Below are 144,179 nucleotides of genomic sequence, written 5' to 3' on the forward strand. Positions count from 1 at the left end.
ACGAGGGTCCTACACGAGGTCAGTGAACGCGGGCTGCTGCGCGACGAGCAGTTTGGGTTTCGACCCAGACACAGCACATCGTTGCAGCTGGCTCGCCTCGTCGAAAGGGTCAACAGAAACCTTGATGAGAAGCGGCTAACCGGCGCGGTTTTCCTGGACGTGGCCAAAGCCTTCGACACAGTCTGGGTCCAAGGCCTCCTATACAAACTGACCGTCCTCAACTTCCCGTCGTACTTGGTGAAAACCATCTCTTCCTACCTCGCTGACCGGACATTCCAGACGTCCTTCCAGTCGGCCACGTCCACACGTCGAGCCATGCGGGCTGGAGTTGTGCAGGGCGTACTTCTCTCCCCTGTGCTCTTCAGCCTGTATGTCAACGACATACCCACTCCGTCCCGCCACGTCGAGTTAGCACAGTACGCGGACGACACGGCTCTAGTAGCCACGTCCCGTAGCCCAACGCTTCTCGTCAGGTATCTGGAAACCTAACTAAGTAGACTGGCTCAGGGCCTGGAGGATTGCTATCAACGTCTCGAAGAGCACCGCGGTTCTCTTCGTTTCGGCGAGAAGACGCATCCAACAGCCCAGGGCGGTGCAGTTTCTCGGAGAGCCGATCGAATGGGTTAAAACAGCGCGGTATCTGGGGGTCACCCTTGACGCCGGGCTTACCTGGTCGGCGCACGTCAACCAGGTGGGAAAGAAGGCGGCGCAACGATTAGGTGTGCTAGGCCCGCTCATCAATAGGAGAAGTGGCCTGTCCATCAGGAACGGTGTGCTGCTCTATAAGCAGCTCATCCGTCCCATAATGGATTACGCATGCCCGATCTGGAGGTCAGCTGCCCGCAGCCACGTCCGGAAGCTGCGAGTTCTGCAATCCAAGTGTCTTCGCATTGTTAATAACGCACCCTGGTACGTTAGTAACAGGCAAATATATGAGGATCTGGGGGTCCCTTTCTTTGCCGAACACACCAGAGCACTGATTGAGAGATTTGACTCGAGGTTAGCTGGTGTGGGGAACCCCTTAGTCCGGCAACTCGGGAGGCACTCGTGCCGAACGAGGGCTCTCAGAGGTCACCCAAGGGCAACCGAGGGGGACTGATGTTCAGCACTCCAGCCGAGGCTGTCCCCAAACGACGGCCAAGTCGGCACAACGAGTGGTTAGACTACTCGGCTACCCTGACTGAGGTTTTCCGTGCTTTTCCTCAGTTGTAAGGCGAATGCCAGGGTATAACTTAATAGGGGCACGGCCGGCCACCCTCCCCCCGACCATGGAGGCCATCAGCTGAAATGATTTTCCCCCATGCCGCAGAGGCCTTCAGCCGAAACGGCTCCCTCTCTGGGTTCAAACCCCAGAGATCCAACCAACCAAATTCCTTTGGACAAATTGCCTGACGGGATAACCTCCCATCAGCATCAACAGATCCCAGTTTGAATGGTCGAGGCTCCCGCCACGACGAAACCCCGTTACCGTTAGCAAAATTTTCGTTTTTATATTAAGATCCTTTACAATTTCCAGCAATACGCCTTGTGCGGAGTAATGGTTTGACCTAGGTAGGGACGATGCTTGCCCTTGCGCAGGCCTCCGCCCTCAGTTAGCTTTTTTGGTTGGTTGGTTGAGGGGGTTGGTTGGTTTTAAACTAAAAAACGGAAATTTTGCTAACGCTAACAGGGTTTCGTCATGGCGGGAGCCTCAAACATTCTAACATTATCATTTCACCACAATTTGAAAGGATATTTTCCCCTTTCTCTATATGCTGGACACCTCTATAAGTTGGACACATTATCGTGGAAGCGCAAGTGTCCAAGTTAGATAGGTATGTAACAAGATCAGAGAAGGAGCAAAACAATTTTAAAAGCTTATATATACAAACACATTTTGATTTGAGGTAAAGGAACCAGAGATGAGATTAACCCTTTCAGAAAGAGTGAGCAGAAAATACAGACCAGGAAGTCAGCAATGTCCAGATTATAGGGAAATGGAGGGTAAATCATGGCAAGAACCAAAAGAGAAATGAAAGAATTGGAAAGGCTTCTAATTGGAAAAATGTTGCTGATGTATTTTCTTAATAATGGAGTAAAACTAGACAGGAAATGTACAATTATTATATTTAACATATACAGTAAACCCCCACTAGTAGGACAAACCTATATCCCGGACACCCCTCTATATTGGACACTTTTAATTGGAACCGGCGAATATCCTATAATTTAAATGTCTACAAAACCCTATATCTTGGACACCCCTTTATCCTGAAACTTTGTCACCCCTTTTGCTGTAAGTTGCACAGGTGCATGCATGCACTTAGCTTCAATGCTTTTATGGGAAACGTTTACAGTTAGTATTTTGTTGTTTTGGATTTCTGACTGATGAATGCCTTCTACCTGAGGATTTACTTATGGTTGAGGGTGTGAAACATTGAACACATCAATGGAATGCAGTGAAAGTGTATAGTTATTCCTTTGTTAAATCCCTCACTGGAGTTTTAACTTTGTCAGTTCTGTGCTTGCAACTGAGTTAAACAGTGTTAACAGAAATTGGAACGGTATGCTTTCGCCCATAACCAACAAGGAATGGTTGAAGCTTTATTCGGATTGCGGCGAAAATTAGTAAGAGGATGGCAAATTCCAAGATAAAAGCTGAAAAGCAGTGTCTTGTGACGAAATTTTTTTACAAGAAATAAGTGACAACTTATGTTGAGCTAATGCAGTAAGTACAATTAAAAAGTGACAGTGGAACCACGGTTCCGGAGAATGTTACGTAAATACGTCTATACGGAAAGTTAGTTTATATATTGGCTTTATTCTAAATATTTCTTTTATACATGCTTTACAATTGCGTAAAGTTTGATTAAGACATTGCTTATTTAACTTGAATTAGTTACGCTTAAGATGGGTCTGTGGTAGCTGAATGTAATGTAAAGTAATGAATGTAATGTAATAAAGGTAAGGTAATGTAATGTAACGTAATGTGAGGTAAGGTAAGGTAAGGTAATGTAATGTCAGGTAAGGTAAGGTAAGGTAATGAAGTGTAAGGTAAGGTAAGGTAATGAAGTGTAATTTAAGGTAAGGTAAGATAATGTAATGTAATGTAATGAAATGTTTTATAGGTAACAACAATTCCGAGTAAACAGATGACGTTTTATAGGTACCAATAATGCTGAGTAATGTAACGTTTCCTAAATAACAATGATGCCGAGTAAACAATTGACGTGTGCTTGGTAAAAATAATGCCGAGTAAACAGTTGACGTTTCCAAGGTAACAATAATGCAGTTACACTTTTTCGTTCCACTTTTTGCCGAATGACACTGACCCTAAAATATAGACGTATTAACGTCAAAAAAAATATTTTCCGAACATTTAGAATTTCACTGAGGCTGGGATGTAATGTGCAACCATGAGAGTGGGTTTCAAAAGATTATTATTATTATTATTATTATTGCCATTAATTCTTCATTCAAGCAAGCCTACTGTGGATTAGATTATGTAAGTAAATAGATTACATTGTCGGTAAACTTAAGTATTGGTGCGCGTCCATTTGTGATTTGTTAAAATTTAATTTTCATTTTTCTTATCAATAATTTCATTTTTGGGAAGGGCTCCATAATTCTCAACAATTACCACATTGTCATTACACCACAATTTGAAAGGATATTTTCCCCTTTCTCTATATCCTGGACACCTCTGTAAGTTGGACATATTATCGTGGAAATAAAATTCCTGGGAGTAACAGTAGGGAAAAGTAGAAAAGATACCCAGAGGAAATTAAAAACCAAATGATTGAGTTGATGAGCACGGAATAAGCAAGATTATTGAAAAGACAAAAGACAGAAGACCTACAGGTAAACCACAACCATGTTGGGTCAACCAAGTTAGGAAAGAAATCTTACAAGTGAGTTGCATAGATAAAATACAAGAATGGGCAGATAGGTTTGGAGGTCCTACATGACAACTTTTACATGCTTGGTTTGGGACTATGAAGGATCCATGGTAATCAAATAAATTCTATTCCTGTGCAAAAGGAGAAACAGAAGTTTAAAGTCATAAATAAATAAGTGGTCGCAAATAAACAGATAATGAAAATGTGAAGTTTACTAAGTGAAAAAGCAAGCTCCCTTGTGCTCCTAATTCCTCCTAAATAATTCCAAATTGCCCTCACGGGGACCATAATTCGCAGCATTGAGTTTAAGCTATTCACGAGCTTCAAAATGGGCACTACAGTCAGTCGGTACGTGTTTTGGGCCATAGCATGCGTATTCCCAGTAGCTGACTGAAAATCAGCACCGATTTGAGAGAAAAATGTTGGTTGTAATAGTGCCCACCATTCGGTAGCAAGTACTTCAATTTATAGAACGCTATGAAAGTGAATCAATATTAATATTATAAAATCTCACTTGCCTAGTGTACAGAACGTAACAAAAAGCAAGAACATTGAAGGTTGTGATGACACGCATGCACTTGGCGATTGGTGGTGGACGGAGATCGTTAACTGCCGATTCGTCTTGACGTGTCTTAACAAAATAGATGCAATCTTAAAACTTTGCATGCCGTGTATTAGAATATAAATAAGCACACAAACTATTAACACTATAACGAAGACCCTATTGCCAGTCTTTCTTTATAGTGGTAATATGTATACTTATTTATACAAAACAGACGCAATGTCGATATTAATGCGTCCAGGAAGAACAACTAGTTAATACCACGAATCATTGGAATACGTAACCCAAGGATCACTTATACTAAGAACGCAAGATGCGAAGAGAAATGAACATCCAAAAATAATGGAAAACAAATATGGAACATCAAATGCGGTCATGAGAAGAAAGGAAAAATGTCTGAACACGAGCACAAGCTTAAAAAAAAGAAATCCAAGCAAAACTAAATGTGAAAAGACAAACATAACCACCATTGATATATTGGGCCCTGAAAAGGGCCGATTTCACTTAAAAGCAAGTCTATTTCGAACTGGTGTACTTAGTGACTGCCTTGGTCCCCTCACTCACCACATGCTTAGCCAGTTCACCTGGTAGCAACAGTCGAACAGCAGTCTGTATCTCACGACTTGCCAACCAACCAACCAAAAAGGTAACTGAGGGCGGAAGCCTGCGCAAGCGCAAGCATCGTTGTGAACGTAGATCTCTTATTGTAATGAGCCAACCTCGAAGCCTCAGCAGCAATTAGCTCGAAAATATCATTCACGAAACTATTCATGATGCTCATTGCCTTAGAGCTGATACCGGTGTCTGGGTGAACCTGTTTCAACACCTTGTAGATATAGATAGCGTAACTTTCCTTCCTCTTGCCCTTCTTCTTTTTGTCAGTTTTCGATATATTCTTCTCCGCCTTACCGGCCTTCTTAGCACAACCAACCAACCAAAAAGCTAACTTAGGGCGGAGGCCTGCGCAAGCGCAAGCATCGTCCCTGCCTAGGTGAAAACATTCCTGCGCACAAGGCGTATTGCTGGAAATGGTACACGGTCTTAACTAGAAAACGGAAATTATGCTAACGCTAACTGGGTTACGCCGTGGCTGGGCCTCGACCATTCAAACTGGGATCTGTTGCTGCTGATGGGAGGTTATCCCGTCAGGCAAGTTGTCCAAAGGAATTTGGTTGGTTGGATCTCTGCGGTTTGAACCCAGAGAGGAAGGGGCCGTTTCGGCTGAAGGCTTCTGCGGAATGGGGGGGAGATCATTTCAGCTGATGGCCGCCATGATCGGGGGGGGGGGAGAGTTGCGGGCCGTGCCACTATTAAGTCATACTCTGGCATTCGAATTACAACTGAGGAAAAGCACGGAAAACCTCAGTCAGGGTAGCCGAGTAGTCTAACCACTCGTTGTGCCGACTTGGCCGTCTTTTGGGGACGGCCTCGGCTGGCCTGCTGAACATCGGTCGCCCTCGGTTGCCCTTGGGCGACCTCTGAGAGCCCTCGTTCGGCACGAGTGCCTCCCGAGTTGCCGGACTAAGGGGTTCCCCACACCAGCTAACCTCGAGTCAAATCTCTCAGTCAGTGCTCTGATGTGGTCGGCAAAGAAAGGGACCCCCAGATCCTCATGTATTTGCCTGTTACTAACGTACCAGGGCGCGTTAGTGACAATGCGAAGACAATTGGATTGCAGAACTTGCAGCTTCCGGACGTGGCTGCGGGCAGCTGACCTCCAGATCGGGCATGCGTAATCCATCATGGGACGGATGAGCTGCTTATAGAGCAGCACACCGTTCCTGATGGACAGGCCACTTCTCCTATTGATGAGCGGGCCTAGCACACCTAATCGTTGCGCCGCCTTCTTTCCCACCTGGTTGACGTGCGCCGACCAGGTAAGCCCGGCGTCAAGGGTGACCCCCAGATACCGCGCTGTTTTAACCCATTCGATCGGCTGTCCGAGAAACTGCACCGCCCTGGGCTGTTGGATGCGTCTTCTCGCCGAAACGAAGAGAACCGCGGTGCTCTTCGAGACGTTGATAGCAATCCCCCAGGCCCTGAGCCAGATCTCAAGTCTACTGAGGTAGGCCTCCAGGCGTTGGGCTACGGGACGTGGTTACTAGAGCCGTGTCGTCCGCGCACTGTGCTAACTCGACGTGGCGGGACGGAGTGGGTATGTCGTTGACATACAGACTGAAGAGCACAGAGGAGAGAAATCCGCCCTGCACATCTCCAGCCCGCATGGCTCGACGTGTGGACGTGGCCGACTAGAAGGACGTCTGGAATGTCCGGTCAGCGAGGTAGGAAGAGATGGTTTTTACCAAGTACGACGGGAAGTTGACGACGGTCAGTTTGTATAGGAGGCCTTGGACCCAGACTGTGTCGAAGGCTTTGGCCACGTCCAGGAAAACCGCGCCGGTTAGCCGCTTCTCATCAAGGTTTCTGTTGACCCTTTCGACGAGGCGAGCCAGCTGCAACGATGTGCTGTGTCTTGGTCGAAACCCAAACTGCTCGTCGCGCAGCAGCCCGCGTTCGCTGACCTCGTGTAGGACCCTCGTTAGAAGGATCTTCTCGCAGAGCTTGCCGACCGTGTCGAGAAGACTGATGGGTCTATAGGAAGAAGGTAGCGTGGGGTCCTTCCCCGGTTTCAGTATGGACTCCACGCGAGCGTGTTTCCATGCCGAGGGGAAGTGCTGCCTGCGGAGGACCGCGTTGAACACATTCGTGAGAAAGGTTACCGCACGTCGTGGGAGATGTCTCAGGACCCTGTTCGGTATACCGTTGGGGCCCGGAGCCTTACCAACCTTGAGTCCCTTGATGGCCTGGGCAACCTCCGAGGGACTGGTTAATTTCGGTTCACTTGCGGGGGCGTACTCGTATGCTCGCATCTCCTCGTTAACCATGTCAATTGCAGCCGGGTCCGACGGGTTGTCTACCGGCTGGAATTGGACCTCAAGGCTGTCGGCCAGGGCTTCGGCCTTCTCGGGGTTCGAGAGAGCCAGTCCTCCCGGCACTATCAAGGGGGGCGACGGAGTGGGGACTCGCATCACCCGCTTGGTCATATTCCAAAGCGACTGGTCCTCGCAGTCCAAGGATTCGAGCGTGTCGTTCCACTGTTCGTTCCGCCACTCGTTGAGACGATAGGTCACCGACCTCTGGAGTCGATTGACCTGGGTCTTAAGAGCGGGGTCCCTCGTGACCTGCCACCGCCTCCTCAGCCGGTTCTTCAGGCGTATTTCATCCCGAATACTAGCGGGCAGAAGCGGTCGCCTGTCAACGCAGGGTCGAAGCTTGGGAGCGGACGCTGCTGTGGCTTCCTGGATAGCACTGGTCAGCTCCTCGACGCACCTGTCGATTGCCTCCTCGTCGTTTACCACGGGGTTCCCCGGGAGTCTGCTTTCGAGGCAAGCCTGGAATGCAGCCCAGTCCATTCTCGCGAAGTCCGGGCAATCAGGCAGGTTTTGAAAGGACGATCGGCACGTGGTGTCGATGAGGACGGGCAGGTGATCTGAGCTGAGTGCGGGGCATACATTCAAGTGCATCGGTAGGACGAAGACCTTGATGAGGACAATATCAAGGACGTCGGGTGTGGCGTTGTGTGTGTAGGGAGCCGTGATTGGGGAATCCGGCCCGTAGATCAAGCAGGAATTTCTGTTGGCGTAATCACGCAGGAGCGAGCCCCTAGCAGAGATCAGCCTAGAATTCCAGTCCGTGTGCTTCGCGTTGAGGTCACCAGCCAAGAGGACCGGGAAACCCCCGCTCAAGCACTCGGTCAAGTCCGACTCAATCCAGGGCCGGGTGGGTGCGAGGTATGCCGCCACGAGCTTGACTTTCCTGGTTGCCAGCACCAGGTGAATGGCGGTTGCTTCCAGTTGCTGCAGACTCGAGACCGGCACAGAGTAGTGATCAATGCCCCTGCGGACAAGGATCGCTGTGCCGCCCCCCAGCGTCGGGCGGTCCGTACGGTGGCAAACATAGTTCGCGAACCTCAGGGCCCGACCCGACGTGAGGTGCGTCTCGTTCAGGAGGCAAACATCGACTCCGTAGTCACCGAGGAACTGCTCCAGCTCCAGCTTCCTGCCGCGAACACCGTCGGCGTTCCAGTAAGCCAGCCGCAAGGCCTTACCACCGTGTCCCCTAGGCCGCGCCGCCATTTTCGGCGATGAAGAGGTGAACGGTTTTGAGGAGGGCTCGCGGACGAGACCCGCCGGGTGGGAGGGAATGGATCGCGGCGAGGAGACGGCGTGTCAACTTGACGCAGACCCGTGGTGAGAGGGTCTCCAGGATATCTGAGATGTTTTGGAGCGGTGACTGACCCTTGGGTGGGGTGGGTTCAGTCTTCTTGGGAGCAGGTGCGGGCTTGTTGGGAACAGGTGCAGTGGGATTTGCCACCGGCACCACAGGACGAGCGGGCTTGGCACGGCCGCCCTTAGAGACAGCCTGCCGCTCAGTCCGTGCAATGGCGCCAGATGGCGTTGGGGCGGAGTTTCTCATGGCCGCAGCCGACGACGCGGCCACCACGGACCACGTGGTTCCACCCAGGGCCCAAGTTCTCCTGGTCTAGAGAAGGCTTCCCCCCCCGATCATGGAGGCCATCAGCTGAAATGATCTTCCCCCCATGCCGCAGAAGCCTTCAGCCGAAACGGCCCCTCCCTCTCTGGGTTCAAACCCCAGAGATCCAACCAACCAAATTCCTTTGGACAACTTGCCTGACGGGATAACCTCCCATCAGCAGCAACAGATCCCAGTTTGAATGGTCGAGGCTCCCGCCACGACGAAACCCCGTTAGCGTTATCGAAATTTCCGTTTTTTATACTAAGACCGTTTACCATTTCCAGCAATGCGCCTTGTGCGCAGGAATGGTTTCACCTAGGTAGGGACGATGCTTGCGCTTGCGCAGACCTCCGCCCTCAGTTAGCTTTTTGGTTGGTTGGTTGGTTGGTTGGAGCCTTCCAGTGCATAAAATATTATTCCCACTTTTACTTCACAAATTTTGCTACCAACAACAAAACACGTGCACACCTTTTTAAGCTACGATGGTGAAAAAACTGAAGTAGTGTGAATAACTAAATTCCGTGATCCACAAACTGATAATGGCTTTAACTGGAAAGCATATAATGAATATAATACACACAAATCACCAAGTTCAGCTTGTTTTGTTATGAAGTCTCATCGCTCATGAAAATAAATAAGAATAGTTTGCTTATAGTATATAGAGTAATCTGAGGAAATGGTTATGCCATTACGCACAATCTCAAAATTGTCCTTTGAACATCCACAAGCGGTGACAACAAACCAACAGATGAAGAAATTTGTGAAGCAGACATTGCAGTGCTGCAATCTGGAGGCCAAAATTGGAACTACCAAAGAAGGTAGAATTAATAACTCCAAATGTATGTTACATAAAATGCATGAGGGTATTATGTCTATTCTGGTATGGAATGCTTACTGAAAATATTCGTATTCTGTTGGCTGAAGCAGGTAACATGAACATTTTAACAATTAATTACCAAGTAACACCAGATAATTTTCACACATTAATGAACAAAATCATGTGCCAAATAAAAATGTTGTTAGTTTGTCATATAATCCTGAACTGTAATATAATTCACACCACACCTTTCAGACATGTGCAAGTAACTTTAAGTTGGCTGTTTCTCATGACGACCACTAAGTGCATGTTATCAAACTCACTTTTAAGTTATTTAATATATACAGAAACTCACACAAATGCCTGCCACAAAAATTCTTCCAGTAATTCAAAAAATACTCTTCACTCACTTTTAGAAGTCACTATGACAGATACAGTTACAAGGGGCAGGTTCTTACCACCGTACTTGCTTCGGTCCAGTAAACCATATGCAGACTGTCATCACTAAATGCGCAACGCAAGGTCTTCTTTAGGTCAACACATGTTCCACCAGTAAGACTACTTAAGTAGTTAATCAACATCCTCAACATGGTCAGCTATAGATACAAATCTGCTGCAGCACCTCCTGAAACATCATTTACATGAAATGGGAAGGGCCTCATTACAAGCTTCACTTTCACATATGTTCTGATTAGAATTTAACACCTTACTTCACGCAGGAATTTTATTACAAATGTTTGTGCAAGTAATTGCATTCATTTGTTACAGAAAAGTCTCCACTATCAATCTTATTTTGGATATATTGTTCTGATTTTTAATTCTGTTATTCTAAATACATAAATATCTTATTTCTGCCTGTTTCAAGTGCGTAGTATTCCTTCAGCTGTTGTAAAATCACTTTATAAAAAGTAATTGCTGCAAAATACTTATTGTGCAGAATTTTTGATCTTTTTCTGTCCATAAGGCAGCACTGTTAAAGTAAAACATCCTATATATTACAACAAACACAATTGTTAAAAGTCAACAAATACAATCTTCTTCTGCTGATGGATGAAAAAAGGGTCTCCAAAACACTCAGATCCTGTCAAGAACTAATACTTGTTGCCCAAGATGATTTTATACAGTTCAATCGCCATGAGAGCTTCAAGTCATCAACAATTACAAACTTGGCAATGGTGTAGAATTTTTAGGTTATGTTCAAGAAATTGAACGTAGACTAAACTAAAATGAAGATGGCTATTTTTTCTGCACGGAACATATTGAATGCTCCATGTAAACATTTAATTGTGGTTTTTTGTGAAAAGGGTTTTGTGTCACAAATCCAAAGGTTTCTTAGTATTATAATAGAAATAACCGTAAAAATTGGCAGTCTAACCACGGTTCCGGAGAATCTGACGTAAATACGTCTCTGTATTTAAATTATATTTAGGCAATAAATACAATGAAAGGAAGGGGGTTAAAACACTCGGGGGGGGGGGGAGTCGATTAAAACACTTGACCAGCCACTTGGTCAAGGTTCCTAGGTAACAACAATGACCAGTAAACACGACGTTCCATAGGTAAACATTGTTGTTGATTTGTTGATACATTTTCGTTCCACGTTTTCCTTTCACTTTTTTGCCGAATTACCCTTCCGTATAGACGTATTTACGTCAAAATAGTAAATATTCGATTGCTCAGAACTAATAATCGAACACACAAAACAATGAACACAATATACATACCAAAAAGTAATAGTGGAACCACAGTTCCGGAGAATTAGACGTAAATACGTCTATACGAAAAGGAAGTTTATATATTGGCTTTATTCTAAGTATTTCCTTTATACCCGCTTTACAATTGAGTAAAGTTTGATTAAGACTTTGCTTATTTAACTTGAATTAGTTACGCTTAAGATGGGTCTGTGGTAGCTGAATGTAATGTAAAGTAATGAAATGTAAGGTAAGATAATGTAAGGTAACGTAAGGTTATTATTATTTAGTATTCTGTCTGACGACAGGTCCATATGAACAGGATCCTTCCATCCTTTTCTCGGACTGGGACCTGTTCATATACGTTCTTGGCAGATGATCCAGAAGTGGTTTGCCATTGCCTTCTTCTGTGTGTGAATGGAGTAATTGTTGGGATTCCACGGAGGAAAACTCCGTGTTGCCTAGACCACGGCCTTGCCCAACACAAGTTATAAATTCGGACACCGCCGGGAATCGTACCCGAGACCCCAGGATTACAAGGTCAGCGTTCTAACCGCTAGACCACCGTGGCTAAGGTAAGGTAAGGTAAGGTAAGGTAAGGTAAGGTAAGGTAAGGTAAGTTAAGGTAAGGTAAGGTAATGTAATGTAATGAAATGTTTTATAGGTAACAACAATGCTAAGTAAACAGATGGCGTTTCCTTGGTACCAATAATGCTGAGTAAACAATTGAAGTTTCCAAGGTAACATAACAATGCAGTTACACTTTTTCGTTTCACTTTTTGCCGAATGACACTGACCCGAAAATATAGACGTATTTACGTCAAAAAATTTTGGTCTGAAATGCATGCCAGAAACTTTGAGCCATATGAAAGCAAATATACATATTATCCATGATTGCTTCCGACAAGCCAGCGAGGAACTCTGCTACTAACGACATCTCTCGCGTATAGCGTGTACTTCGTTCTGGTAACTCAACTTCGGGAATGTATCCAAACAATCAACATTTGGAAACATCTTTGTTGATCTCTCGAACTGTTGTAAATAAACGATTTCTGTTTCCTTAGTTACACTCATTCCACAAAGTTAACTGGATATCGAAAGTCAACTTACATGATACACAGGAAGAAAGTTTATTGCATTAAAAAATATCATCTGTAATGTGGGATGCAGCACCAAATTGAGTTATGAAATACTCCCTGAGTCGGGTAAGTAATGTAGACGACACTTTTAATAGATTCATATTTTTCGTAAGCCTCTTGCATATCAGTATTTGTTTTTAACACTAGATTCTTTTGCATTCATATTATTGATACTATTCAGTTAGAGAGTGATGATTAACGCAACTTGGAACTAGGAAATCTGAATTTTGAACAAAGGTAAATTACTCACTTATATGAGGAAATTACATGGAACTGTAAACTTCAATTACTTGAATATAAATTTTATAACACAAAATTTGTAGAAACACAAATCTGTAAGAGGGAAGTACGCTTCGTGGCTTCTTACGAGAACTAATTTTTGCCAACGAGATTAGTTGCAAATCAGATTCTGGCAAGATTGCTCCAATAACTGGTGTAAGGAGTAGTTCTTTATAGGTTAAATCTCTGATCTATAACGAAGTACTTAAATGATATTCACATTAATGTAAACAGGGCAATTGTAAATTTAGAACAAAATCGAAATAATTTTTTTAGTGTACCATTAGAACGTTAGAGGTCTGTCAGATAAAACTGATGAATTATCAGTGTCTGTTAATAATGCACATTTGCCCCATATTCTGTGTCTAACTGAACATCATATGAAAGCACCAGAGATCTTACAGATTAATCTAGACAATTATACTCTAGGAGTAGACAAAACTGGCAAAGGGAGGAGCGATTATCTCTGTCAAAAAAGGACTTAAAAAATTCAGTATAGCTGATATAATGCATCACTGCAATGAACAGGACGTTGAATGGTGCTCTGTGCATCTAAAATACAATTTCTGCAGCAAGTACGTCCTGGCTGCACACAGAGCTTTTCGAAATACAAATCTTATACCCACAGCAGCAATTGAAATTAAAAATATAATACAATTTTTCAAATCAAATCAATCTTGTGATTATGAAGGAATGTCAACAAAGTTCCTCAAAAGCTGCGCAGACTACATTAGCACTCCCTTAAGTTAACTGCGCAGTCAATATATGTCAAAAGGAGGTTTCCCAGAATTCCTGAAATATTCACAGCTATTAAAAATATGTATAATGATAGTGTTGATTCCTCGATGTAATTTCTTTCCTGTAAAAATATATTATGTCAGATATCTCTTTAAGTAGCTGGTGGAACTGTGCATTTAATCTACTGTATTTTATTTGTGTTTTGACAGTCTACAACCTTGGCTTATGCCTATGAAGGATCTACGTGATGTAAATTCTTCTGTTCTGTTCTGTTCTATGATAACATTGGTGGAAAGAGTTTTCAAATGACAAACCAATCTGTGGCACGCTGTAATGAGTTTGAAGTGTGAAGACAATTAAAAAAAATTCTTCTTTAACATTTGTCCGCTTTGGCAGAGTCTGCTTCTTTTTTTCATCTCTTTTTGGAGGTTTGCGTAATCTATTTAGACATTTGATAGGACTCCTTTAACGGGTGATCAGCCCGTCGCGAGGCATCTACCTGTACACAGAGAGACGCGGACAAACATCAATGTCTTGACAGGGATTAGAACCTAAGATCCCAATGTCCAAGCGGCACAGGGCCCACGCCTCAGACCATGAGGCCACTGTGACAGCTGTTATTTTGTAATGATGCAGACTCTAGAAAGAGGGTTCTATAACTTTGACTGGACATCCGATTTGTCAGTGTCTAATGGACCTATCGCATCTTCTCTCTTCCAGGATCGTTTAATACCTGGCAAGGGCAGCCAGAAGACCCAGGAAAGAGACACCAAGGCCTGGTATGTATAGTTCACTGTTACTAGAGACAGATTCAAATTTATGCATACGTGGTGCATCAACTGCTTCGGTTAATAGCTCACGTATACTGAAGGTAGGCGAGATAGAGATTTGTGTCTGTGATCCCATGGAGAATGCCACTTCACTGTTTCAGTACGTCACATAAAATCAAGTTTTAGAACCACATCATATGCTCTAAGAAAAGTTACTGTTGCGATATTGTGATATTCTGAAACTACCTGGTATTATTTCTGACTAAAGTTTTTAAGTTTGTCTCACGTGGGTGCTGAGATGGAACAGTTAATTCGGCCCCTGTGGCCTTCTGCTTCATCCAATAAACCTAACTATGGATTAAATCATAATTAACTGTATGTGTTCAGCAATTATGAATGCTATTAGTGTTTTAAGTCATACAACGGAATAATCCAAGCAGTGCCTAAGATAGCAGTAAAAAATTCATGGCATACTTTTAAGTACTCCACAATGGAAAGCACTCAACTAAAATTCTTGAATAATGTCCTATACATTTTTCCTATTGGCCTATTTTTCGCGGCGAATGAACTTCACTATAGGATTTATATTCCACTAGTGTCTTGAACATGATTTTCTTTCTCTAAACTTTGAAAAATTCTGTCCAGTGAAATTTCCATTAAAGATCCGACATTGCACTGTTCAACAATTGTTTGTATTGTTTTTTAAGTATGCACACCAAATTAAATTCAAATGCTACAGTAAATAAAACTTGCGGAGACCAGACGTTCACATCAAATATATTACTTCAGTCGATGTAAGCCTGTTATATATGAAGGTAGTCTCCAGTTTATTAAAAGATTTTTGGGGGGGGGGGCCAAGCGATGTCCAAAAATTTTATACGTCAACGTGTCTAAGGGTAAACAGTAAATACAAAATATGTCCCCCTTGAAGAGATGACCCAGGGGGAATTATTACATTTTTCTGCTCCAAAATACAAGCACATGAGCGCCCGGTACTTATATGACTAAATGTGAACGTGGTAAATACACAAAAAAGGCCGCCTCTCCAAAAGATAACAACAGAAAAGTTGTAGGATTCTTGTGTTTCGTAAATTAAGCAATAGGTTCTCCATATAGCTTGGTACGTAGAAGAAAACATGGGAGACGTAGAGAATGCTCTTGCAGAAAAGATAAACCTGGAAAGCCGGTTCATATTATTGGTGACATGTTCAATAACGCACATACATAACAAATTTGATGCTTTAGAATAATCTACCAGTAGCCTGAATAATGCCTATGTGTTACATACTTAAATTTTTAAATTTTTTATTAGTGTAATTAGTTGAATAATCTTATTGTTATTTGTATTTAAATCTCTTACTCTATTCATGAATGCGTTTACGAACATCACGTAATTCTATTACGTACAGTTAACTGTTAATGTAATTGTTAATTACTTATCGAAAAGCAAAACGTTTAGTAAACCAAAACCTAATATGCACAGAAATTTTAATCAAATGCTTTTGGATTTCGTGTTGAATTTCAAAGATCATTCCCACCATAATAATAATAAGAAGAAGAAGAAGAAGAAGAAATATGCTGATGTACAATATATAGTCATTCCTCACAATAAATCTGTATACTGCATGTAATTCCACGGTGGTCTAGCGGTTAGAACGCTGGCCTTGTAATCCTGGGGTCTCGGGTTCGATTCCCGGCGGTGCCCGAATTTATAACTTGTGTTGGGCAAGGCCGTGGTCTAGGCAACACGGAGTTTTCCTCTGTGGCATCCCAACAATTACTCCATTTACACACAGAAGAAGGCAATGGCAAACCACTTCTGGATCATCTGTCAAGAACGTATATGAACAGGTCCCAGTCCGAGAAAAGGATGGAAGGATCCTGTTCATATGGACCTGTCGTCAGACAGAACACTAAATAAATAAAATACTACATGTAAGAAGTATTAAAACAAAATGTATTTCAGAAATAGCTGCTGCAATGTGTACCTCAGGAGCAAGGATTTTCCCAGGTACATAGAAGTAAATACCCCGTGAATAGATGGAGTAAAAATAATAATAAGTAATGTTATGAAACTTGTTTGACTGCAGGTCCAAGGTGAGAACTCCGCCTGGTACGATGTCATCATCAAAACAAACGAACGGGGAACATCTCCCTGTGATATCTTTTCAAAAGGAACAACAGCAGACGAACAAAATGAAACAAGCTCACTGGTGCAGTTCATGGCCGACAATAGTCTTAACTGTGAATAAATTAGATGACATGACAATTGTTCAGAAGAAGCTACAAGACATCGATAAAGTCACTTCGGAAAGGGAAATGTCAGTAATTGGATCACAGAGTTATGAACATCTCGATAAGAAACTTCAAAAAGTGAACGAAGACAAAGCGTTGATGACTGAGATTGTGAAACTGAATGTTAAAATGGCGGGACTGACACTGCAGCGCCACGATGATGTGAGGAAAACTGAACAAACTATAGAAGATCTGAATAAGACTGATGAAAATATCAGTTCTGGAAATGAGGCGGTGCTGCTTACGATGGTGGAGCTGGCGCATCAGCAGGACATTGAAATGAAGAAAATTACGGAAAGTATAAAATGTCTGAATGACACTGTAGGCAGAATGTCGTCTAAAAATGCGACGCTGTTGGTTAAAATGGCGGAGCTGGCGCATAAACAGTACAATGAAAGAAACAAAATGGAGGAAAGAATAAAATGTCTGAATGACACTGTAGCCAGAATGTTGTCTGAAAATGCGACGCTGTTGGTTAAAATGACGGAGCTGGAGCATAAACAGTACAATGAAAGAAACAAAATGGAGGAAAGAATAAAATGTCTGAAAGAGACTACAGATAGGCTGTCGTCTGAAAATGATACTCTGAGGCAGGAAATCGAACGCCTTCGTAAATATGTTCAAGTTGACATGAACGTAATTGCCAGAAGTAAGGTAGCGGAGAATCATTTCTATGCGGCGATATTCAAGAACAGACAGGTAAGCAGGATTTATTTTATTTATTTAGTGTTCTGTCTGAGGACAGGTCCATATGAACAGGATCCTTCCATCCTTTTCTCGGACTGGGACCTGTTCATATACGTTCTTGGCAGATGATCCAGAAGTGGTTTGCCATTGCCTTCTTCTGTGTGTGAATGGAGTAATTGTTGGGATGCCACGGAGGAAAACTCCGTGTTGCCTAGACCACCGCCTTGCCCAACACAAGTTATAAATTCGGGCACCGCCGGGAATCGAACCCGAGACCCCAGGATTACAAGGCCAGCGTTCTAACCGCTAGACCACCGTGGTGTGTTGTAAGCAGCATAGCCGGTCAAAAGTTGAGAGCGCGGCGGGTAGTAGAGTAAGGGGCAGTTCACTGGTACAGCGCGTATCGGGGCTGCAGTCCCCGCAGCCGGCTCATGGTTTCTGTATCCCAATCTGTTTCGTGTTAGTGTTAATGAGTGTTCAATAATTCTGTGTTCCGACTATTTTTTGTTATGATAATGACAATGACCAAAGGAAGTGTATCATATTTACAGCAAATTACTTTTCTAAATTGTTTTTGAGTGAAAAAAAGTGATGTATAAAATCATGGCCACCCACTTCCATACATATAAGTAGTTAAAACATCGTCGAGCACGTATGGATTATCTCCTGATGTAAATTTACTTTTCATTTATTCATATTGTTATGTGTTGAAAAACTGCTTTGAATTTTTCCACTTGTGCAGCACTACCACTGCTTAGAATCACGATCCGCCACTGGTCGTCTGGTATAATTTACCGAAGTTTCAGAGAAACTTTGGGTGATGATGGAAGCACTAGCAACCACACTACAGAATGTTGGTTTCTGTTTTGCCAGAATTTTGTGCAGTAGCGTAGTTGTGAATTCTGCACTACAGCTCCCCATACAACGTCCCTTGAACTAAGATTTTCATCCGTTCACTCCCCATTAAAATTTGTTTTGGGACATTTAAGTTTCCCGTTTAAAGAGATACTCCACAGGGCAGTGTCTAGAAGCAGTTTGCGCAGAGTCATGGAAAAGTCGAGTAATCCATATTGAAATACACATTGATGTTCGCAAAGCAGCACAGCATTAATAAACAGACAATATCGCTATGTATTATAAATCAAGGAGGATAAGATGGGTGGGACACGTAGCACACACGGGAGAGATTATAAATGGGAGATCACTTATGAGACGTAGCACAGACTGGAGGGTAACATTAAAATGGGTGTATATGGAGTGGCTTCAGGTGGCTCAGGATGGTTATTAGTGCTGGATGTTTGTTAACACTGCAGCGAACTTTTGAATTTCACAACAGCTGAGCGACAATCACCTTCTGAATGAAGGCTGTACTCCGCGGACTTCATTACCGGACATTTCTTTTGCACTTCCATTACGGATAACGATGCTCTGCTGGGTATTGACGTCATGTAAACCGGACGGTGGATGCTAACGTTTCGGAAAATCCCTGAAGATGGAGGCAGTACGCTTCTCCGAAACATCAGCATCTACCGACCGCTCCACACGGCGCCAGAACCCACCAAGTAACACCATCAACATTGTCACCGCCGTGATAACCTCAAATCTTGCATGAAGGACTTCTTGTAGCGCGTCCCTGGATACGCAAGGACTCGAAGATGGCGGTCGTCCTATTTATCTGTTGTTTACAACTGTTGAACAGCCCAAACGTCACGGTTAGAGTTCCGTAACTCTGTCAGTGCGATAACTGCGCATGAGCCGTGTCTGTGGGTGACTAATGCCAGACATCCTCCTCTTTTCCAGGATCGCGCTAAGCCTGGCGACAAGAAGTTCCAGGACGCCGTCAAAGATGATCAGAAACACCGGGCACTGATAAAGCATCAAATGAACAAGAAACCATTGCAAAAAGGTGAAGAGGTCAAACTAATTAGACCCCCAGGTATGAGCGCTTCTAGGAAACGAGGTATTAATAAACCGCTGAGGCATGAATTGACTCATGAGAGACACGCAATAAGATGTTTGATATCGGGCCACTTCGTTCCTTGTGCCAACAAGACCTGAGCTAATTGGCTTTATAGTCTATTAGTATATTTGTCTATACACATACATTTGTGTTCTATGTAATGGGCAGTTCTCTGTAGCATAAAAGATTTAATTTTCGTTATATTGCATGAATTACGTGAACATGCTTACTACTAATTACGTGACGCACTTTGGGAACGTTTGCTATTGACTGAGTATCAACGAAATATGTCAGTGTGGGAGAACAGAGCAATATTTTCGTATTCATCATTTTTTATTTCTAAAGCATTCGTCTATTATAAGAGGAATGGTTGTGAACTGAATTTGTTTATAAACAAACACTTGAGGAAAATGTTACTACAGGATAGTAACTTTCGACTGAAGCTATTTCTGGCTTGCTTAAATCTGCAAAATATTCATTTTCACTCGCATTCTGTAGAGGCACCTTTGAACATTGTTTTAAAATATCCAGAAGTGCTGTAAGCGTGCATGAATGTCTAATATTACATTGCTTTTGCGCATTTAGATGCTAGAAATGTATATAAGGGAGACTACAAGAAGTTCCAGGTCGCCGTCAAAGATGATCAGAAACACCGGGCACTGATCAAGCATCAATTGAACAAGAAACCATTGCAAAAAGGTGAAGAGGTCAAACTAATTAGACCCTCAGGTATGAGCGCTTCTAGGAAACGAGGTATTAATAAACCGCTGAGGCATGATTTGACTCATGAGAGACACGCAATAAGATGTTTGATCAATTGAACAAAAATTTTCTTGGATATTATCCATCGTCTACTAAATATAAAACGTAAAACTACGTTTCGGAGATGGGACTCTATCTCCGTCTTCAGGTTCCTACACAGTTGGGCCCACTAGATAGAGCTAATCCCTATCTCCGGAGATAGACAAATTTTTATTCAATTGACTCTTCACCATCGTCAAGAAGTTTTAGATTTGATAAGATGTTTGATATCGGGCCACTTCATTCCTTGTGCCAAAAAGACTTTTGCGAATGGTAGAGATCATGAGCTAACTGGCTTTATAGTCTATTCTCTTTTTATAAAGTACTTTGTGCTGTATACATTGAGCATTAAACTTCTCTGATTACGTGGGTGTCCGTAATTTTTGCATAATGAAAGCACGTGGGTTAAAACGGGCTCGGCACTAAATTAGCATGTAGAGGCAAGGAAAGCACAGAGAATGTTTGTGAGAATTCCTGTGGTAAATAGCCACTTGGAAGACAAATGATAACATTAAGATGTGTTTTAGGGACATACTTTATAAGCCTGTGTGGATTGGTAGTGACTGAGGATGGATTCTTTACGCAAGAGCTGTTATAAGGGACGTAGGCTACCGCCGGATTTTTAGTTGTAAATCAGGGAATTTATAGATCGTTTCATATTGTAAATATTACCTTTCAGTGGCGGCCCGTCCGTAAGACTTGCGGAGCTGCAGCACTACTTCTAATTTTTCAAAAATTAAAAAAAATATTTCTTTTGTTTTTATATAATATGTAACACTTTATTTCCTCTATATCATTATTTTAATATTGCCCCTTACACTGTCATTGTCCACTAATCGGCTGAACTGACAGTAAGTCCGCGGGCGAGGTGTCCGGCTGCAAGGATTTCAGCGCGGCTAGCCGGTCAAAAGTTTTGAGCGCGGCGGGCGGTAGAGTGAGGGGCAGTTCACTGGTACAGCGCATTTCGGGGCTGCAGTCGCTGCAGATGGCTCATAGTAAACACGCTTGCCAGTTACCACGTGTTTTAGACTGGTTTTTGTACCACAAACTGTTTCGTGGTTATTGTTAATGATTGTTCAATAAATCTATGTGCTATTTTTTGTTCCGATAATGATAATGAGCAAAGCAAGTTACTTTTCCTAAATTGTCTTTGAGTGAAAAAGTGATGTAAAAATCATGGCCTCCTCTTCCGGACTTACAAATAGTTAAAACAATGTCGAGCACGTATGGGTTTTCTCCTGATGTAAATTTACATTTCATTTGTTTATATTGTTTTGTGTTGAAAAAATTTCAAATTTTTTCCCCTTCCACAGAACTACCACTGCCCAGACTCACTGGTACCTTTATTGTTTTAAAGTACCTCGAAGTCTTATATATTTCATACATAATTTTTATTCCATTGCTCTTGGTACAATTGAATGCTTGATCGTGAATGCTGTAAAGGGCTGTTTAATTTGACAACTTCAGCGTAGCCCTTATCGGGAAGCTAGTAGTTGCTCAGTCAGCAGTGAAATTTCCTGTGTTTCATAAAACACGATCATTCATAGTCGTGTTCACCAAATCTAAATGCAGTCCCTGTCCTGCACGACACAACTCTCCTTCCTTAAGATCTATTTAATAATATATTCCGCATCTACGCGTATGAGTCCATTTATCCCCTCAGGATTCCCAAAGAAAAACTTTAAATGCATTTCTTATAGCCCCATCTGTGCTAGATGCCCCACACTTCTCATCGTACTTCATTTTGTAATCCTTAAATTAATTACTGAAAGTAACTAATTATGAAGCTACACATTAAGCAGTTTTCTCCAGTTCCAACTGATTCACCCCTCTCAGCTAAAAATATTTTCCCACGCACCCTGTTCTCAAACACCTCAATCTGTGTTCTTCTCTTTCTGAGAGAGACCAAGTTTCGCACCCACAAAACACAAGTGTTCGTATATTTCTGTATGTACGTTTACAGATAACCGGCAGAGAGAAAAAGATCCTGATTTGATCTAAAAATATTTCATAAAATCCTATAGACGGTGACGGAGAGAGACCTTTGTTTGAGGTGGCATTCCTCCCTAATTTCAATAAACGGAGTGTTTAATTTGCGGATTACGTCGTTTACTGTGTAAATTATTTTACTAATACATATAAAATAAAGCTGTATTAGGACATGCCTGTAGTTATGATACTTTGTTACAGTCGAACCATGTTTGGCCCGCCTTCCAAGGCTGAATGATTTTGAGGCACTGCAACATCTAGGTAAAGGCGGTAAGTAGAAAATTCTGTTAATGCCTGGCAAATAAGCTCCGCTTATATAAAATGCACCTCAGTTTGTGAAACCATCTAGCGGAGGTTCACTAGGAACAATTACAGATGTTGCAATTATTCATAACTGCAGAAACATAAACATTTTAATCAACAGTTACAACTGTTAGTGTATTCAAATATCTATTATTATAAACTGATAAAAATAATTCAATAGAGGTCCTTGCTGCCTCCATCATCAACATCCTGATGATGGAGGCAACAAGGACCTGTCAAACGTCGATAAACTTTTACCAGACCGCATGGCGCGACAACCCAGAAGACAGCCATCTTATAACTCACCACTCTGAAAACCTAAAATCCTGCATGATAAATAATTGGAATCTTCTTAAACTCAGAGCCAAATCTTGATCAATAATTTTCTGCAGAAATCACGTATCAGAATTATCACGAATCTTTTCTTGCTTCAAAAAGTCATAATTAGCGGTTTAAGATTATTGGAAACAGCTCTGAACATTTTATGCCTGAACTAAGGCAATCAAAACATTTGCCAACAATATTCCTTTCCTGATGGCTCGCAATATTACTGAATGTCATCCTAGAAATGTAGTACCACAAATGGCAACCATAACAAACCATCATGTCTTTATCACAATGGAGTATAGGGGCATAGATACAGTCCACAGATCAGGAGAAAATCCCTGATAGGAATGCGATATACGCGCATGCGCAAGATTTCGCGGTGAGTGACGACCCATCCTAAAAGCATTCGTTTCACAATCACTGAACGAACAACAAACGACAGGCTTTCATGTGCTCTAATGGGTACAGCTTTAAGTTTACCTCACAGTGGCACAGTGATTTAATCTTGAATATTACCGCAACACCCGCAGAACACAGTACAGGTGCACTCACTACACGCTACTCTTAACTGCTTGATGTTTTCAGTCTGTGTAGTAGCGTAAAAGTATGACGTATCACACTTCCCACCAATAGCAGCCCTCTAGTCCAGCTGATAAGTAACATTCCCCCCGCACCGCACCAGAAACGACTTCCACCAGCAGGGCTTTTCTCGTGATCTGTGGACAGTACACATCCACGAACTCTAAACCTTAGAAGCAAATGCATGAACCACAGTCACTCATTTTATGGTCCTCATGACTCACTGATGCGAGTCTTAGATAACCAGCCAATGAGGAGAACCGTAATTTTATCGCTATCTTCAATCAAATTTGGAAAGAAATATAACCTAGTTGTGCACAGATGAATCCCACATTTGTAGATAATATCTGTTTCCTGTTTTCTTTCCACATTAATGACATTTAATTTTGCACTGTGATAACACCATATGAAGTGTTCCACCATCACCATTTATAATTATGAGTTAAAGATAATCTGAATAAACAAAAGTTTTATCAGTGAATATTATGTAAGCAGTGTCCATTGTACGCCCACAAAAATTGATTTGGGTTTCAAAATTTTGCTTATTAATCATACAGTTCAGAGTTCCTGTGACTGGAACAAAGAACGTCCAAAGAATGTTAAAATTATGACAAAATCAGAAAGTTATGTTGGATTTGATCTTTTTTCTGTTATTCTGTAGGCTGTTCGTAGTAGCTACTTGAAAATACAGGCTGTAATCATTTGGAACGACATATATCACTATGGTGGGGAGTCCGTTTAGAATAGTAAGCCTATACAAAATGTGTACAGAAAACTTTCCTTTTCTTTTAGTCATGAACATTTTATAGTACATAAAATATTTATACAGAATTCTAATCCTTATGATGGTACAGTCTACAAATATCGGAGCTGATTGTTGAGCAGAAAGCAACACGGAATTTAACTTTGTACTGTTACAGGATTTGGAAAAGTTTACCTAGTTCGGAAGAAAGGTGGCATCGACAACGGTGTATTATATGCCTTGAAGGTGATAAAAATAGCAAACGGTGCATTGCGCAGTAATGAGCAGGATCTGTGTAAAACAGAACGTGCTATACATAAAAAAGTTTCTGGAGCTCCATTCCTGGTGGGACTCAACTATGCATTCGAGACAAAATCAAGGTTGTTTCTGGCCCTGGGTAAGTATTATTTATTTATTTAGTGTTCTGTCTGACGACAGGTCCATATGAACAGGATCCTTCCATCCTTTTCTCGGACTGGGACTTGTTCATATACGTTCTTGGCAGATGATCCAGAAGTGGTTTGCCATTGCCTTCTTCTGTGTGTGAATGGAGTAATTGTTGGGATGCCACGGAGAAACCGGGGAAGCCCCCGGAGGAAAACTCCGTGTTGCCCAACACAAGTTATAAATTCGGGCACCGCCGGGAATCGAACCCGAGACCCCAGGATTACAAGGCCAGCGTTCTAACCGCTAGACCACCGTGTCTAAGTACAAGTGAAAAAATTGTTCTTGGATCAACACTGTTTTAAGAAGCGATCGATTGGGTGGGATGATCAGTGGCGCGGAAGAAGGCTGTTTCTGGAAAACAAGACGCTCATTATTTTTAATAGGTACACGTAATAGAAAGGAACGTCCTTGTGTAGGTCCTTTACTTCAGGTACAGGACTAACTAAAACTATTAGCCATTGTTCTTAATCATTGTCTTAAAAATATTCCCTTTGGGCATAACTCTCTTTATTTTGAAGTATCAGGCAGTACGGTTACATCTTGGAATGTATACAAGTATTTATTTGCCTCACCATCTTAAAACAACTGTACGAAAGGAGACAAATCTTTTAAGAATAATTACAGGTCTATGTCACAGCTAACCTCCTCCACTAAAGTCTTAAAAGTTTTCTACAATTGGTTTAGCCCTTATATGCATACTGACAACTTCATAGTTCCCGAATAGTTTGGCTTTAGGAAAGCTTTATCCGTAGAAAGTGAATAACTGAAACTATCAGACAACTTACTGAGAGGTATGAACCATAAAATGCATGTTTAAGGAATATTTTGTGATTTAGAAATTGACTAAGTCAGAGGTTCCCAAACTTTTAAACCTTGCGCCCTCCTTAAAACATTTCATAAATTTCACAAACCCCTTCCAGAACAAGTGCAAGCAAATAGTATAATTTTTTTTCATAATTTAGTACATATTATTCAATGCATTTAATTTAAAAAAGTATAATAAAATATACGCTTCATACCTGGATTACTGGGATTGATGTGCTTCTGTGAACATAACTTATCATACCGAGGTTGAAGTTTTGAAATGACCGCTATAAGGTCGTTTTCCAGGTTCATCGTAGAACGATACTTTGTTTTGATGGCTGCCATTGCTGAACAGCCTCAATCAAGCGAAGGATGTTAAAAATGTTTCTCCATATTACGTTAAAAAAGTTTTTCATACAAACAACACGCTCCACCTAGAGAACCACTCGCACCCCCCAGGGGGGGGGGGGCGAGCCCCACACTTTGGGAACCTCTGGACTAAGTAAATCATGAAGTATCTTATTGCCTAAATTATATTTATTAGGAAATGCTGTAAACTCATTTAGATCAGCTCCAAATTCCCTCTCCAACTGCAGAACAGTGACACATGGAGTTCCCAAATGGACAAGTTTAGGGCCTTTACCATTTATAACTTACGTACGTCCAAATGACATTCCTTCAACAATAAAAACTTTACGAGGACCCATAATATACCCAGATGACACTTCTTCCGATGGAAGGATTTAGTCTGTTGACCCATTCTGAGACTGAAAGAACTGTTGTCTCCATCTTCTTCTTGGACGTCCAATGTCTCATCTTGCAGTAGGTTGATGGAAATATGTTTGCCATAGCAGTCGTTTAGGAGGCATCCTCTCTACAGAATTGAGCCATCTCTTTTGGTATTGTCGTATTTCTCCCACCGTTCGTTCAATGTTTGGTTGTTCTCTTATATCATGATCTCTCATTTTATCTCTTAGTGAAACTCCAACACAGATGTCAGAAATATCCTTTCGTCTTCTCTTATTATCCATGTTTTGGTCCCATACTGTAGCACATGCCTTGAAATGATTTATGCAATTTAGTTTTATCTTTTTCCTCGTGTTTTTCGCAAGTATCTTTTAATGCATCTAATTAACTTATTATATTTTTGCACATTGCCTTCTAGGCCCATATTAATTTTGTATATTGATATATCACCCTACATACTTAAATTAACTTGATTGTGCAATCACAATGTCATCTGTGACTAACTTTGCTCTTCTCATATACTTTCCTTCCACGGCCTGTCTTAGTTTTATTAATAAATATTCTCATGGTACATAATTTTAATGTTTTATTTAGTTATGTAACGTTTTCTTGTAAATGGTCTTCAGTTTCTGCCAAAAGTGCCTGCTTATCTGAGAATAGTATTGTGTTTATTTATTTATTGTTTTCAAGGTGTATAGTTTTGGGATTTGTTGGTTTCCTCAGTGTTTATATCGGATTTTATGGATAATATGTAGATGAGTCAGCAAATGTAAAATTCTTACACCAACAGAAGACCTACACTGAAAGAATAATAATGAAAAACATGATCAGATATTAAGTGGGGAATTTTGTGTATTTCGATGAATGTTTAATATTGTCAATATTTACACACTAACAGCAATTTAATTCACAATATTTCATTCCATAGATCATCTGCCAACCTAAACGTATACAAATGTTTCTGTTGATTAATTTCTGTTGTTTAAAAAGTCTAGTAAACGTATTATCTGAGTTCAATGGATTTATATCATCACTAACATTGGCATACCTACTCTATAACATTGCATTTAGTAACACATTTTTATGTACATTAAATATTTATATTTTGTGAAACCTAATTAATATTTAAAATTATACTCATCTCTTCTTTTGCATTTTGATCCATTCCATATCCTTTGGTCAATCTGATTTACTGTTGGATCCATGGAAAATACTGGTTGCGGCAGAGGAAACCCATGTTTTTCGAATGGCTAGTACTCGGCAAGGAGAAAAGTGGGGGACTTCCGCCCCTTGCTAGTAGACAGCTTAAGCCTTGTATCGACTGCGCGCGGCTGCCTCGCGAGGCAATGTTCGTTGCTTTGCCTCGCAAAGTCGATACCATGTTGCCACGCGTGGCAGAACGAACAATGTCGCGCTCGAACCTGGCGCGCGTCGAGCCAAATCTGAGCGGTTCTTTGTCCCGCGGCAAAGGGATTTCACTGTGCTGTATTCATGGTGATCTTGCGAGAACTGACGAACAGCGTCGATCACAGCCGAACACGGCTGCCGCGCTCGATGCTGGTAACCACGAGCACAATGAGCGAACGAACGACTTTGCCGCGCACGAACAGGTGCGCGAGGCAGCCGCGCGCAGTCGATACAAGGCTTTAGATAATGCAGTTTCAGTAGCCATGGCACCGTGGACCAGCGAGCATCTGTTGTTTGTCGTTGAAAATTATATCAAAAGTGGTAAATCCGTAATTGCCGTTCATCTCCCGTTTCGGTGATATCCCTTGACCTGTCCGTATCTTAGCATTTAATAGTTTATATAGAATTAAGTCTTGGTAACACAACCAGAGTATCAAATATTAAGATTGTTCGAACAGTGGGAATATTTATAGTAAGGGGTAATATTTTAGGTCATCATTCAACGTGACGTCACTTCCCCAAGGTCGAGCTAGTTGTCCTCGACAGATAGGCAGTGCGCGTGTGTGTAGCATGAGAGAAAGGATGCGATCATGAAAAGTAAACTTGTCTGCATGTGCTGCCGTTCTTGGTTTGAAAAATTTCGGCTAACACGTGTTCTGTGGAGAAGTGTTATTACATTGTTTATTTTCTTTGTAAGAAATCGCTTTTATAGAGGAGTTGGTGTATATAGTAAGCTGTAAGTCCGTATCACAGTAAAATAACAGGACAGGTTGGTGTATCATTTACCACAGTTAGAAGGATGGGAGTATTATTTAACTTACCTCTCTAATATCGTGTGCATGGTCTTCCTTGGTTTGCAGGAAATATCTCGCAAAGAGATGTAGTGCAGATTGTGGTTTAACCCCGATTGGTGGAAGAATCAGTTGCTTCTTTGTGAACTTTCCTTCAGTTTTTCAACCTTCTGCAGAGCGCCATTTTCAAGCAACACTGATGTCAAATCGAATATGCAACGCACTGATCTTCATCGACCTGTAGTAGCAGTAACTGTCCTTACTCTAACAAGGATTCATTATTATTGTTCCAGACTTTTATCCAGGCGGCGATTTGCGGACTCTGGTGAAGAAGAGGGCAAAATTTACAGAAAATACAACAAGACTCTACCTCGCTGAGATAGTCTTGGCCATAGACTACCTGCATAAGGTAGGTAATCATACTATCACAATATAGTCATCTCCAACAAATTGCATAATATGTCGGTGTAAGACCAAGAAATACTTATACTGTGTAGCCACAGAATTTTTCCATTTAATTTCTTCACTATACGTAAAATCATTTTTAATTTCTATAAAAAATTTGTAATGTTATAACTAAGGGTAATTCACCACCCACAACCCTGCCAAACAGAAACTAAACGAGCGAACTGTAATAGTTTACTGTAGCTCTTCATACCGACATTTTCCTTCTCACCGCCACTTGAATTCACTGAATCTGTAACCGGGTGAATAAAATCAAGGTCAGATGTTTGGAAGGTCAGGCATGTTCAGTAATCCAACAAAAACATTACGAGATCAAAATCATACAGAGGACTGTAATGTCAAACAGGTTTATGGAAGTAAGTAACATGTAAACAACACGAAAATGGAGCAATGAATTGTAAATTCTTGACAGTGCCCTCGTTTGACTCATATGAGGTCTTATATTACTACACTGAATTATGAATAGCAGCTAACAGAGAATATGGATAATTCTAAACCGAGAAACACAATAATTCCTTACAAGGTATCTTGGAAAATCCAACTGGGTGAGATAGCAGATTTTCTCTTTGGACAGCCACCTCTGCCCGAACACCCACACAGATACATCACATCATTATTCATAAGTATTGTCCATGTCACAGACTTAAGAGTAAACCATGTTTTAATACGCTTATGTTTTCCCTTCGAATGACCAGTACTCATAAATATTAATGTTAACAGTGCACCTGGCGTGTTACTGCGGGAAATTTGACATACGTATTTTGAATATCAGAAATTTATTATCATTATCATATTTAAACCAAACATCATCACTGAGATTCGAAACCCGAATTTTTTGAGTTTGTGAACTTACGAGGTGCGATCGGAAAGTTTAAGACTGTCAATAGAGGGCGAACCGGATGTAGTACGAGCTTCTGCCGCTAGGGGGTGCGGCCTACATTCATAGTGAATCAGTGTGCCAGCCGGCATCATCGAATTAGCATTTGTTTCTTAGTTACGGGCGTTTTGGTAGTGCATTACACCGACCCTCCTGCGATTTCGGAATGGCGTGTGCATCAAATTTTGCCAAAGAATCGCCAAAACGGCTACGGAAACCTATGAAATGCTAAAGCAAGCATTTGGGGAGTCCGCAATGGGTCGTGTACAAACTTTTGTGTGGCATTCACGTTTTAAAAGTGGCCGAACCTCTGTCGATGATGACGAGCGTTCTGGACGACCATCTTCGAGCACAACGCCCGAAAATGTTACGAAGATTCGGCAGGCCATTCACGAAGATCGACGTCGTACCATCAACGACTTGTGCGACATTGTTGGGATAGGCTATGGGACCTGTCAGCTGATTCTAAAGGAAGAACTCCACATGCGACGCATCATGACAACGCGCCAGCGCACACCGCCCTCAAAGTTCGGCAGTTTTTGGCCTCAAACACCTTGGCCGTCATCCCGCACCCTTCTTATTCGCCGTGTGACTTCTTCCTCTTCCCAAAGATAAAAATTCAGCTAAAGGGAAGGATATTTGAGACGATAGAAGAGATTCAGGCAGAATCGCAGATGGTGCTTGACAGGCTGACAAAGAAAGATTTCCAGGGATGCTTCCATTCTTGGCAGCGGCGCTGGGATCGTTGTGTTCACTCCCAGGGGAACTACTTCGAGGGTGATGGATGAATTTAATACCTTAGATAAGTGTACGGGTTTTTTTATAGGCGCAGTCTTGAAACTTTCCGATCGCACCTCGTAGTTTCTGTAATCTCCTACCTCATAGGAAATAATTTTCTTATTTACACCATTTTTCATTTGTGCTTCACTGGGACTCAAACACAAGATAGTTTTTGTGGTTGTGGCCATTTCTTCTGCAATTACCTTTTTGCAACATGTCCCCCCCCCCCCAAGATGCAGAAACAATTATTGCCGTGTTTTGAAAGCAGGACACATTTTTAGAGTTTTTGCCCTCCTAAAATCTCATCTGCATTTCAAAGAACTAACATGCCAATTTGGGTGCAAATTGGTATTACCCTTCTTGAACTGTAAGAAAAATATGCACAAACACATTTTTAATCTCTTAAAGTAATTGTACCTGTAGCCATACACCCTACCATGTTAATTACTAGACAAATGAGGCAGCCACCTAGGGTGGAAAAAAATCGAACAAATAAAATTAGAGGAGGTAGGAAACACAGAATATATTAAGCATCTAAAAATAGCAAGAGAACAACCCAAGGATAAGATAAAAGAGTTTGTGTTCCCAGTCTTGCAATATGCTTAGTATCATATACAAATAACTGGCATGTAGTGCAGTGGACATTGTGACTTGTCAGTACATTTCCAGACAGACTGACTTGTGAATGGGCACATTTGATAATTCAGCATCACAAATTACACAACAAATCTTGCACTACCAGTTTCCATTTCACTTCTTTGTAATTTTTTATTGTTCTCTGTACTCGTTTCCTTTAGAGTCTCTAAATTCTAATGTGTATTTCTTTCGATAAGATATTTCGTGTAAAGTGTTGAACAATTACATACAGTAACATATTCTCATGTGTGTGAGGCGTAGGGGTATCAATGCTGAAGGTTCGCCCAGGGCGTCAAATACCCTTGTGTCAGCCCTAAACACATAAGCGACAAGGTAGATCTTCACTCACAAAAATTAAGATTAATTTGGGCTTGTGGTATTTAATTTAATCAATAACAATACATATGACATGTAACAGAAAAGCAAAGTAATGGAACCACATCTCGTAGGATTTGGGGTTTTCACAGCTTTCAGTCTGAAGATTGCTGTCTTCTGGGTTGTTGCGCAATGTAGTCTGGTAGATCTACCAGACTACACCGCACAACAACCCAGAAGACAGCAATCTTCGAACCACATCTCACTACCACAATAACAATGCTACATGTTCAAACTTTTATCCTCAATGTGTAAGGAGTTTGTTAATTTGTTTCTTTCAGATTGGTGTGATCCATCGGGACCTTAAACCAGAAAATATATTGATTGACTCTGAAGGTCATATAGCGGTCACAGACTATGGACTATGCAAACAGTTTCCACCAGATACAAAGGTACATTTAATATCCACGTTGAATTTTGTTGAGTTTAAATACAGGCTCATATAAACTGGAAATATATGAGCTACATGAACCACTGTCTGTCAGGTAGTACTCTTTAATTGAGCAAAATCCAGGTACAATCACCATAAAGTGTGGAGAGGTTTCATGTGCCAGGAATTGGACAACACATATTCAAGCTCTTTCTCATGTGTCAATATTGAAGGGAGAGTAAATCTAAAGTATGTCACCAGTTCTTTATATTTTGACAGGGTGAACTCAAAAGTGCAGAACTGTAATACCTTTAGTATCTTTGGGTTTAATAAATGTGATACTATTTAATTCAGAAATCATTAACATACTATTTAGTATGCAAGTTATGAAATATATAACATACATAAACCTGTGCCTTACTTTGAGGAGAGCGCTTTAGTTATAAGTGTTTAAAATAAAGGCTGATACTGGAAACAAAGAGGGATAAAGCAAAGGACTAGACTTGAAATTATATTATAATGTTAGGATATAGGATAGTGAAATTAAGGAGATTACTTACAATGGGTCGGAGATGTAGGGAGAGAAAAAATCTGTAGAATATTCTTGAGAAAGGAAATGCTTCAAACATGGGATGGTAAACATCTTGGAAAGTGCCAACTTGGAAAATCGTAAAAAAGAGGGAATACAGAATTAAAAGGGATTTTAATTGAAATAGGTTGTGAGGGCAGGAGGTAAATGGAACTGGCTCAGGATTGTGTGTCTAGTGGAGGGCTTCAGTAATAGCCTTGCTCAAAGCTTTTTTTCTGTTTACAAGATAGTTAGTTTATAGTTGTGTTGTCTCAAATTCCTGTCATAATTATTTAAAATCTTGTCTTCTGCAGGTCAAACGTGCTCGTGCATTCTGCGGCACAAGAGAGTATGTGGCTCCAGAAATGATTCTGCGCAAAGATTACGGCATGGTAAGTACCTTGACAGTATGAAGATAATGATTTCTTTGTTTTCTGTATGACTAGTGTAAAGAAGCATCACATTATAACAATCAGAGGATTTGGAGAAACAATTAGTAACTCCATGGAGTTCATAATGACACATGCATAAACTGGTTACTATATAATACAAGTGGTAGAAAAGTTAAACTGCCTACCAACATATTTGCCTGAAAATGAAATTTAAGAGACAAGCACAAGGCAGGTGAATTCAAAGGTAACTGCATCTTATCCTCCCAATGGTGGCAAATACATAGCATCCTTGATATATCCCCAGAATCAATAATCAAAAGGAACAAAGTGAGGCAAATGTGGGGGCGAAGTGACAGGCCTGCCACTATGAACACATTTCTCTGGATATTTCCTATTTAAGACATTAGCCATTTCCTTGTGGTGTTCCGTCTTGTTAGAACAGCATCGGGACTCTGTTATTCCATAATTGGCGTGAGGAATTCCTCCAACACGTCTAGGTACACTGTGCAATTCACATTAAATTTGGCAGAATACAGAAGGTCCAAAAACATTTTGTTTGAACAAATTATAAAACGTGTTAAAACATGGAATGTCTCTCATAAGTTCAATAACTTCGCAAGCATTCTTTTGCCACCATATTCTCAGATTGTGTTGGTTAGCATTTCTTGATAAGTGGAATATGGCTCCATCACTAAAAACAATGTTGGCTGTGTAAATTTTATCATCTTCAAATTTTAAAAAAAAAAGATCAGATCAAAATGTATAGCAAACTTCTTTTCCTTGGACAGTTACATGTTTCAACAGTTGGTATTTATATTTTTACTGCTACCTTTACAAATGCAGCCAGTGAGATTAAAAAAATTTACCACTTGTAAATCAACATTTTTGTTGGCAGTTCTCTTCCAAACGCTATATAAAATCTGCTTTACATTGTAAACACAAACCTGTGCTTGTGAAACTGCAGTATGCATTTGGTTTCTGCAAATTGAGACATTTTAAGAACTGTGAATGCTGTGCTTCAGGCAGAACAATTTGGAATTTCAAGCAGTACAAATTATTAACTTCATCATATAATAACCTACTGAGTTGTGTATAATTTTAATGTCTTTGCTCTTCGTTTACAGTACGATGGAAAACATTTTATGTGCACAACCTATATATAGAAAGCTTTTGAACTAAACTAAAGATGAACATTTATAGTAACTTTTCACAATAAATAGCGCTAATGAATTCACACCAATCCAGATGAAGAAGAATCATAGGCTCTCTTGCAACTGAATCCTCAAAAAGATTCTCCCATCAGATTCACATGAAATAGTTTCTCAATTATCCTGACTCAAATGCTGATGTCATTTAATGTCAAATTAAACGATAATATCACTATATAATGTGCATTGTAAAGTATAGTTAATGAAGTGAGTCTTAAGGTTCTGTCCAAGCATTTGCAAGCAAAAGCATAAGAAAACTCTGTCTATGACTGGCTAGGAATCAAACTATATGAAATAAATAAATGAAAAAAAGAGTACTTATCACGCAAAGGAATAATTACATATAAACCTGAAGGCAAAAATGTAACAGTACAAATCATACCACAATATTTGTTTCTGAAGACCCTTTAAGTATGTTAGTGTGAAGAAATAAAAATTACTAACTGCAACTGATGCCACAAAATTGAATTGTTGCAGGAAGTTGACTGTTGGAGCTTGGGAATCATCGCTTATGAAATGATGGCTGGACATATGCCCTTTGTAATTACAGGAAAAGAAACCGTGGCTACCCTCTATCAGTAAGTGTATAGAATTTGGGAAGGGATCTGATGTATGTGATACCTGTTAACATAATTTTCCTTTGCTCAAAGTTATATCTTTAGGTCACTGGCTACGGACTGAAGAACAGAGGCAGAGGTTTTTCCTCTAGCCTCTGCGTCCAGACTGACTCTGGGGCTCACCCAGACTACTATCCGTTGGGAACTGGGGTCCTTTCCCCAGGGGGGTAAAGCTCGGCCAGGGAGTGACGCTGATCGCTCCCCTCACCTAGTGCTGAGGTTAAGAATGAGTAGGAGCTAATGCCCCCTCACCCAAGTGCCTACATGGTGTATAGCGGGACAGAGTTACTTTTCTTTTTTACAAAGTTATATCCAAATCAGTTTGTGGCTAATGCCTGTCTACTTTAATGGCAATATAGCAGGTGCACACATTTGAAACTTGAGTAGAATTGACCTTAGGAAAGAAACAGAATGCAAGCACATCCGTAATCACAACCAATAAGAAAGAAAGTTTCTGCAGGCTGACTGTCAGGGGCAGAGAAGAAAAGAGTTCCAAAAGCAGAAAATCATAACATCTTTGAAATGTTTAACATGGACCTACCACAGATCTGAGTGTAAATTAGACAGTGAACAGGCTAATTATAATAACTTTGACAGCCATTATAATCACTAAAGAAAATGAATATTTAATATGTATTTAATGGAAAATACAACAATGTACCTTTCCTTAACAGCAAAATTACACAAGAGAAACCAGTAATTCCTAAGTATTTCTCGCTCAAAGGGATAGATTTTGTCGAAAAACTTTTGGAAAAGAATCCTTTAAGACGGTTGACAACAAGGAAGATCCCTGCACTGAACATCAAGAAGCATCATTTTTTCAATGTGAGTTCAATTGCTGTTTGTTATCACATAATAATGGGTTTCAGTACTAAACTGTGCTTTGTCCATGCACTGAGAATATCAACCAGAGCGAACATCCACACAGTTTGAGATTTTTTACAGCTTCTAGATGATGTGATTTTTTAAAATATGAATAAGTAAAAAAATATAATTACATCCTCAGCAGAAGAGCTTTTGTGTAAGAAATGTCACACGCCTAACAGTGTCAGTGCATAGATAGTAGGAACACAATAATAGGTTCAGGAAGATGGCGCACTGGACCGTTACATCAGAATTTCAGTAACATGCTCTCAGTACATGCCACTAACTTCCTTTAGAATTGGAAAACATGATTAATTGTCCTCAAACATTCAGACCAGCAAATGCAGTATTGTTCACTAAGTTCAAGCACAGACCAAAATTCAGGGCCAAGCAGAAGACTGCATTTCAAACTCCTTGTACTTTCCACACAATTTAAGTGTCTTATAAAATGAGATGTTCCCATTTCCATCTTGTCACATCTTACTCTGCAATCTGCATTCTGGTTCATACTACTAACGTTTGTTCTTCATCCTACAGGGTATAATCTGGCAAGATGTGGAAAGGAAAGCAACAAAGATGCCGTACCGTCCACCTTTTGATATTAAAAATGACGCCAAACGTGTTCATGACAATTTGAGCAAGGAACTTCATACTCATTCAAATTGTAATGACCACATAACCCAGGTCAGTAAAAATACACTATCTGACATTTTGGTACATTGTGCACACCAAAAAGGTTTATTTATGGTGCTTCTGTTACCTGCAGAACAGCTGTTTGATGTATAAGGCTATATTGCCTTGAAGGCGTTAAAGTAATTGAGAATGTTTTGGGCACTTTAACTAATATGATTCATGCAATTAGATTAATATTCACACTGCTGTAATCATGAAGATGTCTATGGGCATAAACAGTAGTTATTGAAGAAATATGGGTAAACAGAAGACAAAATAAGAATAATGTGAGGGATTTCAACCCCTGATAATTTATCTTATGACTAAAGAATCAGTCCACTCTTATCCTGGAAGTTTCTTAAAGTAATGTCATTTGAAATAATGGAATTGCTTTTTATTATGGAAGTCCTGAGAACATTCTTCATTAACCAAAAAATGTTACTGAAAAGTGTCCTCATTCTGTTTTCAAATAATGAAAATTTGTGGAAATGTTATAATAAAAATAATCTAAACATCTAGGACAAATATGAGAATGAGTTGTATTCATCAAAGAAAAGGAAAGAGTTTTCATGACATGGGTTTTGAAACATTTCTTTTCTCAGTTATAGTATTCTTTTCATATTAAGTTTGAGTGGATATTTCATAGCAATTGCTCATATGCCCTCCACGACTTCCTGAATGTCTGTGTAGACTGTACAATACAGCAAAAGAGGGAGGAAATTGTAGAACATGTACATCCATACACATATGATGTAAACATGTATAACCGCCATGGTGGTCTAGCGGTTAGAACGCTGGGCCTGTAATACTGAGGTCCCGGTTTCGATTCCCGATGGTGCTCAGATTTACAGCTTTTGTTGGAAATTTTCCTCCGGGGTTTCCCAGGTTTCTCCGTGGCATCCCAACAATTCCTCCACTTTCATCATCATTTCGCAAAAAGGGGGTCACAGCAGGACCGTTAAATGTCGCGATCCCGGTCAAACCCATGTACTGATGGGTCGTGAATCTTGCTAATCAACAATGCACACCATGCTGGATACGATGTAAACATGTATATACATGCTTATTTACTACATTCCAGAGATCCATAAGACAATAGGATGTAAAATAATTCATAATGATACAATGTGTATACACAATGCACATACAATATAATGTGCTACATGCCAGACTCAATTAACTAACTACTTAGATGGCTTACGGAACCTTAAGGTTCATCACCGAATTAACCAAAGCCCTCCACTGGTCACTGTCTTGGGCAAAAAAAGCAGTCACCTTCAACACCTATCTCCCATAAATCCCAATTGAGACTATTCTCCCATCTACCTCTAGGTCTCCCCAGCGGTCTCTTCCCCTCAGGATTCCTTACCAATACCTGGTGAACACACTGTGTCCCATCCATGCACGCTACATGCCCCGCCCATCTCATTCTTCTCGACTTAATCACCATGACATTATTGAGGGAGGAGTGAAGATTTTAAGCTCATCATTATGCAGTTTTCTCCATGTCCCATCGTCTTCTCTCCTAGGCCCAAATATCCTCCTCAACACCTGCAATCTGTGTTCCTCCCTCTGAGTGAGAGACCATGTTTCGCACCCATACAAAACACCGTCAAAATTATTGTTTTGTATACTTTAATTTTCAGGTTCTTAGAAATCAGACGGGAATATAAAATATTTTGAACTGAGAAGTAGCAAGCATTTCTGGAATTTAGTCTCCTCCTAACTTCCTCATGAGTATCATTTTCATTTGTTATTGTTGTTCCCAAATATTTTAACTTTGTAACACTTTCAAAGATTGTATTAGCCACTTTAATATTCATACGCCTAGTCACTACAGGCCAAACCCAGGACACTTATTCCTCCGCAATGATTACTGTCATTTTCCTCATTGTTTAAGACAGACTACATCATTGCTGTTTTCCAATCTTCAGGCATCTAGTGTGACATCTGGCACACAATTCAAATATGTGTGAAAGTATATTATTTTTTTGTAACTGACATCTTCAGATTTCCAAAGTCATTATTTATTATCCATCACCTGGCTTCCATCTTTGTGGGGTGTGTGGATTCATCTGGCTCAGGTTGGGGGCCAATGGCTGACTTGTTAACATAATGAAGAACCTTCAGTTTTCATATAAGCAAGGCTTAATTAGCTGAGCAACTATTAGCTTCTCAGAAAGGAGTGTTGCATGAAGCCAATTTTGTACAGGACTACTTAGAAGGCGGCGAAAACCCACAACCGGGTTGTAGAGCCGAGAAACAACAACAACTTAGAGACAAGATAAATGTTTAAAGTACAAACAACTTAAGTGACAATATTCATTGATGACACATGAGCCAAATAAATATTTCAGAAATGTTCACAGTGTTGTGCCAACTTAAATACAGATGACAGAAATTACATTTAAAAAATTCATCTAAAGGCACAGACTGTAACACTAGACCATGCACAGTTAACTGCAAAATTTTAATATGTAGTACATTTAAATTAATTTCTTAAATATCATTGTGAATATACTAAAGCAGTATGCCTCAAAGTATTTATAAGTGTACAAGTCAGTCACAGAGATGGAGGATGTCCTAGAAACAGTGAATAACAGGCCAGAAACCTAACATCAAGTTGTTGTTGCATAAAATATTGACTCCGTGGAGCAGATTATATTCAACAAGCTGACAGTGTACTCAGCTAGTTAAACGATTGGCAATGTGAATCTTCTCTCAACTAGGGTTGTTGGAATCCTGCCAGATTTCCAGCTACCCTCCATATCTGGAGGCCTCCTCCTCCCACTTCCAGAGGAAGCGCCATGCAGTGGCAACTCGGTCAGGATCACTGATTGACTTTTACCTTCAGACACTAATACAATAAAGAAATATTTTTAATTTTTATGGGTGTAGTCTAAGTTATACCGCGAAGATATGTTTTATCACTATGTTCCAACAAAACATATTTTTGTATCTTATAAACTTCAAATGAAATAAGTTCCTCTATGACTGAATTTACTTACAAGTGACTTTGCATTTGTGTTACAGGCATGCTTATATGTAGCCCCATCCCTGATCCCTAACCAGAGACATAGACCAGAAACTTCAAGGAAGTGCCTGAACAAAGTAAGTGATAATATTTTAATTACATTACGTTATTATAAGTCATGTCTTTCAGATATATGTGTTGCACGTTAACGAATTTAATGACAATTGCTTACAAAATGTGATTATGGTTCACTTCCTTGTTGCCTGCTTGTATTCTATTCAAACCTTACCACTTTCCTGGTATAATTCAGTAGCATCCATCACAGAGAAACAAAAAGTCATGTTTATGGTCACGAGCAGCGGTAGCTCAATCAGTACAGTGTCTGAATGGATATGAGTGAGGTTCTGTACTGAATTTAAAGTGTATGAGAAGAATGTTTATGTATGCTGAAATTATTATGTAGTCTACTTTATTTAAACATATTTTAATCATCTTAATTAGTTTCATAATTACACTATATTCAATGAGAATGTTGTATGATATTTCGGAGGTTTTCGGACTCCTTTTAATGTTGACTCAATTATTCATTATTGCAGACAAAATTAAAAATATTTTTTATCTCAGGATGTAGTGTTATGCTTTCTTCTTGGTTCAGTAGTGCCAGAATTCGGTCAATACCCGGTGATTTATACCTTTCAACTCTTGCGCTCCTAAACAAGGTACTGTACATGTAGAAGAAAGTATTTGGGATCATCAGCATTAATTTTGACCCATTCGCTTAGTAACTTAACAGATACTCTGACTATCAACAGTATTGAGGAATACTGTTGTTACCATCTGGAGAGGAGGAGATGGGTCAATCTGTCATAATACCTCTACCTACACAGGACAAAACATTGCACAGATAGTGAACACACATCTGTCCACTGAACAGGATTAGAACTCATTACCAAAGTGTTCGAATGGTCAAGATTGATACCATAAGCTATGTGACCTCTGTGATGGGATACACAGTACACAAATTAATACTCATTCTACAAGATAAATTACATAAAAATAAAAGCTTGATGCTCAATACCTAATAAGGTACATTATTTTCAGAATGAACCTCGGAAAGAGCAAGATGTACAATTTAACGGTGTTAGAGGACCAAAATTCAATGTTAGTGGCTGCCTAGGTCTTGTGATTGCTAATGGAAGACCAAGAGTCCACAGGAAGATTGAGAAGTAGGCATGCCAGGACACAGGGGCATTTGCATCTCCCAGCGAATGCTTATCAGGATCACACAGTAACAGGGCAGGAGCTGCAATCCAGAATTTATGTGGCCCTGGATTGTTACACATGTAGGTACAGACCTAAGTTCTGGAAAAACATACTGCCTCAACATTCAATACCTTGTGTTTCCCATCATGTCTGCCTGTGTGTCAGCCCTACTTTCAGCAGTCATTTAAGAATTAATAAACACAACCCTACTTGTTTCCTCAGCAGGTTCTTTCTCCACCTGACCACTGCCCCAATTTTGGGCTTTCCCCACACTGCTTGTTCCTTGTAGCTTTGCCAGCCTAACCCCTCCTTACACTCTTGTCCTCTTAGGTTTATAAATCCCTGGGCTTCTAGTTTCAAGTTACATAACCCAGACCATGGCAATATTGGCACTACCCCAGTTGGGGATGTGCCCACAGAATTCTTCGTGTACAGAGTCCAGTTATGTTTTAAACCCTCAGAGCTTGAATCCTGACATGTGGGATATAAATAAGGTGTTAGCAAGGGGGAAGTCTCAGTGTTGCCGTGGCCTGGGTCATCCATACTAAGCTCGTGCAAGCCCAGAGATTTCCAAACTTGTGAAGAGAGGATTATGAGGAGCAAGCCCTGAGGGCACAGCCCCAAAGCAAGGCAAGTCAAACAAGGCAAATGTGTGGGGAGAAACAGGCCTGCAGAGGGAAGACCTAGGGCGGAAGCCTTCAGTCACAAAGAAAACTTCATACTTCGTTCTAAATTTGATTTGTACCTTGGGGAACTCCTAGGGCTTCCCTGCATCAAAGTGGCAGCTGAACATAAGACACACAGAATCAGGCCCACATAGTAATGAAGATGGAGACAGTATGCCCTTCCGAAACGTTGGTATCTGTAAGTTCACACAGCGTTACAGGCCAAGCAATACAGAGCACGCTGTTGGATTTCGAGCTCGGTTGTACATTAAAGTAATAAATCAATGCTCCCTGATGGCGACTAAAATATTCACTTTCAAATGCCATTTTGTCTCTTTAACACACAGTATGCATCACATCACATATGTAATATGGCTTCATGATAGTTGTATTAAATTCTAATCCAAAGACAAAATATCAGTGTACTAATTATGACCCTGTAACCTCTCTCATTTTTTAAATAAAGGGCTTCTTGCCTTTTACACAGCTCTAACCACTCACCCTTGCCACTTTCTCACAAGAGACTGTGAGGCCAATAATTCAGGTTCTGAAGGTTAATTCAGAAAACTTATTGCATAAGTATCTCAGATGAGATGAGGTTTATACCAAGGAATACATGTGAGGTGCCGAGATGGAATTTCGCAGAACTTCAGGATGGTGATGTGTTGGTGCATTACGACTACTTTTAGAAAACGTTTGGTCAATACACTGCCACAAATATGCAACGTTAGATTTTAGGTTTTCACAGTGGTGAGAATGAAGGTTGCTGTCTTCTGGGTTGTTGTGCCGTGTAGTCTGGTAGAAGTTTAGCGACGTTTCAGGGGTCCCTGCTGCCTCCATCATCAGGGCGAATAAAACGTTGGTGGACATCTGGCAGACCACACAGCACAACAACCCAGAAGACAGCAAACTTCATGCAGCGAGCTGTCTAACTGGTTATTCTAATTAAAATTATTTATTTTAAATGCTGTGAATCAAGATGTCTCATAAGAAAATTCAGCAACCATTTCTCACCCAAGTCTCTCCTGATACACCACTAGATGGCTCCAGCAGACAAATCAGGTTTGAGTAGAAATTGTGCAGAGGCAGTTGGCCTCTCACTCACTACTCATAATTGCACACTTCAAAGTCAAAGAATCCTCCCACATGGGAGGAGGCCAAGGCTCGACTTCGGGCTGTTGCACCATAGTCAGTCAGTCATTTTAAATGCTGGGTTATTTTTAGAATTCACAGGAGAATGTTCTTGGTGTTTTAGTTGCTGCAGTGAATTTAGACAAAGAATTTGAGTTGACAACTGTGACAGAGTGTGAATACACTCACTGAAATGTAATGTCAGAGTGTTTTGAGACCACACACTTGCACACTAGATGGTGATGGTAGCCGAGTTCCAAACTTTGTATTTGAAGCAGTCTTCCTATTGGCAGACTCGTCATTTGAATGTTGCGATCTTTGCACCAGGTGCACACTTCAACTTTATTGGTTGGTCATGATGAAATATGACCCAAAAATGGCACCTGCAAGTAGTAAAAGACTGGTGATGACTACACATGTTCATTGAAATTTATAATGTCTTGAGTATGAATGAGGCGCCTCAAAGCCAGATATACTGACATCCAGTCTTCTGCAGCTTGAGAATCATATACAAGTAATAAATTTCTAATAAAATTTCAATTATAAATTTTGATCAAGAAAGATGCTGTCAAATATAAATATCTATCTTACGCACACTTTCCTAAATATATAAACCGGAACAAATGTATTATATAATGTCCATCTTGGGGTATCCTGCCCATAATCAAACTCACAACCAGTGGGCACACAGCCCTCTTTGACAATTAACAACAATATTTAAGTGGAAAAGGCATCCTGATATGAGGTTATACTCTGTTATGCAATAGTCCAAGTCTGGTGTGCTCAGGTTATCAGTGGTTTGGGATAATACGATCTGCTACTTGAAAGGAAAGCTCCTGTAGCAGATATATATAATGTTACTTGTTTTAGCTGCAAGAGGAAGACAGTCTGAAGATTTCTGTGACTAAGGTAGGAAGTCTAGTTGAGTGGTGGTTGGATAATAGGATGTGTTCATTCATTGCATCAAAGAAAAAATATCTAAGTGTTGGTAGAGAAAGATTATACATGTGTCATGAAAAGACATATATACACTATAATATGGAATATAAACCTTGTAACCAATCTTCATATGTTGTGTTTATGAGGGGAACCTAGTGTGGTCTGCACATAGCAGTTGGCACAACAATATCTTTTCCTGTGATTCAAACATGCAAAATGGTGGAGGGTTGAGACGTGATCAGTACCACTCACAATCACCATATTTAACCCCATCTGACTTCCTTGTGTGGTTACTTGAAGGACATGGTGTACAGCAAAAAGCTAGCAACAATTCAAGAGCTCCAGTAAGAAACTGAATGGTCTTGCGCAGACAACTAGGTGGTCACTTTTCCATCATTGGCTCACAGCTGTCAATTGTGCCATGAAGCTAATGGTGGTCATTTTGAACACCTACACTAGAATTGCAAATTGACTAAGAGCCAATACTGACATATCTAATAGTTTAGTCTATTAAAATGTCATTATTTCATTCAATGAATATGTATACATCTTTCTGGGACATTCTGTTTATTTGTAGGAGGTTTATTGTTATTGTGTGGCTTCTTAAAATCACTACTTATCTATGTGACTATTTTGGTCTTAAAAGTATTAACTTAGTTGTGATAACTCTAGTTTGAAGCCTTATAAAGGAAGTGTTAATCCCAATTTTATAATCAGAACAAGTAATCACACTTTTACGTCATTTGAAATTTGTGTTCCCACTTGCCCGTTTAACACCTCTGAAGAGAAACTTATACAAATGGTCGGCCAGACACTGTGGCATGTTCTACAACCCTGATGATGATGGAGAGAAGCGATGTAGACAACTGTAGTAACTTTCAAATAAAATACTGAGCACAAGACTGCAAAGTATTTTAATAAATTGATTTGAGACAGTCACAAATAAATAACTGATTCACACATAAATGGTGTTTTTAAATTTAGATATGAAGTTATCTGTGGGTTTATTGTAACTGTTTTTACAGAAAGAGGCTTATTTCTACACAATATAATCAATCTTAATTCAGAGATGCAATGCAATTAAATATTTTTGTTAGTAATATTCCTGCACAATTTTTGGTTTCACTGAAACAAATTCTGCAAGGGTTTATGACATTTAATGGCTTGCTAACAAATGTCTTCTCTACTTTATTTTTATAATCATATTTCCATACTTCTGGTACCGGTACCTACGGTTTTTGCATTATTCTTACATATGTAGCACAAATGACAGGACCCTTCAAGTAACTCCATTTGTATTGATAACAGCATGGTATCATGAATCTATCTATATCAAGATTCAGAGGATAAGCTTGTAAATGAGGAGCAATCATGTTTGGAACATGCAGTTTTCTGATTCAAAAGAGAGCTATTCAGATAAGCATGCTTATAATGGCATATGGAGACCAGAAATTTTGTGTGTTTGGTCGATTATTACTTTTAAATTAAAGTTAAAAACTAGTTACATGTGATTATGCAATTAAAGGATTATTTAAGCTCTGGATAGCTCTGATGTATAAACGGTTATTACAGGCCTTTGTATTTAAATTGTGCGTAAATAATCCATTACTTTCAGGCAAACTTAACTTCAGTTTTTAATGAAAATATAAATGTAGAAATTGGTTAAAAACCCATAAACTTCCTATCAACACCTGAAATTTAATTTTCTAACCAGATGAGATTTTAAGTTCTCACAGAGTCAAGAATGATGATGACTATCTTTTTGGGATGTTTCTCCTTATAGACTGGTAGAATTTGACCAGCGTTCCAGATATGCTTACTGACTCCTTCATCAGGGCGATTACAGTGGTCTCATTAGGCACCACCGATGCCTTCGTCAAATTCTACCGCATTATACGGCCTAACATCCCACAAGACAGTAATCTTCAGCTTTATAACTGTTTCATTTAACACCCCAATTCTAGAACTGGGAGACATTCTACTCAGTTATACTTAAACACACTTATTTCAGAGTATCTGAAGCTCCTGTAAACCTACGTACGGATCCTAGCGTCAGTTAGCATAATTAAACATATAAGTATCAGTTTACACATCTTTATAACAGATCATTCACTTCTCAGTCCTTGTACCTGAAGAACACCTGCTTAGATTGATGTATGTAGTGCAGAGCAAGTAATTTGATGTGGGGCAAAGTCGTGTACTTGGTTATTCTCACAGGCTACATGTTTAAATATCAGGGCAGATGTTCTTTTCAGTATAACGTTTGTTTTTTGTTAAAAACCAGGTCTGGGAAAAAGTTCAGTTAGAATAGCCTATTCTGTTTGAACGCTCTTTCTGCCATAGTTATCATACAAGAAAGAGTTCTAGAAACAAACCATGAAGCATACTTTCATACTGCACAAATTTTCATTTCTACACATTTTGCGATGTCAATTTTACATTTAAGTAATTCAAGTTTACAGTCAAATGAAATTTAACTCGTGCGTTAGTATCCTGATTTCTTGTGTACATGGTCATACAACTGACTCCCGTTTGAGTTAAATTTTCTTATTACTTCATGCAAGTTACATTAATTATTATCATTAATTTTATATGTATGAAGAAATTCTTATTTAGGTACAAGTGTCTTGACAGTCAAATTTATGGAATAGTCATATACCTTCAAATGTTCTAATTGTTTCCAATATCTGTAATATTCAACTTTGGAAAATTTCTCTTGCATAATTTGTGGAGTCTTTGTAATCTACTATTATCCAAATTTTCATTTCCTTAGCTCCAAGTTCTGTTGGTCATCACTGCTAACCTGAATGATCAAGATAACTTTTGCATTGCTACTATGTTATTTTATTTTACAATAAAATACTTTAAAAGTTACTTATCTTTTGAAGATGTTATAATTTCAATATTAAGTATGAATATGGAAGAGCATTTGACTTTTCAGTCCTTAAAGAAAGAGTAAGCACGAGTCAGTTAAAAATTGATCTTGACTCAGCCGAAACCCACAGTTTACTATTTGTATTGTTGTTCCCTAAATGTACACGTATAATTATAAGATACGAATACTTAGGCTTCAAACACAGAACTGATTTTGAAAGTGACCGTGCTAGCCTTTTGTTGTTTCTATCCATTCATCGTTTCAAAGTCTGTCTCTCACATTTTGTATTTTGCCCAACTCACATACTTTACTTGGATACTGCATGAAGTAACCTATTCCATATTTGTTTATTTTACAAAGTAATGCCCAGTAGTGGTACTTATGTGGTCAGTAGGGTAGGAGTACTGATGGTGGGTGGTTCAGCAATGTTAGTTTCTAGGGTGGTCTGTTGGTATGATAGTGGGGATGATCCTTGTGGTGGTAATATCATGTTTGTCAGGAGTGGGGTGGCTGCCACGACTGTGATTATGGCACGATAACCGTCGTGGGACGGGTGCTGTGGGATTGAACCCAAACCTTCAAAATGAGGGACTTCTCACATCCCTGGCAGAATCCCTTTGTGATCACACCAGACACCAGCATATCTGAACAGATGCACTCGGTTCATAATCTGTGGAGTCTGAACAATTTTAAACTTATTTTAAATCGCATTCTGCAGTTAGAGGACTTTCATTGGTGCACAGCTTCTAGGACAGAAGTGAAGGCCTCATATAAACATGAAAGCATGGATGGGACCTCTTCCCCTATGTGGAGTTGCTCTATATTTCTGACTCCAACTGTGTGACATGTTGGGTTGTCTTTAATAGTATCCATAGAAAGTCATTAGTTTAGTTTAGTTTAGCTCCTTCCATAGACACTGGATGGCCCAAGTCCCTAGTCCAAATTATAAAATTAATACAAACCTGTAAGGGTAAAAATTGCATTCCTAATGTATGGAAGAATTTTCACCACTGGATACAGCGTTCTGCTTTCTAATTCTGTTATTCTAAGTACACAAATACATTATTTTTGCCTACTGCAACAGTATGCAGTATTCCTCCAACTGTTGTAAAATCACTTTCTAAAAAATGATAACTGCATAAACTCTTATTTTGCAACATTTTTGCACTCTTTCTGCCCATAACGTAGTACTGTTAAAGTAAAAATTCCTATATTACGACTAACTCAATTGTTAATCTGTCAACGATTACAATCAAATAATTCTTCTCCTGGTGGTCTAAGAGAGGGTCTCCAAAACATTCATCTCCTGTCCAGAACTAATGCAGCTTGTTGCCCAAGACGAGTTTGTAGCGTTCAGTTGCCGAGAGAGCTTCAAGTTATGCACAATTACAAACTTGACAATGGTGTAGAATTTTGAGGTTATGTCAAAGAAATTTAATGTAAAGAAAGCTGAACCGAATTCCACTTTTCAAATATAAACTATCAATATCTAAATGTGGTAGCAACCGATTTTTAGGGCTGTAAATCTGTAACAGAAAAGAGGACTTTGAGTTCCACACAGAACATCTTGATTGGCCCTTGTAAACATGTAATACTGTTCCCCTATTAAAGGGAATTTCGAATCACAAATCTGGAAGAATTATTACGATTACAAAATAATTTAAAGTAAAAATAGCAAAGAAACGATTACGCAGAACTAATAATCGTCTATTAATTGAACCGACTGGCAATGCATTTCCTCAAAGGAACGCACAACAGGTATACCACCAACTTCCAAGGAAATAAAATCAAACACACGTTTCATCTCTGATATTTTCAGACGTTCCAGAGATAATCTTTGCTGCTAACGACATCTCTCGCGTGTAGTGCGTACTTCGTTCAGGTATCTCTTCAATTGTAAACAAACAATTACTATTTCCATAGTTTCACTCAGCAGACAATTCTAACAAAGAATTGTCACAGTAGAAATTTTGTTTTATTCAAAAGTTTAATCTGTCATGTGGAATACAATATTATATTTTATCCAACGAATCTTCTTCAATCGGGTAAGTAATAAAGACAATACATTAATAAAGTCACCTGCACATCAGTATATGTTTTTAACGTAAGATTTACTCATGTATTAGTATTATTATTACTATTCAGTCTGACGGTGATGACTAGCAAAACTCAGAGCTAGGAAATCTACATTGCGCACGAAGATAAATTACTTATTTAAATGAATTAGTTATATTCTTTATAAACTTCAATAACTTTAGTGTAAAACTAACGACACAAATATTTGTAAAGAAATAAATTTGTAATAAGAAAGTACCGCCACGGTGGTCTAGCGGTTAGAACGCTGGCCTTGTAATCCTGGGGTCTCGGGTTCGATTCCCGGCGGTGCCCGAATTTATAATTTGTGTTGGGCAAGGCCGTGGTCTAGGCAACACGGAGTTTTCCTCCGGGGGCTTCCCCGGTTTCTCCGTGGCATCCCAACAATTACTCCATTCACACACAGAAGAAGGCAATGGCAAACCACTTCTGGATCATCTGCCAAGAACCTATATGAACAGGTCCCAGTCCGAGAAAAGGATGGAAGGATCCTGTTCATATGGACCTGTCATCAGACAGAACACTAAATAAATAATAAAATGATGTGGTATAGCGGTTAGAACGCTGGCCTTGTAATCCTGGGGTCTCGGGTTCGATTCCCGGCGGTGCCTGAATTTATAACTTGTGTTGGGCAAGGCCGTGGTCTAGGCAACACGGAGTTTTCCTCCGTGGCATCCCAACAATTACTCCATTCACACACAGAAGAAGGCAATGGCAAACCACTTCTGGATCATCTGCCAAGAACGTATATGAACAGGTCCCAGTCCGAGAAAAGGATGGAAGGATCCTGTTCATATGGACCTGTCCTCAGACAGAACACTACATAAAAAAATAAGAAAGTAAGCTTCGTGGTTTCTTTCTAGAACTCCTTTTTAAGTTATAACAACGGTGTAAATAGTGATCAAACGAAAATATACTCTTCTAACGTCTATTTCCTTTAATGAAGAACAAGAATGTACTGAAACAACATTTGCGTTGCTATTGAATATATGCTACGTGAACAGGTGGCGCGCAAGGACTTAGATATGAATGGTCTGTTACAAAGATATATATATATATATTATATAAATAGGCCTAGTACATGTTCAAACAACTGCTACGTGACTTGAGGTGGGACGTGACAAAACAGTCTTTGGTTCGCTTTAATGAGAACACGTAGCAGAATAAGAGTTAGTTTTTTAATGATATAGGCGCCATGAGTTTTATAATTTTATTACTGCGATGCTGAAAATACGATTTGCCAGTGTCTAATGGGCCTATCGCATCTTCTCTTCCAGGATAGTTTAGAACCCGATGAGGAAATCAAGAATTCCCATGACAGCCAGAGTGACGGGGACACCGAGGACAGGTACGTAAAGTTCGCTGTTCCTAATACCAGACTGAAAGTTATATATACAAGGTGCATCAACTGCTTATGCTTACTTGTTCACATACAATGGAGAATGTCACTTCGCTGTTTCAGTACGTCACATTAAAATCAAGTTTTAGAACCACATCATATGCTCTAAGAAAAGTTACTGTTGTGATATTGTGATATTCTGAAACTACCTGGTATTATTTCTGACTAAAATTTTTAAGTTTGTCTCACGTGGGTGCTGAGATGGAACAGTTAATTCGGCCCCTGTTGCCTACTGCTTCATCCAATAAACCAATTGTATGTGATCAGCAAATATATATATATATATATATATCTTGTCATTGTTTTTGGCTCAAGCATACATTAGAATTCAAGCACTGCCCAAAATGGTGGCACAATTTTAAGAAATGGACAATGGAAGATGTTAAAATAAAATATCAGAATAAAATCCTACACTGTTCTTCTAATCGAAGATTTGATAACATGGTAAGTTTTATTTATAATGATTTCCCGTTCTGTTCTATATTTTGCGGAGACTGAACGTGAATGTAAGATTTGTACTTTGTACACACACAGTTTCAAAATTCTTCCGAATTTCATAATAAAGATTTAAAAATTCCATATTCGAAACTCCAACATGTAAACGTTTACCGTAACCTAAATTTCGTTAACCGAAACTTAACGAACCTAACCTAACCTAACACGCCTTAACATAAACGAAGCAGAGAATCTAACCTAACCTAACCTAACCTGCCCCAACAAAAACAAACATTCTTAACATACACAAATTCTTCGTCAGATGTCCACTTAGATTAATACGAACCACGGTTATCATAGCAACCACATTGAACATTCAAAGAACTCATAACATTATTCTCCAATGGTCATAATTGTAGAAAGAAATCGTACTTCAGCACTTACCACTCAAACGTCTTTTTGTTATCACCGCTTGTACTGTACAAAAAATACGATTTTGAAGTTGTACAAAACGGCTTAAACTCCGTCCAAATTTCATCCCAATCCGTCAAGTGGTTCTCGAGAAGAATCAGCTGGGAAACACTCGACAAGCATTTCATGCAAATAACGCATAATAACGAAATAATGTCTATCGAAAAGCAAAATATTTAATAAAGTAAATATCAACATACATAGAAATTTGAATTAAATGTGCTTTGAATTTTATTTTGAATTTCAAACAACACTACTATAATAATAATAAGTAATGTTATGAAACTTGTTTTACTGCAGGTCCAAGGTGAGAACTCCGTCTGGTACAATGTCATCATCAAAACAAATGAACGGGGAACATCTCCCTGTGATGTCTTTTCAAAAGAAACAACAGCAGACGAACGTAATGAAACAAGCTCACTGGTGCAGTTCATGGCCGACAATAGTCTTAACTGTGAATAAATCAGATGACATGACAATTGTTCAGAAGAAGCTACAAGACATCGATAAACTCACTTCGGAAAGGGAAATGTTAGTAATTGGATTGGAGAATTTTGAACATCTCGATGAGAAACTTGAAACAGTGAACGAAGACAAAGCGTTGAAGACTGAGATTGTGAAACTGAATGTTAAAATGGCGGGGCTGATACTACAGCGCCACGATGAAATGAAGAAAACTGAACAAACTATAGAACATCTTAATAAGACCGTTGAAAATATCACGTCTGAAAATCTAAATCTGCGTGTTCTAATGGCGGAGCTGATGCATCGCCAGAACGGTGAAATGAACAAAATGGCGGAAAGTAGAAAATGTCTGAAGGAAAATGTAGTCAGAATGTCGTCTGAAATTGCGACCCTGCGACGTAAAATGGAATGGTTGGCGGACTATCAGCAGAATGACGGGGAAAAAGGCGAGGCTGTAAGAAGACTGATTGAGACTGCAGATAGGATAACGTATGAAAATGATAAGCTGAAGCAGGAAATCGATCGTCTTCGAGACTGCTTTCGAGATGACTCCATCACGAATATCATTAGTGGCGTAGAGGAGGAGTTTCTCAGGGCTACAGACTGCAGGAAAATCAAGGATAAGCAGGTAAGCTATTCCCTTTGAAAGTCCAGGCAGTTTGAACAGAACTTCAAAGAAAATGGCTGTGATGTGCGTCATTGGGCTATGTAATCTGGTGGAAGCAGACCGCAGCTTCAGAAGTACTTATCTTTTGATGGAGGCTGCAGTCACTAATGAAACGTTGCTAATCTTCTACCAGATTTCGCGGTCGTCTTCATACACTCGGCCATGAGAATTTCAAATATTTCGTGAGGAAGGACACGAACGGAAAGTATTACGGATTTAACACGAAAGCAAAAGTATTTTGGGTAAAGAAATCGTTTCTAAATGAACCAAGCGTTTTAACGAGTGCATTTGAAAGCAGTCATTCTTAGTTTCTTCCACAACTTGTGAAAGTCAGACACAAATATGTAGAAGCAGCGGAGCGCTTGTTAAAATGACAATGTCTGGTCTGTGAGTTCAAGCGAAAAATCTTCCAGTTTCTTTGCCAGTCATTACAGTTTCACAGACTTCTGGGAAAATTTCAACTTCTTTTGAAGTATATGCGTTATACTAACCAAGAATTTTCATTTATCGTGTTGATTGGTGTTCACCAGAATCTCTTTGGATAGTTATTAGTGCTGGAAAATGTAGGGATAACGATGCTCTGCTGGGTATTGGCGTCATGTGAACTTGCCGGTGGATGCTAACGTTTCGGAAAAGCCCTGAAGATGGAGACAGTACGCTTCTCCGAAACATCAGCATCTACCGACCGCTCCACACGGCGCTAGAACCCACCAAGTAACACCATCAACATTGTCACCGCCGTGATAACCTCAAATTTTACATGAAGGACTTCTTGTAGCGCGTCCTTCGATACGTAAGGACTCGTAGATGGCGGTCACCCGATTTATCTGTTGTCCACAACTGTTGTAGAGCCGAAACGGTCACGGTTAGAATTCCGTAACTCTGTCAGTGCGATAACTGCGCATGCGCCGTGTCTGTCGGTGACTAATGCCAGACATCCTCCTCTTTTCCAGGATCGCGCTAAGCCTGGCGACAAGAAGTTCCAGGACGCCGTCAAAGATGATCAGAAACACCGGGCACTGATCAAGCATCAAATGAACAAGAAACCATTGCAAAAAGGTGAAGAGGTCAAACTAATTAGACCCCCAGGTATGAGCGCTTCTAGGAAACGAGGTATTAATAAACCGCTGAGGCATGAATTGACTCATGAGAGACACGCAATAAGATGTTTGATATCGGGCCACTTCGTTCCTTGTGCCAACAAGACCTGAGCTAATTGGCTTTATGGTCTATTAGTATATTTGTCTATACACATAAATTTGTGTTCTATGTAATGGGCAGTTCTCTGTAGCATAAAAGATTTAATTTTCGTTATATTGCATGAATTACGTGAACATGCTTACTACTAATTACGTGACGCACTTTGGGAACGTTTGCTATTGACTGAGTATCAACGAAATATGTCAGTGTGGGAGAACAGAGCAATATTTTCATATTCATCATTTTTTATTTCTAAAGCATTCGTCTGTTATAAGAGGAATGGCCGTGAACTGAATTTGTTTATAAACAAATACTTGAGGAAAATGTTTGTTCCTAAGAACAACGAATTAAGAAGGCAAAGAAACATAAATCTTGTCTGGTTATGAAGATCTCTTGGTATACTGGGGGGATTGAAAGGTAGGTTAGGTTAGTTTAGGTTATGTTATGTTACACCTGACCGGGCATGTAATTAGGACGTAAGACCGAGGTGGACGCCAGATAATAGAATAAATACGGATTTTAGGAAAATATTTATGTGAGCCTGTAACATGAATGCAACTGGTTCAAGATGGTTTCCTAAGGACGGCGTCACTATTAACGGTGTTCTATCTTCGGGTTGCAGGCTACTACAGGAGAGTTACTTTCAACTAAAGCGATTTGTTTAATATTATCTTCCCCAATTACGCGTATATCTTCTAAGTAATTTTGTTCCCTCTGAATTTTTCAATTATTTCTATTGTTATGTGTTAAGAAATTTCAAATTTTTTCCCTTCCGCAGAACTACCACTGCCCAGACTCACTGGTACCTTCATTGCTCTAAAGTATCTCGAAGTCTTATACATGGCATAAATAATTTTTATTACATTGCTCTTGGTACAATTGAATGCTTGATCGTGAATGCTGTAAAGGGCTGTTTAATTTGACAACTTCAGCTTATAACCCTTATCGGGAAGCTAGTAGTTGCTCACCCAGCAGTGAAATTTCCTGCGTTTCGTAACACTCGATCATTCATAGTCGTGTTTACCAAATCTACAAGCAGTCCCTGTCCTGCATAATATAATAATATCTTCCGCATCTACGCGTATGAGTCCATTTATCCCCTCAGGATTTCCAAACCAAAACTTTATATGCATTTCTTATAGCCCCATCTGTGCTACGTGCCCCACGCTCCTCATCCTATTTGATTTTGTAAGCCTAATATTAATTATTGAAAGTAACTAATTATGAAGCTCCTCATTACGCAGTTTTCTCCAGTTCCAACGGCTTCATCCCTATCAGCTCCAAATATTTTCCCACGCACCCTGTTCTCAAACACCTCAATCTGTGTTCTTCTCTTTCTGAGAGAGACCAAGTTTCGCACCCACAGAACACAAATGTTCGTATGTTTCAGTAATTGGGTTTTCAGATAACAAACAGAGAGACAAAGAAGTTCCTGATTACAGTTAAACAAACCACGTGGAGATCTTATAGACTTTGATTTCATAGATCGGGATCGATACCACCATTTGAGGCGGTGTTCCTCCCTGATCAAAATGGACAATCCGTTCAGAGGCGAATTACGTCGTTTACTGCATAAATTGCTACATTCACGCATGAAGAACAAAGACAGGCCACTTAGATCATGTCTGTAATTGTGATGCTTTGTTACAGTCCGACTTTCTGGGCCTCACCTTCCGAAATTACGGGACTTCAAGCCGCTCATGCGTCTGGGAAAAGGAAGTGAGTACAAATTCTGCTAACTCTCGGCAAAAATGTTATGCATTTTTCTGTCTATAACCAACTAACTTACTCAGACTTAGAGGTTTAATTGGTGTAGACCCAAACGGTATTCAGTTGAAAAGAATTCTTTGTATCTGAATGTTAACTGAACCGCGTCCGCCTGAAGCCTGTTAACAATGAATTGTGTAGTGACAAAGTCGCTTATTAACGAAATCCTGAATAGAGTTCGTGTGACTTTGACACATAACCTCCAAAGAGGTTTCAAGTACAATTTGAGTTATAATTATGAATGAAATGTCGCAGAGTTAAGTGGGATTACGTCCTGTTCGTGTCACGCTCTAGAGCCGTTAATAGCAGCCTCAGGAAATTACGTGCTCTAATCAATTCGAACGTCAAATGCCATCACCTGTGGCGTGTGCTTCAACTGCCTCTTGAATACTGGGCCCACACGAAACGTGTATTGACAACTTTCTTTTAGAAGATGGCTGCCTTCTGGTTTGTTGCGCCGTGTAGTTTACCGACGTTTCAGAGGTATTTGCTCCCTCCATCATCAGGACAACAAACGAGACGACAGCAATCTTCAGTCTCTCCGCATTCAAAATCTTAAATCCTAAAAATTCTCTTTCAGTCATCAATCTCTGATAGTACAAACAATTCTAACCTTTGTTGAGGTAAAGTTTACAAATATTAGGGCCCTTTGTCAAGCAGATAGCAACGTGAAACCTGACTGTGTCCCTTGAAATTTATTAGGCGGTTCGTTTCAATATCTTGGACATGCCTTCCTCGCCGTATTATGTCCAGTTCTAAATATATTTACATTTAATAAATTTATACTTTTCAGCGTTTGGAAAAGTTGTCCTAGTTAGGAAGAACGGAGGTGTTGATAACGGCGCACTATACGCCATGAAGATGATAAATATCATCGGGAATAAATCACAAGAAAATGATCGTGAACAGTGTAGAACAGAACATGCTGTTCATGAAAGAGTTGCGAACGTTCCGTTCCTAGTGGGACTCTACTACGCCTTCCAGACGAATTCAAATCTGTGCCTGGCCCTTGGTAAGTAGAAGAAAAAAATATTCTTATTTCCACAATGATGAGAGGCGACGTATACAATCCGACTTGGAGGGTCGGCCAGACGAGTGTGAGAGCGGTGTTACAGGAGCAGATCACATTGACAGTACTTTAATTATTATGCATTCTTTGCACGAAGTGCATGGCGGGAACGAATTATGGTTTAATCATGTCTGTACTTCAGTCTATCTGTCAAGTTGATTCCACTCGAGAACCACCGGACGGATTGGGAAAATTTTTTATATAGATACTGTGCCATTCTGCAAGACCTCAAAATCGCACTTTTGAATATCCCACAAGCGGTGATGACAAAATTACAAATGAGGAAAGTCGTGAGGTGGACACTGAGGTAGCACAGTCTGGTGGCCGATGAGGAAACTATCAAAGCCTAAGTTTACCATTGCCTATCATTTACTTACGTCGTATGCATATTTATCGTTATGGTGAACATCATCATTTCCTCTCATGGATTAGGCGAATTGCCTGTTCCGGCGTCTAATTTGTTACGTTTCCTTCCATCCTGATCTAGGTCTTCCTATGTATGCCAGCCGGAGAGTAGCTACATGAAATATTTTCAAATAGGGATTCATTATTATTGTTCCAGACTATTATCCAGGCGGCGATTTGCGGACTATGTTAAACTGGAAGAAAAAACTTGCAGAAAGCACAGCTAGACTCTACCTCGCTGAGATAGTCTTGGCCGTAGACCACCTGCATAAGGTAGGCAGTCAAACTATCCCAATATAGTTATTTCCAACAAATTCCATAATATGTCTGTGTAAACCCAAGTACGTAAATTGTTCAGCCACAGTAATTTTCCATTTAATTCAATACTTCATTTCTTCACTATAAGTAAAATCATTTTAATTTCTGTAAAATATGTCAAAAGTAATGACAAAGGGTAATTGCATCTCCCATAATTTGGGCTTATTTCTTACAAGTATTTTTTCAGATTTAATTAGCACCACTTTTCATTATTACTGTTGTATTTAATTAGTCGACGACCACATTCTTCTCTGCAGATCTTGGTTGCAAAAGAACTTCTACAGTATTCATTCTTAACATAAAAATATACATTTTAGGCTAATTCCAAAACGACGTTAGCAGCTGTGGGCTACGTATTTGTTAGCGTTTCCTCTGGACACTAAATACGTAGCCCAAAGACCTTTCACAAGATAACAGTTCCAAAACAAATGTTTCTGGAAATTCGTCTTGTTTGTTCACTGCCCTCAGACAATCAGCACATTTTCTTCACGTCAGTTATGAATGACTGTTTACAGCAGAGTCCTAGTGGTGTGTGGGATCCCATGTGTGTCTTGGATTCAAGACTAACCAGATGCAGTGAATGTATCTGTGCGCTTTCTCCCCCTCGCTCTAACGCTGACGAAATTAGAACTCTGCGCAGGATGAGAGTACAGGGCTTCTCCCCGTGCTACCGCCGCTCCATCTGGGGCCTATATATGCAAGATCTGATTGCAAATGGCAGCCGACAGCCAGGGAACTTAGATGGTTGTATTCGTTAAACATAATTAATAATTCCTTACGAGGTGTCTCAGAAATTCTTCCTGGGTGAGACATCAGATTTTCTGTTCCGACGGCCACTCATACCCACGCACAAAGAGAGTTATTTTCCGAGTAAGGGAATTGAGATAAATCCAAGAATTGACACTTTTGCTTACCCTTCGAGAGGCAACCGGGAGCCGTGGTCGGGCGGTTAACTCTCCTGCAGCGTACGACAGCTTAGCTAGAGCGAGCGACACGTGACAGGAGAGCAAAATAGGGGAACCACATCTCAGTGCCACAGTAACAACGCCACATGTCCCAGTTCTTAAAACCCAATGCTTAAGGAGCTCGTTATTTTTTTCTTTTAGATTGGAGTAATCCATCGGGACCTTAAACCAGAAAATATACTGATCGACTCTGAAGGTCATATAGCGGTCACGGACTACGGACTGTGCAAAGAATTTCCACCCGACGCAAAGGTACATTTAATATCGACTTTGAATTTTGTTCAGTTTACTTACTTGATGTTTTTTGTATGTGGACCGCTGTCTGTCTGGCAGTGCCCTTCATTTGAGGAAAATCCAGGCACAAGAGAGGCCTCGTGTGCCTGAAATTAGACCACACATTTTCAGGCGTTTTTTTTTTGTACCAACATTTTATTGAAAGTAAATCTCAATCACGTTCAATCAAGTTCTTAGAGTCTGACGGGGTGAACCGAGAAGTTCAGAACTCTAATAATTATAGCTTTTTAGGAGTTTCATAAACAGTTGCTATTCTTCAATTCAGAAACCATTAACATACTTTGGGGGAAGAATTTCAGTCACAAGTGTTAAAAAATGGCAATACTGGAATGTCAAGGGTATAAAACAAGGGGCAATGTCAGATATTATATTACGAGAAAATATGTAGTTTGTACAGCTCCACACTTATTGTTAGGGCAGTCAAGTTAAGGGCCAGATGTGTAAGGAGAGAAGTAAAGTTACAAAATATACGTGGGGAAAACCTATTGGAAAGTGTGAACTTGGAAAATCAAGAAGCAGAAGGTAATACAGCATTAAGAGATGGATGAGAGAAGTAATTTGTGAAGAATGGGGATAATACATCTGGCTCAGAGCTGTGTCCAGTGGTCGTCATTGTTATTGGCCATGCCCAAAGTTTTGTTTGTGTTTGCTGGAGAGATAATTTCTAGTTGCCTCGTGTCTCAAATTCCTGTAATGTTGCTTTTATTAACAGATATATCATGTTGATGATGTATGTGGCACAAGTGACTACATGGCTCCAGAGATGATTCAACACAAAGGTTACAGCATGGTAAGTATCTTATACCTTTACAGTATAAAGGAAATGATTTCATTGTTTTACGTATAACTTGTGCAATAATTACAATAATCAGAAGGTTTGGAACCAAAAATAGTAACTCCATGTAGTTCATAATGACACGTGCATAAACTGGTTATTGTATGATAGAGGAGGTAGAATAATTAAATTGTATTTGATGCAGACAACTGTCTGTCATCTGCAACGATGACTGATACATATTTGCCGGATAATGGAATTTACAAGACAAGTATTACAGAGGTAAATTAGAAGAAGCTAACTACACACTCTATATATCTTATACTCCTGTCAAGTTCAGGAAAAGTGGAGAAAAGTTAGGCGAATTATGTGGTCAAGAGATAGGCACACCCCTGCATTCTTATTTATGTGCAAGTTTCCTATATAAGACACCCGCCATTTTGTCTTGTGGCGCTCTGTCTTTTTAGAACAGTATCGGGACACTGTAATTCCATAATTGGCGTGAGGAATTCCTCTAACACTTCCAGGTACACTGTGGCAGTCACATTACATTTGGCAAGAAATGAAAGTTCGGAAACATTTTGTTTCCACAAAGTTCTAGTTTAACTTTGAACAGGTCTTCGTATGTTCAGTAGCTTCTTGAGGATTGCCTTTTTCCTTAAATTCTTAGCTTACATCGATTAACATTTATCGATAAGTAAAATGTGTCTTCATTGGTGAAAACAGAAAGTATGACACAAAAATAGAGGAATAGCAGGCTCTTTTTCACAACTGAACCTTGAAAAAAATGCTTCCATTTGCTTCACCATGTCTGTCTGCCCACATGCAATAGTTTCATAATTTGAAAATTTTTAGAATTTGAAAATTTATAGAATTTGAGAATTTTTAGAATTTGTTAAATATCTTGACTCAGATACTTATGTATCTTAATGTAACATGAAGCAATAGTATGACTATATAATGTAAATTGTAAACAACAGTTAATAAAATTATTTTTAAGGTTCTTAATGAGTCTAGGAATCAAACTGACACCTACGAGGAATAGGTAAATGAAGAAAGAGTACTTATCACACATAGGATTAATTACATATAAACCGGGAGGCAAAACATGGACAATACAATTCATACAAGAATATTTATATTTCTGGTGACCCTCTTAAGTGTGATAGTGCGAAGATTTAAAAATGACTGACTGCAGCTGTTTCCTCCATATTTAATTGTTGCAGGAAGTGGACTGGTGGAGCGTAGGGGTCATCGCGTTCGAAATGATGGCTGGGTTCAGACCCTTTGTTATTGCACGCGACGAAAGCATGACGAAACTTTGTCGGTAAGTGTTTTGCGTTTCAGAAGAGATCCATGTATGTGCTCCATGTCAACATAATTTTCCTTTGCACAAAGATAAATCAAATTCAGTTTCTGGTAAAGATACGACTGTCCATTTTAATGACACTAAAGAAAGTTCACACATTTTAAAACCTGAGAAACATAACATCTTTGAAATGTTTATCATAGACCATCTTCCGTACACCTTTTATGACCTAAATCAGAGATTTGCAGGCAAATCAGATACGTCAAAACAAGATAGGAAAGTGCATTCTAAACCGAAACACACACGCTGTTTGTATGATTGTAACATGCTTTTAGAGGTGTTAAGTCCAACACCCACGTCTGCAACCGGGTCGCTGCATCTTAATGTTGAACTCATGGGTTTGCTAGTCCAACATTCTGTTATTGCTGATCATAGAATATTCAAAAGTACAATACAGAGGTAGTGTAGAATGAGACAATGTCCACAATAAATTTCATCAAAATCTGTCCAGCCGTTGAAGTAGACACGACCAGCCATTTATGCATTTTCCATATGCTCTTTGAGCAAACAACGCTTAAGATTGAATGGCATTATGCACATTGATTTTGAATGTTTGTTTTTGTGGCAAAAAGAAAAATTGATCTTTATTTGCAGAAAAATTGTGCACAAGTTGCCAGCGATCCCTAAGAATTTCACATTCATAGGGTCAAGTTTTGTCAGAGGCCTATTGGAGAAAATGCCATTAAAACGGTTAACATCAGGGAAGACCATCAAGCAGGACATCATGCAGCATCAGTTCTTCAATGTGAGTTCTTTCCCATGTCTGTTATCACAGAATACTAGGCTGTATGTACATGTTTCACTTCTAAACTCTGCCTTGTACACTAAGAGACTGCCCCAAAACGGCAACGAGTACACAATTTGAGACCCTTCAAGCTATTTCTAGATGAATTCATTCTTTCAAAACTTGAGTAAGTGAAAAGTTTGATTTTAATTCCTAGAGAGCAACTCGTGTGTAATAAATGTCATAGGCCAAAGAGTCTGAGGACAGTAAAAGGTTAGGATGAGAGTGCATTATGTACTGTGACATGAAACCTTAAAGGCGTGATGAGGTTTTGTCAAACGTCCCACCCAGCAAATGAAGTATTGTTGAATAACTTAAAGCACAGACTAACATTTATAGCCAAACAGATAACACCATTTCAAAATTCTTGTACTTTCTGCACAACTGAAGGATCTTTCAAACTGGGATGTTCTGATTTCTTGCCACAAACGGCATTATCGTCCACATTAGTAAAGCTTGATCTTCTTATTCAACAGGGTATCAACTGGGATAAAGTTGCTAGCAAAAAGCTGAAGATGCCGTATGTTCCACCTTATAACAGCAGCAAAGACGTCCATCCTGTCCAGAATCTGAAAATAGAGCTTCTAGCTCATACAACTGGTTGCAAGAGAGCTGAGGTCAGTACCAATAGTACTCTGCCCCTCGTCTTATTATGTGGTGCATAGGAACAAGTGTTATTTTTGGCACTTAAGTTACCTTTAGATCAGACGTTGGAAGCTGAGTTCTACATGGCCTTGAAGGTGTTATAGCAACTAAGAACGTCGAGGTGGTCCTTTGCCAATATTTGAGCATAATATTCATACAGCCACTTTCATGTGGGTTTATAGGAATAAATGGCAGTTTCTGCCAAAATAATGGTCGTCAGGGTAAAATGCAGACACAATAACAACATGAAGGTTGTCAATATATATCGTGACTAAAGAAACAGCCCCAATTTCAGCGTGGAATTTTTTTAAAGTAACCTAACCTAAAATAATGCACTTGCTTATTATCACTGACCAAAATAATTTTCTGAACGTGTCCATAATCAAATAAGAAGACTGTGGCAAAATAAACATAAAGTTCAGTACAAATAAAAAAAGAAGTAATTCGCATCGTAGCAACGACAAGTTTTCACGCTGGGAAAATATCCTTTGTGAGTTCGAGCACGTTCCATTTTCAGAATTTCCTCTTGGAGTACAAAAATAATTGCAAACGCTCAGATTACTTCCTATAAGTCTCTATAATAAAGCCATAGATGTAGGGAATTTCAGTTTGTCTGAACATAATTGTGACATAATGCATATATCATAAAATTGCTACATGACAGATTTAGTAAGACTAAATATTCAGATGCCTCGTCACTAGCTTAGCAAGACATTTACAAGCTGACCTCAGGACACTTATTCATCTGTATTGATTAATGTTATCTGCCACATAATTGAAAACAAACATCTTCATTGCTATTTCTCAATTCTTTGAGCATGTATTTGAGACATATATGTATATTACTTCATTCTCACAGGGATCTTCAGATTCACGAAAGTCATTATTAACCACCGATCACCAGCCTTTCTTTCGGATTGAGGGTGGGGTGTATAGATTAGATTTATCTCTCTCAGGACAGTGTCCAGTGGCTGACTTGTGAACACAATTAAGAGCCTTCCGGTTCCATAAATAATTTATTAGGTTAGCAACAATTAGTCAGTGAGCTGGTCACTCACTACTAATAAATGGACGCTTCAAAGACCATGAAACCTCCAAAAGGAGGCGGCGATGACTCGCTACTGGGCAAAACTATTAATAGAATAGAGCAACTATTAGTTTCTCAGAAAAAGTCTGTTCCCTACAGTCTGTTATATTATCCTAATTAGAAACAAGATAAATCCGTAAATTACAAGAGACTTAAATGAAGAAATTCATTGATGCCACATGAACAAAATAATCATTTACAAATTTACCTCTTCCAAGCGCTTGAAAGAAGACTGGCATAAGAGAATGTAAAAGGTTGTGTAAAACTGCATCCCACAAATTTTTAAGGCACTGAACATTCCATCTGTGTGTGGAACAGATTCAAGAAAGATAGGCTTCATATACATGTTTTATGTTAGCAGATCCCATGAGTATTTAGGTTTATTTATGCAACTGATCAGGAATATCAAATCTAAGATTGAGGTACAGGGGAACAGAGATCACTTACAAAAGGTCTGAGTACATAGCGGCACCTCACTGATAGTCTTTTCCCTTAAGAATATGCACATTTGAGGTGATTCATTCCTTCTACCAAGGAATTGTTTTAAGAAAATCTACTGAAAAACCAAGTTGAATATTTGCATAAACATTGAACTCCACGGAGCAGATTCTATTCAAGAAGCTGACAGCATACTCCACTAGTTAGATGATTGGCAGTATGTAACTTTTTTAAACAAGAATTGTTAGCATCCTGTCAAATTCCCAGCTACCCTCCACATCTCCTTCCACTCCAGAGGAAGCACCAGGCGGTGGAGACGAGTGATTGCAGTAACACACGGCTTAATAGACTGGTGTTGGTTATGCGGATCACATTGATCTAACTCAGGGGCAGGTTCACTGATGTACTTTAACAAAAGGCATTTTCTACCTTCAGATTCTAATACAATAAAGATACATTTTTAGTTTTTATGGGCGTAGTCTAAGTTCAACCACGAAGATATATTCTTATCACCACGTTCCAACGAAACATTTTTGTATCTTATAAATACCAAATGAAATAAGTTCCTCTGCAAATTAATTTACTTACTTTTGACTGTAATCTTTATCGCAGGCATGCTTATATGTAGCACCATCCCTGATTCCAAGCAATGAATAAGGAACAGGAACTTCAAAGGAGTGCCCAAACGAAGTAAGTGATATTATTTTAAGTTGTGACACTTTATTAGAGGTCACGTCTTACAGGCAGATGTGTTGAAAATTAACAAAATTAATGACCATACCTTTTAGTTTTATTATGGAACAGACTGGTAAAGCTACAGCCGTGTCATAACTTGATTGTCACAATAATATAAACGAATACAGACAAATATGTGACATAAATTTGAAATTAACAGGTTAAGAAAACAACCCATCTCAGACAGTTTGGACACAACTGAATTATCCCCGGAAGCATTAATACGTCGATGTGAAGTGATGTACGTTCGACAAAATGTCAGTGGAGGTTATAGCATATAGTTATGGCATTTCAGCAGGTGGGAATCATGGTGGATGAAGCGGCACTCGGATGTGTCCTTATCAGAGATTTTTGGTTCTCCCATGTCAACATCACTGCACTGCTGCTTCGCATTTGCTTATGTATCTTCTGGTTCGTTCCTTTCTGACCTGACTGCGTTCTCTTTGAACCTTACCACTTTATTGCCTATCACAGAGAAACAAAATAGTCCTCAGGGTCAAGAGGAGCGGTAGTTCAGTCAATGTAGGGTGTGATTATGCAATGGGCAAAATGAGTGAGGTTATAGAAAATGCACGAGAAGAATTATTATTTGTGAAAATTACTATACAGCCTATTTAATTTAAACATTCGAATTACCTCAATTAGTTTCAAAATTACATTACATTTAGTGATAATACAGTAACCCCTGTGTATTGGAATTTGGACTGTTTTCAATGTTTTGTTAATTATTCATTTTTCCATATAGAATTTAAAATATTTTGTATCTCAGAATGTAGTGTTATGCTTCCTTCTGCCTGGTTCAGTATTGCCAGAATTAGGTCAGTACCTGGTGATTTATAACTATCAACTTCTGTGCTCATAAACAAGGTACTCTGCATGTAGACAAAATTATTTCGGATGATCAGCTTCTTTTTGGCATATACCATCAACAACTTCCAAGATATTCTGACTATAGAAAATGTCGTGGAATCAACTGGGGATTGGGGCGTCAACCTGTCAAAATACCTCAGCCTACGCTGAACAATACATCTCATAGAACGTGAACACACATCCGTGCATGGAATGGGTTTTGAACCCATTACCAAATTTTTTGAATGTTCACGATTTTCACCATAGGCCACGTAGCCTCTGTCATGCGCTGCTTAGTACACAAATTAATGTTCATATTTCGGGTAAACAAAGAAATCCAATTCTCAACAAACGTTTGCCTATTGGAAATGAGTTTGTCACCATCTGAAATTATGTCTGATTGCCTTACAATCAGATGTACGAAAACATCACGTGATGGAATAACGTTTCCATTACAGTACAATTTTGCCCGAGGTTAATTTTCGGAAATACAGGGCGTATTTTATGACTGACGTCAGCAGTATACATTTCCTATTATCACGATTGTACTGGGTAGGCAGGCAACCTAACATAACCAGGCCCAAACTACCCTTTTCTACCGTCATTAGACAGAATTGGGCGACCTGTAGTTATTCTAGTAACAGAGTGAGACAATGTTTCGGCGTAACAGGGTCATAGCCCATTCCTCAGATGATACATGAGCAATTATGAAGCAGCGGCGTGAGGATATTGACAGTGAAAGACGGAAGGACTCGGAGAAAATTCTGTCCTGGTGCCACTTCGTCCTTCTCAAATTCCACATTAAGTAGCCCAAGCGCAAACCCAGGGTTCCACGTTAACAAGGTCTTTACTAATTCAATGATCTGAGACACGACCTTCAGCTAGAACATAGGACGAACGGTCTATAATTTAAATAACATTAAAATAAAAGCTTGAAGCCCAGTATCTAATAAGTTGCCTTATTTTCAGGGTAAACTTCGGAACACAGGAAGAATGAGAACAACGCGTACCACGACACAGAGGGGCGGAGACCTCTGCATTCGACAGAGTCTTTGCTGAGTGTTGGTCAGGATCATGCCCGTCATCGAGTGGGAGTTGCAATGCAGAATTAAAGTGGCCATGAATTGCGACGCCAAGCGGAATTTATTTCTGAAAAAAAAAATTCTGCTTCGATATTCAACTCCTCATGGGTCCGTCAATGCCTGTCTCTCGTCTGTCAGCCCCACATTCAACACCAATTAAGAACATTTAATCACGATCCTACGTCTTCCGTCAGCAGGGCTCTTTGTCCCGAGGCCTCTGCCCCATTCAGTTAGCCCCAGTTTGTGTCTTGGCCCTTAGGGCTTGTATGTTTGCTTGTACTTTGCCGGTCTAGCACTCGGGAATAATCTACGAGGAGCAAGCCCCAAGGGCAGAGCCCCAAAGATAGGCAAGCTGAATGGGGCGAATTTATGGGGATAAACAGCCCTGCCGAGAGAAGCAGCGGCCGAAAGGGAGATACGTAGAAGATGGAGGCAGAGTGCCCTTTCGATACATTGGTATTTGAAATTTCACAGGGCGTTATACAGAAGTGTAGCAGCGTAAAGCCCAAGCGATCCAGGGCACGCCACTGGAGTTCGAGCTCGCTTATACGCCAGTGAATATATGTATAAAGTGATAATTAGTGGTTCTTGATAAGGACCAAATGGTTCACCGTGTATTTCGAGACATGGCAACATCACATCCTGCAACATGGCTTCAACATATTCGTGTCAAATTCTAATCCAAGGACAAATAAAAGACGTACTAAGAATTGTGACCTCTAACTTTTTATCGGTCAAAGGTGCCATTTGCCCGAACCTGCCACATAAGTCTACACTGACAAAAATATTGCATCACAATAAAAAACCGAAATTACGTGGCATACGCCATTTGTCTCTCATATTTGATTTTTTCTGCGTTTAGTAATCTATTATAAAAATTCGTAATTTGTCGTCGTCGTCAACTAATTTGTCTTCAAGAAATGACGTCATCAAACAGTGTTACTTTTTAAAAAAATGCAATAGGAATTATATTATTCTTTGCGGCGATAACGGTTTGGAGTGTCATTTTGATACGAATTTATTACATAAATAGTGTTAAATGTTACAGTTCCACATGCTGTTAAATTTCATTCTGTACAAACGATTTGGGGTGGGTGCATACCTATTGGAACAGCGCGTTGAACAGCCCGTTGACAGATAACCACGAGGAAAACATTCTTTCGTCAGTTCTGTGATTTGTAAAATTAATTTTTGTGAAGTCACAGTTTCTTTGTTCGCGAAGTCTGGTGACTGATGTTGTAACCTTTCTCCTCCGTCCTGGCTCATCGCAGCTTCCAGCTGGTAGGGATTGTTGGGTCGAAGGAATCCCTCAGGATTGTTTCCTCAGCTCAGCTAGTCGGTGTACATCGACTGACTCTCATTCGGTGTCACGGCCAGTTCGTAACAGCCAGATTGAACATTCGGATTGATTTGGATGGAACACACTAATTACTTATGACCTGCGTAATCGTTGATCCCACTTCACGCAGTCCAACTCTTGGTAGTTTACACTTTGTTAAGTTTCACAATACTCCCTAATGCACAGCCACACTTTAACTTCTCCATTACCTCCTTTCTTAATACTGTAACATTTAACGTAATGTAATGCAATGACGCAATGTTGTAATTCTTCAATCTTGCAATGTAATCCAATGTAAAGTAATCTTGCAATATTGTAAACTGGCAATAACCTTCTGCGCCAACCAACCGACCAACCAAAAAGCTAACTAAGGGCGGAATCCTGCGCAAACGCAAGACATCGTCCCTTCCTAGCTGAAACCATTCCTGCGCACAAGGCGCATTGCTGGAAATGGTAAACGGTCTTAATATAAAAAACGGAAATTTTGCTGAAAATGTTGAACAGAGCCTTATAATAAATACGGGAATTTAGATAACGCTAACCGCGGTTCCGTCGTGGCGGGAGCCTCGACCATTCAAACTGGGGTCTGTTGCTGCTGATGGGAGGTTATCCCGTCAGGCAACTTGTACAAAGAATTTGGTTGGTTGGTTCTTTGAGGATTGAACCCAGAGATGGAGGGGCCGTTTCAAGGCTTCTGCGGCTTGTGGGGGGGGAGATCACTTCAGCTGAGGGCCTCCGTGATCGGGGGGGGGGGGGGGGTGGCGGGCCGTGACCCTATTAAATTATTATACCCCGGCATTCACCTTACAACTGAGGAAAAGCAAGTGGTCTGACCACTCTTTGCGCCGACTAGGCCGTCTTTTGGGGACAGCCTCGGCTGGCCTGCTGAACATCGGCCCCCCTCGGTTGCCCTTGGGTGACCTCTGGCAGCCCTCGTTCGGCACGAGTGCCTCCCGAGTTACCGGACTAAGGGGTTCCCCGCACCAGCTAACGTCGAGTCAAATCTCCAAGGCAGTGCTCTGATGTGGTCGGCAAAGAGCGGGATCCACAAATCCTCGTGTATTTGCCTGTTACTAACGTACCAAGGCTCGTTAGTAACAATGCGAAGACACTTGGATTGCAACACTTGCAGCTTGCTGACGTGCTTGCTGGCAGCTGACCTCCGTATCGGGCATGAGTAATCCATCATGAACCAACCAACCAAAAAGCTAACTAAGGGCGGAGTCCTGCGCAAGCGCAAGCATCGTCCCTTGCTAGGTGAAACCATTCCTGTGCACAAGGTGCATTGCTGGAAATGGTAAACGGTCTTAATTTAAAAAACGGAAATTTTGCTGACGCTAGCTGGGTTACGTCGTGGCGGGAGCCTCGACCATTCAAACTGGGATCTGTTGCTGCTGATGGGAGGTTATCCCGTCAGGCAAGTTGTCCAAAATAATTTGGTTGGTTGGATCTCTGGGGTTTGAACCCAGAGAGGGAGGAGCCGTTTCGGCTGAAGGCCTCTGCGGCATGGGGGGAAGATCACTTCAGCTGATGGCCTCCATGATCGGGGGGGGGGGGGGTGGCGGGCCGTGCCCCTATTAAGTTATACCCTGGCATTCGCCTTAAAACTAAGGAAAAGCACGGAAAACCTGTCAGGGTAGCCGAGTAGTCTAACCACTCGTTGTGCCGACTTGGCCATCTTTTGGGGACGGCCTCGGCTGGCCTGCTGAACATCGGCCCCCTCGGTTGCCCTTGGGTGACCTCTGACAGCCCTCGCTCGGCACGAGTGCCTCTCGAGTTGCCGGACTAAGGGGTTCCCCACACCAGTTAAACTCGAGTCAAACCTCTCAGTTAGTGCTCTGATGTGGTCGGCAAAGAAAGGGACCCCCAGATCCTCATGTATTTGCCTGTTACTAACGTACCAGGGCGCGTTAGTAACAATGCGAAGACACTTGGATTGCAGAACTTGCAGCTTCCGGACGTGGCTGCGGGCAGCTGACCTCCAGATCGGGCATGCGTAATCCATCATGGGACGGATGAGCTGCTTATAGAGCAGCACACCGTTCCTGATGGACAGGCCACTTTTCCTATTAAGGAGCGGGCCTAGCACAGTAGTATTCTACATTTTTTGTTCGCGTACACACAGATATAATTTCTCTGCAACTTTGGACCCCCAAAGTTGTTTGTGTATAATTCAAGTTATACATAGTACATAATGGAAGAAATTAATGAGAATCCTACAGAGAATTGGAATTGATTGGAGAGATAGAAGACTAATCGAAAACCTGTACATGCAGCAAAAATTCAAAGTGAGACTGGACTCAGGAGACACCAACAGCGTTTAGATAGGTAGAGGTGTAAGACAGGGATGCTGCTTATCACCAATTCTTTTTAACCTGTACGGGAAATGGCTTGCCAAGGAAGCTCTGGAGACTTCAAAATTGGAGGAAGAGTCATAACGACTGTAAAGTATGCAGACGACTTAGTAGTATTGGCGAAGGAAGAGAACATGATGGACAAGTTAGTGGAAACAGGTAGAGAGTATGGAATGGAAATCAACATTGAAAAATCAAAGGTAATGAGGATAGCACCGAGAGCAGAACCATTGAACGTTGTAGATGGAAACCAACAGCTGGAGAATGTGGAGCATTTCAAGTACTTGGGAAGCATAATCACGACGGATGCCCTATGCACCAAGGAAGTAAAAGCAAGGATAGCCATGGCCAAGGCAGCTTTCGTCAAGAAGAGGATACTTCTCACTAGCAAGTTGGGCTTGGAGATGAAGAAGAAACTAGTGAAGTGTTACGTATGGAGTGTCACGCTGTATGGAGCAGAGACTTGGACACTCAGGAAGAAGGAACAGAAATACCTGGAGAGTTTTGAAATGTGGTGTTGGAGAAGAATAGAGAAGATCAGGTGGACGGATCGAGTGACCAACGAAGAAGTATTGAGGAGAGTCACCGAGCAAAGAAACATTCTGCAGGCGATTACACGAAGGAAAGCTAACTGGCTGGGACATATTATGAGCAGGAATGGGTTACTGAGTTATATCATCGAAGGCCAGGTTGAAGGAAAGCGAGGACTGGGAAGAAGATTGATACAGCTATCCGACGATCTCAAACAAGGAAAGAAGATGAAGTTTCAGGAGTTAAAACGAGAAGCCGAGAATAGGGACAACTGGAGAGCTCTTTTTGGGCAGAGCAATGGACCTGTCGTAAGACAGAACACTAAATAATAATAACATAGTACATAATCTACATCTAAAATAAGTTAAATAAATTGCGTTACTAATTCAGTGTATATCTTATTTTTTTTTAATTTTCACGTACCCCCTAAGACGTCTTCACGTGTCCTGGAGGGTACACGTACCCCAGGTTTAAGACCACTGGTCTAGCACACTCAATCATTGCGCCGCCTTCTCTCCCACCTCGTTGACGTGCGCCGATCAGGTAAGCCCAGCGTCAGGGGTGACCCCTACATACCGCGCTGTTTTGACCTATTGAATCGGCTATCCGAGAAACTGCACTGCTCTGGGTTCTTGGGTGCGTCACCACGCCGTAACGAAGAAACCCGCGGTGCCTTTCGAGACGTTGATACAATTCCTCCAAGCCCTGAGCTGGAACTGGACCTCAAGGTTGTCGGCCATGGCTTCTGAATTCTCGGAGTTCGAGAGAGCCAGTCCTCCCGGCACTAGCAAGGGGGGCGACGGAGTGGGGACTCGCATCACCCGCTTGGTCATCTTCCAAAGCGACTGGTCCTCGCAGTCCAAGGATTCGAGCGTGTCGCTCCACTGTTCGTTCCGCCACTCGTTGAGACGATAGGTCACCGACCTCTGGAGTCGATTGACCTGGTTCTTAAGAGCGGGGTCCCTCGTGACCTGCCACCGCCTCCTCAGCCGGTTCTTCAGGCGTATTTCATCCCGAATACTATCGGGCAGAAGCGGTCGCCTGTCAACGCGGGGTCGAAGCTTGGGAGCGGACGCTGCTGTGGCTTCCAGGATAGCACTGGTCAGCTCCTCGACGCACTTGTCGATTGCCTCCTCGTCATTGACCACGGGGTTCCCCGGGAGTCTGCTTTAAGGCAAGCGTGGAATGCAGCCCAGTCCATTCTTGCGAAGTCCGGGCGATCAGGCAGGTTTTGAAAGGACGATCGGCACGTGGTGTTGATGAGGACGGGCAGGTGATTTGAGCTGAGTGCGGGGCGGACAGTCAGGTGCACCGGTAGCACGAAGTCCTTCATGAGGACAATATCAAGGGCATAGGGGTACCGTTGTGTGTGTAGGGAGCCGTGCTTGGGGAATCCGGCCAGTATATCAAGCAGGAATTTATGTTGGCGTAATCACGCAGGAGCGAACCCCTCGCAGAAATCAGCCTAGAATTCCAGTTCGTGTGCTTCGCGTTGAGGTCACCAGCCTATAGGTCCGGGACAGCCCCGCTCAAGAACTCGGTCAAGTCCGACACAATCCAGGGCCGGGTGGGTGCGAGGTATGCCGCCACGAGCTTGACTTTCCTGGTTGCCAGAACCAGGTGAATGGCGGTTGCTTCCAGTTGCTGCAAACCCGAGACCGGCACAGGGTAAAGATCAATGCCCCTACGGACAAGGATCGCCGTGCCGCCCCCCAGCATCGGGCGGTCCGTACGGTGGCAAACGTAGTTCGCGAACCTCAAGGCCCGACCCGAGGTGAGGTGTGTCTCGTTCAGGAGGCAAACATCGACTCCGTAGTCACCGAGGAACTGCTCCAGCTCCAGCTTCCTGCCGCGAACACCGTCGGCGTTCCAATAAGCCAGCCGCAAGGCCTTACCTCCGTGTCCTCTAGGCCGTGCAGTCATTGGCGGCCATGAAGAGGAGAACGGTTTGGAGGAGGACTCGCGGACGAGACCCCCCGGGTGGGAGTGAATGGATCGCGGCGAGGATACGGCGTGTCAACTCGACGCAGGCTTGTGTAGGGATGTTCTCCAGGAGATCTGAGATGCCGTGGAGCGGAGACTGACCCTTGGATGGGGTGGGGCCAGTCTTCTTGGGAGCAGGTGCGGTCTTCTTAGGAGCGGGTGCAGTGGGATTTGAGACCGGCACTACAGCACGAGCGGGCTTGGTATTGCCGTCCTTAGGGACAGCCTGCCGCTCAGTCCGTGCAATGGCGCCAGATGGCGTTGGGGCGGGGGTTTTCACAGCCTCAGCCTTGACGACGCGGCCACCGCGGACCACGTAGTTCCAGCCAGGGCCCAGGTTCTTCTGCTCGGGAGTATGCTTAGCAGGCGCTGGTGAGGACTCCGTCATTTCTGCCGCGATCCCCTTTCGCACGCTGTGCAGCGGCCGCCTTGGCTTCCTTTCACTTACTGCAACCTCTATAGTTTGCAGTGTGGTTGCCCCCGCAGCTGCAGCACTTAAGCTGCTGCTTGGGGGTGACACACGACCCTGATGGGTGAGCGTCCCCGCAGGCCACGCACCTAGGTGCATAACCGCAGTTTCGCTGCGTGTGCCCGAAGCGTTGGCACCGCTTGCACTGCATGGGCCCCTTCGGTGCGACGTACGTCTCCACCTTGACCCGCAGATCTCGGTAACGGAACGCACCTTCGCCACGTCGGGGCCCCGTGCAACCGACACTATAAAGTGTGTCGTGAGGGGACGGTCCATGTCCCTGCTCCTAGATCGGAGTTGCATGACCCCCTGCACGTCAATGTGCATAGCGGCCAGCTCCTCGCGTATCTCGGCCTCGGGCATGCGCACGCCCAAGTTTTTGATCACCAGGCGCACACACCGATCCTCGGCGAGGGAGAAGGTGTGAAAACTCACACCTTCGCCGTCACCGAGGGATCGCAGGACCCTGACGGTGGCTCGGAATCCGTAGGCGGTATCGGGGACCAGGGTCAGAATATCACCCTTCATCTGGGCCACGATCCCACAGGCCGACTTCGCGCGAATCCTCTGCAGGAAGCCGCGAATGTTTTTCACCCCAGGGACGTACACCGGGGTTTTGTTCCGGCGCTCCCCAGAAGCCATTTTCTCCACTTGGGCGTTTAAACCGGCTTCCGACGACATGTCAGTCAAAGGCCCGGACAGGTCCACGGAAGCCCGGGGAGACCTGCGCCCAAGTGCCTCCTCCGTCGAGGAAGAGGGTCCCGGCTTGGAGCCGGGTTACTTGGCTGAGTTCTTGACTGTCCCGCTCGGCGGTTTCAGCGCGGCAGGGTGAGCGGGGGGAGGTCCGCGGGACGACTTCACGTCCCTCGCTCCTTTAACCTCTGTCGAGGCCCCAACTTTATTGGGAGCGGTGCCGAGGAATCCACCCCAGCAGTCGCCCCTTTACCCGGTCGCCCGGCCACTGCCCCGGTGCACGCCGCGCTGACCTCAGCGTATCTGAGTTGCCGGCCACCTGAGGTGGCTTGTTCGCCCGTGGAACTGATGGGTGCAACCACAGGGCCATCGGGTCGGTGAACTTTCGGCGGTACCGGCAGAGGAGAGGACCCGGCTCCGGACAGTGGCCCGGGCACTTGGCGCCTAGAGGCTGGTTACAACGAACCGCCCGAGTTGGACAAGTCCAACTCGTTGGCTTTTCTCTTGCCGGCGGTGGCTCGATTCTCCCCTTTGGCCGCGGCGGTTGCGCAATTATGGACAAAAAAGCCCTACTTATACCGGAAGCACCTGTACGGCTGGACAAAGAAAATTCCCAGCTTTGCCCAAAAAGGGAATGTAACATCAACTCCTGTTCGTGTTGGTCCAGTTTCGGTTCGAAAAGTCCTACCCTATCCCACCAATCCTCAGGGAGTTCTAAAGGGCATCCCTAATGAGCGGCAAAACCCACTTGGGCTAAGCGCAGGTAATTTATGTACCAAGGAATTTCCAAGTCTCGTAATTTCTAAAGCCTCGCTATATCACTTAGTATCGGCTGTCCATTTCCGATCCAAGTTTACAATATTCCAGAATATAATTACTTTATAAAGGAATGATAAACTAAGAAAAGAAAAGCATGACAATAAGTGGATTATACAAAAACTTATATCGTAGCACATAAAAGTTGGCTTTCTGACAAGTATAGAATTGACATATGAAAGTACACGGATTGATTAGCGGTTACAGTGTGTAAAATATGAAGTTACAGCAGTGTATATATTAGAATAAAATTAAGTGTTTTGTAAGAACACATTCAAGATGGCTGATAATTCTTTTGTAAAACATAAAAGAAGTAAACCTCTTACAAGCGGTGAAAGAAGGTGTGTCCTTTACCCGCTCAATAATTAGTGCCAGGATAATGCAGAAATGATATCTCAAGTTACAGGAATAGGGAAGTCTAGCGTGTACAGAATCCGAAGAGATTCGAAAGCTGGTAATAACACACTAGCCCGGGAAATATTCGCAACCTAACTTCTCTTTTGAAAAATGTATGACGATTTAACGAAATCAGCAATTCGGGTGAAAGTACGTGATTTTTTTCGCAATTAATTGCCTACGCTGAATAAAACCTTGTTAAAACTCTCCGTGGAAGGTAAAGCTCTTTAATTTTAGTAAATTTATTTATTCACTAAGCAAAATAAAAGATCAGAATAAACAAAACAAATGGAACTATGTCACAATGAAACAAACTGTTTATATTTTCCTAATAATCCATTTACAACAATGTACACAATGGAACAGCCTGTCTCTCAACAATAGAAATCAACTTCGCTGCGATCTTCAATTGTTGTGATTCAACAACTCCGGTTTCCATAGTATGCAAACCGCAGGGAGTATTGGAGTGAGAGGCAACATACTTTTATTATTCTTTTGATCATAATGTGGAAGTCTAGGAAAAATTATTCGAGACTTACCGCCGATAGTCCTGTAAGTAAAAAAATAACAGTCTTCAGCAGCAATAACAAATTTAGTAGGATTCCTAGTCAAGATAAACTGTCTTAAGTTAAGTGTATGTTTTCATCACAATTCAATTGTAACTTAATTACTGTTATTATTATTATTATTTCCTTATTTTATGGAAACAGGCAGCAGTAGTTCCTGTTCTTAAAAAAGGCAGCTCTGCCACTGTTAGTAACTACCGACCCATTTCTATACTTAATACTTCTTCCAAATTATTTGAACTTGTTATTTATGTTCATATCTCACATTACGTAAAGTCTAAATTAAATCCTTGTCAGCATGGCTTCACTAAATCTAAATCTACAGTAACTAATCTCGTAACCTATCTACATTTTATTAATCCAATATCTGGCTCCTAGGGTCAAGCTGATGCTGAATCTGAGAGATTTTTCTATGTTCAGTTTTACCCCTTTAATCAAAAACAGTCCTTCTGCTAGATGCGCATCAGCTGTTAATGTCGTCTGCAGAGACTTGGACATATTCGAGACGAAAATTGTCACACTTAATCATATTCTATAATAGCATAATTTACTTAATTGATTCATGTTATTTTTACAAATATCATAACGTAGTTAGTAGTAATTTTTTGTGTATTTTCCGTTTCAATGTATTTTATATATTGCTTGTTTTACCTTTTATGTTTTACTGTGTTTGTGAGTTTATCTCTGTGCTGTATCTGTAACTGGCCATCAGGCTGTTGATACAGATCACTAATAACAAAGAATTGAATTAAATTAAATTTAATTATTATTATTGGTACTGGTAATAGTGGCAGTACATTTTAGTGCAAGCAGGGAACTTAGACTTAATGTACGTAGAATTTGTCAGATACAGTTTCCGCATCGTTGCGATGTTGTAATTTCTTACCAGGAAATATTATTGGATGCTGAATTTCAAGGCTTTTTTATGGCCTAAACTTCTATCCAGAAAAATTTTATATACATGTTTCGATTTTTCAGTGTTTAATTTTCTATCAAAATCAAACAGAATACAAAGTTCATGTATACATCAACCGTTCTTTCAAAATCTATATAAATATACGAAAAATTTTGAATTTTTAGAGAGTCTGTAACGGTGTCTCATTTCATATCTTTCGCATTACGTAAGAACTAAATTTCTTGTGACTCAGTCAGCTGTTTCATTCAGATTAAGGGTCACACGATCAGATCGCTTGGTGATTTTTGCCTTACTTTTCTCTCAAGGAAGGAAATCGCATAAACAACAGGTGTTGAAGACGTACACCTTGTCGAAGGCAATCTGCCGGGTGAGGAGGCTTGCGTGCTCAAATGACCCTTAGGGCTATGCTGGCCGGAGCTTCGGTTCATGGTAGGGTCACCCAAGCCGGACAGGTCTAAGGCGATGCGACAGACTAAGAGTGATATCCTGGTCTTCCAGGTTGGGGGTTGGGCGTAAGGCTAACAAAATTTCACCGTAATTAAAGCAACATTACGAAAAAATTAACTAAGCCTCGGACCAGGACGGACTCTTATGGTACGACCACGGCAATTGAAAAATGACATGAGATTTGGTACTTGGAACATTAGGAGCCTCTATAAGGCTGGGGCACTGAAATCAGTGAGTAGGGAATTAGAGAATTATAAGTTAGACTTAGTGGCAGTGCAGGAAGTGCGATTGGAGAGGGAGGGCACTATCCCAGTGGACAATTTCACATTTTTCTATGGAAAGGGAAGTGACAATCATCAGTTAGGGACGGGTTCATTGCAGAATTAGGGCAGCAGTTAAGAGAGTAGAATTTGTTAGTGACCGGTTGTCTTACGTAATTTTGGAAGGACGTTGGTGCGACATCATTGTCCTTAATGTTCGTGCCCCAACTGAGGACAAAAGCGATGATATCAAGGATAGCTTTTATGAAGAATTGGAATCAGTATTTGATATATTTGGCAAGTATCACATGAAAATTCTGCTAGGAGATTTCAACGCAAGAATTGGGAGGGAGGATATCTTCAAACCCACAATAGGCAGGGAGAATCTCCATGCACTTAGTAATGATAACGGTGTTAGAGCAGTAACCTTTGCTACGTCAAAAGATTTAATTGTAAAAAGTACAAAATTTCCACACTGTGATGTTCATAAATACACTTCGACATCTCCAGATGGCAAAACACACAATCAAATAGATTATGTGGTAGTAGATAAGAGAAGGCAGACAAATTTAATTGATGTGAGATCATTCAGAGGAGCAGATTGTGACACTGATCATTATCTGGTGGTAGCAAAAGTGAGGGAGCGGCTTTCAGTAACTAGACGAACTAAACAAAATTTTGACACAGAAAGATTTGATTTGAAAAAATTAAGTGAGGGAGAGGCGAAGGAACAATATCAAGTTTAAATTTCGAATAAGTTTCAAATTTTAGAGGCGGATGAAGATAATGAAAGTGTGGACATCGACAGGGAGTCGGAAAATTCCAGAAACTGCATCAAAATTTCAGCGAAAGAGAAACTAGGATACTACAGGAGAAAGCAAAATAAACCGTGGTTTGATGAAGAATGTTCCAAATTAATAGATCGAAGGAAGCAAACAAAATTTCAATGGTTGCAGAACCCAAACAAAACAAATGCGGATAATCTATGTAACGTGAGACGTGAGGCTAGTAGAACCTTTAGGACTAAGAAAAGGGAATACCTGAAGGGCAAAATTGCTGAACTTGAGACAAATAATAAGGAAAAAAATATCAGAGACCTGTACAGAGGCGTTAATAACTTTAAGAAAGGATATCAACCCCAGACCAATATGTTAAAGGATGATAGTGGCAATTTGTTTGCAGATCCAATAGAAATTGTGAATAAGTAGCAAAAGTTCTTTAGCAAGCTCTTAAATGTTCATGAGACTCGTGATATTAGACAGATTAAAATACATACAGCTGCACTGTTGGTGCCAGAACCTAGTTTAGATGAAGTTGAAAAGTTACAAATCTCCAGGTATCGATCAGATTCCAGCAGAATTAATTAAGGCAGGTGGCAAAGGGTTGCATATGAGGATCCATAAGCTTATTCAGTTAATTTGGGATAAGGAAGAGATGCCACAACAATGGAAGGAAGCCATAATTATTCCTATTCATAAGAAGGGGGACAAGACTGAGTGTGGTAATTACCGAGGATTTTCTCTGATATCAACCTCATACAAAATTCTATCAAACATTCTTTTGGCAAAATTAACTCCATATGCGAATGAAATCATTGAGGATCATCAGTGTGGGTTCAGAGGAAACAGATTAACGTTTGATCAGAACTTTAGCATTCGTCGGATACTAGATAAAAAATGGGAGTTCGGTGGGACCGTACATTAATTATTTATAGATTTAAAAAAAGGCTATGACTCTGTGAAGAGAGAAGTGCTATATAATATTCTTATTGAATTTGGTATACCAAAGAAGCTAGTGGGTCTAATAAAAATGTGCTTAAATGAAACCTGTAGCAAAATTCGAGTAGGTAAATATGTATCTGAGACATTCTTCAACAAGAACGGTCTGAAACAAGGAGATGCTTCGTCTCCCTTGCTCTTTAACTTTGCGCTAGAATATGCCATCAAGAATGTGAAAGATAGGCAGGAGGGTTTGCAGTTGAATGCGACACATCAGCTATTGGCATATGCTGATGATGTTAATTTATTGGGGGACGATATAAATACAATAAAGAGGAACGCAGAAGTTTTACTAGAGGCTGGTAGACAAGTGAGGCTAGAAGTAAATTCAGAAAAAACTAAGTACATGTTAGTATCTCGTCATCAGAAGACAGGCGGGCAAAATTATCTTAGGGTAGCTACAAAGTCCTTTGAAAGGGTTACAAAGTTCAAATATCTGGAAACAACAATAACAAATCAAAATGACACTCATGAGGAAGTTAGGAGGAGATTAAATTCTGAAAATGCTTGCTACTTCTCAGTTCAAAATATTTTGTCTTCCCGTCTGATTTCAAAGAACCTGAAAATTAAAATATACAAAACAATAAATTTGCCCGTTGTTTTGTATGGGTGCGAAACATGGTCTCTCATTATGAGGGAGGAACACAGATTGCAGGTGTTTGAGAATCGGGTTTAGAGGAGGATATTTGGGCCTAGGACAGAAGACGATGGGGCATGGAGAAAACTGCATAATGATCAGCTTAAAATCTTCACTCCTCCCTCAATAATGTCAGGGTGATTAAGTCGAGAAGAATAAGATGGGCGGGACATGTAGCGCGCATGGATGGGACAAGAGGTGTGCACCGGGTACTGGTTGGGAAACCTGAAGGGAAGAGACCGCTGGGGAGACCTAGACGTAGATGGGAGGATAATGTCAGGCGGGATGTATGGGAGTTAGGAGTTGAAGGAGACTGGATTTTGTTGGCACAGGACAGGGTCCGGTGGAGGGCTTTGGTTAATTCGGTGATGAACCTTCGGTTTCGGTAAGCCATCTAGTTAGTTAGTTAGTTGAAAACGTACAGCTTGATTGTTGCAGGTATAAACTGGGTAAAAATGTTCTTGGGAATGACTAAAGAGGAAAGACGACATGAATATCTAGGCGTAATTGAGAGGACAATATTAAAATGAAACTAAAGCAACGGATGGAAATTTGTTGATTGGATTCATAAGGCATTGGACAAGGGCAGGTAACGGGCTCTTGTGACCTCGGTGCTGAATCTGAAGTCCCATAAAATTTGGGGGATTTCTTGACTACTCGAACGACTATCATGTTTTCAAGAAACACTTTGCTTCAGCCTTTTCGTTAGTAAGTTAAACCCTGTTTGTTTGAAAGAACATTAAATATACGTAAATTAGAAGTACAAAAATTTGTAAGGATGTTCATGAATGAAGAGGCAGAATTTGAAGCGATGATCTGGAAGAAAATTTTAAAACCCGTCCTGTGCTTTAAGCATTACTATTCGTATCTTACAATTATAAGTGTACATTCAGAGAACGACAATGCAAACGCTAAAATGTGGATGTTTGATGAGAGGAAGCCAACACCTAACGGACGTTTACGTACAGTTTCTTTAAGAATCAAAGGATTTTCAAAATTAACACATAATCCTGAAACGATGTACGTCAATAGAGTTTCGAAGATATTTATCTGTGATATTGTAAAGGGAATAAAACATGGCAGTAATGCGAAAGTCATTTCGATCCTTCAGTATGACAGTGAATTTCAACTAAACTTGGAGCTAAGAAATTAAAATCAAGATCATAACACAACAGTTATATTTGAATTGGCTGTAGACTTGATTTACTTAAATGTGAAACTGACATCATAAGATTTGTAGAAACAAAAATTTAGGCAGTATGAAAAGATGCTTTATGGTTTCTTTCTAGTTTTCTTTCTTGAATGATAAGTGTGGCGGAGTGAGCTCTCGAACAGAACACACTATTCCAACTGAAATTTTTACTAGACATGGTTCTTAACAAAAATAAAAATAAATGTTATAACTGAAAAGAACATCTGCCCCGATATTTAAACATGTAACTTGTGAGAATAACCAAGTTCACGACTTTTGCCCCACATCAAATTATTTGCTCTGCACTACATACATCAATCTAAGCAGGTGTTCTTCAGGTACAAGGACTGAGAAGTGAATGATCTGTTATAAAGATGTGTAAACTGATACTTACATGTTTAATTATGCTAACTGACGCTAGGATCCGTATGTAGGTTTACAGGAGCTTCAGATACTCTGCAGTAGATGTGTGCTTAAGTACAACTAAGTAGAATACCTCTCAATTCTAGGATTGAAGAGTTAAATGAAACTGTTATAAAGCTGAAGATTACCGTCTTGAGGGATGTTAGGCCGTATAATAAGGTAGAATTTTACGAAGGCATCGGTGGTGCCTAATGAGACCACTGTAATCGACCTGGTGATGGAGGCAGTAACCATATCTGGAACGCTGGTCCAATTCTACCAGTCTATAAGGAGAAACATCCCAAAAAGATAGTAATTATCATGCCTGACTCTGTGTGAAATTAAAATCTAGTCTGGTTAGAAAACTAAATTTCTGGCGTTAATAGGAACTTTGTAAGTTTGACCGATTAATACTTTTACATTTTCGTTAAGAACTCAAGTCAACCGTGCCTGAAAGTAATGGATTATTTACGCAAAATTTTAGTATTCACTGCTGAAATGCTTTAGACAGATTACTTACACAAAGGCCTGTAATAACATTTTATGTATCTGACCCATCCAGAGTTTAGAATTTCCTTTAATTTTATAATCTCGTGTAACTAGACATTTTAACTTTAGTTTAAAATAAATAATGACCAAACACACAAAATTTCCCCTCCTTAGACTTCGTCAAAATTTCAGCCTTTTAACTGACGTGACTTTTCATGCTAATACCGAGATCCATTCCACATTATTCTATTGCAGTGTAGCTTAAACTCCAATAAAAACCGAGGCGTGGATCCCAGCGACAATTAGCGAATTTAAACAATTGCATCTTCACTTGCGATGACACCTCACAAACCAATATTTTATATGCCGTAACGGGAAATTTTCAGGATAAGTGTTCATTTTTGTAACGGTAGAGATGCCGTGAGTACTGTAACATTGTCAGTGTTATGACGGGACATCAGATTTGCCAGGGTTTAGTGGATCGCATCTTCTCTCTTCCAGGAACGTTCGAAACGTGACAAGGAAAGCGAGAATGCCAAGGGAGAAGAGAGCGACGGGGGCACCAAGGCCAGGTATGTAAAGTTCACTGTTACAAGAGCCACACTCAAAGTTATGCACACGTGGTGCATCAACTGCTTCGGTTATTGGCTCACGTATACTGAAGGTAGACGAGATGGTTTTGTTTTACGACAAGCTACAGCAGTGATTTGTGTCTGTGATCGCATGGAGAATGTGTCACTTCACTATCTCAGTAATTCACATTGAAATCAAATTTTAGAACCACGTCGAATGTTCAAAGAATATCGGTACTGAAGATTTCAGCCTTGTGGGTTGTTGCGCTGTGTAGTCTGGTTGATGATAACCAACGTTCAGAGGTCATAGTGCCTCCGTCATCAGGGCGATGATTATGCCAATAGCCAATCGACCAACCAAAAAAGCTAACTAAGGGCGGAGTCCTGCACAAGCGCAAGACATCGTCCCTTGCTGGGTAACACCATTGCTGCGTACGAAACGCATTGCTGGAAATGGTAACAGAGCCTTATAACTAAAAACGGAAATTTTGCTAACGCTAACAGGGATCCGTCGTGGCGGGAGCCTCGACCGTTCAAACTGGGGTCTGTTGCTGCTGATGGGAGGTTATCCCGTCAGGTAATTGTCCAAAGAATTTGGTTTGTTGGTTCTCTGGGGTTTGAACCCAGAGAGGGAGGGGCCGTTTCGGCTGAAGGCCTCTGCGGCTTGGGGGGTCACTTCAGCTGAGAGCCTCCGTGATCGAGGGTGGCGGGCCGTGCCCCTATTAAATTATACCCTGGCATTCGCCTTACAACTGAGGAAAAGCACGGAAATCCCTAGTCAGGGTAGCTGAGTGGTCTGAACACTGGTTGCGCCGACTTGGCCTCTTTGGGGACAGCCTCGGCTGGAGTGCTGAACATCAGTCCCCCTCGGTTGCCCTTGGGTGACCTCTGAGAGCCCTCGTTCGGCACGAGTGCCTCCTGAGTTGCCGGACTAAGGGGTTCCCCGCACCAGCTAACCTCGAGTCAAATCTCTCAGTCAGTGCTCTGATGTGGTCGGCAAAGAGCGGGATCCCCAGATCCTCATGTATTTGCCTGTTACTAACGTGCCAACGCGCGTTAGTAACAATGCGAAGACACTTGGATTGCAGAACTTGCAGCTTCCGGACGTGGCTGCGGGCAGCTGACCTCCAGATCGGGCATGCGTAATCCATCATGGGACGGATGAGCGGCTTATAGAGCAGCACACCGTTCCTGATGGACAGGCCACTTCTCCTATTGATGAGCGGGCCTAGCACACCTAATCGTTGCGCCGCCTTCTTTCCCACCTGGTTGACGTGCGCCGACCAGATAAGCCCGGCGTCAAGGGTGACCCCCAGATACCGCGCTGTTTTGACCCATTCGATCGGCTGTCCGAGAAACTGCACCGCTCTGGGCTGTTGGATGCGTCTTCTCGCCGAAACGAGGAGAACCGCGGTGCTCTTCGAGACGTTGATAGCAATCCTCCAGGCCCTGAGCCAGAGCTCAAGTTTACTGAGGTAGGTCTCCAGATACCCGACGAGAAGCGTTGGGCTACGGGACGTGGCTACTAGAGCCGTGTCGTCCGCGTACTGTGCTAACTCGACGTGGTGGGACGGTGTGGGTATGTCGTTGACATACAGACTGAAGAGCACAGGGGAGAGAAGACCGCCCTGCACAACTGCAGCCCACATGGCACGACGTGCGGACGTGGATGACTGGAAGGACGTTTGAGCACTGTTTGAGAGGTTTGACTCGAAGTTAGCTGGTGTGGGGAACCCCTTAGTCCGGCAACTCGGGAGGCACTCGTGCCGAACGAGGGCTGTCAGAGGTCACCCAAGGGCAACCGAGGGGGACTGATGTTCAGCACTCCAGCCGAGGCTGTCCCCAAAGAGGCCAAGTCGGCGCAAAGAGTGGTCAGTCCACTCGGCTACACTGACTGAGGTTTCCGTGCTTTTCCTCAGTTGTAAGGCGAATCCCAGGGTATAATTTAATAGGGGCACTGCCCGCCACCCCCCCCCCCCGATCACGGAGGCCCTCAGCTGAAGTGATCTCCCCCCCACAAGCCGCAGAAGCCTTAAAACGGCCCCTCCCTCTCTGGGTTCAAACCTCAGAGAACCAACCAACCAAATTCTTTGGACAATTGCCTGACGGGATAACCTCCCATCAGCAGCAACAGACTCCAGTTTGAATGGTCGAGGCTCCCGCCACGACGGATCCCTGTTAGCGTTAGCAAAATTTCCGTTTTTAGTTATAAGGCTCTGTTACCATTTCCATCAATGCGTTTCGTAAGCAGGAATGGTGTTACTTAGCAAAGGGACGATGTTTTGCGCTTGCGCAGACCTCCGCCCTTAGTTAGCTTTTTGGTTGTTTGTTTGGTTGGTCTATTGGTACATTCATCGCTCTGATGAAGGAGGCACTATGACCTCTGAAACGTTGGTTAACATTGACCAGATCACACAGCACAACAACTCAGAAGGCAGAAATCTTCATATTCACCGCTGTGAAAACCTCAAATCTTACAATATCGTTACTGTTGAGATAATCCGACAAATAAAAGTACCTGATTCTTTATTGACTAAAGTTTTTAAGTTTTCTTCACGTGTGTGTTGAGATGGAATAGTGTGATGCCATAAATGGAATCAAAGATGTTGTCACAACCAACTGTCTCCGGTGAGCAATTGTATAATTTATTTTCGACTCGTGCATACGTTAGAAATCAGGCAATGCCCATAATGTTTAAAACCGTTCCTTTCGCACCCAGAGTGCCCGAATTTGTAGACAAAAGATTACGCCCAGTTAATATTAAATGGGAAAATTCAGTAGAATGCCAGCGAGACATTTTTGGGTCGACCGTCAGTATCTACTTTGATGACTGAGGAGAAACGCGTCATATTAATTTATGTATATTCAATGTGACTAAAATTATAAATCACAGGACAAAGTTTTGCATCTCTAACTCACGCTGTTGTGTGGGAAGGACCGCGTTAAATCTTGAATTACTTCATGACGCACCTACAGCTTTCACCATCACTTTTTAAATTAAATTATTTAATACTAATGAAATACTTCATAGAGTTTTTAATATGGCTTAGGGCACGATTTAGAATGAAGTTTCGAACCAAAATCATATTAGGGCCGGGTCTCTGTCAGAAGTTCTAATCGGAGAACACGACTCCCCTTGTTTGAAATCAAGCCGCGAAGTACCTTACCAAAGCTCAATCATGATAATTGGTTTGGTTTGATGTCTGATTCCAAACTTAATCCGAACCTCACGACTGACCCTTCCCAAATAACTACTGTGACATGCGTGTCCAGAAAGGGAGATCTCACGACACCTACTGGGAATTCCAAAAGAGAACTTACAATGTCATTAGCATGCATAATGCCTATTTACAAATTATACATAGGGCAGAAGGTCAGCTGTAGCAGCTTAATAGTAAAATTAACACGGCAAGATGGCTACTTAATTATGATTGTACATGCACTTTTAAAACTAATTTCAAGAATGTCTTGTATTTCTATTTTGTAAATATTATTACAAAATCGTGTTTTTACTATTGACCCCGTGAAAAAAACCTATAGAGGTTAATGTACCTGATATGTCATCCTTTCTGCGAAATTAATATAAAATCGGTAAAAATGCTTTCGTTTACGATTTTAATGTTGCTGGGCTCAACTGTAACATGTTACAGACGTCTCAATTATCAATGTTACAATTATCCTCGCGACGTTATTACCGATAAAATACTCGTACTTTCTCTCTTTAACAACACAAAATAAATTACATTTACATTTCTATGCATTAAAAGAGTAATAAATTTAGCATGTTTTGAACATATGGCAATGTACTACAGGCTTACGTGTAATACAATTGAAAGGATCGAAGAAACCAGAAAAATGCTTTCTTGTCGAAAAACACGTCTTTAATATATTGTACGTGAAGATTACATATAAATTTGTGTATGTTTTTCGTGTTGAATTTAAAGTACAGTGTTGCTATAATAATAAAAATAATAATTAAATGCAATGTAATTAAAATTGTTTTAATGCAGGACCAAGGTGAAGAACCTCGGTGAAGAGAAGAGAGTATCTTCAGAACAGACAAACGAGGAACGTCTTTCAACGGTAACTTCCCAACATGAAGGGCAGCAGAGGGAGGAAGTGGATGCAGCACACAACTTCAATAGCTGCGATGTAACAGAAAAGACTAATAAAACGTTACGGGGTGATCTAACAGCTATTCAGAAGAGGCTGGACGACGTCGAAAAATTCATGTTCGGACTTGGATCAAATAAATGTCCTATGAGACTAAATGAAGTCGGGAAAGTGGATGCTAAAACGGAGCAGGACCTTCTGGAAACCATCAGCAAACTGAAGGAAGCTGTAGAGAGGATCTCTTTCGAAAATGAGGCACTGTTAGATAAAATGAGGGAGGTAACAGAGCAGCGTCGCAATGAAGACAAAAATAATGAGGCCATCAAGACACTTAATGAGGCTGTACGCACGTTCAAAACTGATAATTTTATAGATAAAATTTCCGAACTGCAGGAGCAGCACCAGAATGAAAAGAAAGGAAATCAGGAAACCATAAAAAAACTGAATGAAGCTGTAGAGAGGATCTCTTCAGAAAATAAGAAGTTCCTAGTTAAGATGGCAGAACTGGAGGAGAAGCACCACAATGAAAAGAAAGAAAATGAAGATAACATCAACAGACTGTGTGAAGCTATCGAGATAATTGCTTTAGATAATGAGAAACTGAATGTTAAAATAAAGGACCTGACGAAGCAACGCCATAATGAAACAAACGAAGATCAGGAACATATCGACACAATGGGTGAGGCTGCAGATATGATTTCTTTCACAAATGAGAGAAGACATGTTAACATGGCGGAGAAGAATTGCAGAAAAGTTAAATACAATGATGATATCTTCAACAGGCTGAACAGACTAAATCAGGCTGTAGATAGGATTTCATATGATTACAAGGAGCTGAAGGAGGAAATCGGTTTGTTTCGAAACTGCTTTCAGGATGGCGACATCGCAGTTGCCAAACCTGACGAGGTGGTGTAGCATCTCAATGCCAGTGGACACAGGAAACTCGAGAAGAAGTAGGTAAGCCAAATGAATACTTTCGTATCCCACTTACCGAACATGACTTATTATTACATCTTGATGTTCGATAACCATAGAAGAAATCATGTCCGGCTCCCGTCCTCTAGATCCTCCACTGTATTTGATTAATCAACTTCAATGTCTCCCGATTCACTGCTGGATCGGTCTGCAGTCAAATCATGATTGAGTAGAAATTGTGAAGAGTCAGTGGGTTGGTCACTCAAACACTAGGAAACCTCCGAAAAGGAGGCGGTAAAAACACTCAGTTGGGTTGTAGAACCAAGAAACAACAACAACAACGAATCCACCACCTACCTTAGGCACCAGATTTTCCTCATCCATCATTTTTCTATCACTGCTCATAGGATATTAGAGTATTATATTGAGGTCATGGAGAATGGACAACCTCCAAAATAAATTTCATCCAAATCCGTCCAGTGGGTAGAGTAGCGTTGACTGGACACACGTGATAAGCCCATTATGCATTCTCCATTTGCAGTTCCAGCAAAGAACGCATAACAGTGAGTGGCATTATACAGATTGATTTTGAATGTATGTTTTAATGGCAAAATGAAAAATGAATCTATCTTTTACAGAAAAATTGTGCAACAGACGCCAGCGATCCCTAAGAATTTCACATCCATAGGGTCAAGTTTTGTCAGAGGCCTTTTGGAGAAAATGCCATTAAAGCGGTTAACATCAGGGAAGACCATCAAGCAGGACATCATGCAGCATCAGTTCTTCAATGTGAGTTCTTTCCCATGTCTGTTATCACAGAATACTAGGCTGTATGTACATGTTTCAGTTCTAAACTCTGCCTTCACTAAGAAACTGCCCGAAAACGGCAACGAGTACACAATTTCAGACCCTTCATGCTATTTCTAGATGAATTCATTCTTTCAAAACTTGAGTAAGTGAAAAGTGTGATTTTAATTCCCAGAGAGCAACTCGTGTGTAACAAAATGTCATAGGCCAAAGAGTCTGAGGACAGTAAAAGGTTAGGATGAGAGTGCATTATGTACTGTGACATGAAACCTTAAAGGCGTGATGAGGTTTTGTCAAACGTCCCACCCAGCAAATGAAGTTTTGTTGAATAACTTAAAGCACAGACTAACATTTATAGCCAAACAGATAACAGCATTTCAAAATTCTTGTACTTTCTGCACAACTGAAGTATACAGAGTAAGTCAAATGTAGCTGCACAACTTTGAAGAACTGTAACAGTGTTACCTAGGCCAAAATGTGCTGATATCACCAGATATCTGTAGGGCGTAACCTCAAGTTTTGTTTGTATGTTGTAGTTCTTTACATTGCCGCTGAGAGCGCTTGTGAATTGTGGTAAACACAATTGAGACTTATCGTGGCGAGGAAAGAGCACAATATGTGTTGTGGTTCGAACAAACGAAGGGTGCAACTCAATATCAGCAAGATGGTGCACCTCTTCACTTCCATACAGATGTCCGAGCATGTTTGGATGTCCACTTCCGAGCTCTGTGGATTGGTCGAGCAGGTCCAATCGCTTGGCCACTTCGTTCACCGGATATCACATCAGCAGATTTTTTCCTGTGGGTACACATTAAGGATCACGTTTACCACCTACCCTTACTCAACGATCTTAGGGAATTACGGAAGAGAATTTGTTGGTTTCCACAAATCACAAGCGCTCTCAGCGGCAATGGGAAAAACTACAACAAAAGTACGAAATTTACGTTACAATCACTTTAAAAATTACATTATACTTAGTGATAATACAATAACCCCTGTGTATAGGAATTTGGACTGTTTTCAATGTTTTGTTAATTATTCATTTTTCCATATAGAATTTAAAATATTTTGTATCTCAGGATGTAGTGTTATGCTACCTTCTTCCTGGTTCAGTATTCCCAGAATTAGGTCAGTACCTGGTGATTTATAACTATCAACTTCTGTGCTCAGAAAACAAGGTACTCTGCATGTAGACAAAATTATTTCGGATGATCAGCTTCTTTTTGGCATATACCATCAACAACTTCCAAGATATTCTGACTATAGAAAATGTCGTGGAATTGGGGCGTCAACCTGTCAAAATATCTCAGCCTACGCTGAACAATACATCTCAAAGAACGTGAACACACATCCGTGCATGGAATGGGTTTTGAACCCATTACCAAATTTTTTGAATGTTCAGGATTTTCACCATAGGCCACGCAGCCTCTGTCATGCGCTACTTAGCACACAAATTAATGTTCATATTTCGGGTAATCAAAGAAATCCAATTGTCAACAAACGTTTGCCTATTGGAAATGAGTTTGTCACCATCTGAAATTACGTCTGATTGCCTTACAATCAGATGTACGAAAACATCACGTGATGGAATAACGTTTCCATTGCAGTACAATATTGCCCGAGGTTAAGTTTCGGAAATACAGGGCGTATTTTATGACTGACGTCAACAGTATACATTTCCTATTATCACGATTGTACTGGGTAGGCAGGCAACCTAACATAACCTAACCCAAACTTCCCTTTTCTACCGTCATTAGACAGAATTGGGCGACCTGTAGTTATTCTAGTGACAGAGTGAGACAATGTTTCGGCGTAACAGGGTCATAGCCCATTCCTCAGATGATACATGAGCAATTATGAAGCAGCGGCGTGAGGATATTGACAGTGAAAGACGGAAGGACTCGGAGAAAATTCTGTCCTGGTGCCACTTCGTCCTTCTCAAATTCCACATTAAGAAGCCCAAGCGCAAACCCAGGGTTCCACGTTAACAAGCCCTTTACTAATTCAATGATCTGAGACATGACCTTCAGCTAGAACATAGGACGAACGGTCTATAATTTAAATAACATTAAAATAAAAGCTTGAAGCCCAGTATCTAATAAGTTGCCTTATTTTCAGGGTAAACTTCGGAACACAGGAAGAATGAGAACAACGCGTACCACGACACAGAGGGGCGGAGACCTCTGCATTCGACAGAGACTTTGCTGAGTGTTGGTCAGGATCATGCCCGTCATCGAGTGGGAGCTGCAATGCAGAATTAAAGTGGCCATGAATTGCGACGCCAAGCGGAATTTATTTCTGAAAAAAAAAATTCTGCTTCGATATTCAACTCCTCATGGGTCCGTCAATGCCTGTCTCTCGTCTGTCAGCCCCACATTCAACACCAATTAAGAATTGTTAATCACGATCCTACGTCTTCCGTCAGCAGGGCTCTTTGTCCCGAGGCCTCTGCCCCATTCAGTTAGCCCCAGTTTGGGTCTTGGCCCTTAGGGCTTGTATGTTTGCTTGTACTTTGCCGGTCTAGCACTCGGGAATAACCTACGAGGAGCAAGCCCCAAGGGCAGAGCCCCAAAGAGAGGCAAGCTGAATGGGGCGAATTTATGGGGATAAACAGCCCTGCCGAGAGAAGCAGCGGCCAAAAGTGAGATACGTAGAAGATGGAGGCAGAGTGCCCTTTCGATACATTGGTATTTGAAATTTCACACGGCGTTATACAGCAGTGTAGCAGCCTAAAGCCCAAGCGATCCAGGGCACGCCACTGGAGTTCGAGCTCGCTTATACGCCAGTGAATATATGTATAAAGTGATAATTAGTGGTTCTTGATGAGGACCAAATGGTTCACCGTGTATTTTGAGACATGGCGTCATCACATCCTGTAACATGGCTTCAAGATATTCGTGTCAATTTCTAATCCAAGGACAAATAAAAGACGTACTAACAATTGTGGCCTCTAACTTTTTATCGTTCAAACGGGCCCCTTGCCCGAACCTGCCACATAAGTCTACACTGACAAAAATATTGCATTACAATAAAAAACCGAAGTTACGTGGCATACGCCATTTGTCTCTCATATTTGATTTTTTTCTGCGTTTAGTAATCTATTATAAAAATTCGTGATTTGTCGTGTTCGTCAACTAATTTGTAGCCAACCAATTTATCTTCAAGAAATGACGTCATCAAACAGTGTTACTTTTTAAAAAAATGCAATAGGAATTATATTATTCTTTGCGGCGATAACGGTTTGGAGTGTCATTTTGATAAGAACTTATTACATAAATAGTGTTAAATGTTACAGTTCCACATGCTGTTAAATTTCATTCTGTACAAACGATTTGGGGTGAGTGCATACCTATTGGAACAGCTCGTTGAACAGCCCGTTTACGGACAACCACGAGGAAAACATTCTTTCGTGAGTTCTGTGACGTGTAACAGTAATTTTTGTGAAGTCAGAGTTATCAAGTAACAGTTTCTGTGTTCGCGAAGCCTGGTGACTTGTGTGTTTATATTTAAGTTACAGCAGTGTATATATTAGAATAAAATTAAGTGTTTTGTAAGAACACATTCAAGATGCCTGATAATTCGTTTGTAAAACATAAAAGAAGTAAACATATTAGAAAAGGTGAAAGAATGTGTGTCCTTTACCCGCTCAATAATTAGTGCCAGGATAATTCAGAAATGATATCTCAAGTTACAGGAATAGGGAAGTCTAGCGTGTACAGAATCCGAAGAAATTCGAAAGCTGGTAATAACAGACTAGCCTGGGAAAAATTCGCAACATTACTTGTTTTTTGAAAAATGTATGACGATTTAACGAAATCAGCAATTCGGGTGAAAGTACGTGGTTCTTTTTCACAATGAACTGCAAACGCTGAATAAATTCTTGGATGTTGTGAACAGTGATGCTGTATCGGTTACTGAAGTTTCTGAGATTCGAGTATATTTCCACAAAAATCGATTGCTTTCTAGTCGACAAAGACGATATTGTGCTGTGGCGCAGAAAATACCTCCAAATAAATAAGCAATTCAGAGCCGAAGGATGGACAATTTATTACCGGGACGAGACACGGATCAATGCAGGTCACACCTTTCAAAACGTTCTAAAAGATGAAACAGTGGGATCACGAAGAAGCTAATGAATGATAGCAGCATATGTTTGCAGGACAGACAGTAACATTGCTACCACGTGTTTCAAAAGAAGTGGGAGGAGAGAAGAATTTGTCTTGACCGCCTCTCATCTTAGTTGGAATAGCCTATAATCAATAAATAATAGGCATGTTATAACACATTTTACATCATCTCAGATAAAAATAATAAGGAAAATATTTCCAACAAAAGTCCAGTAAAATAAAATAAAAATTATTGCATATAAGGGCTCAGTAAACATAACTATTCAGCTATTGTAATTGAAATAATCAAATCAGTAAGGACGGACATGTAGAACGCATGTGGTGATCAGAAATTACAAGAATTGGGCTAAAAATCCCAGGGAGAGAAGACCGTTAGTAAGATCAAGGCGTGATGGCATGTTAAAATTAAAATAATTATTAGTCTAGTAAGTTAGGGTGGTGTGGATTGGATTAACCTGCCTCAGAAAGGGATCCTTGGCTGTCGCTGTTAAACACGGCAATGTTCCATCGGGTTCCATAAAATCCTGAAAATTATATGCCAAAATTCTGCTCCGAATGGTCAATGCGCAAGTCTTGACTACAGCTGCACATTTAATCAACAAATTGTTAAAACCCTCGGTGGAAAGAAAAGCACCTTAACTAATTCCATGTATTATGTTTAATTTGATCACTAAACAAAGTAAATGGTCAGAACAAAAAAACAAAGGAATGTATGAAGATATCTGTCTTCTGGGTTGTTGCGCTGTGTAGTCTGGTCGATGTTAACCAACGTTTCGGAGGTCATACTGCCTCCGTCATCAGGGCGATGAGTATGAATATTTCTGTCTTCCGGGTTGTTGCGCTGTGTAGTCTGGTCGATGTTAACCAACGTTTCGGAGGTCATACTGCCTCCGTCATCAGGGCGATGAGTATGAACATTTCCGTCTTCTGGTTTGTTGCGCTGTGTAGACTGGTCGATGTTAACCAACGTTTCAGAGGTCATACTGCCTCTGTCATCAGGGCGATGAGTATGAACATTTCCGTCTTCTGGGTTGTTGCGCTGTGTAGTCTGGTCGATGTTAACCAACGTTTCGGAGGTCATACTGCCTCCGTCATCAGGGCGATGAGTATGAACATTTCCGTCTTCTGGTTTGTTGCGCTGTGTAGACTGGTCGATGTTAACCAACGTTTCAGAGGTCATACTGCCTCTGTCATCAGGGCGGTGAGTATGAAGATTTCTGTCTTCCGGGTTGTTGCGCTGTGTAGTCTGGTCGATGTTAACCAACGTTTCGGAGGTCATACTGCCTCCGTCATCAGGGCGATGAGTATGAATATTTCTGTCTTCTGGGTTGTTGCGCTGTGTAGTCTGGTCGATGTTACCCAACGTTTCGGAGGTCATACTGCCTCCGTCATCAGGGCGATGAGTATGAATATTTCCGTCTTCTGGTTTGTTGCGCTGTGTAGTCTGGTAGATGTTAACCAACGTTTCAGAGGTCATACTGCCTCCGTCATCAGGGCGATGAGTATGGATATTTCTGTCTTCTGGGTTGTTGCGCTGTGTAGTCTGGTCGATGTTAACCGACGTTTCAGAGGTCATACTGCCTCCGTCATCAGGGCGATGAGTATGAAGATTTCTGTCTTCTGGGTTGTTGCGCTGTGTAGTCTGGTCGATGTTAACCGACGTTTCGGAGGTCATACTGCCTCCGTTATCAGGGCGATGAGTATGAAGATTTCTGTCTTCTGGGTTCTTGCGCTGTGTAGTCTGGCCGATGTTTACCAACGATTCAGAACTCATACTGCCTCCGTCATCAGGGCGATGAGTATGAAGATTTCTGTCTTCTGGGTTCTTGCGCTGTGTAGTCTGGCCGATGTTTACCAACGATTCAGAACTCATACTGCCTCCGTCATCAGGGCGATGAGTATGAAGATTTCTGTCTTCTGGGTTGTAGCGCTGTGTAGTCTGGTCGATGTTAACCAACGTTTCAGAGGTCATACTGCCTCCGTCATCAGGGCGATGAGTATGAATATTTCTGTCTTCTGGGTTCTTGCGCTGTGTAGTCTGGTCGATGTTTACCAACGTTTCAGAACTCATACTGCCTCCGTCATCAGGGCGATGAGTATGAAGATTTCTGTCTTCTGGGTTGTTGCGCTGTGTAGTCTGGTCGATGTTTACCAACGATTCAGAACTCATACTGCCTCCGTCATCAGGGCGATGAGTATGAAGATTTCTGTCTTCTGGGTTGTAGCGCTGTGTAGTCTGGTCGATGTTAACCAACGTTTCAGAGGTCATACTGCCTCCGTCATCAGGGCGATGAGTATGAAGATTTCTGTCTTCTGGGTTCTTGCGCTGTGTAGTCTGGTCGATGTTTACCAACGTTTCGGTGGTCATACTGCCTCCGTTATCAGGGCGATGAGAATGAAGATTTCTGTCTTCTGGGTTGTTGCGCTGTGTAGTCTGGTCGATGTTAACCAACGTTTCAGAGGTCATACTGCCTCCGTCATCAGGGCGATGAGTATGAAGAATTCTGTCTTCTGGTTTTTTGCGTTGTGTAGTCTGGTCTATGTTAACCAATGTTTCAGAGGTCATACTGCCTCCATTATCAGGGCCAATGAATACTACACAGCGCAACAACCCAGAAGACGGAAATTTTCATACTCACCGCTGTGAAAACCTCAAGTCTTAGAAAGGAATGTATGTTACAATGAAACAAAATGTTTTCATTTTCCTCTTAACTACCATCAATTACAACAATGTACACATTGCAGTTGGCTACAATGGAACATCACTGTAAAGACGAAGTCAAGAAACATCTTGTCTCTCAACAATAGAAATCAACTTACCTGTGATCTTCAACTGTTTCAAAACAACAACTCCAGTTTCCATAGAAATGCGTAGTTTACAATCCGCAGCGATTACTGAAGTGGAAGTCAACATACTTTTATTAATCTGTTTCATCATAATGTTTAAGTTAACGAAAAAAATTTTGAGACAATCCGCAAAGAGTCCTGTAAGTAAAAAGGAACCTGAAGCCTTCGGCTACAGTAACACATTTAGTAGGATTCCTAGTCAAGATAAGCTGTCTAAAGTCAACACAATTCAATCGTATCTTTATTATTTATATTATTAATATTATTATTGCTGATAGTATTAGTGGCGGTACATATTAGAGCAAGGATAGAACTTTGACTTTCCTAAGCATTATACAAAGCAAAATCTTCTTCAGGTACTAAGACCAAGCTTTGAGTGGTATGTTATATGGATATGTATAGTGATACATTTATGATTAATTATGCTAACTGACGCTAGGATCCGTGCGTCGGTTTACAGGAGCTTTAGATACACTGCAGTAGATGTGTGCTTAAGTACAACTAAGTAGAATACCTCTCAATTCTAGGATTGAATAATTAAATGAAACAGTTATAAAGCTGAAGATTACCGTCTTGAGGGATGTTAGGCCGTATAATAAGGTAGAATTTTACGAAGGCATCGGTGGTGCCTAATGAGACCACTGAAATCGACCTGGTGATGGAGGCAGTAACCATATCTGGAACGCTGGTCCAATTCTACCAGTCTATAAGGAGAAACATCCCAAAAAGATAGTCATTATCATGTCTGACTCTGTGTGAAATTAAAATCTCGTCTAGTTAGAAAACTAAATTTCTGGCGTTAATAGGAACTTTGTAAGTTTGACCGATTAATACTTTTACATTTTCGTTAAGAACTCAAGTCAACCGTGCCTGAAAGTAATGGATTATTTACGCAAAATTTTAGTATTCACTACTGAAATGCTTTAGACAGATTACTTATACAAAGGCCTGTAATAACATTTTATGTATCTGACCCATCCAGAGTTTAGAATTTCCTTTAATTTTATAATCTCGTGTAACTAGACATTTTAACTTTAGTTTAAAATAAATAATGACCAAACACAAAATTTCCCTGCTTAGACTTAGTCAAAATTTCAGCCTTTTAACTGACGTGACTTTTCATGCTAATACCGAGATCCATTCCACATTATTCTATTGCAGTGTAGCTTAAACTCCTATAAAAACCGAGGCGTAGATCCCAGCGACAATTAGCGAATTTAAACAATTGCACCTTCACTTGCGATGACACCTCACAAACCAATATTTTGTACGCCGTAACGGGAAAATTTCAGGATAAGTGTTCATTTTTGTAACGGTAGAGACGCCGTGAGTACTGTAACATTGTCAGTGTTATGACGGGACATCCGATTTGCCAGGGTTTAGTGGATCGCATCTTCTCTCTTCCAGAATCGTTCGAAACGTGACAAGGAAAGCAAGACGGCCAAGGGAGGAGAGAGAGACGGGGGCGCCAAGGCCAGGTATGTAAAGTTCACTGTTACAAGAGCCACACTCAAAGTTATGCACACGTGGTGCATCAACTGCTTCGGTTATTGGCTCACGTATACTGAAGGTAGACGAGATGGTTTTGTTTTACGATAAGCTACAGCAGTGATTTGTGTCTGTGATCGCATGGAGAATGTGTCACTTCACTATCTCAGTAATTCACATTGAAATCAAATTTTAGAACCACGTCGAATGTTCAAAGAATATCGGTACTGTTGAGATAATCCGACAAATAGAAGACGCATCCAGACAGTACCTCATTCTTTATTGACTAAGACACCGTTAGCGTCAGCAAAATTCCCGTTTTAATTATAAGGCTCTGTTTACCATTTCCATCAATGCGTTTCGTACGCAGGAATGGTGTTACCCAGCAAGGGACGATGTCTTGCGCTTGCGCAGGACTCCGCCCTTAGTTAGCTTTTTTGGTTGGTCGATTGGCTATTGGCATATTCATCGCCCTGATGACGGAGGCACTATGACCTCTGAAACGTTGGTTATCATCGACCAGACTACACAGCGCAACAACCCAGAAGACAGAAATCTTCATATTCACCGCTGTGAAAACCTCAAATCTTACAATATCGTTACTGTTGAGATAATCCGACAAATAAAAGTACCTGATTCTTTATTGACTAAATGTTTTAAGTTTTCCTCACGTGTGTGTTGAGATGGAATAGTGTGATCCCATAAATGAAATCAAAGATGTTGTCACAACCAACTGTCTCCGGTGAGCAATTGTATAATTTATTTTCGACTCGTGCATACGTTAGAAATCAGACAATGCCCATAATGTTTAAAACCGTTCCTTTCGCACCCAGAGTGCCCGAATTTGTAGACAAAAGATTACGCCCAGTTAATATTAAATGGGAACATTCAGTAGAATGCCAGCGAGACATTTTTGGGCTGACCGTCAGTATCTGCTTTGATGACTGAGGAGAAACGCGTCATATTAATTTATGTATATTCAATGTGACTAAAATTATAAATCACAGGACAAAGTTTTGCATCTCTAACTCACGCTGTTGTGTGGGAAGGACCGCGTTAAATCTTGAATTACTTCATGACGCACCAACAACTTTCACCATCACTTTTTAAATTAAATTATTTAATACTAATGAAATACTTCATAGAGTTTTGAATATGGCTTAGGGCACGATTTAGAATGAAGTTTCGAACCAAAATCATATTAGGGCCGGGTCTCTATCAGAAGTTCTAATCGGAGAACACGACTCCCCTTGTTTGAAATCAAGCCGCGAAGTACCTTACCAAAGCTCAATCATGATAATTGGTTTGGTTTGATGTCTGATTCCAAACTTAATCCGAACCTCACGACTGACCCTTCCCAAATAACTACTGTGACATGCGTGTCCAGAAAGGGAGATCTCATGACACCTACTGGGAATTCCAAAAGAGAACTTACAATGTCATTAGCATGCATAATACCTATTTACAAATTATACATAGGTGAGATGGTCAGCTGTAGCAGCTTAAAAATAAAATTTACACTTCAAGATGTCTACTCTGTTGAGATTGTACATGCGCAATTACAACTGGTTTAATGACTTTCTTGTATTTGTATTTTGTATACGTAATTTTGCATTTGACCCCGTGAACAAGATCTTTGTAGTTGAATGTAACTGATCTGTCATCGTTTATGCCAAATTAAGATATAATCTTTCACGTTTACGATTTTAGAGTTTCTGGGAACATTTGTAATATGTTACAGACATCCATTTTATAAATGTTACAATTATATCCTCAACTTTATTACCGACAATATGTTTACTCATTTTAACAACACAAAATAAATGACATTTAAATTTCTATGCATTAAAAGAGTAATAAATTTAGCATGTTTTGAACATATGGCAATGTACTACAGGCTTACGTGTAATACAATTGAAAGGATCGAAGAAAGAATAAAAATGGTTTCTTGTCGAAACACACGTCTGTAAAATATATAGTGATGTACGTAAAGAGCACATATATGGGAGACGAGGGCAGAACGGGGAACTTAATCTTTGGAGGCACATTAATAAAGTTAAACATATGGAGGATTCTTGCGTGTATTATTTGTCTATTTGATATTTATAATGAGCCATTAGTTTAGTTCTAAGAGTTACAGTTTCTTAAATATTAATTTTTCTACAAGAATATACCTTATCCCTTTCAGCCCCGTGCCAAGGACAAGACGCAATACGGTTGACATATGTTTGAAGAGTTGTAAGAAGACACAAATTATCTAATGAATATGACGTAGGATGTAAAAATGATTTAGTATACAATGTAAAATGTCGAAATATTACAAATTTGATATCTAATTAGGCCTAACACACACGGCACACATGTGCACCTCTTCATCATCGTGACTATCTGAACTTTCACTTGAGTTATGGGCCCCTTTCAAGCAACACGAATACCGGATCCACCCTTCAATAGACTGCGGATAGACATCGCCACAATACAGGCACTTATCGTTTTATCCTCTTCTCTGGGTACCCCATTCAGCCCTATCCCATCCTGCCCCGAGTTTACTCTTTCAAATTAGGATTGCCCCAACAAAAATTACAGCATGAGTGATTATTTCATAAACTGTATCCACAAAATGGCGCTGACTGACATGACATGACCTTGTGCTCTATGCTAATGATATTTCACCCTGTCCCGATAGATCTCAACGAATTGCAGTCGATATAAAGCCGATACCCCGTTTTGCCCTGGTCTCCCCTAAATTTTTTTTCGTGTTGAATTTAAAGTACAGTGTTGCTATAATAATAAAAATAATAATTAAATGCAATGTAATTAAAATTGTTTTAATGCAGGACCAAGGTGAAGAACCTCGGTGAAGAGAAGAGAGTATCTTCAGAACAGACAAACGAGGAACGTCTTTCAACGGTAACTTCCCAACATGAAGGGCAGCAGAGGGAGGAAGTGGATGCAGCACACAACTTCAATAGCTGCGATGTAACAGAAAAGACTAATAAAACGTTACGGGGTGATCTAACAGCTATTCAGAAGAGGCTGGACGACGTCGAAAAATTCATGTTCGGACTTGGATCAAATAAATGTCCTATGAGACTAAATGAAGTCGGGAAAGTGGATGCTAAAACGGAGCAGGACCTTCTGGAAACCATCAGCAAACTGAAGGAAGCTGTAGAGAGGATCTCTTTCGAAAATGAGACACTGCTAGATAAAATGAGGGAGGTAACAGAGCAGCGTCGCAATGAAGACAAAAATAATGAGGCCATCAAGACACTTAATGAGGCTGTACGCACGTTCAAAACTGATAATTTTATAGATAAAATTTCCGAACTGCAGGAGCAGCACCAGAATGAAAAGAAAGGAAATCAGGAAACCATAAAAAAACTTAATGAAGCTGTAGAGAGGATCTCTTCAGAAAATAAGAAGTGCCTAGTTAAGATGGCAGAACTGGAGGAGAAGCACCACAATGAAAAGAAAGAAAATGAAGAGAACATCAACAGACTGTGTGAAGCTATCGAGATAATTGCTTTAGATAATGAGAAACTGAATGTTAAAATAAAGGACCTGACGAAGCAACGCCATAATGAAACAAACGAAGATCAGGAACATATCGACACAATGGGTGAGGCTGCAGATATGATTTCTTTCACAAATGAGAGAAGACATGTTAACATGGCGGAGAAGAACTGCAGAAAAGTTAAATACAATGATGATATCGTCAACAGGCTGAACAGACTGAATCAGGCTGTAGATAGGATTTCACATGATTACAAACAGCTGAAGGAGGAAATCGGTTTGTTTCGGCACCGCTTTCAGGATTGCGACATCACAGTTGCCAAACCTGACGAGGCGGTGGAACATCTCAATGCCAGAGGACACAGGAAACTCGAGAAGAAGCAGGTAAGTCAAATGAATACTTTCGTATCCCACTTACCGAACACGCTTTATTATTACATCTTGATGTTCGATAACCATAGAAGAAATCATGGCCGCCTCCCGTACTCTAGATCTCTCACTGTGTTTAATTAATAAACTTCAATGGATTAAAGACACAATTTTTGCATGCGTTCGAAACCCTGCTGAGAGCTCGTTACAATCACAGAGCCTATCTGTGAGCTCAAACGAAACAACTCTGGTTCTATGGAGATCGTTACTTGGGAGTCCTCTAGCGGATAGTCGCGTATATAAGGACTCAAAAATGGCGAGCGTTCAGTTTCTCTGTCGTCGATAACCTCACTTAATGGGCATTTAACAAACCAGTCGTTGACATGCTGAGCGTAAATAAATTTTTCGGAATAATTATTATTTTTCTACTGTACAATTCACATTGAAAGTTTTCTTCACTCCTCGGACATGCAATTTGTCAGAATCTAAAGCGGCTATCATAACTTTTCTCTTCCAGGATCGTGAGAGCTCTGACCAGCTGGATAGTCAAGACACCGAGAGCATCGAGGACGACAGCGACTGGGACGAGGACGCCGTCAATGACGATGAACCAATGCGGACAATGTACATGCCGCTTTCAAATGAACCGTCAGTTTATACCACTGAAGGGGTCAATCCACAAAGTCCCCAAGGTATGCGACAAAACCTGTTATCACTTTACGTTGCTTTCTTTTAAGAAACAAGTTTTCCTTGAACTGCTTTGGCTTCATTTGAATCATGGGAGACAGGCAGCAGGACGTTTGACCTTGGACAGAGTTACTCCTGAAGGGAAGTGCAAATGGTACGCATCTGAGCCACCTGAATTTGTAGTCCGTTTAAAAAGTAAAATGATCCCGTTACATGCCAATGTTGACACTTAGAAGGTTTGAGTCATGACTCCTATTCAGTCTGAACCTCGGCACTAGATACGGGAGAGCGGTTAGCGTCACGCTCCGGCCGTGCTTTACCCCCGGGAAAAGACCTGAGTACCCAGTGGTCAAGAGGCTCGGTGGGCCCCAGAGCCGGTCTGGACGCAGACGCTAGAAGGATAAATCCTCTGCTCTTATCTGAGCTACCAGGCTCACTTATAGTCTGTCCATTCATCTATTCATTTGTGATTTATTTAAATAAAACCTCAAATCCTGTATTATCTTCGCCACATTTTCAAATCATATTTTATTAGTGACCCTTATTCAATGATTTTGTTTCGTAGAGAAATTCACAGTATTTTCTTATTTTACTTCTAGACCATTTTCCTCCCCTGCATCTAATAGATAGCAACTGTATTGTACTCTACGATGTTTACGTTTTCAAACATTAAATTGATATAAGCTGCACTGACCAGGAGCTGATGTGACCCATTCAAATTCAGTCCCCCTGTGTTTCTTTTCTGACACTCTGAATGTCCCTGTCAGACTAGTTAGGCAACCGGAATTTCTAGAACTGATTGATTATCCTTAATTAACATTAACGAGATTAGAAAGGCTATTGCAGTATCAGCATTTGGAACCGGTCTACTTTCTATGAAAAAGATTTGAGGTTATCACAGAGGGGAATAAGAAGATGACAGACTTCTCGGTTTTTACGTCGTGTAGTCTCGTAAGAGCTGACCGAAGTTTCAGAGGCATTTTTCGACAATGCTTATCTCGTTCCGCCCATGTAAAAAAACCACAAATGCACAAGTGATCCCTTCCGAATGTTTCCACAGCTGTTCAGATGGCACCCACGATCTGTCTGTGCCGATCTTAACCCTTCTTCTCATATATTGGTCCGATCTACTCCTAACCAACGGATTTAAATTAGGCCGAAAGCATATTTTAATAACAAAATTCTGCCAGGCCTGACACATTAGTCGTCATGACAGCAGACGTCCCATTACAAACCAATAATAAAGATTACATATACAGAGTGGCGCACGAAATGATACCCGGCTGAAAGTTTAAATAAAGGCTTTAATATTCATATAATGGGACATATATATCTATGAACACAAAGATCAATTCATGGAGATTTATCCTTTATGGATTACATCCTCAATATGACCACCGTTCTGTCGTGCAACTTCCGAAACACGAACGGCTACGTTCGTGATTACTCGATGGCACATATCCTCCGTAATTTCACCATACATTTGAACAATCAAAGCCCTGAGTTGCATGATTGAGGCTGGTTTTTTTTGGAAACAGTTTTCCCTTAAGTCGCAGGGGTTTATGTCCGGTCTATTGGGTGGCCAGTTCTGTCCACATCCGTGGGAAATCACACGTGTACCGAAAGTATCGTGCAGGAAATCCTAGACAACGTTTGCTGTGTGTGGTGTAGCCCAATCTTGCATAAACCACTGTGTATTTAACGGCAAACCGGGCTTCTTTGCATGGCTACTCTGACAGCTTCAATGTTCTGTGGGCTACGCACACTTGCGGCACGTCCACGTTTCTTTTCCAACACTTTACCACCCTGTTGAAACTGCTGATGAAGTCTGAATAGTTTTTGAAGAAGGGGCCCACCGCGTACCAAAATGGGCATGAAACCGTCTCTGCGTTTCCACAACACTTTTTGTTTCCACAAAAAACAAAACTGAACCGTAAGTCTTCCCTTGTCTGCCATCTTCTGCATACTGGCGGGAAACCGCGACATAATCACCTCGCGTTAGCTAGGTCATGCATATACCACCTAATGGTATCTCCATGAACTACTGCACTTACCCACATGACCGAAAACTTCATCCGTAACGTGGTTGCTGATTTATCGTTAAAACAAATAGGCCATCATTTCGTGCCCCACTCTGTATATATGCACACACGGCAAAATTTAAAGAACAAAAAAGTACACAAAAGTCATACATACCAAAATTTAATATTTCGGAAAGAATAACGCCATTTGAGGTGGCATTCGTCAGTAACTATAGTGGACACAGTTCATACAGGTGAATTACGTGTTTTACTGTGAGTAAAATGGATGTAAGTTGTTTAGATTATGCCTGTATTTATGATATTTTGTTTCAGTGCTCATCGTCCCACTGTTAGGCGACTTCAAACCCTTGAAACTTTTAGGAAGTGGCGGTAAGTAAAATTCTGTGTTAACATGCGTATTAACTGCGCATTTCTCTGCTTATAAAACATGAAGCGTTGGTATTTGATCTCTGGATCCATGGCTAAATAGATACAGTAGCAGCAGGATCGGAGACAGAACAAATGGAGAACACAGATGAGCACAGATGAGTATAAAATGGCGTGTTAGGTGTTGTCGTGTGTAGGTCTGAGGTACAAAGTTTCCAACAGAAAGCGGTATTCAGTTTAGAGGCATTCGTTCAATCGCCATGGATATATTTTCTTTGTTTCCTTTATTAAAGTGGTGTTTTACTGAAAGCCCCGTAAGTACTATATTCTATATATTAGAAATCTTTATTACTTTACCAAAAATAATTTAGTTTCAACACTTTGTAATACATATGAATGTTGAATTTCGTAATTAGATTAAGATGTTATTTGGTTTCAATCAGTGCATTCCGGGCAATAAGAACCACCTGCGGCTGCTATTGCTCCAATGCTGGAACATTTCATTATCAAATGTTGGTTTACATAGCAGCTGCCAACTCCTGCATATTTTATTGCAATTTTCTGAAATGGCAGTCTTTAGTTTTGAAGACTCCTCGAAACTGAAAACGGAACTATTCATAAGGCTGCTTGGGGGGACAATTTAAAAGCGGATGCCAAGACTTTTAGTTTAAGCTAGAGTGTCTGTTCACAGAGCAGCAACGTGGATTGGGATATGTTATGTTACACTTCAGAAAAGACTGAGAAAGAGTGTAGTGTCTTTTCTTAAAATTAGTAGGAAATCTGCTCAAAGTTTTCATTCAAACTTACTATTTATTGGATTTCATTTATTCTTTATGGTTGTATGTGGTTCCTATATCCCCATGCTGATGGACAGTGTTGGTCAAATCATATTTATATTTAGTACGATGTTCAGATGTTTGTTAATATATCAGTGATTAAAATGTGTCTTGTAGTTTTTATTCACAATTATTTACTTGTTCTTGAGTAGTATTCAAACAGTGAAGGCCTGCAAAAACTGATTTTTACAACCAAGTAGCTATTCAATCAAACATTTCAGAGTTGGTGTGACTGGGACAAAGACCTTCCAATGGATTCAACACATACATATTATAAAAATAAGAGTTATTATTATGACAAGATCACAGAATTTATTGGCATTTGGTCTTGTAGGGCAATTCACAGCAGCTGTTGGAAATTGCATGCTGTAATCGTTCGGAAGAACTGTGACACTGGTGACTAGTGCTTCTTGAATAATAAGTCTGTATGGAATTCGTATTGATTACTTACCTTTCAGTCGTGAAAGTATGATATTGCACAAAACAGTTGTACAGAATTCTGATCCTTATAAAGTGAAAGTCTACAAATATCAGAGCCCTTTGTTGAGCAGACGTGAAACGTAATTGGTTGTTATCACAGGCTATGGTCACATCCACTTGGTGCAAAAGAAGAATGGCAAAGATAGAGGCAAACTGTATGCCATGAAGACGATGAATACATCGCAAATATTTTCTGCAAACAACGGCCCAGAACGGCACAACACTGAATGTTACATCCATCAAAAAGTAGCTGACCATCCGTTTTTGGTGGGAATGTATTACCGCTTTCAGACAGAATTGAAGGTGTGCTTAATGCTGGGTAAGTATATAAAAACTTCCTAATTCCACAAAATTTGAGAAGTGAATTTAACATCTGAACAGAGGTGGATGGTCAATGGAGTGGGAGAGGGCTGTTTCTGGTATACGATACGCTCATTGTTTTAAATATTACACGTAATAGAAAGGAATGTACTTGTGTAGGTCCTTTAAATCAAGTACAGGACTAATTAGAACTATTAATCATTGGCTTAGTAATATTCCCTTTGGGCATAACTCTCTTTATTTTGAAGTATCAGGCAGTACGGTTACATCTTGGAATGTATACAAGTATGTATTTGCCTCACCATCTTAAAACAACTGTACGAAAGGAGACAAATCTTTTAAGAATAATTACAGGTCTATGTCACAGCTAACCTCCTCCACTAAAGTATTAAAAGTTTCCTAAAATTGGTGTAGCCCTTATATGCATACTGACAACTTCATAGTCCCTGAATAGTTTGGCTTTAGGAAAGCTTAACTAACATAAAATAATGTTATCTATATTACATTCTTTTGGCTTTCAAGGAACTGCTGTTAACAGGTTTAGATCAAATCTTACAAACAGAAAAAAGTGGAACTCAAACCATCTAACGTATTTTCAATCTTCTTCTCCAACTCGGATATTGTGATACGTGAAATTCTGCAAGGGGTCAATATTAGGACCTTAATTTTCATAACTAATATAACTGACCTTGCTTCAATAATAAGGAATCTTATCAGAACCCATAATATTCGCTGATGACACTAGACACTAATGTACTGAGTCTAGATAAAACAAAATTATTAATAAAGTCTGTAACAAGTGATTCACCAGAATGTGCCTTAAGTATTGGATGCAATGGAAGATATGTAGAAGAATCAGAAAATACAAATTCTCATAGTCCATGAGTTGATAACCATCCAAACCAGTAGAGTCATATCAATCAAATATTCCTGAAGTTAAGCTGGGCGTGTTATCCAGTTAGACAAATGCTTCATATTGTCAATATTTACACACAGTAATTAATCTATTTCACCTACTTTCAACCTATAATGAAGAATAATTTTTGGTAGTACTTCATCTGATTTTTACTTTACAAAAGACCATCATAAAAGTTATTGTTACTGCAAAACTAAGAAATCCATGTAGAAGCCTACTTCAGTAACTGGAATGTTTTTCCCATTAATAAACTTCATTATAAATAACATACAACTTTTCAAACAAATTCAACTATACACAGTGTGAACACAAGGAATAAGAATAATTTTCGTAGACCAATTGCCAACCTTTCGTTTATTCAGAAGGCGATTATGCTGACATCAAAATCTACAACAATCTACCAATCAGTTTCAAAACTATTTTACATTAAAAGGATAAATTTGAAAGCAGCATTAAATACACACACTTTTGATTCTGTTGGTGAAACCCCAGAGTTCAAAAAGGACTCATAATGCTTTTAGATTTTACTGTACGTATATGTTGAATAATCATGATTAATAGGGGCTTATCTCCTGTGTAGTAGTCGATTTAGTGTAACATTTTATTATTTTCGTTAATACCTTATGGTTTATGAAATTTAATTAATATACTTGTGACTGGCCAGGCATTCTGTGTGTGAGACGGTCACCTTGGTCAGGAGGCCTGCAACAGTGCAAAGCTCAGAAAGCAAGCTAATGAATGTTTTCACTTGTACTCTTCTGTATGTTTTATGCTCTGACTTTTTCCACATCCTACAGTTAAACTAAATTTTGAATCCTTGAAACGTGTGTGAGTGGAGTATTAACTCTACCCTCATACACAAGTACCCACCTGCCCAGGTACACAGTTCTTTAAAAAACATGGTTCAGGATCATGGGCTGACAATCTGTGCTTAATTAGTTTTCTAGCTTTCTAGTGTTTTATCTTGTTTTGATATTTATAATATATCATACATTATACAAAATTTAATATATTTGCTGTGTCACTGGTAGCCCACCCACAGTATAAAATATCAGTTGGAATATTTATCAAGGGAAAATGTTTTCAGGGCAGCAATCAATATAATGTTGTAGCTTCGAGGTTGAGTAAATTCTCTGCTCATACTGTATATGTGCATGTGTGTGCGCACGCAAGCATGTCTGTATCTATGTACACACACACATGTACGGTGGATGCTCCCACTGACTGAGCATTCTGCATATATTAGTTTGAATCATTCTGACCAACATGTGTTATGTGCTGTGGTGTAAACACATTGTTTTACTGCTCACTTTTTGTGTTATGAGTCATTGTTTACAGATGACTGATATTTGTATATAGTGCGTCTACAGGTTTGCACAACAGTAAAATAAGTTTCAATGTCAATTGACTGTCTTTAGACCAGGTAATACAAGAAGTTACCACGACAGAAAAAGGGTGGGGTATTATTTACTTTCCTGTCAAAAATCAAGTATACTACTGTCTTGCAAGAAGATGTTCAGTGCAACTTTGTGAACAGATTCTAGTTCATCACTGACTGGGGGAACAATTTGTCGCTTCTTTGTGAACTTTCTTTCAGTTTTCAGTCTTTAGCAGAGCGTCACTTTGTAGTAACACTGTTGTTGACCTGAATATACAACACATTGATATTCAGTGACCTTTAGTAGCAGGAAGTAGTGTCCTTACAGTAACAAGGTTGTGTTATTATTTTTCCAGATTATTATCCGGGTGGCGATATGTACCATGTACTACTTGAACAGGGCGTGTTTAGAGAGAGTGCAGCTAGACTTTACCTAGCTGAGATAGTCCTAGGTGTAGAACACCTGCATCAGGTAGGCACAAATAATTTATGACAAATAAACGTTCTCTTGTTCATTTGAAGTTCTGTCTGTTACCCATCCAGTCACTTTTATCAACAACCCTCATGTGTGTTTCTATTTACACTACCTGGGGCTTTAAAGCAAAATTCACACTAAAAATTCTCATCAGCTACAACTGTACCTCCCTCTCTTGTCTTTCTAGCACACTGCTATGATACTGGTATGATCATTACATATAATACTGATTGTTGTACACCTCAAAGTATCATGAATTTAGGTACATACACTTCTCAGCTTCCACAGATGATCATACTGCTGTTTTTCTCTGTAAGTGGCGTGGGAGTCAGGGATGGTTTTGTTATCAGCATAATGTTTAAATATGAATAAATAGGTTTTGAATAATTCTGTTAGACAAGAAAGCTGTCTAGTACTGTTTGTCGTGCACCAGTAGCTCCTCTTGTGCCCCCTACAGAAAATAGGTGCACTGAAAGCCTTCAGCTCTTTGCTTGTGATACTCTGCAGTAGCAGGCTGGTAGTTCCTTGTAGGATGTAATAATAACGACAGTAAAGATTTGATTTCTCAAATAATAATGTGACCAGAAAATGATATGGAGTCTAGAGTATTCAATCAAATAAGAATTACTCTTATAAAAGACTCTCGGTCAACCAGCCGCGTCACGTGGCTTAATGGTGAATGAACCATTTCTTCTGCCAAAGTTTTGAGAGCCATCTCTGCTCTGGAAATGTTGACAGAAGAAATGGTTCATTCACCATTCAGCCACCTGACGCGGCTTGTTGCCTGAGTCTTTCATCAACTTCATTCTCCACGAAAGCTTCACTTTATACATAAGAATTATTTTTGATATCAGGTGTTGCATTATGAACGAACCCAGTCTCTGTCTAATACTACTCCTGCTGTCCATGTATTATTACCTGCAACCTATTCTGATCATTTCTCTTTTGAATAAGAAAAAACCTGTTCCACACAGTTGGCTTCTCATCCACAAGCTTCTCTCCTGGATCTTAGTCTAGACAGAATCATCATACCATATATTCTTCACTCAAACAGAAACATTTCAAGGGACCTGCTATTTAATTATTTATAATATATTTTGTTACATAATGAGAAAAGTAATGCAGTTACACAACAGACATCTGACCATAACTGTAGACCACACACCAATGATAAACATATGGTGAAATGAACCATTAAATCAGAACAATCACATTTCTGTATGCCAGTAAATGATATGGACCCTTCTAGATTTTGCTGGTTTCTCGACACCCAAACCTGAACAATAACAAAAGTCTATAATTTAGAGAATCATTAAATAAAGCACATTAGTGTAAATAACGCATAATAAGTTTCTAAAAACAGAAAGAAATCTGCGCTCATGTTCCTGGTCTTGCAATAAGCCACCACCAATACTTGGTATTGTATGCATATAGTCAGTGTATCAGAAGTGAAGTGGACAGTGTGGCTAGTCGGCACATTTCTAGTCAGCGTGCCTTGTGAATGGGCACCTTTGGTAATCTAGTAGTCACCATTAGTTGCACAACTAATCTTATGCTAATAGGTTCTGGTTCACTTTTAATTAGTTCTTTTGTTCTCTTAATACTTGTTTTCTTCAGAGGTTCTAAATGCTAATGTATATTTCTTCTGGTATATATTTTGTATTAAGTGTAGAACAATGACAATGTAGGTATTACATTTACTATTATCATTTAAACAAAATCTTGGATGATAAATACAGAATTTTTATTCAATATATGTTTTTGGAAATAAATGGTTGGGAGGGAGAGTAGCCAGAAGGTTCTCTTAGGGTGTCTAATACCCTTGCGTCAGCCCTATACAAATAAGCAACAACATAGAGCCTCACTCATATTCTACATCACAAACTGTGAAGTTAAAATTAATTAGGCCCAGTGGTATTCAGTGTAATCAATAACAACATGTATCACAGCTCAGTCAGTGACATAGCAGAAAAGTAAAATACTGGAACTACATCTCAACCACAATAACAATGCAACATGTTCCAAATTTTATCCCAACTTTGTAAACATTTTGTTGATTTGTTTCTTTCAGCTTGGAATCATCCATCGAGACTTGAAACCAGACAATATACTGATAGACTCTGAAGGTCATATAGCCATAACTGATTTTGGATTAACCAAGTCATTCCTGTCCTACACAAAGGTAAGTTTAATATCCTTCTTATCATTTGTCGAGTTTATATTCAGAGAAAACATAGGTTAGAAATGTAAGAGCTACGTGGGCCGCTGTTTCAGTACTCTTTATGTGAGGGAAATCCAGGTTTAGAAACCATAAAGACTGGAGAGGTTTCAGAAGCCTGAAATTGGACTACATATTTAGGCTGTTCAATTAGTACCAATATTTAATGGATAGTAAATTTAATCATGTCAGAAGTTCTCCGAATTTCTAGGGGTCAGTTCAGGAGTGTGGAACTATAATACATAAAACTTTTTTGGAGTTTCATACAGGGCAGTGGAGTCAGTACACAAAACCTCGGACTACTCAATTTTTAAATCTCCCAGGCTGGCGGTGGCTCACATGGTAGCGAAAGTGTTAAAATAGTGTTTTCTTAAGATTTTATATCGACGTCGGAGTCGGTACATTTTTACCGACTCCAACTCCCTCTAAAATTGCTTCTGAAACCAAGACTCTGACTTCACAGCCCTGGTTTCATACAGTAGCTGCTATTATCAAATTTATAAACCATTAAAATCTACTAGCCTTCGGTATTAACCACGATCAAAGTTTTATTTCTGTTGCAAGGAAGTTAGTTCCTAGTTGCTTTGTGTTTCAAATTCCTGTCACAGTCATTTAAAATGTTCTTTCCATCAACAGAAAAATCGTGCTTACTCGTGGTGTGGCACTCCATCGTATATGGCCCCAGAGATGATTGACTCTGAAACAGGCTATGGCATTGTAAGTATCGAAGACCTCAACAAGGTGAAAATAATGATTCCATTCTTTCATGTAACTGAACCAATACTATGATGAATGTAAAGTAATAAGCCATCACGTTATAATAATATGGGGATAATGATAATATTAACAATAAAAATCTTATTATCTCCTGTTGACATAAACTGATCCCAGGTGCATTTACACATTGTAGTTGTTCTGATGTAGGTTGTCCATTAATTGAGATTAGCCGATTCTAATGGACCCTACAGAGTAGGAGCCATTTCCCTTCATTACACCTGAAAATGAGGACAGATCCAGCCCTTGAAACACTGTGTAATTTTATAACATCAAACGATGGACAAATTTCAAAAATTCAGACTATATTACACCATCATCACAACAATTCAGAATAGATAGAGAGAATAATTAAATATCTTTGGCAATATGTCACTTTAGTTTTGGGGCAAGGTTGGCCATATAACCTTTTTTATCTGTTCCGAATGGAGATCAGTGTATGTCATAACATTGTTATAACATGTAAATACAGAAATTTCCCTGCAATTTAGGTTTAAAAATATAGTGCATTTAGAGGTAATGAAGATTAACAAGCAGTGTGGAAATTACATGTACACTGTTATCCTGACATTTAAATGGATTCTGACTAAATTTATTTCCACATAGTTGGCCCCTGTCTCATTAAACATCACTTGGCTGATTTTCTGACCTAACGGTGCTGACTTCTGTTGTCAAATCTGTAAAATTACAGGTATGGCAGGATGTGGCTGTACCTCCTGTATCAGCCATATTCCCCCCTTCAAGTACATTACATGAAATAAATAAAATAAGAAAGAGTACTTAACATACACGGGAATGTTCCATTTTAACCTGGAAGCAATAAATGAACAACACAGTTCATACCACAATTTTTCTATTTCTGGAAACCCTTGTGAAAATGTCTGATAGTATGAAGAAATGAAAATGAGTTACTGCAGCTGTTCTTAATTTGAAATGTTGCAGGAAGTGGACTGGTGGGGCGTTGGACTTATCTGTTATGAGATGCTGTCAGGGTGCTCGGCCTTTGAACCTGGTGATGAAAAAGGCTTTAAAAAACTTTTTGAGTAAGTCATTAAACTTTTTCAAGAACAACTGACATAAGTGTTCAATCTGAACCTCACATTGAAGAAAGTTCTATACAAATTAGTTTTTGACAATATTAATGGCAGTAAAATAGGTACACACATTTGGAACCTGCAGATAATTGGAATTAATCAAAGAAACAAAATACAAGAACAATAATTAAGAAAGAAAAGGGTTCCAAAGGCTGGAAAACATAATATCCATGTCATGTTTAACATGGACCAATTCCCCTATCTCTTGCATGATGTTCCTTGATCTCCTTGCAAATCAGACACTGACCAGGCATTTTATAACTCACTAATTCCAAGGTCATATTCAACATGCATGTTTTTATAAAACATGCATACAAACAAGACTTTACACTTTGAAGGACACTAATGCCAAATGCATTTCGACTTCAACACATCATCAGTGGCAAAACCAATTAATTCATATAATACAAATCAAAAAGTTTATAGTTTTTAACAACATAAAAGATATGTACTTTACAAAACCATACTTACGTAACACCTCACTGGACATTGATTGCACAAGAGTTGGTGTATTGAATTGAACACTTGGCTTTTATGTCCACTGGTCTTATTGCTGTAACGCCCATGCATCGTTGAAGTTCACAGAGACAGATGATGCAACCGTGGCTCACCGCAGATGAACACTGGCAATCTTTTTGATTTGTATTATATGAATTAATTTGTTTTGCCACCGATGATGACCTCTTGAGGTCGAAACGCGTTTGGCATTAGTGTCCTTCAAAGTGTAAACAGTTTTGTTTGTATGCATGATTTATATTCCAGTACACTACATGGTATGCAAGGTTTTAAGATGTATGTTTTAATGGTAAATACAAGAATGGACCTTTCCTTTGCAGACAAATTACATCGGTGTCACCGGTAATACCGGATTGGCTTTCTGCCGAGGCAGGACATTTTATCTCAAGTTTATTGGAGAAGAACCCATCAGAACGGCTAGGAACAGGAAAAAATGGTTCTCAGAATATCAAGCAACATCCATTTTTCAGTGTGAGTTCCATTCCCACATGATATATATGTGTATATATATATATATATATATATATATATATATATATATATATATATATATATGGCTATAAAAACATGGTCCAGTTCTGAATTGTTCCTTGTCTATGTAATGCACTAAGAAAACCAAGCGCAGTGCAAGTTGCAAGTTTGAGATTTCTGAAACTGTTCCCAGAAGATATAATTCCTTTTAGACATCAGTATGTTAAAAGTGTGATTTACATCCACAGCAAAACAACTTGCATGTAACAAATGTCATACGTTTAACATTATCAGTACACAGGTAGCAAGATCACAGTAAATGTTTTGGGAAGAGTGCAGAATGTACTGTCAGATCAGTATTTCAGTACATGCCATAAAATTTCCAAAAACTTACTTTAAACTTTGAAGACATTATTAGATGTCCTCAAATGTACCTCACAGTACCATTAAATAACTTCAAGGACAGACAAAAATTTAAAGCCAAGCAGAAGACTGCTTTTCAAAATCCTTGTACCCTATGTACAATTTAAGGAATTTTAAATCGAAGTGTTCTCAATTTCCTCTGCATTCAAGGTCTGGCATACCACTAATGCCTGTTCTTCATCCTGCAGGGTATAAACTGGAATAATGTGTCAAGGAAACTGCTGACGATGCCACGTCTGCCATCTTGTGTAAATGAGTCTCAGTCTGTTGACAAAGATCTGAGAATGGAATGTATAGTCCACTTATATGCCAGTGGCAACAACACTGAGGTCAGTACAAGTAGTACTCTGGTGTTTTAGTATATAGTAATGCATAGGAACAGGGGTTATTTCTGTTGCTTGTGTTACCTGTAGAACAGGTTTTAGAAGCTGAGGTCTGTGTTGAAGGTATTATAACAATTAAGAATGTTGTGGCTGTCCTTAGCAAATATTTTGGTACTGTAATATTCATATTATCACATTCATGGAGTTTTATGAGTACTAATACCAACTACTGCCAAACTAGTGGACATTAGGGTGAACTGCATATAAAATAACATTTAGATAAAAGTTTTCAACCCTAGAAATATGTGTTATGATAGCTGACTTCAACCTTGGCATTTCCTTAAAGTAACCTCATTTCAAATAATTGAGTTGCTTATTTATTATGACAGTCCTAAGAATTATCCGCAGTAACCAAAGAATGTTACTGAATGTGTCCATAAATCATAACCCACTTAGAAAAAATTAACTGATCCCACATGAGTCTAAGAATGAAGATTTCAAAAATGTTCTTGGTGTTGCGTTACTGAAATACAGCTGACATGTCAGACAGAAACAGCAGAAATTAAATTTCTGAAATTAATTTAATCGCATAGCCTCTAAAACCAAACAGTGCACAATGAATTTGAAAATTTTAACAAAGACTAACAAAACATTTATAAGAATAACTTGCACATCATCTGTGAATTTACTAAAGCAGAATAACTCAAAGAATTTATAAATGTGCAAGTCAACTGGTCACAGATTTGTAGTATATCCTAAACGATGAAGAAAATTTTGCTTCAACAACTTTTTGCTACTCTTGTTGATAATGATCATAATGAAGAAAAAGATGAGGATAAATATAATTTATGCATAATAAATGTTCGCTGCAGTCTAATTTTTTGGTATGTAGTCGTGTGCAACATCGATTATATACTCTTACTTGAATAGATCAGATTCTGTTTATGATGTGAGGTTTTCACAGCGGTGAGTATGAAGATTTCTGTCTTCTGGGTTGTTGCGCTGTGTAGTGTGGTCGATGTTTACCAACGTTTCGGAGGTCATACTGCCTCCGTCATCGGGGCGATTAGTATGAAGATTTCTGTCTTCTGGGTTGTTGCACTGTGTAGTCTGGTCGATGTTTACCAACGTTTCAGAGGTCATACTGCCTCCGTCATCGGGGGGGATCGATCGCCCTGATGACGGAGGCAGTATGACCTCTGAAACGTTGGTAAACATCGACCAGACTACACAGCGCAACAACCCAGAAGACAGAAATCTTCATACTCACCGCTGTGAAAACCTCAAATCTTACAGATCAGATTCTGTTTCATGCAAGAGTGAGTGTTGTAGAATTTGAGGTTTTCATGGCTATGAGTCATGAGAAGACAGCCATCCTAAGGGAAGGTGTTCTTTCTTTATTTCTCATTTTCTTTCTTTTTTGCTTAATCCCATGTCTCATTCCATACCCTTTTTTGAACAGGGCTACCATTAAAATGCTATTACAAAGGCTGTACACAATCAAATAAGCAACTAGCTCTTGTTTGTTCATGCACCGCATATATAGCAGCAGCACTGTATTTCTATACCAAGCGCTTGAAGAAGATTGGCGTGAGACTATATAGGACTGCATAACATATAATTCAGTGTAACCAAACATTCACCCTGTGTATGGAATAGATAGGAGAAAGATTCACTTTATATACCTGCTTTATGTTGGCAGATCCCATGACTTTAATTCAATTATCAGGAATGTCAAATTTATAAATGGGGTTCAGGGGGCAGAGAGATCATTTAGCCATTGGCTGCAGACAAGAGGTGGCATGAATACAGAGTGAGGCCTCATGATTATTTTTTCCTGTTAGGATATGCACATTTGCAATGATTAATTCATTTTGTCATATTCTAAACACATAAATATGTACATAGATAATTCTGTTAAGGAAACCAACTGAAAAATGCAATTGAAGATTTGCATAAAATATTGAACTTCGTGGAGCAGAGTCTTTTTGAGAAGCTAACAGTATGCTAAGCTAGTTAAAAAAAACTGGCCTTTTGTAACTTTTCTTAACAAGAGTTGTTAGCATCCCACCCAATCCCCATCTACCCTACATGCAGTCGTGACAAGGGCTCTGCAGTAAAGCAGCTAAATAAACTGGTTAATTGAATAAAAATTTTCTTGGATATTATCCATCGTCTAGTAAATATAAAACGTAAAACGAAGTTTCAGAGATGGGACTCTATCTCCGTCTTCAGGTTCCTACACAGTTGGGCCCACTAGATAGAGCTAATCCCTATCTCCGGATTAGATTTGATATAAATAAACTGGTGTTTGTAATGTGGATTACATTGAGCTAACTCAGGATTGGGTTTACTGGTGGACTTTTACATATGGTATATTTAACATTCAGACTCAATACAATGGAGACATGTTTAATTTGTATGGGCCTAGTCAAAGATCTACAATGAAGATACATTTTTATGATCAAGTTTCAACAAAACATAATTTTGTGTCTTATAAACACCATATTAAATAAGTTCCTCTACAACTGAATTTGCTTACATTGTGACTTTGAAATTGGTTTTGCAGATCTGCACATATATCGCACCAGGATTGATACCTATCCAGACCCATGGCACAGAAACCTCTTATTAGCGCCCAAGATCAGTAAGTGATATTTTGGCTGCATTAATTTTTCAGAATTTTTGTCTTTCAAATACAGGCATAGCTCAGAGATAATGCGGGTTCGGTTCCAGACCACCGCAATAAAGCGATTCACACGAATTTTTTGGTTTCCCAGTGCATATAAAAGTTATGTTTACACTATACTGTAGTCCATTAAGTGTGCAATAGCATCATGTCTAAACAAACATTGCGAGAATTACTGAAATGTGACACAGAGACACGAAGCGAGCACATGCTGTTGTAAAAATGGCGCCGATAGACTTGCTCGACGCAGGGTTGCCACAAACCTTCAGTTTATTAAAATAAAAAAAACTCAATATCTCCGAAGCGCAATAAAACAAGGTATGCCTGTATATGCAAATTATAAAATTAACAGCCATTTCCTTTTGTTTTTGTCTCATGCAATAAAATATATTATATTATTGAGTCTTTAAACATATATGAGAAGATATAATAATTATTTAATAAAATGCTGTGTATTTTGGAAATTTTTGCCATTTACAGGCTGTACCATAATATTATTATGAAATATTGTTACAACATTACGTGTGTCATCACTGGAGTGTCACAATAATATACAACAGAATTATGTGACTTTATAAATGCTAGATCGACAGACGTATTTGGCCACCTTCAGCTTATTTCCAAAAGCATTATTATGTAATGGAGAGGCGGTATACACTTTATAAAATGTCATAGGTGGTACGGACATGTACAGGCTTTGGGGTTAGCTGACGGTTTGTCACTGTGGGGGCCCAGATTCATACCCAGGGCAGCCAATGTGGTACTGTAGTGAATAGTGGACAATATGGCACTGGAAAGGGTTATTCTCAAGAGTTTTTTGGTTTTTCCCTTCAATATCACTGCAATGATGCCCCACAGCCACTGATGAATCATCTCAAGGCTTGACACTGGGCCCATTAGCTGCTGCATTTCTATAGAGAGAGTCTCCCTGTTCACAACAAACAAGCAGTAGCTTACAATAATAGAAAGACCATGTCATTAAAATATACAGGTCAAACAGAGAACAGAACTATGTGTTATATCCAATCTTTCATATCAAAAAACAACGTAAAAGACCAGAAACAGTTGTGTCCCATTAACTTATGACATTTCCTGATTTTTGTCTACCTTAATGATGTATTCTAAAGCCGAGTTAAAAATATTTATTTATAGTTTATTTAAAGATGCTTTACCATTAACTCAGGCTATATAGCATAGAATGAGCAGATGACAGTGAATAATGAATTTGAAAGGATGTGGAAGGAAGTAGCATGGCCTAATTTAAGGTACTATCATGGAATTTGTGTGGAGGGACTGAGGAAAATCACGAAAACCCTCAATCAGAATATCTGTCTCCGAGCTGAGATGTGAATGTGGGCCCTTCCAAACACACATGATAAATGCTAACCTCTCAAATATGACATTCGGTGCCGAGTTGAGAGTTTAAAAGAAATGGTGTTAAAGCATTTCCTAGTTTCAGACCATACTGAATCGAAAATGAATGAGATAAATGTTTACTTATATGCAAATTAATATATATTTGTTTATACCAAATTCAATGAAAATACTGTTTGCTACTTATGAGTCATAGGTTTTTGGAGGATTTTGACTGCCGGGGTAGTTATTCTTTATTTGAAATAAAATTAACAATAGTTTAAATCTCAGGATGTAATGTAGCACCTTCTGCTTAGATACTGTACTCTGTAGCAATTTGATCAATATCTGCTCACTTTTACCTTTCAGTGTTCGTGTTTCTCAATAAAGTACTCCATATGCAGAAAACATTATTTGGGATTATCTGCACTGACTTTTATATATTTGATCAGCAAATTAACAGCTTTTCTGACTACAGGAACTGTCGAGAAATATCTCTGTTACAGACTGGTGAGTGAACAATGATCACACATCCATGCATAAAACTGGTTTTCAACCAACAATCAAAGTGTCTGTGTGGTCAAGATCTAAGCCATAGGCTTGCAGCCTATGTGATAGGCTACACAGAATGCAAATTTATGTTTATATAGATAATAGAAGAGGCTCGTCAGAGAGAAATGATGAAAAAGAAGGAAGTTGTCTCATATGCTGTGCGATGTATAAAAACGTAACAAGATAAAATGTGTTTAAATGACAGTGTTATGTGCAATGTTATACTTATTGGTGTTGCAAGTTCCTGTTATTGATGAGGCTAAATAATGGAAATGCAGACATAGTTTATGCCTCTGTGAACTGTAGTGGGTAGGCAGGCAACTGAGAACATACCCAAGCTTCCTTCTTTTATCATCAGTAAACAGAATTGGGTGAGCTGTAATTATTCTTGTGAGAGGGTGACAATGTCTCTGTGGAACTGCAGCCACTTACAGAGATGTTTTCCATCCTACAGATTATACATGAGTAATTATGGAGCAATGGTAGAATGACGACAGTGAAAAACCATAGGATAGTGAGAAAAACTCTACCATTACCACTTTATCCATCACAAATTCCAAATGTCTGGTAGAAGATTACTGGCGCTTCAGAGGTCCTTGCTGTCTCCATCATGAGAACAATGGAGGCAGCAAGGACCTCTGAAACTTTGGTAAAACTAATGCCAGACCTGGCTGAATAAGTCCATGGTTCCCCATTCATGACGAACATATTCTAAAAGCTTAATGGTCAGTAGCTAATAAGGTACATTATTTTCAGAATGATCTTTGGACTGAGTGAGGGTGCTGCATCGGAGGCTACAAATATCTTGGCTGTGACCAACTCCATGATGGGAATTACGCTCACTGACCCAGAGGCAACAGATTTTAACATGAAAATTTCTGTCTTCTGGATTGTTGTGCCGTGTAGTCTGGTAGATGTTTACCAACGTTTCAGAGGTCAGTATGACGTCTGAAACTTGGTAAGCATCTGCCGTACTACATGGTGCAACAACCCAGAAGACAGAAATCTTCATACTCGTCGCTGTCAAAACCTCAAATCATAAATAGATTTTAACATCCTAACATAGAGTCATCAGCGGCAGGCAACGCTCTTGACTTGAAGTGGAAAGCAGTTTGTGTACGACTCCTGTGAACCCTGAAAAATATTGGTTTTGTAATTATAAGATACAGTGACTTGATTAAATATTTTGTTGCACTGTATTGTGTTTTCATTACATCATTCAGACATTCTCCCTAGATTCTTAGGGATAAAGCAAGGAGGGAACTAGCTGCAATGCCACCAACCCTCTTAACCACCAACAACAAAGTAGAGTAGGCTGGCTATGCACTTCAAACATGATTGTGATGTTTTCTAATGTTTTTCCTGTAAAACATGAATTTTCCAAAGATGAAACAAATGCGTGTTATAAACAACAAAATTCTGTGTTATGTGTTGGAACTTTAATCTGTAATAGTGTCATGTTGTAATTTCATATAGACTAATAAATAGTTTTAAAGTATCATTTCCAGTAACAACACATTTAATATATATTAATTAGGTAATAATGGCAGTTATATTACAGCCATATAAACTGACAGAATTATAATCCAAATCATCTATTATGCTCTGATTTTTTACATTTTAACCTTTAGACATACTTTTTATTAAATTTGTCATGCAGTTAGATTTGCAAGTTCTATTATTATCATGCGCAACGTAATCATGGTCAGAAGTTAGAGCAACAACTTCAACAAGTAATGGGCCCATCCATATGTCTGACGCTGTGTCAGCTGCCGTCCAAAAACTGGAGAACCCCTAGGTATTCCCCAAGAGATGAAGCGAATCCAGGGGTCTGTACAATGAGGGTCCCTCTTCTACCAGAGGCTTCCACCTTACATCTTTCCCCCAGCACAGTTGTTTCTCTCTTGGCTGTGCCCCATTCAGCATGTGTTACGCTGATATACGTGTTCCAGTATGGGGAATGAAAAATCTGATCTGGAGCCAAACATGATTTAGAGAAATCATATCCGAGTTCATACACGATATTCTAATTTATTTAAATGTTACTGGTTGAGAAACACAAATGTATTAAAATATTCATCTATTTTTCTTTCAAATTTCATGCATATAGCCTACATAAAAGTAGGAGGCTCATGACAAAATCAAGAGCAGATTAAAATCAGAGAATGCTTGCTATGATTCAGTTCAAAATATTTTGTCCTCCCATCTCATTTCAAAAAATCTAAAGGTTAAAATGTACAAATAAATAATTTTGCCAGTTATGCTGTATGGATGCAAAACTTGGTCTCTCACTCTGCGGGAGGAAAATAGATTGAGGGTCTTTGAGAACAATGTTTTGAGGCGGACCTAAAAATGATGAAGATAGATCATGGAGGAAGTTGCATCTTGATGAGCTTCATGGCATGTACTTGTCACCTAATATTGTTAGGGTGATTAAATTGAGGGGAACAAAATGCACACATGCCTACCACATTTGGATGAGGAATATAGAACAAATGACATTGAAAAATGAGAAGCGCCAATTACCAGGACCTAGGTCACCTTGCGCTTTCTTAGAAATTTTGTAAAAGGTGTGAAGGAGCTGCAAGCCGAATCTGTGTCACTTGGGGCCATTGTTCGTCAGGATGTGCAGTTGGGGTGAGTAAGAAAATGTTATTTCTATGGTGACAAGCGAGGAGGAACTGGATATGGTTCGGAGAAGGGGATAGGAAAGTGTATATCAAAATTTGTTTAATTATATTGTAGGGTAGCATGTGGTGTTTGATTTATAACGATCAAAAGTGCTACTCCCCCACCCAGTGGCACCCGTCCTATCAGTCCTGCCAAGAGGGTTAACCTGTGGCAAAACACTAGGCATTAGTGGGAGGATAACGTTAAGATGGGCCTTTGGGAGATATGAATCGATGGAGCGAAGTGAATGCATCTAGCTCAGGATCGAGTCTAGTGGCGAGCTTTTGTGAAGATGGAGATGAACTTTTGTGTTCAATGAAGACAAGCTGAGAATACAATAAACTTTTCAAAAACTTTCCTGCACCTCAGAGTGAGTAATCTGCATGAAATGAATGTCAACAAGAATGTAGTGGCCTACTCCAGTTTGGACTTTATTTTCATTGAAGAAAATAATCGTTATGTTATTTTCCAAATGTCACAAGAATGAATTGTTTAATTCAAGATATAACATGACATCAATTCAAAGTTATGTTTCTTTCAAATTTTCACTAATTATCAAAGTATAACCTCAACATTCCAGCCTTCACACACTACAATGTTTAACACAGCATTACATAGCCTACTTTGAACCATAAGAAGCGAAATTAGATATCAGGTTCTCGTGGAGATAAATAAAGAAGTTTGCTATCTTCTGGAGTTTTGTGTTATGTAGTCTGGTAGAAATTCACTGCAGTTTCTGGGTTGTTGCGCTGTGTAGTCTGGTCGATGTCAACCAACGTTTCAGAGGTCATACTGCCTCCGTCATCAGGGCGATGAGTATGAAGATTTCTGTCTTCTGGGTTGTTGCGTTGTGTAGTCTGGTCGATGTCAACCAACGTTTCAGAGGTCATACTGCCTCCGTCATCAGGGCGATGAGTATGAAGATTTCTATCTTCTGGGTTGTTGCGCTGTGTAGTCTGGTCGATGTTTACCAACGTTTCAGAGGTCATACTGCCTCCGTCATCAGGGCGATGAGTATGAAGATTTCTGTCTTCTGGGTTGTTGCGCTGTGTAGTCTGGTCAATGTTTACCAACGTTTCGGAGGTCATACTGCCTCCGTCATCAGGGCGATGAGTATGAAGATTTCTGTCTTCTGGGTTGTTGCGCTGTGTAGTCTGGTCGATGTTTACCAACGTTTCGGAGGTCATACTGCCTCCGTCATCAGAGTATGAAGATTTCTGTCTTCTGGGTTGTTGCGCTGTGTAGTCTGGTCGATGTTGACCAACGTTTCGGAGGTCATACTGCCTCCGTCATCAGAGTATGAAGATTTCTATCTTCTGGGTTGTTGCGCTGTGTAGTCTGGTCGATGTTTACCAACGTTTCGGAGGTCATACTGCCTCCGTCATCAGGGCGATGAGTATGAAGATTTCTGTCTTCTGGGTTGTTGCGCTGTGTAGTCAAGACGATGTTTACCAACGTTTCGGAGGTCATACTGCCTCCGTCATCAGGGCGATGAGTATGAAGATTTCTGTCTTCTGGGTTGTTGCGCTGTGTAGTCTGGTCGATGTTTACCAACGTTTCGGAGGTCATACTGCCTCCGTCATCAGAGTATGAAGATTTCTGTCTTCTGGGTTGTTGCGCTGTGTAGTCTGGTCGATGTTAACCAATGTTTCAGAGATCATACTGCCTCCGTCATCAGGGCGATGAGTATGAAGATTTCTGTCTTCTGGGTTCTTGCGCTGTGTAGTCTGGTCGATGTTAACCAATGTTTCAGAGGTCATACTGCCTCCGTCATCAGGGCGATGAGTATGAAGATTTCTGTCTTCTGGGTTGTTGCGCTGTGTAGTCTGGTCGATGTTAACCAATGTTTCAGAGGTCATACTGCCTCCGTCATCAGGGCGATGAGTATGAAGATTTCTGTCTTCTGGGTTGTTGCGCTGTGTAGTCTGGTCGATGTTTACCAACGTTTCGGAGGTCATACTGCCTCCGTCATCAGGGCGATGAGTATGAAGATTTCTGTCTTCTGGGTTGTTGCGCTGTGTAGTCTGGTCGATGTTTACCAACGTTTCGGAGGTCATACTGCCTCCGTCATCAGGGCGATGAGTATGAAGATTTCTGTCTTCTGGGTTGTTGCGCTGTTTAGTCTGGTCAATGTTAACCAACGTTTCAGAGGTCATACTGCCTCCATCATCAGGGCGATGAGTATGTAAATTTCTGTCTTCTGGGTTGTTGCGCTGTTTAGTCTGGTCGATGTTTACCAACGTTTCAGAGGTCAGACTGCCTCTGTCATGAGAGCGATGAGTATGAAGATTTCTGTCTTCTGGGTTGTTGCGCTGTGTAGTCTGGTCGATGTTAACCAATGTTTCAGAGGTCATACTGCCTCCATCATCAGGGCGATCGCGATCTTCATACTCACCGCTCTGAAAACCTCAAATCTTTAATTAGCAAATGTTAATACGGTGTTTAAAAACAGATCAGAGTGCAATCATTTTGTAAATGAATAAGTTTTAATCGTATGATTTACTGATCACGACATTTTAAATTATATTGGGAAACGCTTAGAATTGTTTTATTAAAACAATAGTAAAAATGAGGAGCTAAACAGGTTTGAATGAAATTCAAAAATAACGAAAAAATTTTACATGCAAACTTAATTATATTTACACAACTTGTGAGTTTTGCTCAAATTTTGTTTTTCATGTTAGTTTTTATCACTGTTACCAGAAATATTCATTGGCGCCACCAATCATCCTGCTTATGAAAACAAAATCTGCAATGTCATTTGGCCCTGTCACTTGCTGCTAAACAATGGACTTCAATTTCGGTCGTGCCCTTTCTTTGTGATAGTACAACAATAGGGTTTACTTGAAGTGATCAAATTATTTACGTATTATTTCGATCAGTAAATTATGTATATATATTTGTATATCACAACTCCACAGTGACATTTTCAGTGAATATATTTTAATAGTTTTTACTTGTATCGTGTATTTTATAAAAGTCAACTGTAAATAAAAGATATTATTCCACGCTGCTTTATATTAGAAGGTCTTGAAACGAGCAATGGGTAAGTTGTGGTTTTCCTCAGGGCCTCCGGGTTGAGATAATGCCTGGAATTTGGCAATAACTGCTACCTTCCACATATTTCTAATTCATTTTTCTCTGATCATCGTATAATGTTATACAGGATTTGTTTCGTACACAGTACCACTTAGGACATGTTCTAGTCACAAAAACAATTAAAAATTCTATTGAAACAGATCCTTTCTACACCTCACTTGAATGAAAATGTCGATTATAGTCTCAATCCTGAAGATGGCGGTTGTACGTTCCTTCGTACAAGGTCACGTGGAGTCTCAACGAAGAACACCGTGATCGACCAATTATATTTCTACTTTCTGTGTCGAGCAGGAACTAAAACTGCCTAAGTGTATCGTGTACTGTAAATAGTTTTATCAATTGATCAAGAGATTAGATCTCATCTTGCTAAATCCCCTGACAAAGTGGCGGACGACAATAAGAGTTCCATTTTCGTAATGGCGTCCAGCGTTTTGGACTTGATACATTACGGAATATCAATACGAGGTGCGATCGGAAGGTTTCCAGACTGCGCGTATAAAAACTCGTACACTTACCTCAGGTATTAAATTCATCTATCACCCTCGAAGTAGTTCTACTGGGAGTGAACACAACGATCCCAGCGCCGCTGCCAAGCCTGGAAGCATCCCTGGAAATCTTTCTTTGTCAGCCTGTCAAGCACCATCTGCGATTCTGCCTGAATCTCTTGCCAAAGACTCGCCAAAACGGCTACGGAAACCTATGAAATGCTAAAGCAAGCATTTGGGGAGTCCGCAATGGGTCGTGCACAAACTTTTGTGTGGCATTCACGTTTTAAAAATGGCCGAACCTCTGTCGATGATGACGAGCGTTCTGGACGACCATCTTCGAGCACAACGCCCGAAAATGTTACGAAGATTCGGCAGGCCATTCACGAAGATCGACGTCGTACCATCAACGACTTGTGCGACATTGTTGGGATAGGCTATGGGACCTGTCAGCTGATTCTAAAGGAAGAACTCCACATGCGACGCATCATGACAACGCGCCAGCGCACACCGCCCTCAAAGTTCGGCAGTTGTTGGCCTAAAAAACACCATGGCCGTCATCCCGCACCCTCCTTATTCGCCGTGTGACTTCTTCCTCTTCCCAAAGATGGAAATTCAGCTAAAGGGAAGGAGATTTGAGACGATAGAAGAGATTCAGGCAGAATCGCAGATGGTGCTTGACAGGCTGACAAAGAAAGATTTCCAGGGATGCTTCCAGGCTTGGCAGCGGCGCTGGGATCGTTGTGTTCACTCCCAGGGGAACTACTTCGAGGGTGATGGATGAATTTAATACCTGAGATAAGTGTACGGGTTTTTATAGGCGCAGTCTTGAAACTTTCCGATCGCACCTCGTATATGCAGTCCGAGGATAATGGAAACTAATGCTGTTTTTAGATATTATCATTTTGTTTTATTTGTTAGTGTATCAATGCTCTGTCAAAATCGTGTAGTGTCAAGACAAGGAGTAAATTTTGACACCAAGTCAACAGCTGATGCGGACATGATAAAAAGCTGTCGTTGCAAATTTTTATGCAAAGAGAGAGAGAAGATTCCCACGGAAACCGAGGCAAGTCGCTTGTCCTTGGTGCAAACCTCCAGCGGAACAGTCATAACCACACTCGCAACATGTCGCAGTCTGGCCTTCAGCAACAGCATGACAAAGCCTCAGCAGTTTTGCCAATCTTACAAGAAAAGTATTACAATATTTCCTTCACTTTTCAAACTTCCTTCGTACATAAACTTAACAGTAAACCGTAAAACTGCAGACAAAGACAGAACTTAAATCAATACACAATTACGTGTCTACATGTGATCACCAGTGCGCTGAAAGGTTATGTTTTTCTTTTATTCCGATACGCTGATAGCCCTTCTAAAAGCCAGGTAATGGTTTTAATGTTCGCTGGATGCAGGTACTGCGCGGTGGCGCACCAGAAGCAGGTCTCACTTGAACTTCAAAAGATCTGCCGTTCATACGCTAGCAACTTCGTATTTGAAAGTCATAAAGCGGATAGAAGGAAAACGTTACGACAAATACAGTTCATTCGCACTGCAGAATCAAGAACACGCGTTGAAGACGCAGAAGAACACATGTCTGGAGGCTCAAAGTAGCAGGCGGGACAGTGAAACGAAACGATCACGGAATTGCTTCTTCAATCTGCTCTGCTCAATATTATCAAGTATTAGGTGTGTAAAAATATATATGTTACGATATAATGTAATAATATAATACATATACATAAAAGTATGATGTTTATCAACGTCTTTGATACTCGTAACTGCATAAGTTCTCGTAAGTTAATGACGCTAGATGGCAGAAAGATCTATTTTATAATTCGTGTTTCCATTGGGTGGCTTTTAAAAGTCCCACCTAAAGATGAAAGGCAATTGCATAACGGAAAAGGAGAAAGAGAGTTAGGCGTAAAGACAAGAAAGAACTAACTCCGCGTAGAATTTAAACGAGCATTTTCCATTACGTCCTCTTTTTTACAAGTTTAGGCTCATTAGACTTGTTTTGAGGTTATAAAATCCGTTCAATACGTCACATTTTTGGTCTCCAAAATCCCGTTTTCCCGAGCATCGACAGTCTTTGACCTGTTACAGAATTATTTAAATCTACTATAATTTTTATCTTATCATGTACTACACTCACACTTCCATGATATTTAATTTATCTTCTGATATACTAATGTTGCGTAATTCCAAAATGTTGTTAAGAACAAAAAGACAATTTCTTCACTTCTATTCTACTAGTAAACTTTAACATTATTGTAACATAATTTAACGCAAAGCTGTATATATATGTATATATAATAGTATTTAAAATAAATATGTCCATGATTGGTACATTTACACCTACAAAAAAATTCTAAAATTTGGTTTTGTCCTAAATGGACTGATGAACTTGTAATTCCTTCACAAATATTAAACAGAATTAATAGCTGCTTGCTCAGTACTTAGAACCAGTAAGTGTAGAGAAATATAATAAGTTACAACGTAACAAAATGTAATACTACAAACATCGCAATACGATTTGCAAAGCTGCAACAACTTTTGGGAGTGAGAAATATAAAAAAAATGTATTTTATCTACCAGAGACGACCCGGCCGTCATGTTGGTTCCAGCGATGCTAGCGCTCTTGCAGTGTGTGACGAACGAGTGTGAGCAGAATCAACTGGTGTCGAGTGTCGCTGGTATCGCCCAGCGTAACTTCAACCCCGAACAGACGCTGCTGATCTCCAGCACAGGAGAAGACCACGTGGATCTCCTCCTGGGCTGCATCGGCGCATTGTCAAAGTGGACCGTCCGCGTTGTGCGCCCGGACATCGCGCCAGAGGAGACAAATCACGAGGATCAAAACACGATCGGCAGTTACGTCATTCTTGCGCGAGATCTAGAGGCCTTGGAGGAACAGAGACAAGAACTGGCGGACAGGATGGCGTGGAGAAACCAGGCGAGATTTCTGGTAGTGGTGACAGGAAGAGTGGACGACCCTGCGATGTTGGCACTGAACATCGTGCAGGAGATGTGGAACAGCGCCAGGGTATTGCAGGTTGTCGTGCTGGTGCAGAATCAGCTGTACACCTGGTTTCCGTACCAGCAAAGTTCAACATCGAAGGAAATCGTCCGGTTGGATGAACATTCGACGTTGTTCCCAGACAAGACGCTGTCCAGCCGACACGGCTGCGAGCTGACTGTAGGCACCACACCGGTGAGGGCCCACGTCATGGAGAGTGGCAATAATTCATTCTGGGGTCTAGAGATCGAGTACCTACGTCTACTGCAGCGAGCCCTCAACTTTACAGTGACGTACAAAACGCCGGCTCCAGGAAGCAGCCATGACAGGCACATCAAACTGGTGACTGATCTGCACGAGGGTCTGGTTGACGTGATACTGGGGGACTTCCCCTTGCATCAGTTCATAGCGCAATATGCCGACCCCACGATCCCATACCTGGACAGCAATCTCAAGTGGTTTGTGCCTTGCGCCAGGCCGGCGTCTCGCACGCAAAGCGTCTTACGACTCTTCTCGACGTCCGTCTGGACTGCCTTGGGCGGAGTAATGTTACTGGCGACTTTGTGCACCTGGTTGCTGGGGAGACGCGTCCGGCATCCTCCGAGCCTCTGGAGCGTCCTTCATGACGTATGGGCCCTGGCGCTCGGCGTGTCCGTTCCTCAGTTACCACGTGACTCTCGCCTCCGTGCGCTGTTCGCGTTCCTCGTCTGGTATTTTCTCGCTATCAGCACCGTTTTCCAGACTCTGTTCACCAGCGTGTTGGTCGATCCTGGCCTGAACAAGCAGATCTCGACGTACGAAGAACTCCAGCATTCCGGACTGAAGTACTGCACCCATCCGGACATAGAGCGCCTTATCAATGCGTCGGGTTCGTACCTAGAGGACATAAAGCTTCAGAAAGACAAGACTCTTAACCACACCGAATGCATCAGACGCGTATTACTGGGGGACGACATGGCCACAGTCACCTTCTCTTACCTCACTGAATACTTTGCTCTGGCGGAACTGGGTACAAGAAGCAAGATATGTTCCCTGGACGAGGATATCCTCCAGTTGAGGTACACGATGTATGTGACAAAGGGCAGTTCTCTGTTGGACAAGTTCAACATTGTTATCAGTCACATGCTGGAGGCTGGCGTGATGCAGAGGCTTTGGCTGGACGTGAAGGAGTCAGTACGCAAGATCGGGCTGCGAGAAGCATCTGAGGAAGAAACGTACTTCATCCTGTCGCTGTCACACTTGCAGCTGGTCTTCTATATGCTAGTGATCGGAAATGCCGCGAGCTTTGTCGTGTTCCTGGTCGAATGCCTGATCCGCTCTTAAGCGTGTAAATTGTATTGAAGATTTCTGTCGTCTGCGTTGTTGCCCTGATGATGGAGGCAGTATGACCTCTGAAACGTTGGTAAACATCGACCAGACTACACAGCGCAAGAACCCAGAAGACAGAAATCTTCATACTCATCGCCCTGATGACGGAGGCAGTATGACCTCTGAAACGTTGGGTAACATCTACCAGACTACACAGCGCAACAACCCAGAAGACAGAAATCTTCATACTCATCGCTGTGAAAACCTCAAATTGTATTCATTGTCGACAAATACACTTTTTTTCCCGAAGAAATGGCCGCTAAGAATGAAATTTTATTTTCGTCTCACCAAAATTCTGAAATTAGCATAGGAACCATGACGATAAACGAAGGCCTGTAATTTGACAGAAATAATTCAGGCGTAATCAAACTGGCATTAACTAATCGCTGTGGCTTCTGTTACTCTAGAAACAACATTTCTTCAACGGTTCACGAAATGAATCACTGTATTATCCGAGGAAAAAAAATTGCTGTCTACATTTTTGCACCGAGGTGAAGTCAGCTTTCCACGTGTAACTACGAGACACCTACATAGTGCACTCCACTAATACAGGAAAACTGTTTAAGCAAAGTCAGGAACAGAATGCTGTAATGTTTACATTCAGCTTGATGAAAATAATTAAATAATAATATAATTTTTAATTCTGAATCTAGTTTGAACCATTTGACTAAATGCATTAATTTCCCTGATCATGACCTCTTGAGGTCGAAACGCGTATGTCAATAGTGCAGTGGTCTAGGCAACACGGAGTTTTCCTCCGTGGCATCCCAACAATTACTCCATTCACACACACACAGAAGAAGGCAATGGCAAACCACTTCTGGATCATCTGCCAAGAACGTATATGAACAGGTCCCAGTCCGAGAAAAGGATCGAAGGATCCTTTTCATATGGACCTGTCGTCAGACAGAACACTAAATAATAATAAGATGAGGTGGTCTAGCGGTTAGAACGCTGGATTGTAATCCTGGGGATCTCGGGTTCGATTCCCGGCGGTGCCCGAATTTATAACTTGTGTTGGGCAAGGCCGTGGTCTAGGCAACACGGAGTTTTCCTCCGGGGGCTTCCCCGGTTTCTCCGTGGCATCCCAACAATTACTCCATTCACACACAGAAGAAGGCAATGGCAAACCACTTCTGGATCATCTGCCAAGAACGTATATGAACAGGTCCCAGTCCGAGAAAAGGATGGAAGGATCCTGTTCAGATGGACCTGTCGTCTGACAGAACACTAAATAAAAATAAAATAGTGTTAATAGTTGTTGGTTTCTTTACTCTTTACTCTATAGAAAATAATTCAAACACACACATGAAGCTATTCGGACTATTTGGTCTCGGAATTATGAAGTTCACTTATTACATTTACAAGCTCACAAGAGCGACTTCTTCTAGCTTCATTTCAAATGGGACGGCGGTCAAAGGATTTGCAATGAACGCGTTGAACATTCTTAAAGCTTATATTTTCTCGATATAATACCGTTATTCGTGTTCACTCCTTTGCTGCTGTGTTCAATATTCTCGAATTTTTATTCACCTCGACATAATAAAGTCTTTGTATTCACTCTTTATTGCTGTTATAGTGAAGAAAACAAATGACTTAGGACAAGACGAAATGCACATACCGCCTTCACTTCGCGTGTATATAAACAGACTACAAGTTATCAATGTTTTCCAACCCCTTCCCCGTGAATGTAATTTTGATCTGTTACTGTCGTTTCGAAGTGTTCGACCTCTACCACATTCTCGAAGTATCATTTAGCTACGTGGGAAAGAGGAACAAGACTTTTGATCCATAGAGGATGTTGCGAAGCTGGTCCTAGTGTCCATCGCAGGCGGAGACCATCAACTGAGCTGAGGCGTGGCCAACAGGTGACAAATAATTGGAACAGACAGTCTCTAATTTATGTTACTGTAAAAGCTCGAATGTTGGCGAGACCTAGGATTTACCAAACAGTGTTCGTAAAAGCCCATATTTTACGAGAAGACGGTAAAAGTAATGAGAAGGGTATAAATGTTGTAACACTCTTATAATCGATGCTTCTTTCTATTTTCAGTTCCATAAATTACAACTTTAGAAACATTCCTTAGCAAAGATTTATTTTAAAAAAGTTTAACATAAGTCAAAATAATATATAAAAATATTGCAATAATATAAAGTATGACACATCTAACCTAACTTTTTACTACCTGATTACGATAAATCCTAACATATACAAGCACCCATTCGTACGACCTGAAAATAAGACGCGAACAGTTATTTTCTCGGACTTTTATCAACACAGTTTGATAAATCCTAGGTTTCACTAACATTCAGTGTTTTACGGTAACGTAATACAAACTCACGCTACATAAAACGGAAGCTTTACTTATCTTCCGTTTATTTCTTGCATATTTTTATGCTTGTTTTGGCAACGGCGATCAACATTAGACATTTTTAAACCAATACGACAATAATTTGATTACGTAACTAAAAACTTCTCCTTTGCGTAACAAGTAAAGAAACTTCGATGGATCGCTTCATAATCGAATCGAACATTTCGATTCCTTGCCAAGACAAATATGCGATTGTATGGAATTAAAATGATTCGCTTGGAAACGAGAGCCAAGTCGCAATTTACATAATGTATATGCCCTCGCCCTCTCATTGGACGTTATAATTTCTTAGCTGCTAAAACGTGTCGCCATAAAACTACAAATAAATATCGTTCAGTCTGCCTATTTACCTCCTAAACATCTACATATTTGCCTGTCCATCTGTTTGCTCTTTGCATGTACATTTTACCTATCAATATATTCACGTACGTAACAGTGTACTTAAGTTGCTATATCTGCATACCAAAGAACAGTGGATTCCGGATAATTGGGACTAGAACATTTTGGTCCAATTAAGCGGCTGTCCCAATTACGCGAAGTTCCACGTAAAAAGTTTAAAAGGTTTGTTATTTAAGATTTGTCCCAAATAAACGGCTACCCAGGTTAACCGATGGCCCAATTTACCGGAATTTACTGTATACTACTATTCCTCGGAGATTTTTGGTCCCCACTTTCCAAAGAAAATTCCCTTTGGTTCTCTCTCACTCCAAAAGCAACACATGTGCATACACACCATAGTATTGCACAAACAAACATGACAGCTACTGTTATCAATAACAGATGACATAAAATCAACGACGACTTCAAATCTGAACTGCGGTGGTGGTCTAGCGGTTAGAACGCTGGCCTTGTAATCCTGGGGTCTCGGGTTCGATTCCCGGCGGTGCCCGAATTTATAATTTGTGTTGGGAAAGGCGTTGGTCTAGGCAACACGGAATTTTCCTCCGGGGGCTTCCCCGGTTTCTACGTGGCATCCCAACAATTACTCCATTCACACACAGAAGAAGGCAATGGCAAACCACTTCTGTATCATCTGCCAAGAACGTATATGAACAGGTCCCAGTCCGAGAAAAGGATGGAAGGATCCTGTTCATATGGACCTGTCGTCAGACAGAACACTAAATAAATAATAAATGTTTAGAAAACATGTCATAAAGTTTTTACCTGTACAGAATTTATTATAGATTTTGTTTAAACACACTTTAATAATCCTAACTAATTTCATGGGTGAATGAAACTTAATAAGAATATTGTACGATACTTCTCTCCTAACCGAAACTTTCATTTCCTTGAAGTCGAACTTTGATTTTTTTATAGTATCTGGCGAATACAATAAATCTGATCAGTAGTTGACCTATTACGTTGAAACCCACAGTGACGATCCCCAATAATTTCATCTGTGTATGGACTTACATTGAGAGAAGGATGTTGGATACAATTTTGTATGAAGTTGATAACAGTGACATGCCTCGATAATTACTACAGTCAGTTTTATGATCCTACTGTTACAAAAATAGACTCCTTCCACTGCTGATGCAATTCTTCCTTATTCCAAGTAGAATTAAGAAGTTAATGGTTCTCAGAATGCAATGTTTCACCTCCTACTTGAATGAATTCTGCCAGAATTTGAATACTACCTAGAAATGTATAACTTTTAAACTTTGTAATAGCAATTTCAACATCTAAAGGACTAGGATCAAGTATTAATGGCTCAGCTGTATGTATTTCCACCTGCCCAACATCACTAATCCTATGCATACTGAGAGAAGTAATTCTTCCATCTGTTCACAGTGTTTTGGGAATCTTCCAACAGCTCACCATTCTCATCCTTTACCAAATTACATCTATATATTATGTTATATTCATTTATACTTCTGTATAAGTCTCTAATATTCTTATTCTTATCACATTTTGCAAGCTCATTAATTTTAATACATATATTTATTTTTCCAGTGTATACACAAAACTTGTTTTAAAATAATGTTGTTAAAATTATTTATAACATTCACAATATAAATTGCATTATGTTATATTTTATGGCGCTTTTCTGTGTCGTATAATATTACATCTATCACAGCGCTTTTGATTTCGACGATATGTTTCGATGTTTACCACATCATCAGGCTTATCAATTCATATATTTTTAAAAACTATTGTACATTTGTGCATTGCGTTTATTGATTTTTTAATTTTCAGTCTTCATCTTGATTTGGAGTATGCATTTTGATGTTCATTATCTGTGAAATTAATTTTTTTCAAGTCGTGATTATGGATTTTGACATAGGAAATATAATAACAATTCAAAGAGTGTAAGGATGTAAGTTTTAAACGTAATACAAATATAATAGAACGTAATGAAAGGTAAATAAAACATACCAGGTTGTATTGTGATGTGTCGGACGTCTGATATCTACAGACGATAAACTGCAACTGAAATGTGTATGCCGCGTGTGGTTATATATATAGGGAGAAAGTTGTTATGGAAATGGGTCGATGAACTGTATAGCATTGAATATTGGATTGTTTACTTGGATGTTGTTGTCATTTAATGCGAGGTTTTGTTTATGCGTACGTTGTGTGTAGTATTTTTCTACTGTGTCTCTGTGTCGTTTGTTTTGTACTATTTTAATTATGTCCATTGTTTGTTCTATTTTATTGTATGCATGTCCAGTGTTTAATATATGTTTTGCGTATGCTGAATTGTCTTTATTGTGTTTAATGGCTGTTATATGTTCTTTATATCTTTGATTGAACGTGCGACCTGTTTGGCCTATATAAGTTAATGGGCAATCTTTGCATTTTAACTTATATATGCCTGGTTGTTCGTATTTGTTTTTTATATCTAATTGTGGTTTTTGTTTTAAGATGTTTTTTATTGTGTTCCTTGTTCTAAATGCGATTTTTATATTATTTGTTTTAAATATTTTTGTTATATATTTGGTTTCTTTACCTATGTATGTGAAGGTGGCCCATTTGTTTTGTATATTTTCGTCTTCGTTTTCATTTATGTTTAATTTTTTTTTATTTTGGGTTTTAATTCATAATTATTATATCAGTTTTCTATTAGAATTTGTTTTATTATATTACATTCAATTTATTTGTTTATTGTAGTTATGGGATATGTATTTTTTCTGTTTATTAAGTAATTGATAGTCATTTGTTTATGTTCATTTGGATGGCATGAAGAGGCATGAATTATGGTGCTTGTATTTGTGGGTTTCCTGTATGTTTTGAATTCGAAATTATTTGTGTTACGTATTATAGTTAAATCTAAATAGTTTAATTTATTTTGTTCTGTTTCTAATGTGAATTGTATATTTTGGTTTATATTGTTAAATTCATTTAAAACATTTTTTATTTTTGTATTTTTTGTGTCAAAAATCATAAGTATATCATCTACATATCTGCTGTAATATTTGATTTGGTTTTTGTTTAGTATATTTATAATATAATTATGTTCAAGGTATTGTAAGAATATTTCAGATAGTATGCTTTATGTAGGTGCCCCCATTGGTAATCCGGTTTCTTGTTTCCAATATTCATTGTTGAATTGGAAATAGTTTTGGTTAATGATAATATTAGTTATATTCGTAATTTCGTTTATTAGATCCATATTTATGTTTTGTCTAACTAGAATATCTCTTACAATATCCTGTAGCATAGTGAGCAAATTTGTATATTTTTATTATTATTAAAATTTAATTTTTTGATTTCGTTTATTAATTTAATGGAATTTATTATATTAAACGTATTTGGTAGATTACAATATTCTTTTAAAATGTTTGCTATTTTTATTGATATTTTGTATGCTGGGGTGGATGTCCAATTTATTAGTGGTCTAATAGAATATGGATTCTTGTGTAGTTTAATTTGTCCTGTGATAATTGGTGCAGTAGCACTATGGTTATAGTATTGCGTTTTAGGGGGGTTAAAAATGTTATTACATTTTTGGGTTATTTTTTGTATTTCCTTTTGGTATTTTAATGTTGGGTTTTGTGTTAATTGTGTGAATGAATTTTTATTTATAAATTGAGTAATGTATTTTTGGTATTGTTCTATAGATAGTATTATAATGGTTTTACCTTTATCTGCCTGTGTGATTGTTAATTTATTATGTTGTAATTTTTGTTTAATACTTTTTATTGTTTTCCATTCATTGATATGTGTTTTATTATATTGATCGTTCCTTTTTTGTTTTGTTTAAGTAGGTGTTCAATTTTATTAGCTACTATATGTCGTATATGGTCTTGTTTTTGTATAGGAATTAAATTTATAGCAGTTTCTGCTTCTAGTGCTAAATTTATGATCCATGTTTTTTGTTTGTGATGTAGGTTATATTTTAAACCTTTATTTAGTAAATTATATTCGTCTTGTGTGAATTGGATATTAGTTAAATTTTTTATGCGATATACGAAAGGGTGTGGTGGTTCGTTTTGTTGAAATTTGTTATTATATTTGTTTCTTATTTTGTCTCGTAATATTTTTATTTTATTATTTTGTTTTTGATATAATTTTGTCAATTCGGTTTTTAATTTTTGTGTTATTTCATTTTCTATGTCTATCCATACATCCTTCCATATATTTGCGGCTTCTAAATGTTTTTTATAAGATAATATGTTTCATTGATTTTTCTTTTTATATAATTGTTTAATTTCTGATTTTATATATAATGTTTCTGCTTTTTGTTGTATTATCGGAATATTTGGATTATTTCCTTGTATTTTTATTTTTGCATAGTTTGGTGTTATTTTTGCCTTTAAACATATTTTGTTAAATCTAATATTTGCGTTGCACTTTAGTACCTTTCGTTTCAAATTTAAAAATTGATATACGCAATTTATTTGACTGTTATTCAATTTATATCTTAATTGCGTCATGTTAAGATATAAACTCATTAATTTTGTCTTTCAGTTATTCCATCATTTTGTTCCTGAAATGTCTGCTAGTTTCTTGCCATACTTTGTTCACATTATCTCCATTTATTTGGCTCTGATAATGTAACCACTGCAATTTGCATGTATTGTAAGTCCGTGTCATCACGGCGTGGCACGTCCAGAGGTTTTGAATGGAGAAGACGACCTCCAGGTACGGAGGGTAGCTGCGAATATATCGAATAAGCAGTAGCGGACAGTCGAGAAGGGGTGGTCTTCTAAAATATTACACAGGGCCTTGTACTGGGATGGATTATTTGGAACAAATATATATCCAATAGTTAATTTTTTTATATTAGGATATGTATGTACCACTGTGCACAAACATTGCCAGGTTAATCACTAGGCAAACAAAGCTCCTGTCTGAGGCAATGAAATTCTGGTGGTAAAAAAGTGAATATAAAATAAAGATAGGTTTGGGATGAGAATATAACAAGCGTCTAAAACCAGAAAGATAAAAATTGAAGGAAAGAAGAAATGTGTGTTCATGTTCCCAGTCTTGTAGTATACCACGAACAATACTCGGTAATGTACACAAGTAACTGACATGTGTGCAGTGAAGATGACAGTGTGACCATTTTGGCGATTTAAAGACAGACTGAAGACATTTAAATGGGGGAGGGAGCTATAAGGCTAAAGGTTCATCTAGGTTATAAAATACCCTTGCACCAGTCCTGTGCACTGAAGGAACAAAGCAGGGCCTTACTCAAGATCATAGTCACATTCTCAGAAGTTAAAATTAAGTAGACCTAGTAGTGATCTTCATCATCATATTTTCATTGACTAGGAGAATCGCCAGTTCTGGCCTATAATTTGTTACGTCTCCTTCCATCTCTTGTTCTCGGTCTTTTTATGTGTCATCTGCCAGATGGGCAGTAGTTATAATGCTTGTAATAGAATGTGAGTTTTGAAGCTTATCAGTAGCAAAGAGTTCACTCTGGCTGTGTTATGAACACCACACATACATAAATCAGTGGTGGGGCTGCCACCTCTCTGCTTTTGAGATTACAGAATGTTTGTTTGGGTCATCTTCCCCAGACATGATGCATTGACCACTGTTGTCAAGTCATATCCACCTGATGTGGGTTACATTTAGCTTCCCCTCATCTCTTACCAGCTAGCTAGCTGTTCAATGACAATACAATGACGATAGAAGAGATTCAGGCAGAATCGCAGATGGTGCTTGACAGGCTGACAAAGAAAGATTTCCAGGGATGCTTCCAGGCTTGGCAGCGGCGCTGGAATCGTTGTGTTGACTCCCAGGGGAACTACTTCGAGGGTGATGGATGAATTTAATACCCGAGATAAGTGTACGGGTTTTTATAGGAGCAGTCTTGAACTTTCCGATCGCACCTCATAAGTCCTGACATGGAGTTGGTCACGGCCAGGACATTTGTGGCTTCTGACGCCATGCCCTTGCTCATCTGAAGATCAATCTGAAAATAATGTAACATCTTAACTACTGAGCATCAAGTTTTATAATATGCCGTTTACTGTGTCAGCTGATTGTACTGTATTAAATAGGCTATGGTGCCAGTAATAAGGCGGTTTGTCACTGGCTTCTTAACCGGGATCCCCGCGCTTCTTTGCCAGGTTAGCCAACGTGGAATTTGCAATAAACAAAGTGGAACTTCAGTTTTTCACTGTCATTATCAATCTACCACTGCTGCATAATTACTCGTGTGGAATCTGGGGGGTGAAAAACAGCCCTGTAAGTGGCTGGAGTTCCACAGAGACATTATCATCCTGTCGCAAGTATAACTACATCTCGCTCAATTCTGTTCACCAACATTACAAATGGGAAGTTTAGGTGATAGATATGTTGGTTGCCTGTCTACCTAATACAGTCATGATAATAATATCTTTATACTCTGATGAAACAGAGAGGCATGAAATATGTCCAGCATTTCCATTATTTAGCCTCATCAATAACAGTAACTTATAATGTCGGTAAGTTCAACATTGTACTTGTAAACACATTTCAACATGCGACATTTTTATACATCAGAATGTTCACGAGACAATGTTGTTCCTTTTCATCACTGCACCCCACCTCAAGATAACATAATCAGACAGATAGCAGCACTGTTAGTCAGGGTGGCCAGGATTTGTTGGCCATGCACTAAGAGACACGACTGTATATAATAAATGGCATACTTCACAAGAATTTATATCTGATGAGGCTCTTCTACTTAGTTTGCTCAGATTTGTTTGATTACCACATGAACATTAATTACTGCACTACGTAGCCCTACACAAAGGCTCAGATCTTGACCACTTGAGCACATTTGTAATCGGCTCTAAGGTTATTCAATTCACAGACGTGAGTTCAGATTCTCTGTGATGTTATGTCCTGTGTAGGTAGCAGTATTCTGACACGCTGACCTCCCTAGTTTATAAAGCCTTGTATCGACTGCACGCGGCTGCCTCGCGCACCTGTTCGTGCGCGGCAAACTCGTTCGTTCGCTCATTGTGCTTGAGCGCGGCAGCCGTGTTCGGCTGTGATCGACGTTGTTCGTCAGTTCTCGCAAGATCACCATGAATACAGCACGTGCAGCGGCTGCCTTTATGTTGATGTTCAACATTATGGAAAAAAATAAGAAACCGAAACGAAAAGTGCGTTGGTGGATTAAGGAATTGTATCGTCAGTGAATGCAATATGGAAATAGACTTATGCAAGATATGACATTTGAATTAGTGGAGGATACAATTAAAAATTTCACTTGAATGTCATTATCGAATTTCGAACACATAACCTCATTGATCGAGCCAAGAGTGAAAAAAATGGACACCAAATTTCGAGAAGCGATTACTGCGAGGGAGAGGTTGGTTATTACTTTGAGATTCTTAGCCACAGGAGACTCCTATACAAGCTTGCAATACCTTTTCAGAGTGTCCAAACAAAGTATATCAAGAATAGTGCCCGAGGTTTGCGATGCTATCATCGAGGCCCTGAAAGAATGTATTAAGGTAAGTCAAAATAAAACATCAGATTTTCAGATTAGTGTGTATTTATTTTTCAACGTATTGGCAAGAATTAATCACTCACTCAATTAGTGGCATTTAACAGAATGCTTTTATTCAATGTTTGAAGAAAAATATCCAATCGCTTCTTCAAGATTTGTGGTTCCAACAGCTTCGTTTGCCTGATTTTCTTCTTCGGTTAGATAGGTAGTAGCTAATGACGTTGTTTGTACAGAAGCTGGAGATGAAGTTGCAGTTGGAGTCCTTATTACACTCTCTGATCTTCCAGACTGACTGTAATTTTGGGTGTAATTCCCAATATCAGCTTCGAAAATAACATTATTAATAGCACGCTTCACTTGTGATAAGGTGCTTGGGTCATATTTTCTTAGCTCGTTAGCGATATATTGGCCATATGTAAAATAAGGGTCTGTCGGTGTGGTTACACTGGACTTGAGGAAATCAAACGCTTCCAGTAGCATTGTTTGATTTTCTTTAGCTTCGGCGCTGGCAGACTTAGGATCTGTGCGGGTCCTTTTACGTCGAGGTGCTTCTGGTGTTCTAGAAGATGTTATTCCTTCAACAGCAAGCTCTTCATTTTGATATTCGAACCCCAAGGTTTTGGCGCAATGTGATGTTCCAGGCTCCTGAAAAGAATCCCAGATCTAAAATATATTTATTTTTTTACAGGTTCCAAGTTCAGAAGAAGAATGGCTAGCTATTGCACAAGAATTTGAGAAAAAGTGGGACTTCCCACATGCTATAGGTGCTATGGACGGAAAACACGTTATGTTGCAAGCACCTATGAACTCTGGCACAGAATATTATAACTACAAACATTTTTTCAGCATTGTCTTATTTGCTCTCGTTGATGCGGACTACAATTTTCTCTATGTTGATGTAGGCTGTCAAGGCAGAATATCTGATGGCGGTGTCTTCAAAAATACTCAATTATTTAAAAAACTAGAAGAAAAAGCCTTGAAAATTCCGCCACCGACAATACTTCAAGTACCGTATGCAGTTGAACTTCCCTACTATATCTTGGGTGATAGAGCATTCGCATTAAATGAATATACTCTGAAACCATTTGAAGAAAACCCTGACAGAGGTTCTACTGAAAGAGTGTTTAATTATAGACTATCAAGAGCACGTAGAGTGGTCGAAAATGCTTTTGGTATTCTAAGTTCTGTTTTTAGAGTTTAAAGAAAACCAATATTATTAGAACCGGAAAAAGCCAAAAAGATTGTTATGGCTACTTTGTACTTACATAACTTTTTGAGAAAAAAACAAAGTTCACGTGCACTTTACACTCCCGGAGGTAGTCTCGATACGGAGAACAATGGACAAGTAATTCCATGTCGATGGAGAAATGATAAAGAAGCATCATCACTCCAACCACTTCGAGTTACTGCGCGAAGAGCAGGAAACAATGCCAAGGAAAACGTTTGCAACTTGCAAGACATTTTGTTACAAACGGAGAAATTCCTTGGCAATATAATTATTAACCCTATCATCACCAAGAAATGTTGTGTAAAGTGGATTACCAAGGGTGGGTAAAAATTGCCCACCAATTTGTGGCAATAAAAAGGATGGGCAATTTTTCCCAACCTTAGTAATGCTAGGATTAGAAATATTGTAATGAAAATACTTACATCAGGCAAAGTATCTACAGTATCGTTCGGAGTATTTTTATCGGCCATAAAGTCGAACTCATTGAATGCGAACCACTTGGATACGTAAACAGTACCTGCAGCTGAAAATAAACAAAAAATTATTAGTGTATTAGCATAATTACAGATAATACGAGTGGTATAATACAAATTTAATAAATATGTACGTACCAGAACCAGTTAGGTGAGACTTCTTAATTCTGGACTTCTCTCTTCTGTATGAAGCCAATAAAGTTGTCATCTTCTTTTTTAAATCCTGAAATGGAATTTTCATTTGGTCACCTATGTCCTTCCAGGCGTCCTCGCGTTTACTTTTGTTATGGTAATTCACAATTTTGGAATTCCACAACACCTCTTTAGATTTATAAATCTGTATGAGAGCTATACACTTCTCATTCTCCATGTTGCTACAACGGAACGCCACAAGACCGTCTCAACTGAAAGGGCACAGCACAGTGAAATCCCTTTGCCGCGGGACAAAGAACCGCTCAGATTTGACTCGACGCGCGCCAAGTTCGAGCACGGCATTGTTCGTTCTGCCACGCGTGGCAACATGGTATCGACTTTGCGAGGCAAAGCAACGAACACTGCCTCGCGCAGTCGATAAAAGGCTTAACAGTGATACTTCTTGTTAGTGTCTGCCAGAATATCTGATAAGTTGGTCATCGTGTATGTCAAAATCAATTGTGATAATCCCAAATAGTTTTGCCTGCATGTAGAGTGGATTGTTTAGAAGCACAAAGGTTGAAATATTAAAGTCAGCAACTACTGCTCAAGCAGGAGGTACTACAATATTACGTCCCCAGTTTATAAAATATCGTTAATTTTATTTTGAATAATGTGTAACTGCCACAGCAGTTAAAGGAGTCCAAAAGTCTACGACTAACAAGTTACATATAACACTCACTGAATTTGAAAGTAGTTAGTTATAAGTGTTTAAATGAAATATACATTAATTTGCATATAAGTAAACATTTATCTGATGCGTTTCCAATTCAGTATTGTTTGAAACAAGGAAATGCTTTACCAGCATGAAGTGGTGTCGTATTGAGTGAGGGACATCTATTTTTGGCCTGTGACATTGCTCTGTCACTTTATAGATTGGATCCAACTCATGGGCATTTTCTATTGTAACTTATAGATATGAATAACAACATGCACTGTTTCTGCTGCTGCAGTGTACTGAAGGAGACTCCCTATGGAAATGCAGCTGCTAACCGCCCCACTGTCCAGTCCCCCTATGACGAGTGACTGCGGTGCACTGATATGGTACGGGGAGGAATGTTCTGAGAATAGGCCATCCCTGTGCCACATTGTCCACCATTCCACACTGGCCACCGTGGTTGTGAACCTGGTCCCCCACGGTGACAAGTGGGAAACTAATCATAGAACCTCGTCATGCCCGTACCTACTGTGTCATTCTGCTTCTCCATGACAGTACTGCTTCTGGGAATAAACTGAAGCTGGCCAAATATGACTAATACGTGCTTGCAGTTTTAACCCATTAATGTAACATTTACAAAGTTAAATAATTGTCATTACTGCTGTATATTATTGTGACAATCAAGTGATGACACCTGAAGTTATAACAATCTGTTTGATAAAGCAATAACCATTAATATTGTAACTATTGAAAGACAATATATGATAAATTAATGCAGCCAATATATTATCACTTACTGATCTTTGGTGCTGCTAAGAGGTTTTTCTGCCACGGGCCTTATTAGGTATCAGTCGTGGCGCGACATACGAGCATACCCGCAAAATGACTTACAAAGACATTAAGTAAATTCACTTGTAATGGAAATTATTTAATATGTTGTTTATAAGATAGAAAGTTTAATTCTGTTGAAACTTGGACATAAAAACATATCTTCATTGTAAAACTTATACTAGAGCCATAACAGTTAAAACATCAGTCTCTATTGCATTGGGGTCTCAATAGTAAATATGTTACATAGAAGTCCCCCAGTGAACCAGACTCCAAGACAGCTCAGTTTAATCCACTTTATCAACAACACTTGTCATCCACTCCAAGACTCTTCCTCTAAATGCAGGCGGAGAATGCGTCGATATATGGAAGATGGCTGCGAATTGGGCATGGTGCTACTAATTCTTCTTAAGACAGGTTACAGAGGGCCAATTATCCAACTAACCAAGCATACTATCAGCTTCTCAAAATGACTATGCTTCATGGGGTTCAATATTTATTGCTCATCTTCAACTCTATTTTTAATTGGCTTCCTTAAAACAATTCTATATGCATTTAGAATATGGCAAAAGGAATTAAGCTTAGTGAATATCCTAAGGGGAAAAACTAATCATGAAGTCCTAATCTTGTGTTCAAGCTGCATCCTCTCTGCAGCCCAAGGCTAAGTAATCTCCCTGCCCCCTCTAACTCATTCCCAAATTTGATATTCCTGATCTGGAGCATAATTAAATTTAAATAAATAGTTTTGGGATTTACCAACAAAAACCATGCGTGCAGACTGAATCTTTCTCTTATCCATCACATACACAAAGGGAATCTTCAGTGCCTTAGAATGTTATGTCATGCAATTCCTCACAGTCTCGTGTCAGCCACCTCTGAGGCGCTTTATATGAAAATGTATCCCTGCAGCTCTGTACGCTCCACATTAAGAAATTAGAAGCCAGTATACAGTCTTGTTCATTTACAAATTATTGAGGTACCCTGGTTTAGTATATTCACAGATGTGCATGTTATTTTTTGAAATGTTCTGTTACTCCATGTTAAAATCTTCAAATTCATATGTATTTCCAGAGTAGATAACTCGTGTTATTGTTATCTTGTCTCTAGATCATCATGACCATGATTACTTTAACAGTAACCGCTGTTCACGCCCATAAGCCTTCTCATAAATATGGCAGAATAAATCTTTAATCTCATGTCATGCGTCACAGCATTGCATCACTCATATATTACCTAAGGACTAAGGAATAAGGACAGCTGCAGCACTGTTAATTTCTATAAGACTTTCATGGGAATACACCCCTCAGCTTCCAACACCTTTTCCAGATCTAATAGAATCAACGGAAGTAAACCGTGCTGTTATGCACCACGTACTAAAATGTGAAACAGAATACTTTTACTGACCTCATAATTGTTGTCACACTTATTCGACCGAATGTCTGGAGTATGAAAGGACACTTCCATGCTGCAAGTCTCTTCCGCTTGATTTGTAGTGCCAACTGGTAGCGGGTGCGACATCTCCCAACGCAAGTCCCTTTAGGTTAAAGCACAAATGTTAGTGCTCTGGAACACAATGTTGATTGCAGAGTAATAGTCTAACAAGGCAGAAGTGAGAACAACTCGGGATAAAAGACCCTTCAGTCATCGAGAAGGTCCAAGGACTTTGAAATGCCAACTTCTGATTTGATATAAAGTTTGGACTGTAATTTAAGTTACTTGTCAATACTGCATTTACTGGGGGAGACACTGGAGGACATCTAAACATGCTTTCAAGGTTTCAAGGTTTCAAGGAAGTTGTTGAAAATTTTATGGCATATACTGAGAGGGTCATTTTTGAAAATCTTTATGCAGTCTTCCTAAACCTTTTACTTTGGTCTTACTATCTATGTACTGACAGTATTAGGTCCATGATATTTATTATACACAAGTTATTCTTCTTGCGATGTAAATTACACTTCTTATTTACTGAAATATTAAAGTAAGGAAATCATTGACAAACAATGACAGTTCCCTGTGCTTGATTTTATTTGAACACTGCATGGACAAAGCACAGTCCACAACCAAAACATGTGTAAATACCTTACTATTATATGATAACACAGATGGGGTAAGATTTACATTGAAGAATGGATGCCTCTTAATATCCCGTGTACCGTTTTCATCACCACCCAGCCATATTTCTGGATTCTTCTCTAGAAGTTTCCAGTCAAGGTCTGCCGCATCGAATGAGAACCGTGTTGGAGTATCTGCTGTGTTGCACAAAATTTTACTGTAAAAGACAGGTCCATCGCATTTGCCATTAAAACATAGTTAATAAACATGCTTTAAGAACTAGTGTTTCTATGCCTGTGAATTTCTGTAAACTTCTTCGTTGTGTGTAAACTGAATGGAGATCTCTGATGTATGTCATGCAAGAGATAAGGCAAATGGTCCATTTTAAAGATATCAAAATATTTTACTTGTAAGCTTTTGGAGCCTTTACCTCTACTTGCCCTCACATTTCATTGATGTCCTGCACAACTCTGCTTTCTTAACGGCTGTGCTTGCAACCTGTTTAACTCCCGAGTTTTAATCTACTTTGTGCATGTCCCAACCCAGGTTTTTTTTAGTTATTTGCTACTGCCTGCAGCAGGAGAACAAAATTTAATTCTATAAAGTTTTACAAAATGTTATATATAATAGAGAAAGAA

The 144,179-nt window shown here is 40.0% G+C and overlaps 7 protein-coding genes and 1 long non-coding RNA gene across 24 annotated transcripts in view; 5 read left to right on the top strand and 3 right to left on the bottom strand.

Annotated features, from left to right (window-relative positions):
- Positions 1-4,901: 4,901 nt before the first annotated feature.
- On the bottom strand, positions 4,902-8,576 carry LOC147872599 (histone H2B-like). The gene is made up of 3 exons (XM_087356076.1): positions 8,549-8,576; positions 5,121-5,400; positions 4,902-5,062 (listed from the first exon to the last, which is right to left on the bottom strand). Exons 1-3 carry the CDS (start codon positions 8,574-8,576, stop codon positions 4,957-4,959), a joined length of 414 nt encoding a protein of 137 aa, XP_087212202.1. The 3' UTR covers positions 4,902-4,956.
- Positions 8,577-12,577: 4,001 nt separating this feature from the next.
- Positions 12,578-41,145, top strand: LOC147872600 (uncharacterized). Of its 4 annotated transcripts, XR_015537040.1 has the most exons (16): positions 12,578-12,689; positions 14,361-14,419; positions 16,501-17,404; positions 19,193-19,328; positions 19,938-20,081; positions 22,344-22,412; positions 24,272-24,490; positions 28,583-28,698; positions 31,704-31,814; positions 32,675-32,752; positions 34,438-34,538; positions 35,252-35,402; positions 35,979-36,125; positions 39,147-39,224; positions 40,189-40,430; positions 40,576-41,145. XR_015537040.1 is itself a non-coding variant. In XM_087355683.1 (15 exons), the coding sequence occupies exons 1-15, from the start codon at positions 12,669-12,671 to the stop codon at positions 40,315-40,317; spliced, it is 2,463 nt and encodes an 820-aa protein (XP_087211809.1). In that variant the 5' UTR covers positions 12,578-12,668; the 3' UTR covers positions 40,318-41,145. The 4 variants fall into 4 exon arrangements, 3 of the variants coding, with proteins under 3 accessions (XP_087211809.1, XP_087211811.1, XP_087211810.1); XM_087355683.1 differs by having other exon boundaries at positions 40,189-41,145; XM_087355684.1 differs by having other exon boundaries at positions 12,592-12,689; positions 14,361-14,511; positions 40,189-41,145.
- LOC147872601 (uncharacterized) lies at positions 39,556-47,725 on the bottom strand. Its single transcript, XR_015537041.1, has 2 exons — positions 46,923-47,725; positions 39,556-42,529 (listed from the first exon to the last, which is right to left on the bottom strand). It is a non-coding gene; the product is annotated as an uncharacterized LOC147872601 (long non-coding RNA).
- Positions 47,726-47,889: 164 nt separating this feature from the next.
- LOC110829099 (uncharacterized) lies at positions 47,890-65,983 on the top strand. 2 transcript variants are annotated; one of them, XM_087355772.1, is made up of 14 exons: positions 47,890-48,005; positions 49,332-49,402; positions 50,660-51,452; positions 52,445-52,580; positions 54,342-54,410; positions 55,252-55,470; positions 56,090-56,205; positions 57,357-57,467; positions 58,222-58,299; positions 59,511-59,611; positions 60,248-60,398; positions 60,914-61,054; positions 63,220-63,297; positions 65,161-65,983. In XM_087355772.1, exons 1-13 carry the CDS (start codon positions 47,958-47,960, stop codon positions 63,262-63,264), a joined length of 2,079 nt encoding a protein of 692 aa, XP_087211898.1. In that variant the 5' UTR covers positions 47,890-47,957; the 3' UTR covers positions 63,265-63,297; positions 65,161-65,983. The 2 variants fall into 2 exon arrangements, with proteins under 2 accessions (XP_087211898.1, XP_021918165.2); XM_022062473.2 differs by lacking the exon at positions 65,161-65,983 and adding an exon at positions 63,503-63,556.
- An 8,320-nt stretch (positions 65,984-74,303) lies between these two features.
- On the top strand, positions 74,304-90,509 carry LOC110840694 (uncharacterized). 2 transcript variants are annotated; one of them, XM_087355856.1, is made up of 5 exons: positions 74,304-74,406; positions 81,043-81,113; positions 85,124-86,183; positions 86,780-86,930; positions 89,067-90,509. In XM_087355856.1, exons 1-3 carry the CDS (start codon positions 74,359-74,361, stop codon positions 86,139-86,141), a joined length of 1,137 nt encoding a protein of 378 aa, XP_087211982.1. In that variant the 5' UTR covers positions 74,304-74,358; the 3' UTR covers positions 86,142-86,183; positions 86,780-86,930; positions 89,067-90,509. The 2 variants fall into 2 exon arrangements, with proteins under 2 accessions (XP_087211982.1, XP_087211983.1); XM_087355857.1 differs by lacking the exon at positions 74,304-74,406 and adding an exon at positions 75,832-75,930.
- Positions 90,510-93,960: 3,451 nt separating this feature from the next.
- On the top strand, positions 93,961-118,405 carry LOC110840693 (uncharacterized). 3 transcript variants are annotated; one of them, XR_015537114.1, is made up of 15 exons: positions 93,961-94,062; positions 95,330-95,400; positions 98,248-99,307; positions 99,810-99,984; positions 102,334-102,390; positions 103,804-104,022; positions 106,675-106,790; positions 108,865-108,975; positions 109,648-109,728; positions 110,728-110,828; positions 111,716-111,866; positions 112,478-112,618; positions 115,182-115,259; positions 117,024-117,164; positions 117,963-118,405. XR_015537114.1 is itself a non-coding variant. In XM_087356095.1 (14 exons), the coding sequence occupies exons 1-13, from the start codon at positions 94,015-94,017 to the stop codon at positions 115,245-115,247; spliced, it is 2,397 nt and encodes a 798-aa protein (XP_087212221.1). In that variant the 5' UTR covers positions 93,961-94,014; the 3' UTR covers positions 115,248-115,259; positions 117,963-118,405. The 3 variants fall into 3 exon arrangements, 1 of the variants encoding a protein (XP_087212221.1); XM_087356095.1 differs by lacking the exon at positions 117,024-117,164; XR_015537115.1 differs by lacking the exons at positions 93,961-94,062; positions 95,330-95,400 and adding an exon at positions 97,596-97,648.
- A 5,817-nt stretch (positions 118,406-124,222) lies between these two features.
- Positions 124,223-144,179, bottom strand: part of LOC147872602 (uncharacterized) — a 36,305-nt gene continuing 16,348 nt past the window's right edge. For 2 of the 10 annotated variants that reach the window (XM_087356100.1, XM_087356101.1), the window contains 3 exons: positions 143,569-143,758; positions 142,894-143,023; positions 129,284-136,580 (listed from right to left, as the gene is read on the bottom strand). In XM_087356100.1, coding sequence (XP_087212226.1) covers positions 142,913-143,023; positions 143,569-143,758 — 301 coding nt within the window. In that variant the 3' untranslated portion in view covers positions 129,284-136,580; positions 142,894-142,912. The other 8 variants (XM_087356099.1, XM_087356097.1, XM_087356098.1 and 5 more) reach the window with 8 other exon arrangements.
- Positions 124,898-127,836, top strand: LOC147872603 (uncharacterized). Its single transcript, XM_087356096.1, has 2 exons — positions 124,898-125,143; positions 126,053-127,836. The coding sequence occupies exon 2, from the start codon at positions 126,069-126,071 to the stop codon at positions 127,794-127,796; it is 1,728 nt and encodes a 575-aa protein (XP_087212222.1). The 5' UTR covers positions 124,898-125,143; positions 126,053-126,068; the 3' UTR covers positions 127,797-127,836.

This window comes from Zootermopsis nevadensis, unplaced genomic scaffold (assembly GCF_977971745.1).
Source record: "Zootermopsis nevadensis isolate Lab colony 2312 unplaced genomic scaffold, Znev_1.0 Znev_ptg000025l, whole genome shotgun sequence".
Classification (NCBI taxonomy): domain Eukaryota; kingdom Metazoa; phylum Arthropoda; class Insecta; order Blattodea; family Termopsidae; genus Zootermopsis; species Zootermopsis nevadensis.

Bases quoted from the DNA above. Each gene is read 5' to 3' on its own strand.
- LOC147872599 (XM_087356076.1), bottom strand. From the start codon at position 8,576: ATGGCGGCGCGGCCTAGGGGACACGGTG. The intron at 5,401-8,548 runs GTAAGGCCTTGC...GCGCTTGCGCAG, and splicing joins GCGGCCTAGGGGACACGGTG to GCCTCCGCCCTAAGTTAGCT. The intron at 5,063-5,120 runs GCTTGCGCTTGC...TTGGTTGGCAAG, and splicing joins AGATCTACGTTCACAACGAT to TCGTGAGATACAGACTGCTG.
- LOC110829099 (XM_087355772.1), top strand. From the start codon at position 47,958: ATGTGGAATACAATATTATATTTTATCCAACGAATCTTCTTCAATCGG. The intron at 59,612-60,247 runs GTAAGTGTTTTG...CTTTATTTGCAG, and splicing joins AGCATGACGAAACTTTGTCG to AAAAATTGTGCACAAGTTGC. The intron at 61,055-63,219 runs GTCAGTACCAAT...TCTTTATCGCAG, and splicing joins CTGGTTGCAAGAGAGCTGAG to GCATGCTTATATGTAGCACC.
- LOC147872600 (XM_087355683.1), top strand. From the start codon at position 12,669: ATGAAATACTCCCTGAGTCGG. The intron at 17,405-19,192 runs GTAAGCAGGATT...CCTCTTTTCCAG, and splicing joins CGATATTCAAGAACAGACAG to GATCGCGCTAAGCCTGGCGA. The intron at 34,539-35,251 runs GTAAGTGTATAG...TTTCCTTAACAG, and splicing joins ACCGTGGCTACCCTCTATCA to CAAAATTACACAAGAGAAAC.
- LOC147872603 (XM_087356096.1), top strand. From the start codon at position 126,069: ATGTTGGTTCCAGCGATGCTAGCGCTCTTGCAGTGTGTGACGAACGAG.
- LOC110840694 (XM_087355856.1), top strand. From the start codon at position 74,359: ATGTGGAAGTCTAGGAAAAATTATTCGAGACTTACCGCCGATAGTCCT. The intron at 74,407-81,042 runs GTAAGTAAAAAA...TCTCTCTTCCAG, and splicing joins GACTTACCGCCGATAGTCCT to GAACGTTCGAAACGTGACAA. The intron at 81,114-85,123 runs GTATGTAAAGTT...GTTTTAATGCAG, and splicing joins GACGGGGGCACCAAGGCCAG to GACCAAGGTGAAGAACCTCG.
- LOC110840693 (XM_087356095.1), top strand. From the start codon at position 94,015: ATGTTTAAGTTAACGAAAAAAATTTTGAGACAATCCGCAAAGAGTCCT. The intron at 109,729-110,727 runs GTAAGTATCGAA...GAAATGTTGCAG, and splicing joins CTGAAACAGGCTATGGCATT to GAAGTGGACTGGTGGGGCGT. The intron at 110,829-111,715 runs GTAAGTCATTAA...TTTCCTTTGCAG, and splicing joins GGCTTTAAAAAACTTTTTGA to ACAAATTACATCGGTGTCAC.